General features: G+C 37.5%; 2 protein-coding genes and 1 pseudogene across 6 annotated transcripts; all 3 read left to right on the forward strand.

Moving 5' to 3' along the window:
- Nucleotides 1–5,537: 5,537 nt before the first annotated feature.
- Nucleotides 5,538–19,669, forward strand: LOC149839932 (universal stress protein PHOS32 pseudogene; annotated as a pseudogene).
- Nucleotides 19,670–19,923: 254 nt separating this feature from the next.
- On the forward strand, nucleotides 19,924–66,831 carry LOC149839933 (guanylyl cyclase 1-like). 5 transcript variants are annotated; one of them, XM_090002917.1, is made up of 10 exons: nucleotides 19,924–20,096; nucleotides 20,647–20,916; nucleotides 21,052–21,176; nucleotides 23,103–23,214; nucleotides 27,155–27,229; nucleotides 33,480–33,595; nucleotides 36,191–36,252; nucleotides 39,580–39,652; nucleotides 51,868–51,943; nucleotides 66,634–66,831. In XM_090002917.1, exons 2-10 carry the CDS (start codon nucleotides 20,719–20,721, stop codon nucleotides 66,646–66,648), a joined length of 852 nt encoding a protein of 283 aa, XP_089859043.1. In that variant the 5' UTR covers nucleotides 19,924–20,096; nucleotides 20,647–20,718; the 3' UTR covers nucleotides 66,649–66,831. The 5 variants fall into 5 exon arrangements, with proteins under 5 accessions (XP_089859043.1, XP_089859044.1, XP_089859040.1 ...); XM_090002918.1 differs by having other exon boundaries at nucleotides 33,507–33,595; XM_090002914.1 differs by lacking the exon at nucleotides 66,634–66,831 and adding an exon at nucleotides 66,358–66,620.
- Nucleotides 66,832–88,104: 21,273 nt separating this feature from the next.
- Nucleotides 88,105–90,294, forward strand: LOC149839934 (uncharacterized). Its single transcript, XM_090004281.1, has 5 exons — nucleotides 88,105–88,555; nucleotides 88,660–89,016; nucleotides 89,100–89,376; nucleotides 89,474–89,587; nucleotides 89,685–90,294. Exons 1-5 carry the CDS (start codon nucleotides 88,328–88,330, stop codon nucleotides 89,816–89,818), a joined length of 1,110 nt encoding a protein of 369 aa, XP_089860407.1. The 5' UTR covers nucleotides 88,105–88,327; the 3' UTR covers nucleotides 89,819–90,294.
- Nucleotides 90,295–144,179: the final 53,885 nt, after the last annotated feature.

A 144,179-nucleotide genomic window follows, 5' to 3' on the forward strand; every position in this document is an offset into this window, starting at 1 on the left:
ATCCATTTAATATAACATTAAATCAAAATGATCTACGAGGGCTATGATTATTCACAAGGATTCCTTAGTTGAGACATGAGTAAATATTTTATTATAATCAATGCCCTCCATCTAAGTGAATACCTTTGCAATGAGCCTAGCCATGTACCTCTTCACTCACCTTTTAGAGATTGTTTTGGTCTTAAAGACCCACTTACAATCAACAGATATGACTCCATCAGGTCAAGGTACAAGATCTTACACTTGGTTCCTTGTCATAGAGTCAAGTGTTTTTTTCATAGCATTGATCTAATGTATCGATTTATCAATTTTAATGACTTCTACAAAGGTTAAGATATCATCATCAATATCTATGAAATCATTGGGCTCTTGTAAATACATCACATAATTATGGTGGATAACAAATTTTTTGGTTCTTGATCATGCATATATTTTGCATTTTATTCATATTTATTTATGCATGATCTATGATAAAATCACATTAAAAACCCATCTTTATAGTTGTTTTTGAGTATTTGCTTTAAAATTGAATTTTTGAGAAAATTGCATTTTTCAAATCGGCCCTGCGATTTTTAGTATTTTTATTAGTTTTAGATTTTTTTTAATTATAATTTAGTTAAAGTAGGACTTACTTAATTATTTTGAACGAGTTTTAGAAAAATATCCCTTTGAAAAACACGTTTTTCAGAAAGAGACTCTGTTTTGAAAATTGAGAAAAATTATCGCTCTTTTTGAAATTTTGAATTTTGAATTTTAACCTCATTACCTCAAGCCCTCCTTTGCTCCCTCCCTCTCTTCTTTTTCTCTCTTGTTTTCGATCATTGCTGATTTCTCCCCCTCTCTTCCTTTTTTTTCTTCTTCTTTTTCTCCTCTTTGCATCCAATCTGTCGTCGGCAACCATTCTTTTCATCGGGGAGGCATGTGTTCAGTTGGGAATAATCATCTTCTCTTCTCATCCAATCCGTCGAAAGCGATCCGTGAGGTGATCTTCTTTCTTCCCCGTTTCACCGTAGATATAGTTTTGCATCGCATAAAGCATAGCATCGCATATAGTTTTGTTAAATCATTGCATCATCTGCATATTAATCTAGTTTATTTCATATATTGCATTTGAAAAATAAAAAAAACAAAATATATTTCATTTTGATAGTTTAGTCGTTTTCTTGATTTAAGCATTGAAAAACTTGATTTAGGTAGATCATAGTTTTAATATAGGTTTTATATTTTATTTTCCTGATTCTTGATTAGTTTTAGATTAGTTAAGGATTAGATTTAATTTAGGAAAGTCTGCAACAAGTTTTTTTTTACTCGCCATTGTTTTAGATCAAATAAATAGAACTTTGTTTTCTTAGCCGATTAGTTTTTTATTTTTAGCAATTTTCTAAAATCGTGTTTGACATCAAGTAGAGTATAGCTTCTACAATTAAGTTAAGGATGAGTTAGTTGATCAATACGTGCCATTACCTTTTATTGAAGATTTTCTTTTTGGTTAGTTCTTCTTATTAGAAAAGAAAAGAAAAAAAACTGGTACCCTTATAGTGTAGTTTTCTTTTATTGCTAGTAGCCCATTTAACGTAGAGTCAACTGTTGTCTTCCTTTATCAGTTAATGCTTTATTATTTCCAAAAGTAGATGAGTTAAGTTGGATTAAAAAATAAATTTTTTTATGTGCTGCCAGCCTTTGTTTCAACCTTGTTTAGTTAAAATCGAGTCCCATTTTTTTACTAATGTTTTCTTGATAGTAATATTAGATTAGATTATATACTATAGTTGATTTTATTTTAGATTTGATTTAATTATTTAGTTTAGGTTTCTGTCGAGCAACGTGTACATTATTTATTTTATTAATTAGTCACTCTAGTTGTGTTAGGAAAGTAACATAGACGATTCTTGTTCTTTTTTTAGTTGTAGGCCATTAATAAGTAGTAAGTTGGGTAGTTTTATATGGTTGCAGATTTTTTATTAGTTTTAGATTTGTTAATACGTTCAACATCTTCCATTATATCCCAGTCCTTAGTTAGTTAGCTAACAAATTTTTTATCTTGAATATAGTTTAATACCTAGTTTTATTTGATTCGGGTTAGCCAATTAGCATAGTTTACTATTAGCCTTTTTTTTGTGTTTAGTTCTTGTTAATTATTATTAACGTATAATATTAGATTAAATTAATTAAGTAGTTGTCATGTTCAGTTGATTGTGTTGTTAATCTTTTGGTGTAGTCAATTTATTGATTTTTTGATTTAGTTAATCATAGTTTGTTAGAAATTAGTCGTTAATTGTTAGTTAAGTTGTTTTGCTTTTTTGTCTTTTAGTGCTTTAGGTTGTTACAAGTGTGTTCATAGTTAGTTTGTGTTATGAGTTTAGTTCATGTTTTTGTGATTTTTCTTCATATTTACCTTTGATTTTCTCATAGATTTCTTTTTCTAATTTGTGTTTTGTTTTTGTGTTTTGCAGGGAAGCGGTTGGAACGTGCAGTGAGCCCCTTTTCGTACCCATGAAATGCCCTCTCAGGTTCCCTCAAGCCCTCAGAAGTACCCTCAAAGAGCTTTCAAGAAAACATGCATTACATGTTCTATTAGAAAAGGGACACAAAGGTACTACAAAAGACTCAAGCACTGAAGACTTTTGCTTTTGCTTTTCTTTTTCGATTAGGATTTCTTTTATTTATTAATTGGGTCTGTAATAAAACTATTTATTTTATTTTTTTAAGCCCTCTGCAGGGGCAACACTCTCTTGTTTATTTAGTTAGTTAATCTTTTATTTTTCAAGGCAGTAAAGAGTAGTTTAGATTATGTGTTTGAATACAAAATATTTCCCGTTCCCTGAGATTGACCCAAACTTCACCACTCGTGCGAGCCAGTTTTTATATTTTTTGTGTCTCGCTTTCACTTGATTTTGATTAAAAATATTATTTTAAAAAGTGTTTTCATAAAACTCACACAAATTTTTTGGTGTCGTTGTCAGGGAATGACAATTTATACGAGTATTCACTTTATTATCATTTTGTGTTCACGTTTACTTAGGTTGTTAGTTCACTTTTTGTTTATTGTTTAGGTTGCTTAGTTTCATTACTACTGCATATTTAGGATTGTTTAGTTTCTTTTTAGTATTTAGGTTTAGAACCATGTTGCTTACAAACCCTAGATATCAGCCTACTTTTCCTGCACAACCTACCTATTACGATACCTGTAGAGGTGACTGCGCACGATTGGTATCGTGCCCATAGTTTAATTTTTTTCAGAATATCTGTGGGTGCAAGTGTGTGGTGCTTGTTTATTTCATGCCTTCTAGTCGTGTTTTATTTTTCTTTTACCTACTTTATGGTTTGATGTGGTTTGGCCGCACTGCACGTTAGGTAGGTAGAAAACCAGTGTCTTAGGACGGTTGTTGCACCGGTCTACTCTGAGGTGCATGCAAGGCTGACTCTCGCTTGACCCTAAGCTTGCAGAGATAGTTGAGGACCCCGAGACCCTTATTAGGAAAGCTCGTCGATCCGGCCCCATGACTCAAGATCAACAATTGACTCGTTCTCTCAGGGAGTAGTTCACTCCCAATGCTTACACTTCGGCCTCCAGACATTGCAAGACCCGTTGTAGGAGCACCGCAGTTTGAGATTAAGGCCAGCATAATCCAGATGCTTTCGTCTTTCTATGGCCTGAAAAACGAAGACCCCTACCGTCATCTCGATGAGTTCATCGAGATCTGCTCTATGGTGCGGATCAACAATTTTGGGGATAACGTGTTGAGGATGACGTTGTTCTCATTCTCCTTCAAGGACAAAGCCAAGCACTGACTGAAGGCCCTCGATACTATTCAAATTATCACTTAGGAACACATGCAGTGTGAGTTTCTTAAGAAGTATTTCTCAATTCGTAAGACAAACCAGTTTCGTAAAGCCAATACCAGTTTCTCTAAGATTGAGGAAGAACAGTTCCATGAGATCTGTGAGAGGATAAATGATCTTTTCTGAAAGTGCCCCCACCACCAGGTGCCCCGTTGGCAACTGGTACAATATTTTTATGATGACCTGATCGAGAATGACAATCAAATGATTGATTCTTCGTGTGGGGGCATGTTCATGCTCAAGAGCGAGGATGAGGCATGAACATTATTTGATACGTTGAGCAAAAATGCTATGCATTATGCCATGTCCTCGCAGCTTGACAGGACCACACCTGTTCCTAGTGGTCCTAAGAAGGGAGGGATTTATGAAGTTGGGTCCGAGCATGATCTGCAAATCAAAGTGGACCAGTTGACCAGGAAAGTTGATCAATTACTGGCCAACCCAACTTCACTAAATCAAGTAAAAAAAGTGTGTGAGCTATGCGCTAGCCCTGCACACTCTGTTTCTGAGTGTCCGACAGCACCACTCTATCTTGAATTCCCTTAGGAGCAAGTGAATGTTGCATAAGGTTTCATCAGACTGATGCACGATCCTTATGCACCCACTTATAACCTGGGATGGCGATATCATCTCAACTTTATGTAGAAAAATCTACAAGAGCCACCCCACATGCCTCCTCAGACACAACACAGACAGGGTAACCTTTCACAAGGTTACCTGCGTCCCACATTTCTACAGGCTCATCCTCAACTTAGCTTGCCTTCTCTTCAAGAGCTCACATTGAGCCCATCTTTTCAAGAGAAGTTGCTTAAGGCTTTTTCTAACATTAAGGCAAATCTTAGTTCCCACACACAGTCAATAGCGAAGCTAGAGACTCAGATGACACAATTGGCTGAGGCCTTGAACCGGCAAAGCAAGGAAAGCCTCTCGAATTAGTCAGTCGTCAACCTGAAAGGTAAAGAACCCATGTACCACGGCCTGCACGTCACAGAGTCTCACCAAGAGCAGACCAACTCTGTTATCACCCTTCAGAGTGGAAAGGTATTTCACCCTACTCCAGAGTCAACTGGTGAGCTCATTGCCACACCTATTGACCAGTCGATCTTCTCCACCTGGCCCAAGGAGAACGGGTAGGGCCCATGACCTATGCTTTCTTCGTATATCCCCCAAACCCCTTTTCTTTAGGCCTTAGAAAAACTGATTGATTTCGACAAGCAGGCGACACACATGCACGAGATGCTTGATATGTTCAAGCAGGTTCACATAAACATTCTCCTGCTTGATGCCATCCAATAGGTGACTGCCTAAAAGGGAAACTTTCCATCGCTTGATGCCATCAATTTTCCACGTAGAAGGGAAAATTGAGGTTGTTGCCCAAGATGATCTTCTTGACTGAGCAGGTGAGCTCCGTGTTTCGGCACCAAGCACCACCTAAGCTCAAAGATCCTGGGGCACTTATTATCTTGTGTGTTATAGGAAACATGACGATCGAGCGTGCATTGCTCGATCTTGGGGCAAGTGTGAACATATTGTCGGGTTCTTTATATGACACTTTTGAGATTGGAAATTTAAAGCCCACGATGATTGTTTTGCAGTTGGTTGACAAGTCTACCAAGAGTTTACGATGAATCTTAAAAGATGTGTTAGTCAAGGTCGAGGACTTCTACTTCCCTATCGATTTTCTTGTTCTGGACATGGAGGACACCGATGTCGCTCACCAGATCTCCATCATTCTGGGCAGATCATTCTTGGCCACTGCCCATGCTCATATTGATTGTCATACTAGAAAGATGAAGGTTTCTTTTGGCAACAAGTGTTTGCACTTTCATATCTTTGATGTTGCCACGAGAGTGACACAAAATGATGAATGCTTCCATGTGACAAACGTCACAGGAAAATAAATTGATCCACAGTTGGATGTGTGTCCTACCAGTCGTTTGGTTTAGAACTCACCATCATTTGAGAATAGTCTCCACGTAGAGACTAAACTCCATCTTTCCAGTCCAGAGAGTCATCGTAGGGTCCAAAGAGGTAGAATTGGAGGACACATAGTGCGCAGTGTCACAAATGACACTCTTTTTCTCAGAGCCCTTAATTAAGCATGACTTCACATCCATTGATCATATGGATGATGAAGGGTCTTTAGAGATCCGTCTGGCTAAGGACGTAAAACCTAACGCTTTATGGGATGCAAACCCATATTTGTGTTGTACTATTAGTAGTCTTAGTAGTTTTCTATTTTAGTTAGTTTTCTTCTTTCGTGAGCATGAATGATAGGGCATGTATGCATTGCATCTTTGTATATTTTTATGAGTTGCAAACTATGAGACAAGTAGAACCGCTGCAGAATCATTCACATGCCATATCAGATAAGGTTCCACAGCGTGGATTAGGTGACTTCTACTCCTTTCCTCCCATTTTTCTATTCTCATATGCATTAATTCATTTTCATTCAAGCATAGGGGAGTGCCACTGATGACAGTGTCATTCAAGCATAAGGGAGAATGTCATTCAAGCATAGGGAAGGTGTAATTTGCACACCTAAATTTTTTTTGTCTTTATATTTACACTTTTAATGACAACTCATAAAAACTGGGCTTTTAAGGAATGAGTTTGACCTTATATGAATGATTTACATAATCTAATGTTTTCAGAGAATTTTTAAGCCTCACAAAAAAAAAAACTGATACTCATCTAAAAAAATATGGTTGTTTATGTGGATTTTAAAGAAATGATGATAGATGCATGTTAGAGTTTATTTTGAATCATAAGTATGAATATGCACAATTTTATTTTTGAAAAACTAAGCAAATGAACAACATTGCATTCATGAGCTCAAAAAGTAAAAAAAAACATATGTTTAGTTGTTTGATCTCTTTGTATTTCCTAGTAGTTGGGCTTAGACACAAGTTGAAGTGTTTGAGTTCCATGTCGAAAAGGATAACGAAGAAAATCACTTCTTTGTCTAAGTTGATATCTGTGGCCTATTTTGTTCGAGCAAGTAGAGCCTAAGAGGTGTTTACACCTGGTGCCTTAAAGCCATCTGGCTCGAGAGTCACCAGCTCGAAAGCCCGTTACATGAACTTTATAGAGAGCGGAATAGATGTTGACATTGCATATGACAGAGAAGCAGACTATACATAAAACTACAAAAATGAAAGGTTTAGTGACTCGAGCAATTAAGTTTGAAGGATACTTTGTATCTGGTGATCTATGGTCGTCTGACCTGAGGGTCACTGACCCAAAGCTCGTTACACGGGTTACGAAATTGGAAATTTGAAATAGTGCTCAACAGAAAGAATAAAAAAAGTGTGAAATTTGAAAATCAAGAAAAAAGAAAGAAAAGAGCATAAAAGGAAAAGTTCCCTGCTTCAAAGAAAATATTGAGAAAACCTGTGCAGAAAAGCATATGAGTGAGGATTAGTAAATAATGACATACACATATTTGATTTTTTGAGAATAAAGCTTAAATAATTATGATATTTAGAAAAATGAAAGAAAAGGTTTTATTCTGTGGTGGCATATAAAGGACTCCAATCATGTTTTGAAAATATAATGACATGAAATATTTGTGAAAACAAACTCCTCAATTGCCTAATGCTTTCTGAAGTTATATTTTTATGCATACATGACAGAGATGTTCGTGTGTAGCATCACTACAAACTCTCACGAGACTTTACTCATCCACTGAGGTAACCTAGGGGTTGAAAGGGTTTGTTGCATATGCTAAATGCAACCGTGATTCCTATGAAAGTGAGTTAGGTTTTTGTTTTAATTAGTTTAATATTTTTTATTTTTGCTTTAGTTTGCTTGAGGACTAGCAAACGATAAGCATGAGGGTATTTGATCATGCATATATTTTATATTTTATATTTTATATTTTATTCATCTTTATTTATGCATGATCCATGATAAAATTGCATTGAAAACCCATCTTTATCGTTGTATTCGAGTATTTGCTTCAAAACTAAATTTTCAGAAAAAAATCACATTTTTCAATTCGGTCGTGCGATTTTCAGTATTTTTAATAGTTTTAAATTTTTCTTAATTATACTTTAGTTAGAGTAGGACTTAATTATTTTGAATGAGTTTTAGAAAAATATCCCTTTGAAAAACACATTTTTCAGAAAGAGATCCTATTTTGAAAATTGAGAAAAATTATCAAACGCATTCTGAAATTTCAAATTTTAACCTATTTAGGGAATATAAATAGTGGTTTTGAGGGATGGAAAAATGTTGTTTTGTCCAGTAGCCTCAAGCTCTCATTTTCTCCCTTCGTCTCTTCTCTTTCTCCCATGTTTTCAATCCTTGCCGATTTCTCCCCCTCTCTTCTTCTTCTTTTTCTCTTCTCTTCGCATCCAATCTGTCGGCGACAACCATTTTTTTCATCGGAGAGGCATGTGTTCAGCTAGGAATAACCATCTTCTCTTCTCATCCAATCCGTCGGAAGTGATCCCGCATGGTGATCTTGTTTTTCTCCCCGTTTCACCGTAGATCTAGTTTTGCATCGCATAAAGCATAGCATCATATATAGTTTTGTTAGATCATTGCATCATCTGCATATTAATCTAGTTTATTTCATATATTGCATCTGAAAAATAAAAAAGAGCAAAAATATATTTTGTTTTGATAGTTTAGCCATTTTCTTGATTTAAGCATTGAAAAATCTTGATTTAGGTAGATCATAGTTTTAATATAGGTTTTATATTTTTTTTCTTGATTCATGATTAGTTTTAGATTAGTTTGGGATTAGATTTAATTTAGGAAAGTCTACAACAAGTTTTTTTTACTCGCCATTGTTTTAGATCAAATAAATAGAACTTTGTTTTCTTAGCCGATTAGTTTTTTCTTTTTAGCCTTTTTCTAAAATCGTGTTTGACGTCAAGTAGAGCATAGCTTCTGCAATTAAGTTAAGGCTGAGTTAGTTGATCAATACCTGCCATTACCTTTTATTGAAGATTTTCTTTTTGGTTAGTTAGACTTCTTATTAGAAAAGAAAAGAAAAAAAATTGATACCCGTATAGTGTAGTTTTCTTTTATTGCAAGTAGCCCATTTAACGTAGAGTCAATTGTTCTCTTCCTTTATCAGTTAATGCTTTATTATTTCCAGAAGTAGATGAGTTAAGTTAGATTAAAATTTATTTTTTTGTGTGTGCAGACAGTCTTTGTTTCAACCTTGTTTAGTTAAAACCGAGTACCATTTTTTTAAATAATGTTTTCTTGATAGTAAGATTAGATTAGATTATATACTATTGTTGGTTTTATTTTAGATTTGCTTTAATTATTTAGTTTAGGTTTCTGTCCAACAACGTGTACATTAGTTATTTTATTAATTAGTCACTCTAGTTGTGTTAGGAAAGTAACATAGACGATTCTTGTTCTTTTTTTAGTTGTAGGCTATTAATAAGTAGTAAGTTAGGTAGTTTTATATGGTTGCAGATCTTTGATTAGTTTTAGATTTGTTAATACGTTCAACATCTTCCATTATATCCCAGTCTTTAGTTAGTTAGCTAACATAATTTTTATCTTGAATATAGTTTAATACCTAGTTTTATTTGATTCGGGTTAGCCGATTAGCATAGTTTACTATTAGCCATTTTTTTTTGTGTTTAGTTCTTGTTAATTATTATTAACGTGTGATATTAGATTAAATTAATTAAGTAGTTGTCATATTTAGTTGATTGTGTTGTTAATCTTTTGTTGTAGTCAATTTATTGATTTTTTGATTTGTTAATCATAGTTTGTTAGAAATTAGTCGTTAATTGTTAGTTAAGTTGTTTTGCTTTTTTGTCTTTTAGTGCATTACTTGTTCCATTAGAAAAGGGACACAAAGGTACTACAAAAGACTCAAGCACTAAAGACTTGTTTTTCTTTTTAGATTAAGATTTCTTTAATTTATTAATTGGGTCTGTAATAAAACCATTTATTTTATTTGTTTAAGCCCTCTGCAGGGGCAACTGTTATCGTCGCGAAATTTTTCCCGTCTTCCCCTTCCTTGCGGAAGAGAAAAAGGAAAATGCTTTCGCGCTTCAAACTTGACCGGATTTTGGAAATTGTTTTGAAATACTCGCCTCCGTTTTGAAAATTGCGGAAAAATCCATGGGATAGGACTCGACCTGTCGGTACGAGGTTCGACCGTTCCTGCCGCCTTTAACAGGGGTAATCGAACCAAGGACCAAAATTGTGCTTGACTTAGTTAAATCATCAAAATCGTGTTCTATCCTAAATGCTCAGAGAATTCAGGCATGTGCTATGAGATTTTGGAAAATGCAAGTTGGAAAACATGATGTATGCTTAGAAAACATTTGGAGTTGGAAAGAATCTCTCAGGAAAAAGGTCAATTTCTCAGGAAACTCAGATAAAAAAGAGTTTTTGAAATCATGAGAAAGTTCATAAAGATGTGGGAAAATCATGAATAGTTGAAAATCCTGGGAAAATAAAAGTGATTCTTGAGAAAAGGTGAACGTTTGAAAAGGGAAACACTTCTTAGGAAAACTCGAACTTTGAGAATTTTCTCAAGAAAATGATGGAAAATTTATAGGAAAACTCATTGGAGAAGGAAATTCAAAACTTGAAATCCTGGGAATCTTACCCTTGAATACTTGGAAATCAATTTTTTTTATTCTTGAGAAAGATTGGAAAACTCTTTTTGAAGATCATAAGAAAATAACCTTTTCCAAGGAAAGTCGAGGGAAACTTTGATCTTGGAAATCCAACTTAGATGTTTTCTTGAGGGACTGTGAAAACTTGACTTGGGAAAAGCGATTTTGGAAAATCTTCAGAGTTTCTTGAGAAATCGATTTCTCTGAGAATGAAGTTTTCTTAAGAAAATCATGAGAAAACCAATGATTTCATGATGCAAATGACATGGATGCATGAATGCACTTTGAAAGATTTTCTAAGAAATTTGTGGGAAAAAGGTGTATTAAGTCAAAATAAATCCTTCACATATTCTGACTGTGGCCATGAATATGGTCAGAGTTTATTTGATTTAATGCACATGATTTTGAAAACTTTGGAAATATGATGTGCATTTTAAGATAGCCTAAGAGTGTAGGCTTAATGTGACTAGTAGAAAGATGATGGATCTGGGTCTCGTCCATATTCCGACTAGGGCCGTAAATATGGATTCCACCGAGTTCATCAACTCCCTAGGAGTTGGTGCACGTGTCATTCGTGTACATCCATGGTGCTTTTAAAATAAAATGCATGAATCATATAAGCAGGATATTGCATAAATTCAAACTATATGATATGCATCCTAGTCTAAGCAGGAAATTAACTCTCTTATTCCAAAATTTACATTATTACATCACTAAATAAATGAAATAAAAGAAATTTGCAGACTTCAGCTCCTTCTTTTGAATATCCCTGCCAAACTTGAAATAAGGTTAGCTCAAATATGTGGGTTTTTTCAAGATTTTCCAATAATATTATGAAATTATTGGATTTAATTGGATATAAACCCTATTCTCATGCTTCCTTGATATTTGAAATAATGTAAATGCAAGGAATTCAGTGGAAAACAGTTTGAAATTCGGAATTGGGGGTCAAAGTGACCAAAATACCCCTAAAATCAAAGTTATACCTTTCAAATCAGGGTTTTTGAAGAAAATTTTGATAAAATTGAGATTTTGAAATTCAAATTGAATCAAATGATGATAAAATGAAGTAAGAGACATGATGACATGCTGCTAAACACATTAAGACTGTAAAATCAGAATTTGACCTTTTGCAATTTATCCAAAATAACGAATTTCGCTTGTTTTTCGCTTGGATCTGGGTCCTACGGGACCCTGTTTTGGTATCATGGCTAATCCGAACCTCAAATGGATTCCAAATTGCACCAAATTCGGCATGAAGTATCTACTTACTCTGATAAACAGCCTAGAATGCTAAAAATCACAAAATGATATGATTTAAATGCTAAAATTTAAAGAAAGTCCTAAAATGGTGGATTTTGCCTATGGATCTGAACCAAATGCAATGCTTAATATGATAATGCAAGATTTACACCATGAAAACTTCTTATATTTTGCAGACTGTTAAAAGACCCGAAATGGAACATTTTTGGTTTTTACAGCCTCGGGATTTGAGCCATGATGAGTTCAATAACAGAGATTTAGTTCTGACAGAGGTAAAAATCACCCTAATCTGATGTAAAATGCTAAAAAAATATAAAACGACCATGGAAATTTATGAAATTAATCAGAGCTACTCACGACACCTATATGCACAACTTTCATGTTCATGACTTCGACATTTGATCAACAGAAACATGTAAAAAAATATAACATTGTGTTCCTAATTTGACAGAACAGACCAATATGACCAAACAGAGAACTGACAAGACAAATCTGAAGCAGGTATCAAAACTGTTCTAAAAATCACAATCTTTTAGATGCAAATAGAGGACACCTCGGACATAACTTTCACTTTTTACAGTTTTGGATTTGGAGCAACACACAAAGAGAACCCATCGACCTAAGTCGATCCAAAATCGCAGAGGCCCAAATCAGGCTCTGACACGTGTCCCAAACTCTCGGATTTTTGTCAGACATAAAAAAAAATCAGAACAATCTTATAAAATCAGGTTAAACACTAGACATTCTCTCGAGTTCAGAACATCTTTCGGATCGAAAATCGGATCTCCCATGAGGGATATATCGATTTTACAAGTTGGCAAATGATTTTCAAAACTCATCCTGGGTAATAAAACCCGACTTGCCATTTTGAACGTTTTTCGTAGTAAACAAATTCAAATGCCTCCGAATTTTTGGCACAATCCTAGGGACACCTAAGGGCGCATTCCGTGATTTTTTTGAGATTTTGAATAAAAAATAAATGCATGAAATGACATGTGGACTGACTAACAAAAACAGAGACCTACTGAAAATGAGCAGAATTGAAATAAATGCTAAATTAATCCTAGTTAATTCATGAAATGTGCTAAATGAATGAAATAAAATGCAGATTAAACCTAGATAAATACATGAATGCTAAAAATCATCAAGGAAGCATAATTAAATATTTTTATGTATGTCGTTTTATGAGAATAGCTCAATCCATCTCTCGGATGAGCTCTTTCTTCAAACGACTCCCGAATCGAATTATGGAATCAAATCAAGGGGAAAAGAGGTGCACCTTGCTTCGTTACGCAGCGTAGAAGCTCTTGAAAGGGGCGACTATCACGAGCTTCCTTCGTCCTTCGCGCCAGGCTTCGGATGGTTCACCAAAATCGACCCACTACACCTTCTTCACTGAGCCAAAGGGGCGTGAATTCCAAAGTGCAAAAAAATCGGATTTTCAGGAAGGCTAGGTCGAATTTTCAAGTTCACAAAAATGGTCTCCCTAGGCTGGGTGTGGAGCCTTGTTTTTATAGATTTTTCTGAAAAATTTGAATTTCAAACAGGCTCAATCTGAGCCCTCCATGTGGCGGCATCTCAGGGGGTGCTATATGGGGGTTTGAAATTCGAATTTGGATTTTGCAGGGAGCCCTCAGGTGGCGCCACCTCATGGGGCTATTTTTATTAAAAAATATATTAAATAAAAGAGAGGAAGCCAAGTGGGACTCTGGATTGGCGCCACCTCAAAAGGAGATTTGAGGTGTAAAGCTGGAAACAATAGGAGCATGCCATGTGGCGCCACCTCTGGAGGCTCTTGACATGTGTCAGAAGGCCAGGAGTGGAGGAAGCAGACTGTGCCACCTCAGAGGAATTCAAATTTTACTTTTCTGCAGGAAAGGAGAGGCCGACATGTGGCATTTCCTTAGAGTGGCTCCTATGATGCCATGTGGCAGGAGAACATGAATGGAGGAAGCAAAATGCGCCACCTCATAGGGGGGAGGTTCTACTTTTTCTGATGCAGGGAGGTCTGGACATGTGGCGGACAAGTGTCAGCTGTCTGGAGAGGCCTTCTCAAATGGCGCCACCTCAGAGGAGAATTTGAATTTCAAATGGAGGTTGGCCCTGGAGGAATGGAGGATGGACATGTGGCGCCACCTCAGGGTGGCTCCTACAATGCCATGTGGCAAGAGGGAGGGAAAGGGACACGTGGCACCATCTCACACAAAATAGAAAAGGTGAAGTTCAGGATTTGCGCCACCTCAGCCTGGAGTTTGAATATTTGAATTCTAGCTTTCTCTGAAGGAGGCAGAAAGTGACATGTGTCACTTGCTTTTTCTGAAGAAAGCAGAGAGAGACACATGTCCCTTGCTTTTTCTGAGAAGAGCAGAGGGTGACATGTGTCACTTGCTTTTTCTGAGAAAAGCAGGGAGTGACATGTGTCTTCTACTTTTTCTAAAGGAAGCTGGAGATGACATGTGTCATCTACTTTTCTGAGAAAAATAGGAGGGAGACATGTGTCCTCTGCTTTTTCTGAAAGGAGCAGAGATTGACACGTGTCGCTTGCTTTTCCTGAGAAAAGGAGAGAGTGACATGTGTCATTTGCAGGAGACATAATTCAAATGGTGCCACCTCAGAGGAGACAAGTTCTACTTTTTCTGAACAGGACAACACATGACATGTGGCATCTCATGGTGACCTTGGAATGACACATGGCACAGGGTGAAGATGGTAGACATTGACACGTGGCATAAAATGAAGAGGATGACTAATGACATGTGGCGGCATCTTAAGGTGGCCCCACACTGACATGTGTCAAAGGATGGCAGAAGAGAGAAGGTGACATGTGGCGCCAACTCTAGGTGAACCCTATGCTGACACATGGCCGGTAAATGGGAGGAGAGAGAAAGGACAAGTGGCGCCAATCCAGGGGACAAGGCTCCTATATTTTTGGGTTTTTCAAAATTCAATTTTTTCAAAAGAACAGCCTGTGTGACACCACCTCAATGTGGGTCCCACATTGCTTTTTTTATTGAAATAAGGACAAAACAACCTCTTTTTGGAATTTTCATAAAATCTGGACTAATTGGTAAAACAATAATTTTTGGAAAGAGTTTGTCCCTGTAGGGCGATTTTGTAAAAGGAAGATATTTGAAATTGTCAAAAGGGCAAAATCTGAGGTGAAGTGGCTGGAATCCATATTGAAAACTATCCAGATCATTTTCCTGAGAAAATATTTTGAAATTCAGAGTCCTGGGGGTAAAATGGGAAGAATTGATAATTTTGAAGACCCAGGGTTTTGAAATCAGTTTTGAAAAAAGTTGAAATTCTAATCTGGATTGAAAATTTTGAAATCAAGAGTTCTGGACCTCGAAATGACATGCTGTGCAGTGCAGTGATTTGAAATGCTCATGCAATGATATGCAATGTCATGTCTTATGCAATAGAATCTTGAACCAAGACTTTGGAGATGTCTGTCTCCTGTCAGGAGTAAAATTTTGAACATCTAAGATAAAAATAGAGGAAAATTGAGAGTTGTAGATGCAATATGAAATTTTGCAGTTTCCATGCTCAGAAAATGACCATTTTGCCCTCTCGCGATCCCAGAGGTTGAATGATGATGCTTGGTGGAAATGTCGGGGAGGTGAGTGAAAATTTGGGGTGTTTACAACAACACTTTCTTGTTTATTTAGTTAATTAATCTTTTATTTTTCAATGCAATAAAGTGTAGTTTAGATTGTGTGTTTGAATAAAAAGTATTTCCCATTCTCTGAGATCAACCCGGACTCTACCACTCGTGCGAGTCAATTTTTATATTTTTGGTGTTTGGCTTTCACGTGCGACCCGCAATAAAGCGCAATTTAGATTATATTTTTATATTTTGATTAAACTCACACAAGTTCTCTTGGATCTCCATACAATTGTTGTATTGAACCTGGTGGTTTAATTTGAAAATCTGCATCATGTTGTTGTATGTCCTCATCAACAAGTTGTTCTACATGGGATTGATTGTCATTAACTGAATTTTTCCTAACATCAACCAAATTAACAATGATAAAAAAATTTTTGTATTTTTTCTTTGCAGGTAAAAAATAGAATCTTGCAATTCCTAAAATATAAGACTTTGTGTTCAAGAAATCTCATTTTATTTGTTTCTACTATTTATGGTGTATGAGATGGACAATAAAACTTAAACACTTTGATATTTTTGAATAACCAATGAAAAATTCACTCGTCGACCTAGGATCAAAGGCTTTTATATGTGGGTTATATAGTTTGGCTTTAACTAAACATCCACATGTGTGCATATATGACAATGGAGGTTTTTTACCTGTTTATAACTCATAAGAAGTCTTTTGAAAGACGTTCGTAGAAAGTTTGTTTAATATGTACACAATTTTACTAAGAGTTTCACCCCACAAGATTAAGAGAATGGTTGGGTGATTTAATATCGCTTGAACTATCTCCTTAAGCATACAGTTTCTCCTTTCAGCTATACCATTCTGGTAGGCACTACCAGCCATGGTGTATTGAGGCATAATGCCTTCCTCATTTAAAAACCATGCTAATGACCATTCTTTTTATCTAATCTTAGTGAAATGACCATAGTATTCTTCACATATGTTAAACCTAACCACTTTTATAACTTCACTGATATGTTTATTTACTTCTTTCTTGAAGTACTTAGAAACTCGAAAGACTTCAGATTTCTCAAATAACAAATAGAAATACATACATCGAGAGTAGTCTTCTATAAAAGTGACAATATTTTTCACCATATAACATGGGGTAAACAACCGACAAACATCTGTATCCACAATTTCTAATTTACCATTATTGCATTCAATATCCTTCTTATACGTGCCTTTATGCAGTCAACACATAATTTTGTATTTGTGAAGTCAAGGGATCCAAAGAATCCCTTATTTCACAAGTCTTTGGACTCTCACTTTTGAGATATGTCTTAATCTTCGATGTCAAAGCAAATATGATTGATCATCATTCAAACTATGTTTATTATCAATCAACGCATTCTCAACGAAGTAAGATTCCTGGATTTAGAGTTTGGTTCTCAAACGATACAAACCATCACATATATATATTGAACTAATAGAAATTAAAATTTTAATAATAATATGTTTACAGTTTTTACAATTAAAAGCAAAACCAAACTTATCAACTCTTGAAATCAAAACAGGGTTTCGATTGTAAGATGTAACGTAAAATGTATCGACCAAATCCAAAGTGAATCCAGGGTCCAAAATAACTATGCAAGTCCCAACGTTCTTCACATGAGAACACATCTTGTTTTCTGAGAAGATATTTCTTTCATGCTTCGTTGGTTTTCTTTTGTTAAAAAATGTTTGCAAAGAGTTAACAATGTGTACAATGACATAAGAATCAATCCACCAGTTATTTAATGAAACATGAATTAAATTACACTAATGAGAAATAAATGACTTGCTGCCTTTATTCTCGAGTCATTTCTTATGTTTCATGCAAGTCACCTTCTTATGTCTCTTTTTCTTATAGAAGAAACACTTTATAGAAGAACCTCTAGTCTGAGATTTAACATTAACTTGAGAGTTAGAACTTTCTTTAAAGGTTTTCTTCTTGAAAGAATTTTTCTTTGCCCCAAACCTATACTTTACATGATAAAAAGTCATATGTGCACTTTGCACTTTCTTACCCTTCAATTTTTCTTTTTTTTTAACATACTTAGTTAAAAGGTCATTAAAGGATCCTTCATCATTATGTGTATTGTAAGAGATTTTGAATGATCTGTATTTTATAAACAATAAAGCCAGAATCAAATGCACTAAAAAAGAGTAAAAAATGATGAGCTTTATGTCATTCAGTTGAGATGTAATATTTTTTATTTTTAAAATATGTTGTCAGATGTCACTGTCTCCATAATATTTCACAGATACCAACTTGAACATGAGAGTATTGGCCCCAACGTTATCAAAACTGACGAATTGAGCCTCAATGACTCTTAGAAATTTTTTCACTGTCCTACAGTGAGGGATGATGCTTCATATATTATTAGCCACTCGTGATTGCAAAAGCAACATGCTAAGCCTATTTAAGCACTCACACTTCTAATAGAAAACTTTCTAACCGATTGTATTTTACTCAGTTGGAGTGTGAGGTTCGTCAGTTCTTAAAACTAAATCTAGGTCCATGTATCTCAAAATAAACAACACAATTTCTTTGCAATAAAAAAAATTTGATCCATCTAAAATAGGGATATTGATAGAACTGTCAACAATCAAAGAACCTAGTATTGCAATAATGAAAGAAAAAACCATGTAAATACTCATACAAGATTTATATCGAAAAGGTAAATATGAGACTTTATTATTCATCTTTTCTAAGGCAAGCATAATAGTGTCATTATGGTTTCACTTTGGTGAAACAATAATACTCAGAGATGCTTCGCCTTTTCAATTATCAAAGAATTATCACTAAATTAGTGAAATTAGTAGATTGTATAACGAGAGGCAATTCAACATTGTACCTTTGGGTACTAACATACTTCATGGGTTGATGTACATACATACTATTACACCGTATGAATTTGGAATACAATGATCTGTCTTTAGGTATAATCATTGTTTCATAAAATTACACACAATCGCAATATCAAATTTCAATATCAACACAGTCTAAAGATTCCTCAATCAACACAACTCATATCACTTTGATGATTCTAAGAGTAAGTTGATCGAGATCATTTACTATAAGTCTATTCATGTTGTAAAACATCCTACAACACAATATATTATGAATTCAGTCATAATCTCATGCTTAAATATCATGAACAACTCAAAACAATCATAAAATGCACATATCATGCTAAAGCAAGCCTTTGGCTGGTTTATCTTTTTAAGTTATCAGTAACATATGTAAACAATAGTATTTGTCGATAATCCAAAATCCCTTTAATTATAAAAAAGTATATATCAAAATAGTTTTTGTATTATTTTAATTATAAAAAACAGCTATTAAAATACTTGTTATATCATTTTAAATATAAAAAAATTTATGAAAAATATTTTTTACATTTTAAACAACTTTAAATATCAAATATTAAAAGGTGCAAATATCATGAAACCTTGCTTATCAAGTATTCATTTCCCGAGGCCCACAAGGGCTCAGCCCATTAGGGAGGGACAACTTGTGAATTGTCACCAAGTTGACGGGATGTAGCCCGTGGATGATATCCCTTGTCGCACGGTTGAAGCTGCGTGCACCCTCTGGTGGGGATTTTACAAACAGGAGGCCAACCAATGTCCGATGGGTGAAGGAGGGATTTTCCTTGGATCATCCCAAAACAAAAATCATTCATTGAGTAGTACACGTCCATGTGGTGTCTTCAAGAAAAATTCTTTTTGATTGCGGTTATCTAGGGATGGCAGTGGACCGGGGCGGGGCGGGGCGGGGCGGGGGACAAGGTCTCCACCCCCGCCCCATCTCAAAATACTAATCCCCGTCCCCGTCTCGCCCCCACCTCATCCCCGATCCCCGTCCCCGTCCCCATCCCCATCCCCATCCCCGTCCCCGTCCAGGCTCCATCGACCTCTACGTTCGGCCGACGAGCGTCCTCTACGACGCCGATTGGGGCTCCATCGACCTCTCCATCGACACCGATGAGGAGTCGCAGCAGAAGCTTGAGGACGACTTCGACGCCTTCATGACGACAAAGGCGATCGACCTTGCACAGCCGCTCGTCGATGCTCATATCCCCTTTCGGATCCACATCGTGAAGGACCACGACATGAAAGAGTGGCTCTGCCTCGAGGTCGAGCAGCTCGGCCTCTCCGCAGTCATCATGGGCAGCCGCGGCTTCGACGCCCCCAAGCGGACTAGCAAGAGCCATCTCGTCAGTGACTACTGCATCCACCACTGCAATCTGCCCGGTCATCGTTTTGCGCTACCCGGAGCATCAGGAAAGTGACGACGATGATGGCTCCGACTGATAAAATAGGGTTAGGGTTAGTAAGAGAAGATAAAATATGAAGGGGTGGGGGCGGGGCGGGGAAAGTGTCAGTCCATCCCCGATCCAAACGGGGCGAGGCGGGGCCCCGCTTTCCCCCGGTCCACTGCCATCCCTATGGTTATCTCAAAGGATGGTGGTTCACGTTCAAAAGTTCCAACCAATGGTAGGTCCTACAGGATGAGACAGAGAACGACGTAAACGTGCTCTATATAGCTTAATTTCCCAAGAGGCGACAAACTGTTTGGGCGATGAATAAGAAACTACGCTCGAAGAGCTTTATCCTCTAAATACGTATCTCATCGTCCCCAATCGGTGAATTTTATCCTGTTCGCACCTACGTTCGAAGAACTATAGATGGTCGATTCCGGATTCCGAAACTACGCTTTTTTGGGGTCCTTCTCTTCTAAGTGAGTCGAATGTTTAAGGTGTCCTTTTTTCCATGATTTTTTTAATTTTGTGGTTGTGGTGAAATTGAATTCTGTTCAGGATTTCTTGCTTTTTTGGGGGTTTTTCTTTTTTGAGTATATGAAAATTTGCTTGTTAAGCCTTCAGCCCGCCTAGTTTTTTCAATTTTTTGATGTTTTTTTGCTTTTTTTTGGGCGATGAATAAGAAATTAGGCACATTCGTTGGGTTTTGCCTGATTCTTTGTTGGTTTCGGGACGGAAGAGACGAGAATTTTGATTGCCCAAGAAGATTTAACAAGTGGGTTCTTTTGTTTCAAGCATATTGGTGATTTTTTGTCGGTTTGAGACGAGAATTTGATTACCCAGGAAGATTTAACAAGTGGGTTCTTTTGTTTCAAGCGTATTGGTGATTTTTTGTTGGTTTGCCCAATAAGATTCAAAAAGTGGGTTCTTTTGTTTCAGGCCCATTGCTTTTTTTTTTTTGGTTTCGGGAGGGATTAGACGAGAATTTGATTGCCAATAAGATTTACGAAGTGGGTTCTTTTGTTTCAGGCCTATTCTTCGTCTCTTATTGTTAATAGTTGCGTTTCATGATTCGTAAAGGACGGTGGTCTTTCTACGGACATGGATGAATCTGGCCTCCTGCAAGCGTTCTCCGCCGATTCTGTTATGGCGCGCGAGGGAAGGAGTCGGAAATTCCATCTTTCGGATAACGGCGGGATGGAAGGTTCTTGTTACTCCGAAGAATTTGCCTCGATGAAGTTGTCTCATTTACCTCAATTGGGTTATGAAACCGTTTTACGTAGTTCGCATTTCGTTGAGGTGATTCACTTGCCCCTGTTCATCTCCTGTTTTGTGTTTCTGCTTGGAGTTGATTGTTTCCCATCGATTGTTGCCTAAGTGAGTTCCTACTTTTTGATCTTGCTTGGATATTGCATTTTGTTTGGATTCTCTAAGGTGCCTCACGTTCGCCAGCTATGTGCTTGGGATTGCGGTCTGGCCTGTGTTTTGATGGTTTTGAGAACTCTTGGGATTGAACACTGTGACATTCATTCTTTGGCCGAGTTGTGCTGCACGACGAGGTATCCTTTTGAGTATTGCATTCTGAGAAGTTGGATATTTGATTGCTTGATGAAAGAATTAGAAGACTGCCATGGTTTTTGTTCAAGAAGAAAATTGGCATCTTGTACTTTGCCATACGCAACCTATTTTGGTGTCTGTTTTAGTGTTTTGTGGTCTGTTGACTGTTTCCTGATGTATTTTCAAAGCTTTGGTAATCGATATTTGATTTAGTGTTGCTTTGATGTTTTTGTTTAAATATTGTCTATTCACATTATGCATTTAGGTTGGCATCTATGAAAAATGCTGCAGTATTTCCAGGCAAGCAATTTGGTATTTTGTATTGTTTGGTTGCTTGGTGTAGGGATGCACATGAGCTGAGCCTGGGCTGTTCGAACTCGGCTCGGTTCAAAATGCATGTGTTCAAGCTCGGCTCAAGCTCGGAGCTGAGCTTGAACAGCATTGTCCTGGCTCGGCTCAGTTCTGAGCCGATCTTGACCGTTATTCAAAAAAAAATTGCCAGAACAGGTGGGTTTGGAACCCCAATTATGCCAGTCTCTGTTTCGAGATTAATATGACCCAGAAAATTTACATATGGTAAAAAGCTGCTAGATTATTGAAGAGAGAAAAAATTCCAGACCTGAAATTCGAAGCCAGCACCTCTTGGGATAGAGACCAACGCCCTAACCACTACGGACACAACGACTTTCATGTATTTTGCAAATATATATATATATATATACTCTTATGCGAGCCTTATCGGGCTTAATCGAGCTCAACGACTTGATCAAGCTCGGCTCGTTTATCTTTTGAACGAGTTCGAGCCGAGCTTGAACGGGTCGAGCCCGAGCTAGCTCGTCTCGTTGTGCATCCCTAGCTTGGTGTATTCTACTTTCTTTGAGCTAGTGATTTTGTCTTTGGTTTGTTGCTTATGCCTTTCTTTGAAAATCTGTGCTATTGCATCAATGGAGGTTCCTATTTTTTTCTAATTGTTGAAGCATGTCTTGTTACAGGTCATGATATCTTTAGGTTTGGTGCTACTAGAAACATAATTGGTTTAGGTTAAGAAAATCAAGAAATCGCAATGTTGCTGTCCCTGGCCACATCAGTCTCTTTTCATGTCTTTTTATTTGTCTGCATTATCTGTGTGAATCATTTCTAGACAAAAACTACCATTCTCCTGAATTTCATTTTAGAATAAGTTTGTAAGGTTACCTTCTCACATATTTTGTCAGCCCTTTGCAAAAGTTCATGCTTGTTTCATGGAATTATGTGAAGCACGAAGTTTTTGTAGTTATAGTTATGCCTCACAGAAAAAATTCTACACAACATAAAAAAAATTATTCTTTTCTAACTTGAACTCTTTATACTTGTGGGGGTGGCCTGCCACATTTTGTCCGGAACAAGAAGGTGAGTATTTATGAGCACCTTATAAGTTTGTTCTATTCCAATCAATGACTGGCTGTTAATCCTGATCTAAGTTTTTGTTTAACTTGAAATAGAGAAGTTGTAGATGACATAAACAATATTAACTGCTACCACTCTTACTTTCCTCTTAGCATGGATTGGAATTAATCTGAATATTCCCTCACCAGTTGGGTGGAGTCCTCATGGGCAGCTAGAATACTGTGTTAATTGAAGGTTATCGAGAATAGGTTCATTTACAAATCAAACAACTAAAACACCATCTGTGTCATTATAGTTCCTGTACATGACGTTGACATGTGTAATTAAAACATAAAAATTCTGAAATTCTGAAGATAGGTAAGTATGGAACTAGTCAGGGATTTTGTTGTACAACTGGGATTTTAACCTGTTGTTGAACTTGAGAATTAACTTTTTGTCCCTTCTTCAGTCTAGCATCTTCTACCTTGACATCAAAGTGAAGACATCGTTTGTTTTCTTATACTTATGGTCATGCTTCTAACTAATGCTATTCTGGTTGGCAGCATTTGGACGGTTGATCTGGCACATTTACTGCATAGATTTTCTGTGAGATTTTCTTTCCTCACTGTGACTCTTGGTGCAAATCCAGAATTTGCTGTGGAGACTTTTTACAAAGTGAGTTTTAAAGTTCACATGCTCGCAGCACTTTTATTCTTTTAAAACTAGGCTTAGTGGATTTCTCAGAAAAGCGGTCACTGGGACTCATGATTGGCACAGAATGAGACTCAATCTTAATTTGGGAAGGCTTGCCATTGATGTGGAACACTGGATGGGAGCCTTCCAGATCAATCCTGAGCTGGAGCTGAAATTGTACACTGGACAGATGTATGCAGAGGTTCAAGATGGACTTGGGAGACAGACCAAACTTCTACTTGGCTGTTAAGACATGCATAGAGAGTCTCGGAAGCCTTGTGCTTAATTCTTATGACTTCCATGGCCAACTTCTCAAATATTGTTCTTAGTTACGTTACTTGCGTATGAATGGGCATATGCTATTTTTGGTGAACTCTATTAACATATAGTTTCTTGTTAACTCCTTTTTGCACCAAAATCATGTTTTTTTTCGGTTGTACCATCATATCATGCTGCTTGTGTAGAGTCATTGCAGTAGCTTGATCATTGGTTAAGTATTTTTGTTATAGCATTTGCTTCCCTGTGGATTTCTGATGTTTTAGCCAATAAAATTTGTATATGTTTAGAGAACCTACGCTTGTGCTTGTTACATTTAGCTGTAAAATATTATGCTATTGGTGCATCTAGATTGGCTTCTTTTTGTTATCCAAATTTTGCAAAAAAATATGCTGAATATTCAGTTGCCGGCATGTGCGTACATAGATGTTATAGTCTTGATTAATTTTGTTTGAGATCAAACATTTTTGACACTCAAGCATTCATGCACCTTGCTTGCTGTCATGATTCTGGTATTGGACCCCATTATTAAGTCATTATTTTCTTTCCTTTTCCTTTTTTCTTACTGTTGGCACTTTTCATCTGGCAAGAAGATCTTCCATCTTTTGTCAAGTTTTTGAGCATATTAATAAGCTATGTCACATGGATACTCCATTTTGACTCCCGTTCTGTATTCCTTTATATACAATCCATATTGAAAACTTCATAAAAATGGCCGTATCCCCGTATCCTCAGCTCTATGTCACATGGGTGCGGGGGTGCGGCAAAAAAATAAAAAATAAAAAATAAAAAATAAAAAATAAAAAATAAAAAATAAAAAATAAAAAATAAAAAATAAAAAATAAAAAATAAAAAATAAAAAATAAAAAATAAATAAATAAAAATAAATATATATATATATATAGGAGGGTCCGGGTGTTCCCCCGGCACAGGTCCCAACTTCGTTGTGTATTTTTTACTAAAATAAAATACAAGCAGACACGACACGGGAGGTTATTTTTTTTCGGACCCGACTTTGGTTTGGACAAACAGTAGCGTACGGACCATCCGGCGGGTAGGAGCCGAGTGGGAAGGAAGGACAGCAGGCGGTCACGTGACTCAACGGTCACATCAACAGCCACAGTCCCTTTAATTTCCGAATGCGCCAAAATCCCCCCCCTCGCAACCCCGCCTCTTTGTTTCTCAATACTCAATAGTTACTATTCTTGTTTAAAGTTAGGAACGTCATTTCACTGACTTCCTCTAACATCCATTACTATTTAAAAGTTAAGTCATGACTGCTCTGAAGCAAAAATTGAATGGCTAGATTTATTTCGAAAAGGACTTTTATACCAAATTCAATAAAGGTGGCAGTTTACGGATTAAAGTCTTGACTTTTATGTTCAATCGTTGTTTACCGCATCACTCACTCGACGCCATAAAAAAAAACCTCGGTCACGGCGCCTACCTGACCCCATATAATCAAGAAAGCGCAGCCTCCTAAATTTCCCTCCAAGCCCTAATATTCTCTCTCTCTGTCTTGGGGGTTTGGGGGATGGCAGATTTTGCTCCTAATGTGGAGGACAGAGAGCTCTGGCTGCCGTCCGAAGTGTTCCCGGACGAAATCTACTGTCCGAACCGTCACCCTCCCTCCAAATTCGAGCCGGAGTTCTGCGAGCTCACGTCCTCCATGGAGAAGCTCGCCCACCAACTTGCGTTTGCCATTCTGGACGATTCCCACCACCATTCTCCCCACCCTCTTCCCCATCTCAACCCCTTATCTCAAGTAAAATCCCAACGTCCCCTCTCTCTCTCTCTCACACACATTACCGTTTTTGTTGTTTGAAGGTACTGATCTCTCTCTCCCTCGGGTTTAGGTGAAGCCCCAAAGGAGCAATGAAGGGTACGCGTTTCGGCTACTCCGGTTTTTAGGTAACCGATTTCACCAACAAACCGGTTCAGCAGAGCGTCTCGAGGCCGATTCTCGGTTCTACTCAGCTTCTGATCAAACCGGGCCATAACCATGTAAAAGAAAATGGACCAAAATGACCCTGGGTGCGTTGACCGCACCCAGGTTCGGGTTGACTGCACTGGGTGCCGCACCCGCATCCGCGTCGCGTCGCGTCGACGCGGGTGCGGCACCTGTCTGGCCTAATCCCTGTGGCATAGCCCCAGCTGTATCCATACGACATAGTCGCAAAGTTAATGTGCATATGCTATTTTCTTGACCTAAATAAAACTTTTATATTTCTGCATAATTCCTTGCCAATGTTGCCATGTAATTTGTTGATGTGTGTCGTAGCTGGAATAATATCTGCAAGTTTTCCCTTGGAAAAAATTTAGTGCAGTTTTTCTTGGGATTCAAGGATTTGCTGAGGACAGATTTGTAATTTTGAAAACTATAATTAATGAAAATATGTTTTTGAGGAAATATCATGATAATATTTATTTTTTAATTTATCGAGATATTTTAGCTTCTTTCACTTAAAAACAATCCTTTTAAAATATGATAAACTGCATGGCATTTGGTGACTACATGCAAAAGGTATTTGCGTTGCCTGAATGGATGGTAAGATGCACAGCAGTTTCTTGCTTTACAAACATTTAAAAAAAATGCCAGACATGCAGCAGGAGTCCGGTGGTCCAAATTTAAGCTCCCCCTAGAGCAACTAAGGGAGTTTCTCTTGGCACCATGTCTAACTATGACTGTCTAAGGAATTGATAATGCTAAAATGCATTTTATAGCCTTCCAGCACCTTTATGAACACAGGATGGAGGAATTCAAGCATTGGTCAATATTTTCCTGCGTGACAAGCCGTATGATTGCTGGTGTCTTCACCAACATTAAGAAATGTTGAAGATGGCAAGCAAATAACATCTGAAGTCTGAACCCTAAGATCTTCTATTGCATGGGCATGCAACAGGTTCCTCTCAACACTATTCCTGCCCTCAATTATGTAGGCAATCAGTCAGGGTCAGGGTCATTATGCTTTATACTGTGTGGCTGTATATAAGCATGTGTCACTGACAAAGTATCTAAATGTGCACTTGAGAGGGAGCTTGAGGTATGGGTACTAGTAGCAGGAAAATACAGTAGTTAGCGGAGCAGATGCCAACACTTCATCTCAAATTTGTGAACTGGATTTGTTTTCTCTCACATCATTCAGATAATGAGTATCTTCCTCCTTTGAAGTAAAGAAGAAATCTATAAAAGAAACAGGCAAGTACAAAGCCTAAAGGCCCATCAAACTCCTCTGCCACACAATAGTATCATAGTGAAGTAGTTCCGCATTGCAACAATGCATCATGTGACAATTGATTAAAGAGCTTCATTTGGTCAAGTAATCAATTTACACGATTTAACATCATGTAGAGTGGTGTATGATTAGAAGAAAGTCAGAGTCACATTCCTTTCCAAATCACGTGCGCCACTTACAAAATGGCATTTGGGAAACACATGTGTAGTTAATTACCAGTTCCATTGCTTTGAAAAAAATAAAGGAATTTCTTCCATTAATGATTGGTTCCTTCTTGCCTCCCATCTTGATTATTGATGGCGTGGAATTGAGTTATTCTGGTGTATCTATGGTTGTATACCATTTATTATTAAATGGTAACTAGCTTTTTTAAACATAAACCTATTTTGGATAGACTTTTGAATATGCAGGAGCAGTTGACAGATGATACAAGTCGTGTGGATAGACTTTTTAAAAATGCAATGCAAGCCGGAATCAGCATACAGGTATCTATAGTCTATCTGTTGATACTCGTGTGAATTAGGAAGAAAATATTGCATTTATGATAATTATTCTAATGGTAAATGTTGAAAACAATATGCCAACATTAATTTGGATCAAAAGCATATGTTGTTTCTTGTAAAAGAACTGCTGTGATCAAGTCGGGATGAATCCTGCTACAGTAGCTATTATGTTCACAATTTTTTGACCCCTGGACCTGTAATGAAATAAAAAGTGCACAAATATATGCCTCTTATGTGATTACAAACATACAAGAATGTGCACAAGCAAAGGACCACTTATGGGTCAATACAAAACACAAACACAAAGCCACTTATGGGCAAGAACAACTCATAAAAAACATGAATATATTGATAGAGATGTAAGGAAATAGAACTTCAAAAGCAACTCCGAAGACAAGCTCACAAAGGATCTCTTAATGAACACAAGAGTTCATTCAATACACTCACAAGAACCACAAAAAATACTCAAAAAGTATATACACCAAGAAGGAAAAGAGGATAAATATATCACTCAAGTGGGGAAAACCCACTCCAAAACGAATACATAATGCATGGGGTATGGCCCCATATTTATACATGAAAGGAAGGGGCTAGAAAGAGTCGTTGGACTCTCCAACGGTTCTAATAGAGCCGTTGGAGGGTCCAACAGCTCTTACATGCTTTTGCTTTTTTACTTAGTCAAAAAGCAAAAGTCTAAAGGATGTCCAAAGTTATTTGCTTTTTGCTTTTTGACTTGGTCAAAAAGCATAAGCTTACACTAGTCCAAAAACCCAAAAAATAAAACTAACTAGTTGTCCTAATGTAACTAAACTAAAAAAACAAATAAAAGATTACATATGATGGGGTATTTACATATGAGATTGTCTATGAGATTACAACTTTTAACACTCCCCCTCAAACTTACGGTTGAACAACCAAAAGTTTGTCCAAAAGAAAGTGGAACCGTGGAGCAGCAAGAGGTTTGGTAAAGAAGTCTGCCATTTGATATTCAGAGGAAACATATGGAAGCTCAATGGTGCCTTGTAGAAATTCCTCACGCACGTAGTGGCAATCCATTTTGATATGCTTTGTCCGTTCGTGAAATGTCTAATTGCTGGCAATGTAAATTGAACTTTTATTGTCACAACATAACCATGATGCTTTTGTGCTCTCAAGTCTCAACACCCATATCTTGAAGCAGTCGCCTCAACCAGACTACTTTCATGGTAGTTGTAGCCATGACTCTCTTCTCTGCTTCTGTTGATTAAAGAGAGACTTGCTGCTTCTTGCATCTCCATGAAATCAATGATTCTCCTAAAAACACACAAAGCCCAGTAGTTGAATGTCGATCATTTGGATCACCTTTTCAACCTGCATCAGTATAAACAGTTAGTTCTAATGAGGAAGAAACATACAAAAAAATCTTTTACAAATAGAGGTTTTAAGATATCTAATAATTCGCAATACTGCTCCCATATGGACAGTAGTGGGTGCATGCTGAAATTGACTTGTTGTGTGAACAACATGTGCAATATCCGGTCGAGTGATGGAAAGGTAAGACAATGCCCCAACAAGTTGTCTGGAAGGTGTTGGGTTCTCAAGTGGTTCTTCATCATTCATCTTTATTTTGCTATTTACGATCTCAGGAGTGTCTACATATTTTTCATCTGTGATTCCAGACATGTTGATAATATCATGAGCAAATTTTTATTGAGTTAGTAAATAACCTTTAGGAGAATAGGTTACTTCAATTCCAAGAAAAAATCTTAAGAAACCCAAGTCACTCATTTCAAAATTGATCTTGAATTTTTTTTGATGTTGTCAACTCCTTGTTTATCACTTCCTGTGATGATCATGTCGTTCACATAAAGTAGAATAATAATAATACCTGCATTAGATTTTTTAATAAACAAAGTAGTGTCGGTAAAACAAAATCGAAAACCAAAAGTAAGTATAACTTGACTAAATTTGTCATATTAGGCCTTTAGGGCTTGTTTAAGTCCATATAAGGCCTTATGTAAATGAAGGGCTTTTGCTTGAGGAATCTTGATGCTAGGGGATGGTTCCATGTAGACTTCTTCAGCTAAACTACCATTAAGAAACACATTCTTGACATCCATCTGAAAGATATGCCATTTCTTTACGGAGGCAATAGCAATTAAAGTTCTTATAGTGATCATTCTTGCTACTGGTGCGAATGTCTCATCATAATCTATTCAATATTCTTGGGAATAACCTTTAGCCACTAGACGAGCCTTAAATCGTTTTAGGGTGCCATCACTCGTGGTTTTGACTTTGTATACCCAGCGACATCCTATAGGTTTCTTTCCTGGTGGAATATCTTGAATAGTTCACGTGTTTGCCTTTTTTAAGGCGCTTAACTCTGTTGACATGGCTTTAACCCATTCGGGATGTTCTTTTGCAATATCATAGTTAGAAGGTTCTATATAGGAATGTAATAGGGCGATATATGCTTGGTACTTTGGTGAAAAGGACTCGTAGGATACAAAATTTTTAGGTACTTTTGACATTCTCGATGATCTTCTAGTTTCCATATAATCTTGTGCTTTAGTATATTTTTCTAGAGCACAAGGTTGCTCCAGATTACCCCGTCTGAAATATTGAATGCATTCTGGGTGAGACGATTCAGTACTTACCACATTTTGATCTTCTTGATCAGCTTCTTCCTCATTTATCTTTAGAACTAGGTCCAGTAGAAAAGAGTATTCATCACCTTCTGTAGAGTTTTTAATTTCAAAAAAACTTTTATTTTCTAAGAAGGATATATTTCATGACACATATAGTTTTCGAGTTTTAAGATCAAGGCATCTATAGCCTTTCTGATCGCTTGCATAACCAAGAAACACACATGGAATAGCATGAGGTGAGAGTTTGTCATTTTTGTTGGAAAAAACAAAACATTTACAACCAAATACCCTTATCCTTGAGTAATCTGGGATTTGTTTGAAGAGTTTTTCAACAGGTGAAATGTTGTTTAATAAAGATGATGTCATTCTATTAATGAGATATATTGCAATTAGAGCGGCTTCGGCCCAAAATTTTTTGGGTACTAGATGAATAATGAGTAGTGTTCTTGTTGTTTCTATGATATGCCTATGTTTCATTTCTGCTAGACCATTTTGTTGAGGGGTATATGAACATGATTTTTGATGTGAGATTCTATGTAATTTTAGGTAATCGTTAAATTCTTTTGATAAAAACTCTCCCCCCCCCCGAATCAATGCGAAAGATAGAGATATCATTCTTGAATTGATTCTTGACTAGTTTATGAAATATTTGGAAATGAAAAAATACTTCAGATTTATTTTTGAGAAAGTAAATCCAAGTATGCCTTGTAAAATCATCTACAAAAACGACATAATACGAAAAACCTCCTTCAGACATAATCGGTGTAGTACCCCATACATCAGAATGCACTAACTCAAAAGGTCGAGATGAACCAAAATTTCTTTCTTGAAAAGATAATCTCTTCATTTTTCCCAAGATACATTCTTCACACTTGAATGTTTCAGAATTACAAGAGTTTTTTATATTTGAAAACAGATGAAGCTTGGATATGATAGGATGACCAAGTCTCTTGTGCCATATATTTAAGTTCATTTTTTGAACATTAAAACAAAAAGTATTTTTGAGAATTTTCAAAAAATCCATGTAGTATAGGCCTCTTTCTCTATGGCCTTCCCCAATCAGCTTCTCTGACTTGCGATCCTGCACTCGACAATCACGAGAAGAGAAGAAAACGTTATATCCACGGTCGCACAGTTGAGAAACAAACAGGAGATTAAGATTTAATTTGGGAATATATCTAATTTATGGAACATGAAATCCTTTTGAATTTTGAGAAACCTTTTCAAAATTCCCTATTGCTTCAATTTCTAGTGATGTTCCATCGACAGTAAAAACATTTGATCCTTTTGGGTTATGACATTCAGATAATATATCAATATTTGGAGTCATGTGGAAAGAAGCACCTAAATCAAGAAGCCATAGAGTTTTACTTGGATCAGAGGTGCTCACGGAGGAGGCTGCAACTCCCATAGATGAAGATGCTCCTTTGAGTAGATGTCAAAGTGCTTCCACCAATTGAGCGAGAGACATACTTCCAATAGAAGTTTTATTCGATTCTTGTGGTGGTCCGACAGATGTTGCTTTCTTCTCATAGGGCCTCTTTAATTGTGGACAGTGAGTTTTCACATGTCCAGGTTCACGGCAATAGTAACAAATGATTTTTTTTTTCTCAAAATCATTATTTCCTCTTCTGTAGTTAGGAGGTCTATAAGTCCTTACGAAGTTTTCAGGTTTCGAAACGGCTAGAGCTGAGTCGTCATCGCTTTTAGCAATTCTACCTTTTAGTCTATTATCTTTCATACTCAATTCCTCAATTGTATCTTCAATTGATGGTACTTTTCCACGATGAAGAAGAATAGACTTAGTGGATTCAAATTCCGGTCTCAATCTACTAATAAATTGAAAGAAATGTTTCACATTTATTTGGTTTTGGCGGAGTTTAATATCATGTGAACAATGTTAATTTGGTTCAAGAAGAGCTAATTCTTCTCATAATTCCGACAAGCCATTATAATACTCCCTAATACTCTTGTCCCCTTGAATCATATTTCTTACTTTATTTTGAAGGTTACATACATGTGCAATATCTTTAAGAGAATACATTCTCTTAAGATAGTCTCATGCTTCATTTGTATGTTCAAATTTTGCTAAACTTGAGCATTTCTTTATATCAACACTCGAAATAAGCCATTCTTGGCATGTCCCATACGCCATTCTTTCCACTTTTTCTCGTAAGTAGCTATGGCCTTAACTTTTTCTACCTCCGTAAGAGGTATTTTCCTTTTCCCTTTAACCTTTGTAAGGATTAGAGTAGGTTCCTCATCGGTTCCATCTACTAATCCCCGTAAATCCTTCTCTCATATAAGATGCTTCATGATTGAAGCCCATGTGGCATAGTTGAAATCATTTAGTTTGGTGGGCTTAATGATGACATTATCCTTGTCATCCATTTTATAATTTTTGGTGAAGTAGGTAAGAGTAGAAAGAGAAAAATAAGTGAAACGATACTCTACCACAAAAGTGAGTAAAAAATATTTCTCCAAGCCTTTTACACTTCGACACGATCACCCCTTCAAGGAAGATCACTTTCTTGCAAGAAACTTGTGTGGCATGCTTCCCAATGCACCGAAAGAACTTGCTTCAACCAAGCTTTGATACCATGTAAGGAAATAGAACTTCAAAAGCAACTCCGAAGACAAGCTCACAAAGGATCTCTTAATGAACACAAGAGTTCATTCAATACACTCCCAAGAACCACAAAAAATACTCAAAAGAGTATATACACCAAGAAGGAAAAGAGGATAAATATATCACTCGAGTGGGGAAAACCCACTCCAAAAAGAATACATAATGCATGGGGTATGGCCCCATATTTATACATGAAAGGAAGGGGCTAGAAAGAGTCGTTGGAGGGTCCAACAGCTCTTACATGCTTTTTCTTTTTGACTTAATCAAAAAGCAAAAGTCTAAAGGATGTCCAAAGTTATTTGCTTTTTGACTTGGTCAAAAAGCATAAGCTTACACTAGTCCAAAAACCAAAAAAATAAAACTAACTAGTTGTCCTAATGTAACTAAACTAGAAAACAAATAAAAGATTACATATGATGGGGTATTTACATATGAGATTGTCTATGAGATTACAACTTTTAACAAGAGAAATGCTTGAGACAAGCATACTCAAAGTATGGGAAGAACCCATATATATATATATATATATATATATAGGCTGTTACATGGCTTAGAGGGCTAGTCCCAATGGCTAGAATATGCAAAAATAAAAAGTACAAATGTGCCCCTAATGGGCACAACCTATTACATTTAAGGAAATGACCAAAATACCTCTAATGGGTATGAACCTATTACATGTACAAAGCAGTAACATCATATATATATATATATATAAGTACAACTTTAACAAGACCTACTTAGATGTTTGAACTTTGATTACATTATGTGGTCATCTTTTCATAGGGATCTAGTCGTAATGGTTGTCTAATTATCATCAATATAGCCTAATTATCAACTGAACTTCTTATAGTTCCATAAATTTGTTGGTAGATTTCATTTATAGATTTCACAGTTCTTCCAGTTGTGTGTTACTTAAGCAGTGATTGTTGTTCTTTGTCAATGAGCTGGCCTACTTGTATGTTAAAACTGGATATAGTTCTTCTACAAATATTTTGTGTTACAGTGCAAGTCCATCAGTGGTGAAGAAATCTCCATGATGCTACTTTCAGGAAGATATATTGCAATTGCGTTGGTTGACAAACTCAAGCTAAGGTACCCAGTTCTCATCACAGTGTATGAATTGGGAGTTACAACAACATCCAATAAGCATATACTTGATAATATTGATGCATAAATGATGACATACCTGCATTGGTACATAGTGCATACATGCAGACACAAGCATGTGTGTGTGTGTGTGTGTGAGAGAGAGAGAGAGAGAGAGAGAGAGAGAGAGAGAGAGAGAGACTTCTAGTGGATATTTTTCAGAGAGATTTTTGGTGTGCTTGTTAATGCTCATAAAAGGTTGTCTCTTATCTATGAGTTTGTTGTGCTTAGTGTTGTGTCAAACTTGTCACTTGCACTATCCTTATTATTCAGATTTGGTGGTATAGTTCAGAGATGTCTTTGAGTAGCTGTTTTTGTCCCTTTGTGTACATAAACGAACTTTTTCTTTTATGGAACTTTGTATGAATATATGTATGAAGATTGTCAAAATCAGATATATTTTGGACCTAAAAAGGCGATCATTTTGCACCATATGGCTCTTAAGGATCCTTTTTCCTATGTTATATTTCAAGTCCATTGTGCATAAACTTTTTTAGTTCTATCCCTGGGTTTGTGCATCTTTCTGCACCATTTGATCGTTTTCAGTTTGCAAAGAGGATTAAGAAAAACTTGCTCAAATTGTTTTCTTGAACTTTGAGTGGCATGCTCATGAAAACAAAGGTCTGTTCACACCATGGTTGCCAGTTGAGGAAGCTGGAGCGGGAAGCGATACGGGAAGCGGGAGCGGGAAGCGAGGCACTTTCAAAATTTTAGGAAGCGGGGAAGCGTGGGACCACTTAGGAGCGATTCAGGAAGTGTCTCGGAAGCGACCTAGGAAGCGTCTCAGAAGCGAGGGGGAAGCGGAAAAAATAAAAATTAAAAATTGAAAATACAAAAACTTGAAAAAAACAGGGGAAGCGAGGGGGAAGCGTGGGGGCAGCGAGGGGGAAGCGTGATGGGAAGCGCCCTTCCCATTAAAGGGAAGCGCGTCCCCCATTAAAGGGAAACGTGTTCCCCATTAAAGGGAAGCGCGCTTCCCAAAAAAGGGGGACGCTTCGGAAGCGCGACGTTTCGCGCTTCCGAAGCGCGCTTCCCCTTTTAGCTAGGCGCTTCCGGTAACCCTGGTTTACACTCTTAAGAATATATCTTGACTTATTATCCAAAAAAAAAGGAATATATCTTGACTTTGTGAATGAACTTAAAGAAAAATAATTCTTGGAGACAGGCTTAGGTAATTTTCCTTTGTGTTCGTTTTCTCAATATTGGGAGTTGAATTTCTTTGGCTAATAGAAGGACCTATTCTTTTTTTTTGCTGATGTTGCATTTATTGGTTAATTCTATAGGTGAATATGCATTTCATAATGCTTTTCTTGAGAGTGCTGTGCTTTCACCTTCAGTTTGATGGTTGACAGTTTTTTCAGTGGATTCAGTTGTCAGATGTTCTTTTCTTCTATAATGTGTTCTCTACTGTGAGTTCCTTTCTGTAATTTTCTTTTGATATTGAAGGGCTGCAGAGGTCTGTGGGAGAATGGATGAAGCATCATCTTTAGAATAGTCTCTCATTTGGAGATGCTTTCTGATCTCCGCCTGGTGGTACATCTGTTCCAGAGAATTCTAAAATTTAACATTATCACTACCTTATATGTGATATGTGCATATAGAGCAACCATTAGTCTGCAATACAAAATGGCAAAGATGGTGAATCTTTCCTGGGTTAGATTCTCTAGGGATGGATGGATTGGTTGAATCACTGGCCCAGGCTTCTCAGGTTCCATTAAGTTTCTCTCAGGCTGTATGTGAAGCGGTTATGATGTTTCTTTGGTTGGATCATTTAGGATGACATGGATTGCCTTTTTCTCACACTCACCATTATATACATCACTTGATATGCCATTTGTTTTTAGTTTTTTCCTATGGTACCTGGACACTCCATTTTTCCCTCGATACCCGTGTCGACACGCGTATCCCTGTGTTGACACGCATCGACACCCAGACATTCCATTTTACCCTTCGTACATACAAGTTTGTATTTAATTTATAATTTATAATTTATCATTATATTTTCACTTTTTCAGTATATAATATATATTTTAGATATAGCACATATATTTAGATAATATTCAGTTTATTTTGAATTTAATTTGTATTTATGTGATATATATATATATATATATATATATATATATATATATATATAGCCGTGTCCCCGTACCCACATTTTTTGGAATTGTCGTGTCGTACCCTCCGTACCCAGGTGCATAGGTTTTTTCCATCTATGTAGTACATGTATGAATTTTTTGTTTTCTTAAAAGTAATAGCATTTCTCTCTCTCTCTCTCTCTCCAACAAGGAGGTTACTCATCCTAGACTATATTGTTTTTCCAGTTAAATTGAGTTCTCTTTGAGTGATCAATAAGATTTTTATTATCAATCTGTCTTCTCTTTATTGGCCATGTCTGAATTCAATAGTTGTTGCCTAAAATAGTAACATGTGTTCAACCACCTGTTCACTACATGAATACATCTATACACACTTCTTTGAATATCAATCAGTGTATTATTATGATGCATGATTGGTGATTTTAGAGAAAATTCTATGCAGTCGGTCTTGGTTGGAGGGCTTTTGTGGCTCAGGATGTTTTGGTGGAACATCTGGTTACATAGGTATTTATTTTACTTGGCAGATAAATTAGCGATCTTATGAATGTTAAACATTTTGGCAAGAAAATTCAATCTGTTCTCTTAACTCAAAATGATCATTGCTACTAGTACTTTCCGGATTTCTGTTGTAGAGAATGTACTTTCTGCTTGCACTTTATTCCATGCGTACAACAGCTTCATTCGATGATGATTCACCATGTACATGTTGGATAAAATATAATGATTAAAAATGTAAATGATCTGGACTAGATTTTGGCATACCACATTCCTTATATGGTAGTACTAATTTGCTGTTCTTCAGAGAACTGAAATGAACTTACTTGGATTACAGAATAACTGTCTGTGTGTGTTTGAGAGAGAGAGAGATTATCTGTGATACATGGTGAAACAATTCCAAAAGAAGGGTGTGAGGTTATGACATTTCTTTAGGCTGCTATCAGAGATTCTCCATGCTTCATAGGACTTAATCTGTCATGGCATCGATGGACGACACCTATTTGTGCCCTTGCCTTGCGTTTGGTCAGATTTGATCATCAAATATTAGCTCTGGCTGTTGAGACATCCTCAACGTTGTATATTTACTAAGGTCTAAAAGAAGTAAAAGGTAACAGACCATGTTAGAGTGGAGTAATCCTGCCTATAAACTATAAAGTACCTCTTAAACATCTACTTGGTTCAAACTATAGTACCTAAACAGCAATTAGACTATGTTAAACACATCCAATATGCTAGATCTAGCATTTGATGACTGGATTTATGTATCTCAAGGAAAGTGCAAAATAATTGTGGATTGTTATCATTAAATTCACTCTAAAACCATAAAACTCTCTCTCTCTCTCTCTCTCTCACACACACACACACACACACTAGCCTTGGCCTTCATGAAGTTTGCAATGTTTGGACCAAATCAGATGATTAAATAGGTCGAGAACTCATGACCAACAGTGGGCTTCTATACAGGGTTCAAAGTGGCTTCATAATCATCAAATTCAGGGAAATTTTGATATTCTTCTGACAATGTTTTCTCCCACAAAGTGTCTTGGATATAATTTTGAAGCAACAAATGAAAAGGTGTCCTCATACATGTTATGCGATAAGAGGTATGGGAAGGCATAAGATTGGAGTTAGGAAGGAAAGAATTCACTAAAATATGGAGAGAAAGCATTTGAAGGAACAGAAAATGGTAAAGGAATCATTTTTTACATTACCATGTAGAGGATAGATTGAGAGAAATTTCATATGGCATTGCTGTACACCATAAAATTTTGTCAGATAATAAGCTGAAAACAATACAAACCTGTGGGACAATTGGAAAAGAAGCATTCTAGTTGATTGATTTAAGAAAAAATAAGAAAAGTCTTCTGGTTGGTTGATTTAAGAAAAAATAAGAATTGAGAAACTGGTAGATGATAATGAAATTCGGCCAGTTAATCAATGATATTCTTAATTAAAACAACACTGAAGGAGAAGTCGGGATTTTTTTCCTTTTATATTTTTTGAATAAGAAATAATTGTGACATATAACTCAAACCTGTTGATGTTAGCAAGGGGAATACTTTATAAGGAGCTGGACTCGAGTCTAGACAAATGTGAGCAATCAGATGCAGATGCGTTCCAGACTAAACAAGAGAACAGTTCTTTTCTTGTTGGCATGTAATGGAGATGTGATTGAAATTATTATTAGTTTAAACAGATATAAATGGTTGAATAAAAATACATAGAAGAGGCAGTGAAAAATTAATACTACAATTTGTACACTGATGTTGGCGGACCTTGATAACATTGAAATCTTCATAGGATAAAATAGCACTTTGGTATTCTTTTTCTTGTTATCATTCATGGGGTTAACCTGATTTATTGGACTGACAAACTTCTTCCTCCTCCCTCTCTTTCATGCAGCTTGCATTAAGTCTCCTTCCCCCTTCCTTTTTTTTGGCCACCACACTGGGGAATGCACTTGAAAAAAGGAACAGGGGAGATACATTTCATGAGAGAGAGAGAGAGATATATTCCATCATTCACTTCACAAACAACATTTTGCTGTCAACTGAGTTACTGTTGATTGGATTCCAACAACTATCTCATTATTGGATAATTCAAACAACTCGTGTCTTCCCTCAAAAAAGAAAAAAAATAATAAAAAAACAAGTGTCATCCGAACAGAACCTAAATGGTTTATATTTTCTCATCATACCTATTTCGTGGTTGATATTTTTTAACGTACCTATTTGTTTTCATAGGTCCTTTATCACTTGAAACTATCAAATATGTATTTGGTAAGTATCCATTTGAATGCATAGCCCAACACAATGCCACTTCTATATAGGCATTAAATATGTTGGGCTCTTGTCCTCAACTTTGAGTTAATGAGAATCATCTTCATTGAGCTTCGTATTGGATTGCAGTTGTCATTGATGTAACAACTGAAGATTATTCTGGAGTAGCTTTGCACTAAATCTTGATGGAGCTTATAATCAAATTTTAACTTCTCACCATATTGAACTAAATGAAGTTTAGAGAAAAGGGAAAAAATGAAGTTTAGCATTTATGAGTCTAAACAAAATTTGATTATTTGTTAAGTATCCATTTGAATGCATAGCCCAACACAATATCACTTCTATATAGCCATTGAATATGTTGGGCTCTTGTCCTCAACTTTGAGTTAATGGGAATCATCTTCATTGAGCTTCTTATTGGATTGCAGTTGTCATTGATGTAACAACTGAAGATTATTCTGGAGTAGTTTTGCACTAAATCTTGATGGAGCTTATAATCAAATTTTAACTTCTCACCATATTGAACTAAATGATGTTTAGAGAAAAGGGAAAAAAATGAAGTTTAGCATTTATGAGTCTAAACAAAATTAATATATTTGAACTATTGAATAGTGTACCAAAGAAATACAAGGGGCTGGTATTAAAGAAATGCATAAATTGGAGCTTTAAATTTCTGAGCACCCATTACTATATACAATAAGGCTGCGTCTTCCTTTTTCCAAAAACTTTTATTAGCTTAAGGCCGTGATTTGTTTGTTTTCTTTTTACAATCACATTATGTAGATTTTGCTTATTATTACTAGTTTTTTTTTCTTGCACCATTTTCTTTCATTTAACTAGAATTCAGTTCCTACTTGGGTTCTTGCTCTTGATATGAATAGTTTCATAGATTTTATTCCATTATACAATCCAACCTTTTCATGTTTCCTTTTGTAATATTTATTGATGATCATTGATCATCTGTTAAGTGAATTTTTTTTTAGAATATTTCTCGTCTTCTGATGAAACCAGTCACTGTTTGATGTATGCAACCCTTATTTCTTTCTCCTTATAGGTCATTACATTGTGATTTGTGGTTATGACATGGAGACAGATGAGTTTGAGATCCGAGATCCAGCTAGCTCAAGGTATTTATTTTTGTGTACATGTTTCCTGCTTATAGGAAAGATATCTAATCATTTTGCACAATCTTACAATGTAAGTTACATTTCCCTGCACACATTTAACTGTACTAGCTGCATCCACTTCTATGTCTAATTGAGCATGAAAATATGAATTTTAATAATCTATTTCATTTAGCGGTTGGACTGAAGAAATCAAAGTCCTTTGTCCGATTTCTGTAAGTTGTATGATGTACACATTTGACATGTACTCTTGTTTCAATAAAGAAAATCCCTGATATATTTACTTGAAATTTTCTACCTATTAGGTGAGGAATATTCTTTTTTCCCTACTGCTTTATTGTTTGTAAAAGAATGCATGTGTCTCATGTCGTTGGAAAACTTGCTACTCTGCAGTTCACAGATAGGGACCACTTGGTGTCTTCCTTTTCCCTTCATATGGGTGGTTGATATGTGTTCCAAAGAGGTGGGGGTTTTGCCTTCTTTTATCCAGATTAAGAATAAATCTGCCAAAATTAGAGCCAGATTTCGAACATGTGGTCTAGTGTTATCTCTTTTTTCTGTATTTCTTCTTCATGTCTGCCTAAAGTGGCATTTTACTTGTTTCCTTATCATCTTTTAGGGGCAACTTCTATCCCATGTCACAAGGATACTTCAAGTTAAGGCTGTTTCTTTAATGAAGTGTTAAATGAGAGAAGCGATATCTCCAAGAGCAAAACACACACATACACGAGTAGCCACTAATAGGCAAAAATACAACACACCACAAAGGTGGTAAAAACACACAAAATGAAGTGAGAAAATATATTCCACTCAAGAGGGCTTCAAAGAAGCATGCTTACAATGGGGAAGAACCCCTTTATTTATAGGCACAAAAGAGAACCCTTGGAGAGGCTCCTAAGGGACGTTGGAGCCCTTCCAATGGTCACAAATGTGACCGTTGGAGGCTCCAACGTCCCTTAAGGGGGCTTTTCCAAGGTAAAAAGAAAAAGGAAAAGGGAAAAAGAAATAGAAAAAAATGTATATGGCGTGAATGGAGGTAAAAAGACTATTTTACCCCTAGTGGGTATTACAAAGGAAATATATAAATATATATATATATATATACATGTAGATAGACACATAGACATATATATATATGTAATTATATATATATATATCTATATATCTATATATATATATATATATGTGTGTGTGTGTGTGTGTGTGTGTGTGTGTATGTGTATGTGTCTTGATCTAAATATATAAATATATGTACAATCATATTTTAACACCCCCCCTCAAACACACGGGGAGATCACCGAGAGTTTGCTGAGAAGAAAGTAAAAACGAGGCAATGGCAAAGCTTTGGTGAAGAAGTCTGCCAACTGGTATTCGGTAGGAACATATGGCAAGTGAATAGTGTCGCGTAGGAACTCATCACGAACATAATGGCAGTCCATCTCAATGTGCTTGGTTCGTTCATGGAAGGTGTGATTGCAGGCAATGTAGATAGAACTCATGTTGTCGCAACACAACTTCGAAGGAGTTGAGAATGAAACGCCCATATCTTTAAGCAAACTTCTTAACCATACAATCTCAGTTGTGGTAGTAGCCATCGCACGATATTCTGCCTCTGTAGAAGAGAGATACTTTCTGCTGCTTCTTACATCTCCATGAAATAAGTGACTATCCAAAAAATACACAATAACTTGTGGTGGAAATACGATCATCGGGGTTACCACCCCAATCAGAGTCAGTATAAACAAGTAAAGTAAGAGGTGAAGAAGAGGGTAAGAATAATCATTTAGTTATGGTGTTCTTTAAATATCTGATAATTCTCATGACTGCAGCCATGTGAATGGTAGAATGAGCAGTCTGAAATTGGCTTGCACTATGAACCGCATGGGAGATGTCTGGCTTGGTGATAGATAAATATGTTAGTGACCCAATCAACTGACGATAAGACGTGGGATCTTCTAAATGAGTGTCATCACTGGCTATCATCTTGGCGTTGATCATTTCTAGAGTCTCCACTTTTTTGTCATCTGTAAGCCCAAATCGGGCAATGATATCGGAGGCAAGCTTCATTTGGGAGCTAGGGGAATATGCAACTTCAATACCTAAAAAATACCTTAGAAAACCAAGGTCAGACATATCAAAATTTTCTTTCAAAATATTCTTAATAAGTTCAATACCTTTTTTGTCATTACCTGTGATAATCGTGTCATCAACATAAAGCAACAAAATTGTTATCTTTTCATTAAAAGTTTTAACAAACAAAGCAGTATCGGTATAACAAAAAGAAAAGCCATTATCAAAAACTACTTTGCTAAAAAGATCATACCAAGCCTTTGGTGCTTGTTTGAGACCATAGAGAGCTTTGTTTAACTTTAGAATATTTTCTTTACCAATTTCAAGACCTGGCGGTGGATCCATAAAGACTTCTTCACATAAAGTTCCATTTAAAAAATCATTTTTAACATCAAGTTGATAAATTGGCCATTGTTTAATAGAGGCTAAGACAATTAATGTTCGTACACTAGTCATTCTAGCAACTGGAGCAAAGGTCTCTTCATAATCTATCCCATATTCTTGGGCGTAGCCTTTTGCAACCAAACGAGCTTTGTATCTTTCAAGGGATCCGTCACATTTGGTTTTGACTTTATATATCCATCTACACACCTAATAGCCTTTTTTCCTAATGGTTGACGAATAATGCTCCAAGTTTGGGATTTGTTAAGAGCCTCTAATTCAATTCTCATTGCTTCAATCCAATGAGGATGATCCTTAGCTTCTTTATAAGAGGTAGGCTCATGATACGAATGTATCATCATGAGGCAAGTTCTATAATTGGGTGAAAAAGATTCATAAGATACAAATTTTTGTGGTGGCCTACTATTACGAGAAGACCTTCTAGGTTGGTTGTCATCAATAAATCCTTCTAAGTTTTGAGAATATCTTTCAAGAGCCGATTGATGTTCATTTCCAAACCGCCGGGTATATACATTTAAATCATTAGGGTTTTCATTTTGAAAAACCTCGTTATGTTGAGGTATGTCATTATGATGTAAGATCCCATCACAAGTATTATCACAAATATTTGTATCTAGGGACTCAATTTGAGGAGCTAAATCAAATATGAAGGAATAATCAATGTCTTCTTTAGATGTGTGAATATCAAAACCATTTTGATCCTCAAGAAAGTTTAGATTCCTTGATACACAGAGTTTATTGTTTTGAAGATCATAGCATCTATAACCTTTTTTATTTTCACCATAGCCAATGAATACACATTCAAGGGCCTTTGGTGATAATTTGTCTTGTCCTTGAATAAGCACAAAACATTTACATTCAAAGATCCTTAGTCTATTAAAATCGAGTAATTTTGAACAAATTTTCAAAAGGTGATACATTCTTTAATGAAGAGGATGGCATACGATTAATAAGATATGTTGCGGTAAGAAGAGCTTCGACCCAAAAATTTTTAGGAACATTTTTATAGACAAGAAGGGTTCTTGTGATTTCAATTAAGTGTCTTGTTAAATATGTATATGTAAATGAATATATTTTTGTACTGTATTGTACAGCATACTGTATTGTACTACTGTACTGTATTGTACTGTATTGTACAGCATACTGTACTGTATTGTACTATTGTACTGTATTGTACTGTATTGTACTATTGTACTGTATTGTACCACTCGTACAACATATAAATATCAATGGAAAGGGGAGAAGACATTACGCCCAACATTTTTTTTTCTCTCTTCCCTCTTACCTCTCTCTCTATCTCTTGCTACGATAGTAAGGTGACTCCCACATCTGATTTCTCACATGGTATCAGAGCCAAGGGCGTGGTAATCACGATCATCTGGAAGGCCCCTAAGGACCTTGACGTGCGTTTTTGGGCGTTCTCAAGGAAAGTGTTTTTTTTTTCATCTTTTCTCTGTTGTTTCTCCGTTGAATCACTATATTTCGACGTCATTTCTTCATTTCCTCATATCGTGCATCTTTTCCTTCTTACATATTCTGTTATCCCCAATTTTATCAACCCTAATTTCTGTTTTCCCCAAATTTGGGAACCCTCATTTCTCAAAAGTGCCTCTTTTCTCAAACTTCTTGTGATTTCTTATCTATTTCTTGCAATATAGTTGATAAATCGTACATTCTACACGATTAACTAAAAAAATCGTGATTTCCAAAACTCAAAATTTTTTGTCCGTACGGTTCTGTCCGTACAACCTACGAATTTCTGTCGTGCTGTTTGATTCATCTTTGATCTTCTTCCTTATGGATTCTAAAATCAGCCCCGGATTTCTTTCTCAACTTGTTTCTCACAAATTAACTCATGATAACTACTTACTTTGGAAACGCCAAATTCTGCCGTTTATCCGAAGTCATGGTCTTTCCGGGCATCTGGATGGGGGATCACCCGCCCCACCTATGACTATTACGCAAGAGGTAACTGGTAATGATGGGAATGTGAGTTGCATTGCTATTCCAAATCCTGCGTATGATGTTTGGTTTCAGAAGGACCAATCTGTGGTTGCCTATTTGACTGCCACGTTATCTGATCGTATATTACAAACTATCTCTGACCATTTTACTGCTGCAGAACTATAGAGACATCTTGCTCACTCTTATTCACAGGTTTCTGAATCACGTGCACTTCAACTGAAATGGCAGTTCCAATCTATGCGAAAGGGAACTAAGACCATTACTGAATTTCTAGGGGATATCAAAATTATCATTGATCAGTTGGCCGCTATTGGATATCCTGTTTCTGACAGAGATGTTGTTCAGCAGGTATTGGGAAGCCTTGGGCCCCAATATCGTATGTTTTGCACTGCATTACAGGTTGCCTCTACACTTCCATGCTTTGAGGATTTACAGGCCAAACTCCTACAGTATGAAGTTAGTTTGACTCAAGATCATCTTATTGATGATCCTCATCCTGTCATGTTTACATCTGGGTCTACCTCATTTCGTCCACCTGCTGCTCATATGGGCCGTGGAGGACTCCTTCCTACTCCTACTGCTCCACTTGCCACTAGAGGTACCCGTGTCCCTACTTGCTTCCATTGCAACAAGCGTGGCCATGTGAAAGCAGATTGTTGGCACAACCCACAGAATCGCAACAAGGCAGGGAGGCCAGGACCAAGAGCTGGACAGATGAATGTTAGACAGTTTCAGGGGCAGCCGCAGGGAAATTTTCGAGCACATCAGGGTACTGATCAGGGACAGAGTGCAGGGTTGCCACATGATGTGCAACAAATTCTGATGACTGCATTTAACAACATGAATTTGCGTCAGAATGATGATGGAGTTTGGTATATTGATTCTGGAGCAGCCGCACATGTTACTTCTGATGCAGGTAAACTTTCCAACATGGTTCCTTATATTGGCACTGGCACTATTGTCACGGGAGATGGTTCCCACCACCCTATTTCTCATACTGGAAATGCATCTCTCTCTTTGTCACAATCTACACTACCATTGAAAAATGTCTTACTCACTCCTGCCATTGAGAAAAACATTTTATCTGTTTCTAAATTGGTTGATGAAACAAATTCATCCATGGAATTTACTCCGTCTTCTGTTTGTCTTAAGGACCTTCGAACCAAGAAGATGCTCGCTAAGGGTGAACGACGCGGAAACATGTACGTCTTCGAAGCAGCCCCCGGGACTTTGAAGACGTCATCTACCGTGTCTCCATCTTTTCCTGCTTATTTGAGTCAGTCTTCTTCTGTTATGCAATGTAATAAGCCAGTTTCTTGGCATCGTCGGTTAGGTCATTGTAGTCAAGGGTTCCTTGACAAATTGTCTTCTCAGGGTTTTATTCCCAAAGTCAAATTAGATCATAAGTGTCCTAGTTGTGATGTCTGCAAGAGTCATATACTTCCCTTTCAAAGTATCAATAAAAGAGCTTCCAAGCCATTTGAAATTATTCACTCTGATGTTTGGGGCCCAGCTCCTGTTTCATCTCTATCTGGCTCTCGTTATTATGTGTTATTTCTTGACTCTTTCACTCGTTACACTTGGATTTACTTTATGAAATCTAAATCTGAAGTGTTCAAACTTTTCAAACAATTCCATGCTCTTGTTCAGAACCTTTTCAATTCAAATATCACTTATTTCCAGTGTGATGGTGGTGGAGAATACATATCTCATGATTTTAGTGAATATTTAAAGGACCATGGCATCACACGTAACTCCTCTTGTCCTTACACTCCACAACAGAATGGAGTAGCAGAACGTAAGCATCGGCATATTGTTGAAACCGCGTTAAGTATGATGCACAATATTGATATTTCTTTCTCTCTTTGGACTGAGGCCTTTCACACTGCAGTGCATATCATTAACAGGTTGCCTATGGAATTATTAGGAGATCAGTCTCCTTATTATTTGCTTCATGGTTCTCACCCTTCTTATGATGATTTGCATGCTTTCGGATGCATTTGTTATGTCCATGTGGATCATTCTTTACGTAACAAGTTTCAGGACAGAGCAGTTCAGTGCAGATTTCTGGGATATGCCGATGGGTATAAAGGATATAGATGTTATGATCCTATTTTGGGTAAGATTAAGGTGTCTAGAAATGTTGTTTTTAATGATGACCATTTCGGCACTTGTGATACTTCTCAGGTATATGAGCAAACTACTTATGATCCATGGCTTTGTGATACTTTGCTATATGACTCTATCAGAGATCCTGTTGTTGATGAACCAATTCAGTTTGAAGCAGACAACTCCATCATCCAGGATGCACCTTCACGGTTTTCAGGTTTGGTTTATGCCCGTCGAGGAGCCCCTTCAACTCCATCTCACGAGGCTCCCCCTCTTCGACGATCCACACGTGAAAGGCATCCTATCCATCGTTGGGTTAGTTACAACAATTTTTCTCTTGACTTTCAGTTGTTTCTAACCAATGTGGCCAAAGAGAAAGAGCCGTCTACTTTCCATCAGGCAGCCCATTCTCGAGCTTGGGTTGAAGCTATGAACGAAGAAATGGCAGCACTTCATGAATGTCATACATGGGATATTGTTCCTCGACCTGTTGATAGAAATGTTGTTGGTTCCAAATGGGTTTACAAGATCAAGCGTAAACCAGATGGTAGCATTGAAAGATATAAAGCTCGCCTTGTTGCACGCGGATTCACACAACAATATGGGCAAGATTATGAGGAAACTTTTAGCCCTGTTGTCAAAATTGGCACCATTCGTGTGATCCTCACTTTGGCACTTCAGCATGGTTGGTCTCTTAGCCAGTTGGATGTAAAGAATGCGTTCCTACATGGGGACTTGAAGGAAGAGGTGTATATGGAGCAACCTCCTGGATATAGTGAACATGATGCGGCTACATGGGTTTGTAAATTGAGAAGGTCTCTTTATGGTTTAAAACAGGCATCTCGGTCTTGGTTTGAGAGTTTCTCCATGGAAATTCAGCAGCATGGCTTTTCTAAGAGTATACTTGATCATTCTTTATTTATGTATAAGAATGATCATGTTACTACTTGGGTTCTTATATATGTTGATGACATCATTATCACTGGGAGTGATGATGCACATATTGCCTTGGTCAAGTCTTTACTCATGGCCAAATTCAAGATGAAGGACTTAGGCCCATTGCGATACTTCTTGGGAGTTGAAGTCGATAGACAAGATGATCGACTCACTCTAAGTCAACACAAGTATACTCTTGACATTCTTCACACCACTGATATGATTAATTGTAAACCTCTCAGCACCCCATCTGTCTTAAATCATAAGTTTAGTGCAAAAGAAGGCCAATTATATCATGATTCCACTTTATATCGCCGCATTGTTGGTATGTTGCAATATCTTACATTTACAAGACCTGACATTGCTTATGCTGTAAATCAAGCATCTCAGTTTATGCATGCTCCCACTGATTGTCATATGGAATGTATTAAGCGTATTCTCAGATATCTGAAAGGGACTATTGGAGATGGATTGCTCTATCACAAAGATGAAAGCTTCACTACAGGACACCGTTTACTTACATATTGTGATGCAGATTGGGGTGGGGACCCTGATGAGCGTAGGTCGGTTTCAGGATATTGTGTTTTTATTGGCCCAAATATTGTCACTTGGAGTAGTAAGAAACAAAAGGCCATTGCTAAATCCAGCACTGAGGCAGAGTACATGGCAATGGCAGCAGGGACAGCTGATGTCACTTGGGTACGGCATCTTCTTCAAGAGTTGAATGAACCTATCTCTTCCTCTATGCTTTTATGTGATAATCAAAGTGCCATTAATATTTCTTTTAACCCTATTCATCATTGTCGCACGAAGCACATTGAGATTGATCAGCATTTTGTTAGACAAAAGATTGAAACAAAAGAAATTGAGGCTTCGTATGTCAGATCAGAAGACCAAGTAGCAGACATCTTCACCAAAGGATTGGTTAGTCATCAATTTTGGTTACTTAAGGGCAAGTTGAGCATGATTGAAGATCATCCTCAACTTGAGGGAGGCTGTTAAATATGTATATGTAAATGAATATATTTTTGTACTGTATTGTACAGCATACTGTACTGTATTGTACTACTGTACTGTATTGTATTGTATTGTACAACATACTGTACTGTATTGTACTATTGTACTGTATTGTACAGCATACTGTACTGTATTGTACTATTGTACTGTATTGTACCACTCGTACAACATATAAATATCAATGGAAAGGGGAGAAGACATTACGCCCAACATTTTTTTTCTCTCTTCCCTCTTACCTCTCTCTCTATCTCTTGCTACGATAGTAAGGTGACTCCCACATCTGATTTCTCACATGTCTATGTTTCCTTTCCGCAAGACCATTTTGTTGCGGAGTTTTAGGACAAGAACATTGATGTAAAATTTCATTTGATTTAAAATAATTTTGAAAATCTCTAGACATGTACTCCCCTCCATTATCAAATCTAAATATAGCTATATTGTTTTGAAATTGATTTTGAATAAGAACGTGAAATTCTTTAAAAATATTGAAGACATCGGATTTGTTTTTAATAATGTATACCCATGTATATCTGGAAAAGTCATCAATGAAGGTAACATAGTAGGAATATCTCCCTTTGGACATAACGGGTGTCGGCCCCATACATCGAAATGCACAAATTCAAAAGATCTTTTTGACACAAAATTACTATGCGAATACGGAAGCGAATGAATCTTTCCAAGAATACAATCATTGCATGTAAATGTATTTGTATTGCAAAGTTTTTCCAAAAAAGGGAGAAGATACAACTTGAAAATACTAGGATGTCCAAGCCTCTTATTCCAAGTCTCAATATCTTTATATTAAATATGATTACAAAATGATTTAGATGGCAAAGACAAAAAATTCATATAGTAAAGATCCCTTCTTCTATGGCCTTGCCCAATCCGCTTCCCGGACCGGAGATCCTGCACATAGCAATGGGTTGGTGAAAAAGAGACATTACATTCAAAATCGGTAATTTGAGAAATAGAAAAAAGATTTAAATTAAGTTTTGGAATAATTCAGATTTTAGGAACAAAAAATTCTTTGTTTTGGTCAAAAGTTTTCTCAAGGTTTCCAATGCCTTCAACATCCAAGGATGTTCCATCGGTGGTTGAAACAAATGATTTAAATTTGTTTATACTTGGTTTTAATAAAAGCGATGCATTTGGAGTCATATGAAAGGAGGCACCCGAGTCAAGGATCCAAGAAGTCATACCCGGAAAAGAGGAAATGGCGGCACCGGAAGTAGAAGGCAAAGAAGATGATGTAGAGGAGTTCATCTTTATGAATTGTTGAAGAGTTTCGGTAAGATGCACAATGGACTCCTTTATGTCTCCATCCTTCTTTGGATCTTCATTTGTATTTGGAGGAATTTCACCAACGGAAGCAACCTTCCTTTTGAATTTAGGACAATCCGGGTGAATATGACCCGGTTCATTACAATTATGACATATAATCTTTCTTCCTCCACCACCATTATTCTCCAAAAAATGGGGTGGTTTATATGACCTAACATTATTGCCGGGTCTAGATACGGCATGAACTTCATCAACATCTCTTTTCAAGGCCAAACGTGTTTCTTCTTGACATAAGTCGGCCAAAATATCACTTAGAGGAGTAGAAGCCCTATGAAGTAGGGATCCTCTAAGTTGCTCAAATTCGGGACGAAGCCCATGAATGAATTGAAAGAATCTTTCTTTCTCCATTTGCTCTTGCCTCATGACAATATCACTACCTTCCCATGGAGGTTCAAGGAGAACAAGTTCATCCCACAAAGAAGATAGGGCACTATAATAGTCCCTAATACTCATATCACCTTGCTTGGTTTCTCTCACATTTGTAAAAAGAAATGCCTAGCAAAATCTCTTTGCGTGTACATTCCTTTCATAAAGAACCAAGCTTCATTGGCCTTCTTAAATTTTGCAAGATTTGCACAAATCTTTAAATCCACATTATTCATGAACCATGCTAGAATTTTAGCATGTTCACTTTTCCAATCCTCCATTTTTGAAGAGAAGTCAAGAATAACCTTCTCTTTTTCTTCTTCATTCAAAGCTTTTTCCTCATCGCCTTCAAACTTAGTTAATTTCAATTGAGGTTCCGGAATGGTCACACACACATACCCCCAAAGTTTTTTACCTTTGAGGTTATTCTCCGTAGCGGATGATGCCCACATTCGGTAATTGGTCCCATTCAATTTGAATGCGAGATCGATTTTTGCATCCTTGTTGGCCATATTAAAAAAAAGGGTTTAAAGGCAAGAGAGAGGATAGAAATTACTTGTCAAGTGAGATCCCGATGAAGCTTCCTTAACCTTGCTTTGATACCATGTAATGAAGTGCTAAATGAGAGAAGCGATATCTCCAAGAGCAAAACACACACATACACGAGTAGCCACTAATGGGCAAAAATACAACACACCACAAAGGTGGTAAAAACACACAAAATGAAGTGAAAAAATATATTCCACTCAAGAGGGCTTCAAAGAAGCATGCTTACAATGGGGAAGAACCCCTTTATTTATAGGCACAAAAGAGAACCCTTGGAGAGGCTCCTAAGGGACGTTGGAGCCCTTCCAACGTCCCTTAAGGGGGCTTTTCCAAGGTAAAAAGAAAAAGAAAAAGGAAAAAGAAATAGGGAAAAATGTACATGGCGTGAATGGAGGTAAAAAGACTATTTTACCCCTAGTGGGTATTACAAAGGAAATATATAAATATATATATATATATATATATTTATACATGTAGATAGACACATAGACATATATATATATATATATATATATATATATGTGTGTGTGTGTGTGTGTGTGTGTTGTGATCTAAATATATGTACAATCATATTTTAACAGTTTCATGTCCTTTCACATACTATTCTTAATGGCGAACTGCACAAAATGGTGTTTCCCATGTCCTCTTGGGCATGTCCTTGTGACATATAGCCTCTCATCATTTTCCATTTGGTATTGGAGCAGCAGGTTTTTATGTCTTCATGTTCATGCAGCAGTTTGGAGATTATGCCATAGTTGATGAAATCGTGCCTCACTTGTGGCATTGCCCACTTTGTTTGGTCCACCTGATTCGGTCGTCTAGAGTTCAGTCGATTTGGAATTTCTTTTTCTGTGTCGTCCTTTCAAGCAGCACCTTACAAGCTGTAGTAGTATTGATCATTGCCAGACCAATTTTTTTAATTCCTCTTCCTCCATGCACCTATACTTGTTGGATTTGAGTTGGGATATGATATAGCTTTCTTAGACTTAGTGCAGGTTTTCTGTAATCAACATATGCCTCATACAGTCCAAGCTGATCCTTCGGTTCACATTCACTGGTCAGATACATCATCAAAATGAGCCAAAAGGCAGACATGAACAGGCTCTAGCATAATGGGTTTTCTTCATAAGCTTTAAAATGTGTTTGATATTTCTTTGTTGTAGTAATATACCAGTACAACTCGTGACGTTGTGCTTCCATGTGCTTTTCATCATGTGATTTTTTTTTGCATTTATGATAGATACATTTATGGATATTGATGCTACCAATGGCATGAATTTAGATGAAGTTCAAAATGCCTGTTGTATAAATCTTTGTATTTCTTGATTTATGAAGTTGCAGAGTATGCTTTTATCTGTTTCTTTTAAGGTTGAGTCATTTTTGTTGCTATTAGTACAGGATCAATCTTTTTAGACTAAGATATACCTTATCTTTAATGATTTAAACTTGAAACCATCTTTCGATAGGAAATATGAAAGAGTCTCCATAGAATGCCTAGAACAAGCTCGTAAGTCCTTTGGCACAGATGAAGACATTCTTTTGGTAAGTTTTATTGTGCTTTGTATTTAGTTTGTCTAGTACCCACTAAGAAATATTGCTTGTGTTAGCAATTTATTGCAAGCATGTTTTAAACTTTTAATCAATTTGTTTCTCTTCAATGTGGCAAGATTTCACCTATTTCATGCCCCAAATCATTTACTGAATGCTAAATATATCTGTTTTGTGCATAAGCTCATGAATAGAAAAACACTTGAGGTGTTCTGCATAAATACAAACATTTTCTATATCTAATTATCTACTGATGCTTTATTTTTGAACTTGTGCATTAAGCAATTTCTATTCTTGTTCAGAGAGTTACTTGTAGTTGCTTCTTTGAGAATAAATCCATTCTGTATCCTGTGCATCTCTTATGCTACTGCAATAATCCTTTCTCGATCTTCCAACAACCAAGACATCCACCTCCACACAGAGAGAAATTAGTTCTTGGATAACATGAAAAGCCACCATTAGAAGGTTTTAGAGAAAACCGGAGGTTTTCTGAAGAATCTCCTATTTAAAGTCTATGTAATATAGTATAGGACAGAGTACTGTAAAATAACCTTATTTGACTATTATGTACATACTGTTAAAATATGTTGATCCTTAAATGTACATATATATATTTATATATATATATATATAAAGATACTTATACATATATATATATATATGTATACATATCTCTATTTATATATATATAAATATATATATTTTATCTTCCTAAAATACCCTCAAGGGTATTCTTGTAAATTAGCATTTTACGCATATTCCAATTGGAATATGCATTGTAATTTTTGTTTTATTTTTATTTTTTGTTTTTATATTTTTGGATTTCGTACCACATTGGGGGCCTCCCAAAAGTGACGTTGGGAGCCCCCAACGGTCACAAATGTGACCGTTGGGGGCTCTCCAACGTCCCCTTTGGGAGCCCCCAAGGTGGTCCCTTTTCATGCTTATAAATAGGGGATTTCCCCTTTGTATTTTGTATTCTTGAGGGAGCTTATGCTCCATTGTAATGGGGTTTTTACCCCTTCTCCATTATTCTTCAATGATATGCAACTTATGACTTTATGTCATATTTTTCCCTTTTTATGGGTTTTATGTGTTAGCACATTATGTGCTTATGTTGTTTCCCTTTAATGAGTATATTTGCACTCCACGTGCATAAGTATGGGTTCATTATTGAACCCAATGTATTCCAAGTCACTTTCTAACACATACCCTATCAAGAATGGGGTATACTAGCCTTTTCAGCTTTTTCTTTTTGATGTACTCAAGGGGGTCGACCCTTTTTAGTGTGTAATGTTCCTCTTTCTCGATATTGAACAATTTAACTTGCTCTCTCTCTCTCTCTCTTTTGTTGAGTCTCCTCTAACCCTAACCCCTCTTTCTCTTATTTCCTTTGATTTCTAACATGGTATCAGAGCTAGAATGCGTAGGGGAGGAGAGGCTTTGAATCGAGGAGGAGGAGAGGTCAGTACAGTCTGACGTCAACTAACGTCATCCTTGGAGGAACGACTGGTCTGTTTAGACCAGTTTTGGTTAGTTTGGTTTCGCCACTTGCTAGGGTTTGATTTTAGGAGTTCTACAAATCAAACCCTATTGGATTTGGATTTGTTTTGGATTTTTTGTGATTTTTCCAAGATTTTCTATATTTCTTGGAAGTTTCGGTCCAGATTTGAGGAAAGCATTGAACCTGGCTCAGTTTTGAAGCTCAAATCAACTCTAATTAGGTCGCTTTTCACATAGAAGCTTAGAAAAAGAGGTTGGGTCAATTGTTTTGAAGTTTTGGAGAGGTTTTGAACAAAGGTTGGGGCATACACAGCTTGTGGTAAGCCTTTTTCAACATTTTTGAAGTGTTGACTGCTCTTGGTTGATGTGTTTGGGTTGTGCCTTGTGTGGATTCGATATTTCATAAGTATAAAAAGCATTTTGCATTTCTCATTTGTGCCTTACACTTGACTCTTGAAATGCTTCTTGTTGGATTTTGGTAAGCTTAATCTCTTTTTATTTTTTTGGTGATACCCATTGTGGGTAGTATCATGGAGAAGGGATTCAAATTATCTCAGTCAAGTTAAATGGGACAAACTATGCATATTGAGCTGATTTTTTGGAAACGGTGGTTGTTGGAAAAGGATTGAGAGGCTATTTGGATGGTTCAAAAACAAAACCTAAAGTTTCTGATAAGGGTTTTGATGAGGGTTTTGACAAGTCTATAGAGGAATGGGTCATGAACAATGCAAGAGTCAAGGCTTAGATTCTTGGGTCCATGGAACCGAGAATTGCCATGAACATTTTGAAATTTCATGAGGCCAAAAAAACTTATTTATCTCAAACAAGTGTATAGGCAAGAGAACTGGGCATGACATTCTCAACTCACTCAAGAGTTGAGAAGTATGTGCCAAGGAAGCAAGTCAATTTTAGAATTTTATTTTGATATGCAGAGGATGGAGATGATAGGAAAGGATATGAATGCTTTGAACCTCACCGAGGACATGGCATTGGATAGAAATGATTGGAGGAGAAGGATTTATGTGGAAGACCCAGAATGATTTTCTTTTTTGGTTCATATCGCCGACCCCAATTGTTTTGGGATGAAGGCGTAGTTGTTGTATTTTGATATGCAGAGGATCTAGGATGCTCTTGCACTGATGGAAGGACAGAAGAAATGTGAGAAGTGTACAAAATGCGTGTCTTGCACTTCATGTAAAACTGATCATCCCAGGGAGACAGACTGGGTCATTGAGTTTCTCATGACTCTTAGACCAAAATTTGATGGGACAAGGAGTGTCATCTTGCATCGTTCTCACTTACTATCTGTGACCCAAGTCATTGCTCAATTGATTGCGAAAGAGACTAAGATAAGGTCTCTTGGATCTTTTTTTGCTGGGGATAATGTCATGGTTGTATCCAAGCAGATGGGTGGCAGAATGGGTGGAAGAGGAGGTGAAAGAACTGGAGGAAGAGGGGTGATGAAATTTGGACGAAGAGGTGAGATTAGCTTTGTTCAGTGTCACTATTGTAAGGGTTTTGGTCATATGAAAAATTATTGTTCCATTCTCAAGAAAAAGAAAGCTAGTGCATATGCAACGTCTACTGAGAGTGAGGGTGTAATGACCAAGGACGAGCAATCAGGTGGTTATGTTTCGATTGATTATGAAATGATGGGTAGTGGGTAACTTTAGAGACTATAGCAGGTTCAACAGGAGATTCATCATCAGATTCGACAATTGCAGCTTCTTGCTCAGTTAGTCGTTGGTCCTTCTTTCTCCACTACTCTTGTCTCTTCCTCTGGTACTGCTTTCTCAGGTATCTTTGGTCCTTCATCTGGTTGGTTAATAGACTTTGGGGCCTCATGCCATATGACACCTCATGAGTCAATCTTAGCTAACTGTCGTCCCTTATGTGACATTTTTCGCACTGCAGATGGTTCTTCTATGTCTGTCTCCAAAGTATGTTCAATTACTTTGTGACTCTTTTCCTGGTAGTAAATTTAATCTTTCTCAAGTTTATCTGGTTTCATCTCTTGCCATGAATCTTATCTTTGTATGTCAAATTACCAAACTTAACTATGATGTTATTTTCTCCTTTGTTGGTTGTGTTGTGAAGGATCAGTTGTCAGGGAAGAATATTGGGATTGGCCATAGGAAAGGAGATCTGCACTACCTGGACTGGATTGATATGAGAGAGCATAAGGAAGTTAGATCTGGATATGGAGCTTCAGTTTTGGATGATTCTATTTTGTGACACCAAAGACTGGGGCATATTTCCAGCTCTAGGTTGCAAAGTTTAGTATCCTCGTGATATTTTAGAAAATTCAAGCTAGTTGTCTCAAATCATGTTAAAGATGTGTGATTTGTAGATTGGCCAAGAGTCATGCTCTGTCATTCAAATCTAATGATAGGGAATTAGAGAGTCCTTTTGATTTGATACATTTTGATATATGGGGTCCTTCTCCTGTTGTGTCAAAAGGAGGATCATCCTATTTTGTGACTTTCATAGATGACCGTACAATGTTTACTTGGATATATTTTATGAAAAATAAAAGTGATCTTTTTGAAATTTTTAAAAACTTTTGTACCATAGTTGAAAATCAATTTGCAGCTAAGATTAAAACTTTGTTTACTGACTCTGGTGGTGAATACATTAGCTATGTGTTTGTAAGATTTCTACAAAAGAAAAGTGTGGTTCACCAAAAATCCTATCCTTACACTCCTGAGCAAAATTGTATAGCAGAGGGAAAAAACAAGCATATCTTGGAAACAACAAAAGCTCTTATGTTTGGTGGAGAAGTACCTAAAGGATTTTGGGCTGATGCAGTTCAACGGAGCATTTATCAGATAAATCGTATGCCTTCTGGAATACTTAAAGGCATATCTCCCTTTCAAAAACTGTATTAAAAGATTTCAAACTATGATATGTTGAAGGTGTTTGATTGTGTATGTTTTGTTATGCTAGTTGACAAATACAGTCCTAAAGCTGTCAAATATTGTTTTCTTGGTTTTTCTGAGGGTGAAAAATGATACAAGTGCTATGATCCGATTGGAAAGAAAGTGTGGGTATCCAGACATGTTTTTTTTTCCAAGAGAATGTGTTATACTTTAGTCAGTATGGAGAAAAGACAGAAAATGAGGTTGACTTGTCCTTTTTGGTTCCTTTCGAATAAAGGGAAGATGAGAGAGAGAGAGAATGGAGAGTCAAGGGGAGCAAGTTCTAGCTAGAGGAGATAGGTTTGGTTAGACCTACTCAAGAAGACTTGATTGAAATTTCATTTTTAGATCAAGAGGCCAATCTTGATCTCATTCCTGCTATAGCTGATCGAAGAAAACAACAACAAAACTTAGAGTTACCTTCTACGTCTTCTTCTGGCTAGGTACGTAAAAGTTCTAAACCCTTTGTACTTCCATCTCGTTCAGTGTCCTATGAGTCCTTTGCACCTCATCTATCATGTTTTCTTAGCTTTAATTTATTTCTATGTTGAGTCTGAATCCTATGCATAAGCAGCACTAAAGGAAGAGTGACAAAGAGCCATGGTTGATGAAATGAATGCACTTGAAAAAATGCAGGCATGGGAATTAGTAAAACCTCCTCCAAAGAAAAATATTATTAGCAGCAAATGGGTGTACAAGGTAAAGACAAAGGCAGATAAGTCAGTGAAAAGGTATAAAGTCAAATTGGTAGCTAAGGAGTACAGTCAGCGTTTTGGTATTGACTTTGCAAAAACTTTTGCTCTTGTGTCTCATATATCCATAATTCGTACGTTCCTAGCAGTAGCAGCCATACAACAATGGAATCTTTGACAATTAGATGTCAAGAATACATTTTTGAATGGGGATTTACAAGAAGTATATATGGCATTACCACAAGGATACTCGGATCCAGAAGGCAGAGTATGTAGGCTTCACAGAGCTCTATATGGTCTCAAACAAGCACCTCAAGCTTGGTTTGAGAAGTTTAGTTCAACAATGAGCTCACTTGGTTTTGAGCAAAGTCATCATGATCCTGCTTTATTTGTGTCTTCCTTAGCTTTTGGAAAATGTATATTACTTCTTTATGTAGATGATATGATTCTCACTGAAAATGACATAAAGAAGATTGAAGAGACCAATAAGAAGCTAGCCAATATGTTAGAGATGAAAGATTTGAGACGGCTGAAGTACTTTTTTGGACTTGAGATAACCTACTCTTTAAGGGGATTGTACTTGTCCCAACATAAGTATGCTAAAGATTTGGTGGTAAAAGCAAAATTGGAAGATGATGCAAAACAAGTAAATTTTCCCATAGAGGCAAACTTGAAGATGGGGGCAGCTAATGGTGTCAAGTTAGAGGATCATGTAGTATACAAACAGTTAGTTAGGAACCTTATATATTTGACTATATCTTGACCAGATTTAACTTATGCAATTCATGTAGTGAGTCAATTTATGAGTACTCCCAGATCAGTTCACTTGGCAGCTGTACTCAAGATCATCATGTATGTTAGAGACTCTATTTGAGAGTTTTTTGTGATGCTGATTTTGGAGGCTCTACTAGAGATCGACTTTTCGCCACAAGGTTTTGTGTTTTTCTTGGAAGCTCCCTAATCTCATGGAAGACCAAGAAGCAACAAAGGGTTGCCCTGTCCACTGCAGAAGTTGAATACAGAGCAGTGGCACAAGTTGTGGCTGAGATTATTTAGATTCGATGGCTACTAAAGGAATTGAGAATTCCATGTGAAAAGAAAACTCAGCTATATTGTGACAATACAAGTGCTATTCATATTGCAAAGAATCCAGAGTTTCATGAGCTCACTAAGCACATTGAAATAGATTGTCGTTATACAAGAAGGGCTTACGAAGATGGGATTATAGCTTTGGAACATGTCAGCTCAAAGAATCAAATTGCAGATGTGTTTACAAAAAGTCTTTCTCCTTTGCATTTTAGTTTGTTTTTTTCAAACTTTGGAATGATTCCTTTGCATCCTTCCAAATTTGAAGGGGAGTATTGAAAGACTATGTAATATAGTATAGGATAGAGTAGTGTAAAATAACCTTATTTGACTATTATGTACATACCCTATTAAGAAGGGGGTATACTAGTCTTTTCAGCCTTTTCCTTTTGATGTACTCAAGGGGATCAACCCCTTTTAGTGTGTAATGTTCCTCTTTCTCGATATTGAACAATTTAACTTGTTCTCCCTCTTTTGTTGAGTTTCCTCTAACCCTAACCCCTCTTGCTCTTATTTCCTTTGATTTCCAACATCTCCAACCCTTGATATCAGGATGTACATAATACTCGACTCTCAGACATACATAGGCAATGACTAACATCTTGGTCATCCTATATCAGAAAAAGACTATAAAATTTTCCAATCTGTCATTGCATTCAAGTGTTCCCATCAAATTCCTAAAGCAACTGAGTGTAACCTTGCATGAATAAGCAACAAACTTCTGGGAATTTTTACCAAGGAAGGAAATCCTGAATGTTTGCTTGATGTGTTTAGCGTATCTAATACTCGAAACTTCAATAAATTGTTTTTGCTACATTTGGTTGAACAAAGAAACTGTGTTCTTTTATCCCATTTTGTATGTTTCACAATCTTAGACATTTTTGTGAACCTAATTCAGAATGTTTCCTTCAATTTCTTTTCCGCTTTGTAAACTTCATCTTAGATTCTCAATTCATATTGTGTGGCTAGCATCAATCCCTCCTGTCCTTTTGTGCTCACGGAGATTACCGTAGATTCTGACCCATTTCCTGGAAAGATGGAAGACTCGGCAATTGGTTGGTTCCATTCACAACTTCTGTACTATTTTCTTGAATCCTACTCTCTTGGTAGGCAAGTCTAGGCATAAATCTGAATACACCTCCCATTTTGCAAGGGTTGAAGGGAGCTATGTATGTGATCCCATAAGACCTTCTTGTTGATATTACAATTGATCTTCAGGAATAGCTCATTCAATTTAGGGTGCATGTGGTAACTTCTTGAATGGGGAAGCAGAAGGTAAATAAGTGTTTAAAAAATAAGAAAATTAGGAGAAAGGATGAAACTTTTAGGATTCGCACATCATCACTTTCATAGGAATTCTCATTACCACCTGTCTAGCGGTAATGGGTAGTCTCAGTAAGAAGCCTATAATCATCCTCTTTTTAGGGGTGGCAGTGGACCGGGGCGGGACGGTGGCGGGGGACAAGGTCTCCACCCCCGCCCTGTTTTAAAATTCCACCCTCCATCCCTGGTCCAAATGGGGCAAGGCGGGGCGGGGCCCCATTTCCCTTCGGTCCCCTGTCATCTTTAAAGAGTATTTTAACATTTTACTAACGGGGATCGGGGATGGGGCGGGTCAAGACGGGGCGTGGAAAGTGTAAGTCCATCTTGTTAAAATGTAAAACTGTACATATATATATATAATAATAATATTATATTATTATATATATATAAATACAATTTTCATTTCTTTCTTTTCTGTAATTTTTTTCCTTTATTTTTATTTTTTGTCTTTATGTCATCTAGTTCAGTTTGAACTAGAACGACGGTTGCTAGTCAAGTCCTGTCCAGACTTGACTAGCAATAGAGTTGTTGGACTGACACATTCCAACAGCTCTAAATAGAGCTGTTGGACTGTGTCCAACAACTCTATTGAGTCCTCTTTCAGCTGTGTATATAAAGGGGTGCAGCCCCTCTTGTATTTTATTTCAATGCTTCTTAAGCAATTGGTTTTTCATATCAATAAAGAATACATTTTTATTTTTATTTTGTTTCCAGTTATACCCTTTTTAAGGGTTATGCTTTAGTGTCATTCTTGACACTTGCCTTTGTGAATCTAAGCTCGTGTTTCAAAGATCCCCATTTCATTTCATGGTATCAGAGCCACAGAAGTACTAAATCTTGAGGAAAAGCTGCCTTGGTTTCCGAGCCTGTTTGCAAAAGTGTTCGCCACTTGAAGAGAAGTGTTTTATCACTTCATTGGGGAAGATTTCACATCTTGTTGTATTGTTTTTTTCTTCTTTCTTTTTCATTTTCCTTCTTGTTTCTCTTCTATCCCTATTCTTTCTCTCCTTGTAATCGATGGATGACAATGATAAAGTCACCATCATGCCTATGAAACTAAGCGATACGAACTATGTAACATGGGCTTTAATCATGAAGCACCATATATGGGGAAAAGGCCTATGGGGGATTGTGGATGGTTCCAATTCAGAACCTAAGCTATCTCTTACTAAAAAGGAGGGAGATAAGGAGGTCCCTCTATCGGAAGAAGAGAAAATCAAGCCTATTGCCTCATACGAGAAGAAATGGAAAGAATAGAGAATATCTCATGCGAAGATAATGTCATGGCTTATCAATAGCGTTGACATTAAAAAATGCTCAAGTCTTGCCAAATTTGGTCATGCCGATAAGGCATGGGAATACCTTAAAAATATGTATTCCCTTAAAGATATTGCACACGTGTGCAACCTCCAAGAAAAAGTTCGAATGATGACACAAGGATACAAAACTATTCGTGAATATTACAATGGGTTGTCCGAACTTTGGGAAGAACTTTCCCTTTTAGAACCAAAGTGGCATTGTGCCGAAGACATCGAGTTACGTCAGAAACAACTCGATGCTGAACATTTTTACCAGTTTATCACTGGATTAAGGCCGGAATTTGAAACCACTAAATCGGCCCTACTTCACCGGGGAAAAATTCCTTCTATTGTTGAAACTATTGAAGAGTTAACAATGGAAGAAAATCGTCTCCGGAAAGGTTCTTTAAAAATTGAAGATGATTCCGTTTTAGCCGTGTCTAGACCAGGGAATCATGTTCGATCATATATGCCTCCTCACTTTAACCGACAAAATGGTGACTATGATAAGAAGAAAATTATTTGTCATCACTGTCATGAACCGGGACACTACAGGCCACAATGTCCCAAACTTAAGGAGCTGAGAGAAAAAAGAGCTGCAATTGCTAGATCAGAGCCTAAAGATCAGGATGCACCAATTTCCCTTGTCCAACTAATGAAGATTCTTCAGCCTCTCATCAAAGGTGCCTCTTTCTCATCTGAAGCATCAACCGGCGCAGCAGCCTCATCTTTTTCTGATCTAGGTAAAATTTCTTGGCTCCTTGACTCTGGTGCATCTTTTCATATGACCCCAAATAATCAAAGTCTATCCAAATGTGTTAAAAATAAAACAAGTGTGTCAAAGGTCTTTACTGCTGATGGGACTTCTCTTGAAATAGAAGGAATAGGAAATTTTGAAAAAATTTATAAAACAAAGAAATTTTCTATTCCAGAAATTAGACATGTTCCCAAATTAAATTTAAATCTTTTATTTGTATCTCAAATTTCTGATTATGGGTGTAATATTTCTTTTTCTTCTCATGGTTGTTGGGTACAGGATCGCCAGTCAGGCAAGCTGATTGGGGAAGGCCATAGAGAAGGAGGACTCTATTACATGGATTTTTTGGAAATGCCGAAGAAAGCTTTTTGTTATAATATTCAAAAAATAGAGTTGGAATTGTGGCATAAGAGACTTGGTCTCCCAGATATAGCCAAAATCCAACATTTTCCAAATCTAGGAAAATTTTGTAACTCTAAATCATTTGATTGTAAAGATTGTATTCTCGACAAAATAAAAAGATTACCATTTCAGAACAGAACCTTTTTCTCTTCAAGACCACTTGAATTAATACACTCGGATGTTTGGGGTCCTGCACCAGTAATTTCTAAAAGAGGATTTGTTTACTATGTTATTTTTGTCGATGATTTCTCCCGATATACGTGGATGTACTTTCTCAAACATAAATCTGAAGTATTTTCATACTTTCAAACTTTTCATAATATGGTTAAAAACAAGTTTCAAAATGATATTACTATTTTTCGCACAGATTCAGGGGGAGAGTTTTTATCCACAGATTTTCAAAATTATCTTAAATTGCATGGCATCACACATCAAAGATCTTGTCCTTATACACCTCAACAAAATGGACTGGCAGAACGAAAACATCGTCATATTATAGAAACCACTAGGACTTTATTAATAGCAAATCAAGTCCCGAAAGACTTTTGGGCAGAAGCTGCCTTAACTGCCACCTATCTCATTAATAGGATGCCATCTTCTTCGTTACAAAATATCACTCCCATTGAAAAACTTATGAACATTTCTCCGGACTACTCTAGACTAAGAATATTTGGGTGCAAATGTTTCATATTTACTGACAAAAATGATAAACTTTCCCCTCGTGCGATTCCCTGTGCTTTTTTAGGATATGCTAAAAACCAAAAAGGTTATAAATGTTTTGATTTCAAAAATAATAAACTATATGTGTCTAGAAATGTTTCATTTCTTGAAAAGGAGAGCTTCTTTGATTTTAGAAAATTAAAAGACGTCACTGAGTACTCTTTTTTGCTAGATCTAACATCAACATCTGATGAATATGACCTTGACTGTAACTTTGATGATGATCAAAGAATTATTGATCTTAATGTTGAAAATGAAGAAGTTCATAGAGATACTAGTATTCAATATTCCAGGCGACAAGAGTCTAATCCTCCATGTGCACTTGAAAAATATTCTAACATTCCAACTAGACAATCATCCCGAGTCTCGAGGCCTCCAGGAAAGTTTGTATCATACGAGTCTTTCTCACCCACATATAGGGCAATTATTGCATTAATTCACTCATATGAAGAACCATCCACATATTTTCAAGCAAAAAATGATATCAAATGGATAGAAGCCATGAAAGCTTAATTAGATGCACTTGAAAAGGCTTCTACATGGAATATTCAAGATCTTCCTCTAGGGAAGAAAACTATAGGATGTCGATGAGTTTATAAAATTAAAACCAAGAGTGATGGTACTCTTGAAAGATATAAAGCCCGTTTAGTAGTCAAAGGTTATGCCCAAGAATATGGGATTGATTATGAACAAACCTTTGCTCCGGTGGCTCGTATGACAACTGTCTGAACCTTAATTGCCTTAGCTTCTATAAAAAAATGGTCTATTTTTCAAATGGATGTCAAAAATGCTTTTTTAAATGAAAAGCTAGTTGAAGAAGTATACATGGAACCCCCTCCTGGTCTAAGTATTCATAAGGGTAAAGTCCTTCGCTTAGAAAAAGCTCTTTATGGGCTTAAACAAGCACCAAAAGCTTGGTATGATAGGTTTAGTCGTGTTATGATTGATATTGGTTTTCAATTCTGCTTAACCGACACTGCTTTGTTTATTAAGAAAGCTGATGCAGGGATCATTGTGCTTCTTCTCTATGTGGATGATATGATCATCACCGAAAGCGATAAACAGGAAGTTGAAACAATCAAAACACTTCTTAAATCTCATTTTGAAATGACTGATTTGGGCTTGTTGAGATATTTTTTAGGCATTGAAGTTGCTTATTCTCCTAGAGGATATTTATTATCTCAGACTAAATTTGCTTTTGATATTGTTTTCAGGTCTGGTATTACTGATGATAAGAAAGTTGACACTCCAGAAGTTGTTAATGTTAAAATGAAGATTGATGATGAAGAACTTCTTGCAGACCCTATTCCTTACAGAGCTTGTCGGGGCACTTTCCTATCTATCCATTACCAGACCAGATATAGCACATGCTGTTCACACAGCAAGTCAATTTCAACATGCTCCTACTTATGTTCATATGAGAGCAGTCATGCGTATTATCAGATACATCAAGTCCTGTCTTTCACGAGGACTTTTCTTATCTTCCTCCTCCTCTTGATTTAATTGCATATACTGATGCTGATTGGAGAGGTGATCCCAATAATAGACACTCAACCACTGGCTTTTGTGTCTTTTTAGTGGAATCATTGATCTCTTGGAGGTGTAAAAAGCAGCAGAAGGTATCTCTCTCATCCACCGAAGCTGAATACAGAGCCATGACAACCACGACCATGGAAGTAGTTTGGCTCCGACGACTGCTTGCTGATATGGGAGCTGAAGCAACAAAGGCTTCACAAATGTGTTGTGACAACAAAAGTGCGATCTACATTGTCAGTAACAGAACATTCCACGAATGCACCAAACACATCGAAATGGATTGTCACTACGTCAGAGAGGAATATCAACACGGGATAATTGATCTGTCATATGTCACTTCAGAATATCAGTTAGCAGACTTTTTTACAAAGCCTCTCGTTGCTCCCCGATTTCACTTTCTCTTAGACAAACTTTCGCTCATTGTACCGTAAGTTTGAGGGGGAGTGTTAAAATGTAAAATTGTATATATATATATAATAATATTATATTATTATTATATATATAAATACAATTTTTATTTCTTTCTTTTCTGTAATTTTTTTCCTTTATTTTTATTTTTTGTCTTTATGTCATCTAGTTCAGTTTGAACTAGAATGACGGTTGCTAGTCAAGTCCTGTCCAGACTTGACTAGCAATAGAGCTGTTGGACTGACACATTCCAACAGCTCTAAATAGAGCCGTTGGACTGTGTCCAACAGCTCTATCGAGTCCTCTTTCAGCTGTGTATATAAAGGGGTGCATCCCTTCTTGTATTTTATTCCAATGCTTCTTAAGCAATTGGTTTTTCATATCAATAAAGAATACATTTTTATTTTTATTTCGTTTCCAGTTATACCCTTTTTAAGGGTTATGCTTTAGTGTCATTCTTGACACTTGCCCTTGTGAATCTAAGCTCGTGTTTCGAAGATCCCCATTTCATTTCACATCCCCTCACGGGTTTTGATTTTAACCTCCATTCTTGTTTCATGTCCTCCATCCCCGGTCCAAACGGGGTGAGGCAGGGTGGGGCCTCGTTTTCCCCCAGTCCACTGCCATTCTTACCTCTTTTTGAAGAAAATAACGGGATTGGATGGAACGACAGTTCCATTTCCCACTTCAAATAAGTGCATGAATTGTGCTCCCAATCACACCCTTCTGACAAGCTTTGTAGGACTAACTTGTCATAAGAGTCATCCTAGTAACAGCCTTCATTGGTAGCATAGTTAGATCTTGGTATTGGCATGAACATGATATTGGAGATGGAAATATTGATATCTTCAATCCAGGGACATGGTGTGTAGATCATCATGCACCATCTATGAAACATAACATATATCTGGCTGAATAAAAATTCCATGTATCAGCACAAATTCGTGCCTAAGCAGTGATTCCTCTGATGCTGTTGATCAGACACTGCTCCTCACCATCAAGTTTGTCCTAGAAATGCAAAGGATGTTATTTTTCTCTTTTTTATAATGTTAGCTAGGCGAAGTGCTGTCAGATATGTTGAAGTCCTCTTAATTTCCTAGCTAAAGCTTCACGTATATAAGATTCCTAAATAGAACATGAACATACTTGCAAGAACTGGAGTCATCCCTTAAGTACTAATATGACTTATTAATCAACTGTATCTTCTACATTTCACTGTGACATACAGCTTGTCCTGGAGAAGATTTTGCCTTTATTCAGTATTCAATGAATTTGTGAGCAACTCGTCTCTCGGTTACCTTAGAATTCACTTACTATTTTGTTATAAATATCAAGGACAAAAATCTTCATTGATGGTTGGACTGTGAAAGACTGGATTCGCAAGACCACGGCCATGCTCTCATCATTGCATCAAGTCACTAACTTCTTTCAGTAAAGTGAAGAAACAATTTCCAAGTGTTTAAAAAATAAAATCAATCCATCTTTGCACATCTGCGATGATCTACCTCTTTTTGCTTTTATTGTCTCATGGTAATAAATTTCTGTCTAAGAAAATGAAGTAGCCACTAGCCAGTAATAGGTCTCCTGTCATCCAGATCCTTGGTGTGACGAACATCTTAAAACCCTGTAGAAGCTGAAGTTTTTGTTTCTTTGAGGCCGTTGGCACCTGATAATTCGTTCACTTTTGTCATTGATTTTATGCAAACATTTATTGGATGTTATTCTGCTTTTGACTGATGGCATAAATATCGTGTTGGCTACATAGTTTCCTCTTCTGGATTCTCTAGTCCTCAAGTGCATGTTTTCCTCAACTATTAAGCTGAGAACCTCTGGTTTCTCGATGTGTGTTATCCATGGGCTTGCTACTAAGGTTGCTAGATCAGAAATAAAGAAACCAATGTCTTGGTAATGTAAACAAATAAGCTTTCTTAAAATAAAAATCAAGGATTTTCTTTACAGTTCTCTTTCTATATTTCTATGCAAACTAAACCTGTTAATCCGCAAGTGGTTAATTTTTCTAGTGTTAAATTTCTGAGTGCAGGTCTACTTAGGGTGAATGGACAAACTCTCCAGTTGATGAGGTATTTAATCAGATACCCTGTGTTTTATTGGAATCACCTGTAACCATTCATCCGTTTGTGTGCATGATCCTGCACTATGTATAGTTTGTCATGTACATAAAATACAATATTGATCAGAAATAAAAGTAATAAAGGGTAGACTTCGATTTTTTTTTCTTCAACTGAACTTGTCCTAGGTCAGGGTGTATATGCATCTATGCTTGTCCAGTGTGCACATGGATGAGGTAGAGAGAGGTAATACCCCTTGCATTTAGTTTTGACTTAAAAGGTAGTGGAATTTCTTTCATATCATTGCGCAGGTGTGATCTGTCTGTGTGCAGAAGTATTGATAAACCATCAGCTTCATAACCATTCAAACTTGGTAGTGTGGACGGTGTATGCCCAACCATGGAAGATGGAGAGGGGGGAGGGGGTTGTTATTAATTATGAATAGACAAATTGCTTAAAAAGATGTGCATACTAAAGTATTGATTTTCTCTTACATCACACTGTTTTTTATTCCATGATTAAAATAAGAGCAAAAGCAACCACCTTTCACTCATCTTATTATATTGAGACTTTTCTTGCACATAAAGGAGAATGGTGTTATGGGCACAGGTTAAACAAGGTTTGGATGAGCTAATGGCTCCCAAGGCATTGGACTGTTATATGAAACTGTATCTTTTTACGGTATAATTTAATCCTATGGTTTGTAAGCCAACTTTGTCAAAGTGGGTCATCCAGATCATGGGCCAATTTAAGCTTATATAAGTATTGTGGTTACCAAACAAAACCTCTTGAATAAATGTGAGAAAAGAAATGGGTAGTGTTTTTTCTTTTCTTTGATTTAAGAAATGGTTAGGTGTTGCTTGATGTGTACCAACGTGGGTGGGACCCACAATGGTTGAATTGCAGGCGTGAGACACACAATGTCTGACGTCCTTGACCATTTTTTGTCTTTTAGGGAGAATTTTATTTAGGGTCCAACCTTTTTCCCTTTAATCTCAAACAACAGTCTCATCTTCCTGAATCTCTTGATATATAGATTATAGACCTCTGTTTTTCTGAAAACTGCCAAACGAAGGCCTCACGTAGTCAGGTTAACCTCCATTATCTTGAGAAATGTTATTCTTTTGAGCTTTCTATATTCTTTTAGAGTTAAAATTTACTTATTTACAATCAGAGAAAAGGGAGAGAGTTATTTGAGTCATCTGAGGGCATTATTATTGTTTGACTCAATTTAACTGAGGTTTAACATGAGTTAATGGTAAGAGTAGGTTTCTGTTTGGCAGTTTCTAGAAAAACAGAGCCTCGTATCAAGAAATTCAGGAGCATGAGGCCTTTTCTTGGGATTAGAGGTAAAGGTTGGCGTCCAAATAAAATTCTTTGAATTCTTTACGAAAAAAGATCAGGTGCAACAAGATCAGGTGCAACGTGATTGTACACTTTTGGGTATGTTTGATGCGCCGTTCCCAGCATGATTCGGACGAAAATCTCTCTGGGAATGGTGATTTTCAACAAACATTGGATGTGGCGGACGGCGTTCTGCGTGTCCGTCGCGTCCTTATAGATATGATCTTTTTGTTCCACCCTCCTCCCTGTTACAAAAGTAACAAGGATGAGGGGAACAAAATTTTCTCGACCGGCACGCCTCTTTCACCCGACGCTCTCTCCCTGTGACTCGTTGGTGAGGCTTCTTCGACTACGCTTGCCTGTCGAGCTAATGGTGTTCTTTGTTCTTGCCTCATTGGGAGGCTTCTTCGACTATGCTTGCGGAATCTTCAACCGAATCACATACCACAATCTCTTCATTTACAAGACCATGATCAGAGGAGCTCTAAGGTGTGGTCGTCCCCATGAAGCCATTCGGATGTACAAAGCCATGAGAGATGAAGGCGTTTTGCCGAACAACTTTACCTTTCCCTTCATTCTCGGTGCCTGCGAGCGGCTGTCGGTGATCCTTGCCTGAAAATAGATTTGGTCGAAACGAAACTAGGGTTTTGACTATTGCTTTTGGGGCGAGATTTCTTCTTCTCATATGAATTGAGTATTTCCTGTATTGAGGTAGTTCTTGTTCTAAATATTTCATTTTGGTCTGCTTTGATCTAGGGTTTGTTTTTCGTCTTGAGCTCTCAATTTCGTTGCCCAACTCTCCCCCAAGACGTCTATGAAAAGTTTTGTCTCACCTCCAACCTTAATTCGATGGTCTCCAATCGAGTTATCAATGGAGGTGAAAGAAATTTGATCTTCAACGATAAACTTCAACTTAATGTCCAGAATATCGATGTGTCACTTAAATGCGAAATTTGGATGTTAAGTAAAGAGAAAAAATTCTTGGAATATCAGTTGCTTGGGTTTGTATTGGTTTCAATTTCTACGATGGTTGTTGCAAATGGTAGACTAAGTCAGGAGTTCTTACTCTCTTCAATAGACCTTGTCCATTCTCTAGCAGGTTTTATCCAGTTTTCGCTTGCTTACAGTGGGCATTCACCTGATGTCATGATGACTACCACATCTAGCACGACTCTAGTTTCCGTTAGAACAGATGAGTGGATGCTTGATTCAGAAACCAACAATTCGGTTTCAAGTGATTACAGTAAGATGATATTTTCAGATCTGCAAGTTTCTAACGAAAATGACCGCATGGTTTTTGAGTATTTTGTTATGGCACACAATAATTTGGATTCAGAGAGCTCAGAGCTTTGCCAATTTGAACCATGGGAATCATGTTGACTATGATATTGGCAGCCATGAGATGCAGAAAAAAAGCAGTGAAGTTAGCGACATGAGGAACAATTCTGCAATTGGGTTGCCCAAGAACACCTTGGTTCAATATGTGATCAATGTAAATCTTGAGCCAGAACAATCAATTGTGCAGCAGAAGATAGTCGATATGTACATGAAGAGTATGCAAGAATTCTGTTTGAGATTCATGGTGCTTTTCTGCTACTTGTGAAAACTTAAGCAATTAAGAATAAATTAAATAAGCCCAAATTTGATGACAAACATGGTGCTTGAATCACAATCACTATTATGCTGTATCCTGCTATTCATGAAGTGCTTTGACCATTTTTAAGGCCAAACTGGCTTGATGAAATATTGGTGTTGGGAAGAAGTAATCTTGGAACGACTGCTATTACAGGATCATAATTCATCTACTAATGTGAGGGAAATTTGATTTGGCCATAGGTATATCACAATAATATTAACAAAAAGATTTCCTGAGAATTTGTAAATTTTGATTTTCTTGGGGAAATGATGATTCTTTTTAAACAGTAGAAAGATCAAATTTGAAAAGGTTGTAAGCTTTTTTTTTGTCTATTGGCTTGATTAGCCCTATTTAATCCTCAATCGGCCTGATTCAAGCTGAATCGACCTTTATTTTTTCTACACTTTTTTGTCTATTGATTCTGTTCAGAAATCAATTTAAACATCATTGGTTTATAGCAAAATAGATCTGATCCTTCTATGCTACTATGGTATATGTCCAAGTAGTTTATGGAGTTTGCGGCTTTGAGATAGATGATGAGACTCTGAGTTTGGATCACCAACCATCAATGGGCATTAACATGAACTGCTACTGTTTGGGCAAACCTTCTGTTCTCATCTTTTTTGCATATTCTGATAGGGTTGGCTGCCCCAACAATAAAATAAAGCAAGTGACTATGCCATTATCTTTGAGTCTGATGTCATTTTCTTGGAGTTTCTGAGAACAAAAAAAATGTTGCCCCCTTGAATATTGACTTAAATAATCGTGCATTGCCCATAATAGATATGCAAATGGGTCACATCTCTTTTAATATTGATTGAGCCTTAACTTTTGCTTTGTGCTTAATACCTGACTGTCAATACCAAGTCTAGCATGTTTAGCTCAAGGCATGAAGTGGCTCGATTTTGCCCAACCCATGGATCGCCTATTTTGCTTATCAAATCCCAATTTGATTGTTAAGCGGATCATGTTTGCTTTAGTGAATCTCGAGTAATAAGATTTGGATTCAATCAGATATCTAACCCAAACCCAATCCATTGACATCCCCTGGGTTGAAAACCCAATCCATTGCATACCAAATCCCACCCATAAGCTTTTGTATGTGTTGGTATTTAAATCCAATTCAAGATCTATATTCGGGTCAAAAATCCATATTCAAGGTAAAAATTCATGATTTTAGACATAGTTTCGTAATTAGATTCATATCCGGGCTAAAATCCACAATAAACTTGTTAAAATATGTAAAAAGGCAGATAGATCGGGTTATATGATTCAAAATGAAGTAATCTGAGATTTTAGACATATATTTTCATATGTTTTGGTATTTGAATCCAATTCAAGATCCATATTTGAATCAAAAATCCATATTCAAGGCAAAAAATCATGATTTTAGACATAGTTTCATAATTGGATCTATATGCGGGCTAAAAATCCATAATAAACTTGTTAAAACATGTAAAAACAGTAAAATGGTGTACGAATCGGGTCATACGGTCCAAAATAAAATAATCCGACCTATTATCCATTACTGTCCAAGTTGTCTGCACATCCTCATCAAACAACAAACATTTGGATCATAGTATTTGAGTACGGTCCAAACAAATGTTGGACTTACTACAATTGTTATAGAATGAACATAACCAATGTTCTGTTGCGTCTTTTTTGTTCATTTCATCTAACCCTAGACAAGCCATCAAACATACCCTTTAGGGTATATTTCATGGTTTGTCCAAGATTGGACGTAACTAACGAACAAAACAGACAGAACACAGGTTCTGTCGGTACACAGAAGTTGTGTTTTAAAGTCCAACTTTTGTTTTAAAATGTGCTGACAACATGAACACACATGTATAATATCAAACAAGGATTTATATTTTTATATATAAATGCTTCAAATTGGATTCAAGTATGAAAAAATCTATTTAAATTTTGAGTAATTTGAGCAAAAATAAGAATTCAAAAATTTTTATATATAAATGCAAAATTCATAAATAAATTATAATACCCTAAAATGCAAGAAAATGAATCAATCATAAATAAACCCAAAAACCTTAAATTATAAGAAAAATAAACTATAAATAAGCCATAAAATCAAAGAAACCATAACAAAAAAACCCTAATAAAAGAAAATCAATGAAAAATATCCCTAATCAAATACAAGAAAAACTTTAATCAAATTAACTATAAAAAGCCTTATTTAAAGAAATTCGATCCAAAGATCTAATAAAAGAAAATCAAAGAAAAAACCCTAATCAAATTAACTATTACAAATCTTAATTTAAGAAATTTGATTCATAGCCTTAATCAAAGAAAACACACTAATCAAATTATATATCAAAAGCCCTAATTAAATATATTTGATTCAAAGACATAAAAAAATCAAAGAAAAACCCTAATCAAACTAAACATAAAAATTCCTAATTAAAAAATTTGATTCAAAGTCTTAATCAAAGAATTTTTTTATTTAGATCCCTAATCAAGGAGAAGAAAAAGCAGAAGAAATGATATATATATATATATATATATATATATATATATATATATATATATATATATAGAGAGAGAGAGAGAGAGCCGAATCAAAGATATCAACATTACGACAGGTTCAATAGCCATTGAAACCGACAAACAAGACAAAGAATACATAAGCCAAAAAATAGACACAAAATACAGATAAAATCTGAGGCGATCAATCCGGATCCGGGGGAGGCCTTAGCGGCAAGTGGCGTTGAAGATCCAGAAGGCATATGTGTAACGATGCGTATACATCCGCCAAAATATAATTTACTAACTTGTTGAAATTAACTGAGGTCTACCTGAAAATAGCATTGTTGCGCGACATCCAAACGGCCCACCAGGAAGAGAGCAACCAAGTTCTCCAAATGATCCGCCAACTTTTACATCTACGAACTGGCTGGGAGAGAGAGACCTGGGTGTTGTCGCTGGTGGCCTCACCGCCCGGCCATTGCACCGGGGTGAGTAAGAGCAAAGGGGAAGAAAGAAAAGAGAGAGAACAGGGTGCCATGGCAGGCTGCCAATGTCCTCTGTGGCTGCCGGTGTCCTCTTCGCTAGTGGCCTCGCCCGGCAGTTGCACGCGGGTGAGAGAGAGAGGGGAGGAGAATGAGAGGGTCGGGGTTAGACTCCCCTCTCGGGTTATTTTTTTAAAGTCGTTTCCCCTGTCATGTTCTTAGCGTAACAAGGGGTAGAACGGTTGGATCAACGAAATAAGGACACTGCAAACGGCATTCCGTGCATCCACCACGTCCATCGTTTGTTAGATCTCCCATTTCCAACGGCCACACCGTCCCAAATCGTTCCCAAAATGGGGGATCAAACAAGCTCTTAGTGTGCCACTACACCTGATCGCCCTCTATCTTCAAGATATGGCCTGTCAGTTGTGAGGCAGACCCTATCTCAAAGATGAATGGTGATCAGGTGCATGCAGCGGCACACTAAAAGTGTACCATCACATTTCCCTTGATCCTCCCTCATTCTTTACAGTGAGAAAGGCACGCAGTTTGTTGCCCAATGTGTTGCATTGGGGTGAGAGATGAGCGCCGCATCTCCAGCTTGGTAACTTGGCCCATCATGAAAGAGACACCAACAAATACAAACAACAAGATTTATGGCACCGATCTTGGTCAAAATACTAGTCTTATATAGAACAATCATAGTGTTGGGGTTTCCAGACTGTAAATGGAGGATCCACACTGCATTGGCTAAAGATCCTAGTGAGTTGTGGATTCAGTATGGATACTTGACCGATCATACAACATCTTTTCAGGCTAGCCACTTGTGTTTGGACCAAGATAGTGGTTATTTTGACTATGGGCCTTAATAAGAAGGGAAGCCCAAAATTTCGGATTCAGTTCCATTGATCTAGATCTCATCACTGTTCGGGAGCAATTATGGTGTGTTGTGTATAACTGATCATTTATGTTCAATCCCCACCGGATATCTCGCTTGAGAAAACATGAGATACGTGTGGGGCCAAGCACACACCTTAGTGTGCCGCTGCACCTGACTGCCCTGTCAGTTGTGGGCCCAACAGAAGATGAAGAGCAGATCAGGTAAAGTGGCACACTAAAGCCTGCAATGTGGTTGCACCTGATCCACTGCTCCTCCATAAATGAGATGTCGCTGTAGTGATGGAGTATACATCATATAAAATATGATCGTAACTTTTCTCTCTCTCTCTCTATATATCTATATATATATATATATATATATATATATATATATATATATATATATATATATATATATATATATATATATATATATATATATATATATAGAGGGAGAGAGAATAATGGGTAGGTGCCTGACACTTTTTGTGCCTACCGTGTGCTTACCGAGCTTTGAAAAGATTGTTTCTATTTTTACCTAAATTCTGACCATGTAATCTACATTCTTGATTTTATGGGAATCGACTTTTGGATCATCCGATTCCAACACCAAGTTAAGTTTTTACAAGATTCAAAAATCAATGGTTTACAATTTTAAAAAATGTTCAATGCTTAAAAAATCATCTTTTTCTCAAATAAAAAAATGATCTAAGTGTGATTTCCTAGCAAATCTATCATGGAGAACACATATGTAGGGTCAGATTTTTTAAAAACAATGTGAAAACCTCTATCCACTATCCACTATCCACTATCCACTATCCACTATCCACTATCCACTATCCACTGGTAGTAGGCATCAGGTAAGCACAAAAATAGTCAGGCACCTACCCATTTCTCTCTCTCTCTCTCTCTCTCTCTCTCTCTATAGGGTCAGAGTATGTTTGATGAGTTTCATCGTAACTCCAGACTGCCTTATCATTTGCATGTTGCTATTATTTCACTCATTCTGAAAGATGATGAGGCCAATGATATTTCTCGATTCCGACCAATCTCAGTTATGAGTGCTCTCTATCGGATGTTTGCCAAAGTTTTGGCGAATAGGCTGAAATCGGTGACTAACCAGATTTTTTCAGACTCTCAGTTCGCCTTTATCCGTAATAAGAGGGTTCAACACTCGTTCATCATGGCGTCTGAGGTGGTACATTCCTTGCAGCATAGCGGTCAACCTTACTTGTCCTTAAATTAGACTTTCATAAAGCTTTTGACTATGTGCATTGGCCATTCTTATTTCAAATGTTAGCAAATTTCGGTATTGGTCATCGTTTTTCTGGTTGGGTGAGAGAGCTGGTCTCAAATGCCCAGGCCATGTTAAATATCAATGGCATTAGAGGAGACTGGTTCAAGCTAGGGCGGGGTTTGCGGCAAGGGTGCCCCCTATCACCTTTGTTGTTCAATGCAGTTGTTGAGGGTCTTGTGGTCTTGCTTAAGCGGGCTGTTGTATTGGGTTTCATTGATCCTTTGCAGGTTTCCGACTTTTCGGGTCATATTCTTACTTATGCTGATGATATGATCATTTTTTGTCGTGCAAATGTTCAACAGATGCTTAGGTTCAAGCTTATCATTCAGTTCTTTCTCTCCATGTCCGGGCTTTCTCTAAATGAGATCAAATGCTTTATTACCATGTTCAATGTTAATGCCAATTCGGTTCAAAACCTCGAAGGGACCAACGAATCTGGGGTTGAGCTTCCCCTTCTTTCCAAAACAGAACACACTCTTGGTTGAGGAGACCTTGACAAAAACCTTATCTCCAACCGAGAAAGTGAGTTCCCTATGCCATTGATTTGCGTAGCTCTTCTGTCGACTCTGAGCAGTCAATAGCTTCTTTCTGATCATATAGACTTGCTCAGTATAGTGTTGCAATACAATGGGTGAGTCCAAAGTTTGCTCACCCACTTCCCCCCAATGGATTAGTGATCGGCAAGGTCATCCATACAAGGTTTCATATGATGTCATCTTAATGCTAGCATGATAGCTATTATTGTAAGCAAATTTAGCCAATGCTAAGTGGGAGTCCTAATCACCTTTCCATTCCAACATACAGGTTCTTAGCATATCCTCAAGAGTCTGTATGGTCCGCTCAGATTGCCCATCAGTTTGAGGTGGAAAGCTGTACTGAACTTAAGTTTTCTCCCCAAGGTTCTCTACAGCTGCTCCCAGAAGTGAGAGGTGAACTTCGGGTCATGATCAGATATGATCGTTATTCATCACTCCATAGAGTCCGACGATTTCCCAAATGTAAATCTCTGTTAATCTTTAGGTTGAATATCGAGTGTTGATTGGCAAAAAGTGAGTAGACTTGGTGAGTTTGTCCACAATCACCCATATTGAGTCGTGTTGTCTCTTGGATCGAGGTAATCCTATGATGAAATCCATTGTAATACCCTCTCATTTCCATTCCAGAATTTTGATCCATTGCATTTTACTGCCAGATCGTTGATGTTCGATCTTAACTTGCTGGTAGGTCAGACACTTTGAGACAAATATAGCCATGTCTCTTTTCATATCCCTCCACCAGTACTTCCTTTGTAAGTCTCAGAACATTTTAGTGCCTCCAGGATAGATAGTGTACCTACTATTATGCGCTTCCTTGAGTATCTCCTCTTTAAGCTCAAGGCTATTTGGAACCCATATCCTTTCTTCCATCCATATTCCTCTATTTTGCTTTAGATGGAAGAAAGTATTATCTTTTCAGCTCGAGCTTTTAGTTCTAAGTACTGGGGGTCCTTGAATTGTTCAGCTACAATTCGATCAAGGATCTCGATTTGGATTGTCAAACATGACAATCAAATTCTGCCTGAATCAGCCAAAAATGGCTTCCACTTGACAAAATTCTCCATCAACTTCCATTGCCCCGTGAGGCTGACGAGAGTGCCAACAATCTTGTGATGCTACCTATCCTTTGTCGCAATCTGGGCAAGCGGCTCCGGCGTGAGCCCATTTTATCTGTCTAATGTTCTTTTCTCTTGTGCTTTCTTTATTTGTTTTGGCTTTTGTTCTTGTTCAGTTCATGGGTTCAACATTTTGTTGATCTTCATGAGTGGTAATGTTGAATTACTTTCGGCTCTCTCTCTCTCTCTCTCTATATATATATATATATATATTTATTTATTTATATTTGTGTGTGTTTTCTAGTTGGATCCATTTGACTTCCCTTTGAAACTAATGGATAATCATGCTTCCTGAATTCTTAAAGGTAAAAAAACTAGTCTTAAAGGTAAAAAAACCCAAGGCATACAGTCTGATTGTAATTATGAGCCAATGGTAACTCGAGATGTAAGCATAGAAACTTCTAAACCAGCTGCGTACTGCTGTCGAATTACTAGGTAACAGTTCTTATGAAAATTTACTGCTGCTCTTTTGCTACAAAAATACTGTCTAATATGACAATGCATGGGGAGCAAATATCCTGATCTTAACACAGTTTTTGTCCTTCACCCATGATCAGGACAACTGCATATTATTTATAGTGCTTAGTGGGTGACATGATGGGGTTACACATGGAGATGGGAGGGGGGGAGTTGCAACAACAACCCAACCATGTGCATGTGTTTCAAGACATGCTGGCTATAAGACAACAGGTTAGCATGACAGTCTCAATGTGACCCAAGAGCTACCTGCCAACTATTTTGAGAGATAGGAATATCTTTCTTTTCATATTATAGCGAGATGTTGAAAAACACTAGTTTCTTTGTTTAGACTTGGGGAGGGGCCAAATAGGTTGATTTGAAGTGGCCCTACCAACATAAAACTTAAAGGGATATGTGTCCCTCGCGTGATCATCACGTTGGGGGTGGTAAAGGGTAGTCTTAGATGGTGGAGGGTATGATATCTAACCTCCCCACCAGTGGGAACATTATAAATACAACCTATCTAGTGTTTGGAACTTTAAGGCTTTTTAAAATTATCAATCTTGGATTTAAAATCTAGTGTTGATCACCTTTGCTTTCGGTGTATGATAAGATGCTTTCTTTTCTAGTAAGGGTTATCCTTTTTTTTTTCGTCCTCCTTTTAGATTCTTTCATGGTTTGAACAAGTTACTTCCTCCCAAACCTTTTTTTTCTATACTTTGTGGTGCATTCTACTTTAGTTTGTGGTACCAACCTTCCAAAGCACTAGTTACATCATCAGAAGGATGCGCTTTTGGGTACTCGGTCGGAGATGGCTCGGGGTTGGGCTCATCTTTGCAGCCTGGCCCCAAATAAAGTTGGGCTCAGCCTGGCCTAAACCCGATTATAAGCAAGCCAGGATCATATCAGGCTTGAGTTTGTTGCGCCCTTATCTGGTCCTATATTGAGTCTGGACTTTATCACACATACTCCATTTTAACTCCCATTCTATATCCCCTTGTGTACAAGTCATGTTGAAAACTTCACAAAAACAGTGTTTCCCTACATCGGCAGCCATATACATGTGACCCAGGCTGATGTCCATCCCTAGTTGCATGTGGTATTAGTGGCAACAACACAAGGAAATTGTGGTAATGCCCATAGCAATAAATGAGCAGTTGGTGCATGTCACCTTGTGTTGGGACGTTGCAAGTTCGAATCCCAATGGTATAGTTGTATAACTGCTAGGGGTCTGCCTAACCCCAGCTTTTTTTGTCAAAAAAAATGAATAAATAAGCAATTAAACAGCAGTTAATTTCCCATGAAAGGTTAAGATTTTTCATATTTCTCATGTTTTATGACAAACACTTTAAAAATATAGAAAAACATGTCTAAAAACGGAATAAAGATAAGACATAAAAACTATAAATGTATGTCTTGCCCCCAAGATATTGCAGATGAAATGCAAATACCGGGTTAAAATCACTAATTCTTTGAAAAAAATAATGCGATATTTGTTACACTGATATTACCTCTTATCTAAGGCTTGACAGCAACCTCTTCTCTTCTAAGCTCTACTACCATGAATGGAGAAATTGATAGATGAACATGAATAACTTAGTATGGTCATACATGAAGTCCTATAGATGGTACAATTTCAAAAGCCACACCTTAAATGACAATATCAGCCAGTTAATTATTTCGGGTACAATGTCTTCGCAATAGCCACATTCATCTAAAGCATCGACTCGAGATCAGCATTGTTTTGTTTTTTTAAGGCAAGCTGGGGTTAGGCAGACCCCACAATTTATTACTCAATCCTACTATTGGGGTTTTGAAGCTGTAACGACCCACCACAAGGAGACCTGCATTGACAGCTCCTACCAATTACTCCAGCTCATGTTGAGCGCCCCCCCCCCCCCCCCCCCTGTTGGTGAAACAAGATTGGTATCCCATGTGGTAAGCGGGGTCCTGTGTCAAGCTGAAGCCCCAAGATCGAATCCCTCTGCCACAAGATCAGAATAGTTAGATTCACTCACTTCCCTCCTCATTCATCTGGACAATGCCCCATTTATGATGAGCAGGAGACAAACAAAGAAGAGGGGAAGCAGAGAAACTGTCAAAGAATTAGGTCCCCAATCACAGGGGAACAAAGTGAAAAAACTCACTGCACTCCATTAGCATCAGCAATTATGTTAAGGTTCTGTTTGGAAACTAGGATTTGGGATAGGAGTTAACGCATTTGGCAAAAACTTGGTCAAACTAGCTTGTGGTAGTCGTTTGGAAACTGGTAACTGGGATGTGTGTTTTTATGCATTTGAGATGGGAAGCTAGGTGGTCTCACCTTTTTATTTACACTAAAGAATAGAATCCACAGCTACCACCTACCTCCAACTCCAAGAGGTGGGAACTTGCCACAGCCAAATCCAGGATTTGGCAGTTCCCACTTCCTCAAATGCCCATCCCAGCTACTTAGTTTCCAAACAGGGTCTAAATCAAACCAAATGATCAAAGGTGGTAGGAGAGAAGCGCAAATGAGATCCAAAAAAAGAAAAAAAAAATTTGCTTCCCCTCAATATGACAACTCTTGCCATTATTTCACTTGCTTTCACAAGTGCTTGTGGGTACAAGGACATCACACTTACTATACATATAATAAAAAAAGAAAACAATGTTTTTGCATGACCCTATTATAGCATTACTTACTAACAAAAATAAATGAAAATAAATGGGAAAAAGAAAAGGACCACTGATTTTCTCAAGGGGAAGATGAGCTCCTTTAGCTAAAGCCTAAAAATTATAAAAGGGCCAAACTATAAAAGGTTGGTGGGATAAATGAAGCTTGAAGATCACTCCAAGAACACCTCCCCCTAAAATAATCAGTTCAACACACTCTCGCAAGTTACACCCACATTCCTTTCTCACTAACCATCGTTCTATACACAAAATTTACACTATATAAGTAAAAATAAAAATAAAATAAAATAAAATTCTAATGGTGGTTTACTGTTCTTGGACTTCCCCCAAACCCCACACACAAAACGCCAGTTCAAATTTCAAACCACCCTCAAGGAAAAATGACCGTTGGAGCGGTAAAACCACATCCTCTCCACTTTTTCGTTTTTAACTTTAGAAAAAGGGACAAGGGACAGTCGTGCAGGCTGGCCGGCAGACAGTACACTTCCTCCTTTTCCTCCACGTAATTCTTAAATTCCCAAAATGCCCTCACTCATTTTTCATAATTAAATGAAGACAGAAAACGGGTCGGATATGGATCCATTCGAACTTAGATCGTATGAATCTAACATGAAATGGACAGGGTCCCAGTCCCCCACTCTAACTTTGGTGTACATAGGTAGGGGTGTCAACGGGTCGGATCTGGTGCAGATTTAGTGAATCCAGACCTGGATCTGTATTTGAAGTGCTGACACCGGTTCCGAACTTGGGTCCTATCGGATCTGCCATAAGAAAAACCATACCCAACTCCTATAAGAATTAGAGGAACGAAACCCAGTTCATACATGGTAAAATAATGATTTTTTAATATTTTTAATACCGAAAATTTATGGGCCTTGATCAGAACTCAGGTTGGACCCACGTCTGGTATGAAATTTCTTAAACTATACTCAACTTCATATACTAATCGGACCTTTTGAGTCCAACCCAGTTTCAAATTTGACCTCCTCTTTTATCACCAAACCCTGACCCTATAGGGTTTGGTACATGTCGGGTTCGGGTCAAACCAAACCCATTGACACCTAAACTTAGGTCCATTTTTCTTTTTTATTTGGATTAGTCCATAACCTTACTCATTTATACTTTAAACAATAGTTAGCAAAAAGAGTGATTCAATACCAACAGCAACAGGGGTTCCACTTGTCTGGCAGGTTGGGACGTTGCAAGATCGAATCCAATGGTAGGGGTCTTGCCTGCTTTATTAATTTAGTGAAATTTGACATGTCATGAAGATGCTCTCTTAAATATTGTGCCCTTTTAAGAAAGCTTATTGGTTTCTGCAGATCATGAGATCAAGGATGCCCCTCATCCTATTAACCATGATTTTGGTAAGATTTTGTTGATGAAATTGCACAAACCAATAAGCCTAAACCGAGAGAGTCTATTGGCACCTTTTTGTCTTCAAGATACAGTGGCCCAAATTCCCATATAGTTGCTATTTGCTCATTAGCAAGAAATATGTGTATTTGAGGCCTTGCTCAGATCTCAAATCCAAAGATTACAGGTCTAATCTCTAATTTTGAAGATATGAGATTTAAACTCCATGAATTCTTTGGAGGCTCACACACTCATAGGTGTGAGTTGTTTAGAATGAATCTACCATATATGTAATTTACATGTTTTTATTCAATAAAGATTGCCTTTTTATATTTTTTTTAAAGAAATTAAAACCACCCCGAGGAACAGAGACCTAGCCACACTTGCGTTGCCTGCTGTACTTACAAACAGTGTCTTGGCAGCGTACAACTCCATGTGCTTACCTCTTGCCCCTAGGAAGTCACACTCTTCAGCTGATGCAGGGGGGTGACGCCCATGAGATTTGAACCTACACCAACAGTGTAGCGGCCTAAACCCCATCTCACTACGCCAAACCCCTTTGGGGCTATAAAGATCGCCCTTTGAATCATGTTTTTGATAATAATAATAATAAAAAAAAACTTTTTTTAGTTATAAAAATTAGCACTATTGAATTTTTGGTTTGCTGAGAAAACCTATTCATACGTCAGAACCTTGTAATTAAAGCATGTAAATCACATTTACATTGTCACACTTGAGTTTTGACTCATTGATGCCATATGGAAGTGCACACTAAAAACTTCTCCACACTAAAGTTAAACAGTTTAGGTAATTGGCATTTTAAAAGCTATATTTCAATAAGAAATATTTGTAAAAAAAAAAAAAAAAACTCCAGCTGGGTACTATATATGACATATCCACATCTCAATCCTTATTTTATTATAACAGCATCCGAGGATCCATATTATATGAGGAGGTCCGATATCTCAACATATCATACCCGGTTTTAGCTAGGGCTGTCAACGGGACGGGTACTGGACCCGTTACGTTATATCTGAACCCTCCCAAATATCAAATCATTGGTTTGAGTTTTGTCGAGTCATGAAAATGGAATAACAGACCCAGACAGACCCGCATAATTTGAATTTTTTTTATTAAAAATATATGTAAAATACTCGAATTGAATCCGGTACCCCGCAAAAAAAATGGGTCAGGTGGGATACCCGACAAAAATCATGACCCAAACCTGGCCAGCATATTGATCTGATCAGGTTTGGGTCGACCTGAGTTTTATTCGAGTCAGCATTTTTCATGCCCATACCCGAAAGTTTATGTTCAGGTTCCGGATACAAACCTGATCCATTGACAGCCCTAGTTTCAGCTATACCAATTATTTCTTGATTAGTTGGTCTTTTTGAAAAATAGGATGGATGAATTTGGTATTTCGGAAACTGGGATAAATTGGGATATTGGGATATTTTGTAATTCGAAGTTTGGATCTAAATCGGGTTTTGGGCAATCTGTGGAGTCCGCGGAGTCGTTGCTTTTTCCCGTCCTTTCTTGTCCTTGTCGGTGTCGCTTTCGGCAGGAAAGCGCATTCCATGCGCGCAGTCTGAAGCGGATTTAATAAACAATTTGGCGTCCGCGAGAACATCACCGTCAACGTCGTTTGTCGCGGGCAGTTGGTGGCATCGAGAAAAACTTCAGAAAAGACAACGCCGTCATCCTTAACGAAGATAGAGACTGCCGTTAAATCAGACGGTAGAAAACGTTCGAATCTTCGCGGTATCGACGGTTACTCTGCACCGCCATTTTTTTGTCAGAGATTCAGATTCTCTGAATAAAAACAATAAAAGAGAATGATTGTTTACGTTTTTTGAAAAATAATTTTTGCAGAAAAAAAAATCTGGAAGGCAAAGACCGATGAGTTGTCATTGGACTGGATATCTGATCCGAACCGAAATTTATGTCCTATGTGTTGAAGCACTGGCAGGATGGTCCAAGTTCTTTGAATAAGGAGGGCTGTCAAGGGATCGTATTTTTTCCAATATCCGATACAATCCGGCTTCAATAATTAGTCAGACTGAAACTGCTGTGGATATGGTTTTGGTTTTAAATTATCGGATCCGAGGGATATGCAGATTTGATGGATATCCTAATCCGATTACATGTAAAAAGAGCTGATTTTGGTATGAGCTTTTCACCATTTGAATCGGAATCCGAATCTGAATCCGAATCATAATGGTTTACAACTGTACATCCCTAAGGTTGCATCTGCAGATGTAACATGAAATTCAATTTCCAATTGGGTGGATGTGAATAATAGATTTTTAGATTGGATCCCGAAGGGTGTCGGATCCGTGTCGACTCGTGCCAACATGGTTATTGGTTCTGGTAATTTATTGATATAAGCTTGACTAGTTTGGATTTGTCCTTAATCATACAAATTCACTTAACCCTTACGAGGAATTATTAGAATCACCAATGGGGGATATATCCGAGTCGAAACCCGAAGTACGTGGCATAAAGATTCATCTATAGTTCTAGGCTTGTATTTTCTCATCATCTTTGAGCATATATGTTAGACTATGACCCTTGGTACGTGGCAGGAGACATCAGCCCAAATAAATTGTCCAATTGTGATTTATAAAATATGAGCACATGCAAACAAACAGGGACTCTAAAACCTAAAGAGATGAATATTTTGAAAATTTTGAAAAAGCAAACCTTGCTTACACACCTGATTGGTTGGAGCAGTAGGTGCACGTCTTCCTTTGGTGAAACGTTGCAAGTTCAAAACCCCAGTGGATGTTATGTTGATTAATAACTGGTCGAGTTTGCCTTAACCCCAAACGCCTTTCAAAAACAAAAAAAATCAATTGCATCTATTTATTTTTAAGGTGTTAAACGTTGTTTAATACATACATGCAGACAGCACCTATGTGACATGATTGCAAAACCAAACCAATTAGTGTGTCTGAAGTGGGTCCGGATCAAGAACACGTAATTTGGTCCAATAAGTTAGATTCCAACTTTCAACAGTGAAATAGATGTGTCAACCGCCACCAAACTGACTAGAAATCCCACATCCAATGAATCCTGGAACTTTATATGGGACAGGTTTCCCCATTAATGGGGCGGGCTGCGTCACGATCCATGACCCTGTGGCTAGAAATTGGCATGGAACTTGTCAACTGTGTCGGAAATCGGATTCAGATCCAACCCCACTCTGCACTTTCCCTTTATGGTTTGAAGTTGGAAACATTAAACATATCCTCGTCAGATACAACGACCAGGAATCTATCATGTTATTCGGATCAAACCTGATCAGAGCACCTATCCAGATCCATTCTGCGTAAGCGGGTATATAGGTCCAGAGACACCTCAGACCCGGCCCAACTCCCAACAGTTCACACCTACGAGGGGATCTTCAAATTTTGAAGTTTGAACGGGAAACACTGTGTGGTCTACGTCATAGGATCGAATCTGTGGGGGGGCAGTGAACGAGGAAGGTATTTGTTGCATTTTAGAATTTCACTTTGGACTGGCTTGCAATTATTTTATTTAAAAAATAAAAAAAGTACTTTTAAGAAAGTGTAAAAAGGAAAAACAAAATCCAAAAATTCCGTACGGGTTGGGCCTGGTAGGCCTATCCATTTGTACAAATTGCAAGCTAGATATGAATGCACAAAAGAAGGCCGGCTGGCCCCATTTTCTGACAAAGCACATGCCTACCTCCCTCTTTTTCAAGATTTGGATTCCATCCTTTTTTTTCTCAGTTTTCCATTACCTAGTTCCTTAGCCAGCTAGTTTTAGGACATTATGGGAAGTTGGTATTGTACATTATTTAGTGACTTGTATTTTGCAGGCAAGTTGGTGAGGTTTTTTATCATATTGTGGTTCAATAAATATTATAAAGATGACAATCCATTATGCTGAGAGATTTGAGTATCTTACATGATTAGTAAATAGGGATGGCAGTGGAGCGGAGCGGGGTGGGGACAAGGTCTTCACCTTCGCCCAGTCTCAAATTTCTGCCCTCCATTCTCACATGGATTTTAAACTTCATCCTGCCCTCCATCTCCGTTTCATGTCTTTCATTCCCGGTTCAAGTGGCGGGCGAGGCGGGGTGGAGCCCTGTTTTCCCTCATCCATTGTCATCACTGTTAGTAAAAGTGTGAAATCCATTTAAACTATGTAAGTATGAAGGAGCTTGAGAGGAATCGATAGGGATAAGTCCGTCACTTTAATTTGATTTTTGTTTTTCTTAGGCTAGGTCCGTCACTAAATATAAGGGGTTCCTTGGACCCCTTCCCATGTTAGGTACATAGTCAGTCAATTAATCCTTGTAGAAAAACACATATGACCCATGATCTAAGGAGGTATTTGATTTTGGAGACGTTCAGAAGTAGGGACCGGGGCAGGAGGCCGGGGACAAGATCTCCACCCCCGCCCCTGTTTCAAAATCCGAACCTTCATCTTCGCCTCCATCCCCGCACCTGATGGATTTCAACCTTCACCCCCGCCTCCATCCCCATTTCATGTCCACCATCCCCGGTCCAAACGGAGGTGAGGCGGGGCGGGCCCCCGTTTCTCCTTAATCTATAGTCATCCCTTAAAGGATTGAGGACAAGGCGGTGTGGGGATTGGGACGAGGATGGAGCAGGGCAGAGAAAAGCTTAAGTCCATCACCACCTCCATCCCCACGGAGATAGATTTTAACCTTCATCCCCGCCTCCATCCCCGTTTCATGCTCCTTCATCCCCGGTCCAAACAAGGCGAGGGCTGTCCCCTGATCGGCTGCCATCCCTATTAAGAAGGGATCATTGGGACCTGTGGTGTATGTCAAAGGCTCAAAAAGGCATACATATATACCATCTAAAGCATATACAATGTGCAAGTTTACTTTAGCAGCATTCATTGCATATCATGTGTAATCTATAAATTTTATGGAATGTGATCTAGATGCTTGGTTTTATAGAAAGAGAATATTAGATTATCTCATTACTAACCGTTGAAAATTTTCATAAATATTAAAGCATACAAAATCACATTTCTCAATCCAATTATGATGATCCAATAGTAGATTCCGAGCAAAATAGACCACGCATGGTTAGATTTGCAAAAGCCATATAAAATCTTACTTTATACTAGTTTATATATATATATATATATATATATATATATATATATATATATATATATATATATATATATATATATATATATATATATATATATATATGAGATTAAGGCATCATTCTTTTCTTGAGGATGGCAGTGAACCGGGGGAAAACAAAGCCCCACCTCACCTCGCTTCATTTGGATTGAGGATGAAGCGCATGAAACGGAGATGGAGATGGGGATGAAGGTTAAAATCCATCCCCGTGCAGGAATGGACTTATGCTTTCCCCCGCTTCGCTCATCCCCAATCCTTCCAAGGGATGGCAGTGAACCGGGGGAAAACAGAGCCCCGCCCCCACCTCGCTTCATTTGGACTGGGAATGAAGGGTATGAAACGAAGATGAAGATGGGGATGAAGGTTAAAATCCATCCCCATGCAGGGATGGACTTATGCTTTCCCCCTCTTTGCTCATCCCCAATCCTTCCAAGGGATGACAATAGACCGAGGGGAAACAGGACCCCGCCTCGCCCCCGTTTGGACCTACGATGGAGGATATGAAACTGAGATAGAAGTTAAAATTCATTCCCATGCGAGGATGAAGGTTTGGGTTTTGAAACGGGGCGGGGGTGGAGACCTTGTCCCCCACCCCCGCCCATTGCCATCCCTATATACCAAGGTTGGATCTCGCAATGTTTCATTACATAGTGACCTTCACAAACTGCTCCTGCCAAACAAACGGATCCCCTATTGGTTGGTAGGGACAACTTGCAAATACATCAGTTGTGGGTTGTGAGAGCATACAAATTATCAAATACGCAAACCGGATACTTCTAACATTTTTCTTTTCCGTAAATCCGACCTGGCAGGTGTGTTTGAGGTTTGCTAAGAATTGATAGTTGAATTGTATTATTTTTATGAAAAGTATGATTTTCATGGTAAAAAAAATTTACAGAACTCTTGACTGGTTGATTTTCAAACCCTATAAAAATTTACACATTTCTTTTAATTAAACAATTAAAATACCCATCCAAATAAAATCAAGTATCCAGAACATATCCATACCATTGCATCTTAAAAAGGAATAAAAAGCCTTGAAACCCTAGTTCTTATGAGAGCTCATGGGATTCAATAGAGAGGATTGCGTTATTCCAACCATAGTTACCAAGAAACGGTGCATGAAGCAGAAGCAGAAGCAGGAAGTGAGTATTAAAATGTAGTATTAAGCGTGAAGCGAGATTTGTTTTGGAATCAATTGTGTAGAAGCAAAAAAGAAAAACATGAAAGAAATGCGAGGAGAAAGTGAAAAATGAATAAACAATAACACGAAAAATACAAAAAACAACGGAGAAGTGTGGGAAACCAAGAAAGAAAACTAGCGAGAAAAGAAAAGGATACGAGAGAGAAGCGAGTGGGAAGCGCATTGTTCCATCCGACAAGTGTTTTATGAGAAGCAAGTTAGCAAAGTGCGGTGAGTCCTGCATAGGATTCCACTTGAGGGAAACACCATCACCCCTCACATTGGCTCGCGCCTTCAGTTAGTAAAACTTTTGAGGTCTCTCCTACCACTGAAAAATATACCTAACTTTGACCTCTCGACAAGAAACAAAGACACAAGAAACACCCACCAGTGAGTTTCGAACTTGTGATGTCCCATCAAATTGATGATTTTTCAGTGACGTTCAGAACTTAACACTTGCTTAACACAAATTAAGGAGGTGATTGCTCTTCTCAGGTTTCAACTTTAACATCAGTAACAGATTTACAACAAAAAAGGAGAGGGTTGTGTGGGATAGTTAAAGGGGCACCCGCTAGCGGTTGGGCCCTTCCCCTCCACATGGCAGGTCGAGTCTCAACAACTGTCTGCCTCAGCCGGTTAACCGAACCCAGCTGCATTGCCAGTTGTTGCTTTCAGTCTATGCGTTTTGTTCAACCAAAACGCCCCTCCCCACAATACCAAAAGAAATAAGAAAAATTAGGGAAAAATAAAAAAAAAGGCTACAAATCCTAAAGCCCTTCAGTATTTATTGCTTCCTGCATTCATCAGTCCAACTCTTCACTCTTCAGTCGCTCTCTCCCTTCTTCCCGGCCCCTAATCTTCCCTATTTCCTTTCCCTTTCTCTCTATAGTTTCCAGCCTTTTGTTGGGTCCCTTTGCCATCTCATTGTTATGATTATCATTGTTACTTCTGTTTACAGCAAAGAGCAAACCCCACTCCTTCCTTACTCCTCCACAAATCCCTGACTAACCATCTTCCTCTGCTCCACTTTCTTCCCCCACTCCTCTTTTTAACCGAAGATGGCGGAGGATCTCGATGACGGAGAGCTCTGGTTGCCGTCTCGGTTCTTATCTGACGAGATGGGGTTCTTGGAGAACAAGCTCCCCTGCGAGTTCCCTTACGCCGACTCGTCGCCGGTGGAGTCGGTGGTGAGCTCGACCGAGACGGAGAGCGACGAGGAGGCTTACATGGCCGGTCTGACTCGGCGCGTAGCTCACTCGACTTTGGAGAACGATGCTGTGCAGAAGGTAGTTGTTTTATGTTAACATTTATGCGGTTTTTGTTTGTTGGGTGTTTGGTTTCTGGAGGTTTTGTGGTTGATTTTCTGGGGGTTTTGTTGGGTCTGGTGAAGGTGGGTGCGATGGCGGGGTCGCCGCAGTCGACGCTATGCGCAGTGGGGAGCTGGTCCGGCCGGAGCCTGGACTCGAACGGGCTGTCTCAGGTATCGTCTCCCCCGTCGACGCCGCTCAACCAGAGAGACGACGCGTGGGAGCTGCTATATGACGCCGCTGGTCAGGTGGTGAGGATCAGGATGAACGACGAGGGCGGCAAGTGTCAGGCGAGAGGACTCCTCGTTCCTCCGAAGAAGCCGGTTCCGGCTGTGGTGGGCAGGCCGGGAGCTCAGGTGAAAACCTGTAACGGTTCCAGGTACCCCCTGCGTTGCTGCTTGAGCGACAACAATCGGGACACGGCTGCTCTTGCCATGCATGTAAGAGTCCACCTGATTGAACCCATCTTGTTTTGCCCCAATTTTTTTTGGGTGTTCACTATTCTTGCTTATTTTTGTTACAGCCTGAGTTGATTAAGCGGCATCCGAGTTTGACGAGACAAGCCAAGATTGCCCCGGCGCAGCCGATGCCGATCCGAGCCTCGGCCGGAGCTAACGCGAAGTTTGGCCGCCCACTGGGCTTGCCTTCATCTCCATGGCCCCCTCTCCAGAACAACACTACCCACAATGGCATGAGAGCCGTTTTTCTTGGTAATTCTGGTTCTCGAAGGGAATCTTCCGGTACCGGCGTCTTCTTGCCGAGAAGAACCTGTAACCCAGTCGATTTCAGGAAGAAAGCTGGTAATTCTTTGAATCACGTTTATCATGTATATTGCTTCATAAACTTTTTTTCCGATTTGGGTTTCTGATTGGTGGTTCTGATTCCCCGATTTGTTAGGTTGCCCGACGGTTTTGTTACCGGCGAGGGTTGTTCAGGCGTTGAATCTCAATATTGATGACATGGGTGTTGCTCAACCCACTTACTACCTTGCGAGTCTTGGTCATGACCATGGTATGTTTCTCTTTTTATCATTTCTAATATCTTGTGGTGGTTGATTTTTTGTAATTGGTGGTTACAATTTGTGTTTTTTCTTTTGTGATGATATCAGATAATTCGATTAACATGGACCCTCGGCCTATTGTTGCAAGTAAAGGGTTCCTTCCTCCCCAGAGAAGACCTACCCGCCCTCAACAACCAGCCATCTGCAGCGAGTTCCATCTGCCTCAAGAATGGACGTATTGACATTGTTCCATCTCTCTACTATTAATGTTGTAGCCATCTTAATATTTTGGTGGGGTTTCCCCTCTAGGAGGATTAGAAGTTCAGATATATGTTTTGACGAGTGGTTTAGGTGGTGATGACGATGATCACAATAAGTTAAACCGTATCTTTTGTTATATCTTTTGTTATTATAGGGTTAGGGCTAGGTGAAATAGTTTTTGTGGAGGGCGGGGGCTTTTGTAATAAGAAGTGTTTCAGTCCATGTTGCGCCCTCATCAAGGCCATTGGGAAGAGAAAAAAAGTCTGCGGGGAGAGTTTCGGCTGGTCTGCAAGTTTTTCGGATGCCAGAGTGTGAAACCCCCAAAACTACCACCTCCGGAAAGTAATAAAAGTGGTCGTTGTAATGTACTCTCACATCAGAAAAGATGGAAGGGAAAAGGAGACAGGTGTATTGTCTCTTGATAAGTATATTGTATGCATAATGGAATTTGCTTTTACCACCGGGCTCTTTAATATTATTCTTATGTTGTCCTCGTTTGCTGTATTTTACTCTTGCAGAGAGAGAGAGAGAGAGAGAGAGAGAGAGTTGAACTGTTGACTGTAAGTCTCTGAAAGACATCTCTTTGATCAACATTTCTCTAAAAGATTGCATCTCTTTTATCAAGAGGGGAGCCCGTGGGGCCTACTCTGGTTCCTCCGATCCGTATTGCGGTCTTGCAGAGAGAGAGAGAGAGAGAGGCTGTTTGTGTTAGGTTGAACTGTTTGACTGTAAGTCTCTACAAGACATCTCTTTGATCAACATTTCTCTAAAAGGCTGCATCTCTTTGATCAAGAGGGGAGCCCGTGGTGCCTACTCTTGTTCCTCCGATCCGTATTGGTGGTAGTATCTTTCTCTAGATAGAGAGTTTGAAATTTGAATGGTTGTGTTTCTCTTGAGGGGGAGATTTTGAATGTGCTACATGGTTTTGTCCATCCTATCCTTTTGTTTTTTGCCTGAGATTTTGAATGGTGTTTGTGTTCAGTGATTTTGGATGGTGTTTTTAGAGAGAGCGAGACGTATGTTCTTCAGTGATTTTGGATGGTGTGTGTGTGGCATTGAAGCCTTTTGACGGCTCTGGTGTCCACAAGAGAAAGTGCGAGAGTGCATCATTCATCAAGGGTTTGCCGGCCTCCACATGTGACTTTGGTGGGTCCTACTCTGCCTCAGAGCGTTTGATACTCTTGGGCATGCTTCGCTTGTTTGTTTTGCTTTTGAGAGAGAGAGAGAGAGAGATTCTTTTCTGTTTACTCAGAGGGGTTTGGCTTGGCTTGCTTCTGCGTTAAAGGCGTTTGGCGGTCGTCCTGTCGTACCTCGGCGGTTGGGGGGGCAGGCGTGACCAGCTGGTTCGTTTCGCGTGGGATGTGACCGTGTGGGGTCGCGTCCTGTTTTTTTAACGCAATGGTCCTTCGCTCCTCCCCTTTTCCCTCTTTTTTTCTCGGCTTTGGGAGACGGGGAAAAGCAAAAGGTACGGTCGGTATGCAATTTTTAATTCTCAATTGGCTGTGTGCTTTTTCCTCTGTTGCTTTATTTAAGAGTTATAAGATCTTGCACTGTGTTTTTACCGCCCCCCCCTTTTTCTGTCCGTCTTTGTTGATTTCCAAAGCAAGTGTTGGACTATTGCGTATTTTTTATATAATAGGGTGCATTTCACACTCTCGCTAATTGGAAAATCATGTGTTTAAGCTGCATCTCTGCGTATAATCTCATCTTACAGTGATTCGTTCGGGGTTCATGCTTTTGGTGATGTTTTTTTAGGTTAAAACATGATTTTTCTGAGTCATTATTACATTGTGGGACTTTTTTTCTTTTTCTTTTTAGGTCTTAAAAAATCTGCATGCCCGTCACAGTTACGTGATGAAAACTTGGTCTAGGGTTGTTGTGTGGTTAGATCAACAGAAAGAAGCTACACAATTTTGGAAAATATGTTGGTCCCACGTCACAGTTACGTGACGAAAACTTGGTCTATGGTGAACGTTAGGGTTAGATCAACAGAAAGAAGCTTACACAATTTTGGAAAATATGTTGGTGCTTTTTTATACACTTAAGTTTGATTAGTTGATCTACTAAGGGGAGTAGTGGTGGACCTAGTGTCATATTCCTGCACGTTGTCATGAAATTTTAGTGGGGAGTGGTTCAGTGGCATCACCTGAAATTTTGGAGAGCCCTTCATGTAGATCATGTGGGTACCCTGTCTGTCTGTCTACCATTAATCCCAAATAATTCTCTTAATGGTCAGAATCTCTACTGAATGAGGTTTTCCATTAAACTAAATTGTGTTTGGGACTCTCGACGTCCTTTAATTTGAAGGCCTTGAGGTGATCCATGGAGGGGGGGGGGGGCTTGTCCACTAGACAGGCTGTCCGAAGTTTGGCGACTCCACGAGGACAAGAGGTGTGTCACTGGTTTATACTGTCGGGACAACGACTGTAAGTATGACAGACTTAGTCCGCGAGACTAGGTCTCTGATTTCGATGGTAGTTTCCCTATCCTTCATAGAAAAAAAAGGTCGGATTCGGATTCGATTCTCATGTATTTAGCTGTTCCGGATCCAAACCGTTTGCGTCCCTAATTCTAAATTTAGATGTTATGAATGGATGGATTTTTCTTTTTCTTTTTTCTTTTTCTGTAGATATTGTGCGGCTGAGCCACCTACTTACGTCTAGCCTTTAGTTGGTGAAGAACTGGTTTCTCAACTTGGAGTGCTTAATTGGTGGCTGACTCAACGCTGAAATATGTGAAAAACCATTCACTCTGGCACTTGACTTACCCTACTTGGTGTGGGTCCGTGTGTGAGCTTCGAAATTGAATTTCAACCCAAATATTGCCTTACAACATGTAGAATCCGTAATTTGCATTATTGAAAGACCTGCGTGTTTCTTTTTTTTTTTTTTAAAGGCAAGCTGGGATAAGCTGACCCCACCAGTTATTATTCAGCGTACTGGGGTTTGAACCTGCAACGTCCCACCACAAGGAGACATGGACTGATAGCTCATACCAACCACACGGTCCCCCGTGAGTAAAAGGGCTGCATTTTTTTTTTTTTAGGCAAACTGGGGTTAGGCAGACCCTTACCAGTTATACAACTATACCATTGGGTTTTGAACCTGCACCATCCCAACACAAGGTGACGTGCACTTAGCTGCTCCTACCAGTCAAGCGGAGCCTCCGTTGGTAAGGCCTGCTTGTTTCTGCCAGTGTTATCTAGGTTAAGTTGGCTTGAGCTTGAAGTGTGGCCCCTTTCATAAACTCCGAGGGTCGCCTTTGAAAAACCCGTGGATTGATATACGAGTGCAGATACAAACTAAATTATCTAGAAATGGTTAGAAATATCTAAGATTATTTGAAAAGCAGAGAATAATAAAGTTATAAATTAATTGACAATTCAATTATCAAAACTGACTCTCAACTCATAGAGCTTTTGTACATTTTTGTTAACATCATATTCTAATAGACAATTACTTGGATTCTTCTCAAATGTGATAGACTTTTAAATTAATAGATGGATCTAATATCCATTACAGATCTGAAAACTCAAATAAAAACTCCAAAATGCAAAACGGAACTAATAAGATCTATTGAACTTGAATAACATCCTGCTCTTGCTCTACATCAGGGGATATGTTTTTGTTCTTAGATCATCAAATCTTAAATCCACCTTCACCATATATCTGTTTATGTACTTGGAATTGGTTATAGTTAGTGAAATCGATTATGTGACTCTAATTTATCGATTTTTATATATATTATAATGGTGGCTAACTTGCCCTCACAGATTGTTATATATATATATATATATATATATATATATATATATATATATATATATATATATGCTAGAGTCACTAGAATAGTGTTAAAAATAATGGTTCATCTAAGACTCTCAACCTCCACTCATCTAGAAGAGGAATCCTCATGAAAGACGACCAAATGAGACGCAGTTTCAAGGAACTGCTGGTGATCATTATCCTGAGAAGTTACAGCTACACATAACTCTTAAATTGATGAAACTGTCCAAACTCCTAAACAATTTCAATATTATTAATGTAATCTAAACAAACATTGTAGAGTCTGGGATATCCCTCTATGTTTTGTGAGGATAATTTACATTATAAAAGGACTCTAAACCATGTATTCTTTTATAAGAAACAAAACCTCGCTTTTCTAATCATTTAGAGAGAGAGAAACTCATGGATGTAGGCCGTGTTGACCAAACCACGTAAAAACCATTGTATTTTTTGTGCATGCATACCTCATTTATTGTGAGTCTTATCGTTTTTAACGAGAACTGAAAATATGAGAACTAATGTATGAACGGTGATTTTGATAGATTTTTTGTTCTTTTCTCTTGAATCTAGCCATACAGATGTAATCTACATACTTAGTTTTATAAGAACCCGCTCTTGAATCATGTGATTTTGATGCATAAATGAGATTTTTTTAAGACTTTAACTGGCGAGTATGCTTGCAAACAATCAAGCACTTCACCTACTCCCAGGGGCATAGCTAGGATTCATGTGGGGGGGGGGGGGCAAACAGGGTTGCAGCAAAAAAAAAAAAAAACTGGTGTGATAGTCGGGGTTCGGGGGCAGCGAACCCGAAATTTAAAAAAAAAAACTTTTTAATTTTTTTTTTAACTGGGCCAGGAACTGGGCTACAGCCCAGTCCTGCCCCCCCCCCCCCCCCCCCCCCCCACACACACACACACACACACCAAGCTCCGCCTTTTGCCTACTCCCCATGTATTGGATGCAAGCGCAGAACCTTTGAAGTTTTGCTTCATCCGCCATGAGTTGGGCTTCACCTACTCTATTTGTCTATTCATTCCCACGTATGTCTTTCTCTTATGCGTGCGCTCATCGGTCACTATGCTCAAAATGTCTTAAGTTCTTCATTATTTTTAGTATATGACTTTTAAAGCTTCTTTTATATATTTTATACAGTCCCCACTTACAAGTTACTGTCGTGCACACAAATGCTGCAATTTTTTTGGGAAATTTTCGTGCCAGCGATATTCTTTTTTTTTGTAGAATTATGAACCACCAACTATGAATCCTCGCTGGTGTTGGTGCATATCTAAAGATCCAAGTATGACCAACCTTGTAATTTTGCTCCTTCATCAGTCTAAAGCATGTGCTAAATTTGTAATTGGTAGCTAGCATGATGCGTTGTAGGTATGCATGTGTTGGCACATATAAAATTAAGGGTGTCAAGGGATCGGGTTTGACCCGGCCCCGACCCGTAGTGGATCCTATAGGGTCAAGGTTTGGTTACAAAGAAAGGGGCCCACTTAACTATCCGGGTCTGACTCATGGCATCCGATTATGTGTTGGGTATGGTTTAAATAAAATTTTATACCAAACCCAAACCCGGGTTTGACACGAGTTTCGATTAAGATATGCAAATTTTTAATGTAAAAACTTTAAAAATATTCTTTTTTGGGTATGTACTAGGTCTTGTTTATGTAATTCTGATCGGATCCGAGTGCGGTTTTTCTTATGAAAAATCCAGTCGAACCCCAACCCGGATTCGATACCCATATCACTTAGTTTGAACCCACCCATTTTAGCAGGAGTCCAGCCCATTGACACCCTTAATAGAATGCGTATCTGTTTGCTTGAAGGCTAGATGAGCTATGTGGGTGTGCCTGGTAAGCCTGCGACCATAGTCAGTGTGGGACTGCCTTTTTTTTTTAAAGGCAAGCTGGGGTTAGTCCGAACCCCACCAGTTACACAACAGGTTTTGAACTTGCAAAGTCCCAACACCTGGTGACTGCACTAACAGCTCCTACCAAACAAGCAGATCCCCCGTTGGTTACCCTAGGCCTTTCAGGCCTTGATAAAGCTCTATTGCATCAAGAGTATGCTATCCGAAGGCCTTGTTAAGTCAAGTGGAAGTTCCGAAGGCCCTCAAGTCGACCTTAATCGGAACTCGGGTTAGGTTCGGGTCTGGTATAAAATTTCACAAACTATACCCGAGTCCATGTATTAATAGGACCTTCAGGTTTGGACCCGGGTCTTCTTATTTATCACCACTCCTGGACCCTATAAGGTTTGGTTCAGGTCGAATATGGGTAAACCGGACCGGTTGACACCCCTGTCAATAAGACAGATCCTCTTGTATCATGCTAACACATAAATAAATGTACGGGTATGTCCATAGCTTAAAAAGGTTGGGCCATGTAATGCAAGGTGGTCGTGGGTGCCACCAAGGGTTTGCCTTGCTGGGGAATGGACATGTCAAGCAGTCCGGTTCTTGCCTTTTCTGGGTTGTGGTCCATGTTCCCATCTGGTGCCTGGTGGATTCCAAATAGACCTGCTGTGCTGCCGCGGGTGCAATCACATGGCACAAAATTTGTGCATTAAGCACCTGATTGCTCTCCATCAGGCCTTGGGCCCCACAACTGACAGGCCCTATCTCCATGGGTGATCAGGTACCTAATGCACAAATATTTGTGCAATCATATAGCACCTGATCTTTTCAGTGTACTGCCAATGCTATGTCTTGCCAGTGGACTCGAGAACTGGTGGATAGGGATGTAAACCTATTGGACTTGGTTCGGATGTAGCTTATACCAAATCCGACGGATAGGGTTTCTTTTAATCAGATTCGGATTCAGATCAAGCTAAATCCAAATCTAAGTGGTACAATAAAAACCAAATCCGACCCAAGTTCCAATTTCCTTATGAAAGTTTAACCTACTGTTAGACATGGGGTCCCTGACATGGGATTGGATGGATTTGCAAACGAGATGTTGGAAACCCAGATCCAGTCCTTCCCAAACAGTAAACTGAGCTCAGTACTATGTGAAACGAGCTTCGAATTGGGCCTGGCCTGGCCTAACTTAAAACCAATCAGGCTGTCTATGCATAATGACTCAGATTTTGGGCCCTTGCCCAATAAGGGTCATGACTGGCATGATCAGGTGCAATGTGAATGCACACTTTTAGTGTGCTGCTGAACCTAATCACACTATCATTTCTTGGGCCCCACAGTTGACAGGCTACTTCCCAAAGATGGAAGGTGATCAGGTGCAGCAGCACACTAAAAGTATGCAATCACATTGCACCTGATGTTCCCTCTCCTTTTTCTTGTCAAAAACTGATTTTTTTTTCGTGTTTCCAGGCAAAATATTGGCAAAAATAATTTAAGAATAAAACATTTATTTTTACAAAAATAATTTCTTGCAATATTGATAGATGCTGACATTTTTATTAGCTAGGCAATTTTTTTTTGAAAAAACATAATATTTCTCTTTGATGACAGGATGTCAGCATCAAGGTGTTTTCCTGGTCCCACCAGCTCCAAAGGGCGTTAGGATGGGCCAGACCAATGTCCACTCCTACATATCAGGCATACTGCCAAGATCAGATGGGCATGAGTCCAAATTTTAGGCTCGACTTGGGTCCAGCATGGCCGGGCTGGCCTAGTCCGGTTAGTGGACGAGATTGACTAGGCTGTTGATGGGCTGGACCAGGTCAAGCCCAACTTGTTGACCAACCGGGTCATGCCCAATCTAATACATAGCCCACGGTCTGCCCATTGAGCACATGGGCATAATTCGGACCAAGCCGAGCCGGGTTGCAAGCAATCTTATATTTACAACATTTCTTATTCATTTCTTTGAGTGCATATAGGTTGTTTTAATGAAAAAATTTAAAAAAACAAGACAAATGAGATCCAACATAGATCTATTTTTTAAAACACTTACTTGACCCCATTTCTTTATAATATATATAGATAGATATATAATTTACTTATTTTTCTATTGAAGACCCACAGGCCGAACCTACCCGATCTGAGATTTTGTTGGGTCAGGTTTAAGCCGGGTTAGGGCCAGGCCTTCTTGGTTTTTGGAAATGGTTAATCCAATAAATGTTTTCCCTATCTGACCTCATATTCAACATGATCCATTTGCTAGGAATCAACTTTTCAAACGTATTTTTTTATGAAAAATATGATTTTTTAAACATTGAATATTTACAAAAAAATTGGGTTGTTGATTTTCAAACCCTATAAAAACCTGCTCAAGTGTTGAAATCTTGATTCCTATAAAATCAAGCATGCACATCACATATTTGTGGTACTATTTAAAAAGAAAAAAAAAGGAGGAGATAGGCAGCGGCACACTAAAAGTGTACCATCACATTGCACCCGATCCTCCCTCAATAAAAATTAATAGAAATGGAACTAAGAAGGGATCTTTTTATCCTTACCAACTTGATCTCATTGTGGCAACCAGCAACAAACATGCATAAATCATTTTATGGAGTAGGCATAAGAATGGATCAGCGCTTTCTTCATGGTTTTGGCATTGCCACCGTTCATTGTGCAAACAACAGGTCCCATTATAACGCAATCATGACATCATCAATACCATTTGCCGTTAATCGCTGTAATGGACGGTGATTATGCGAGAGCACGGAAGAATTGTGATTTGGCTATCACTTAGATCAGTTAGTTGTAGCTAGATGCAAAAGTGCAGATGTGTCAGAGAAAGCGAAGCAGGTTATATGTTCTCACCTGAACACGGCCGTTAGCCACAATGCGTGTTTGAGGGTCTCAATGAGTGCCACGTATATAAGCGATCAAGGCTCGTATCCCCGTGTGTGTCGGCATCACAATCCGGTGTGATTGCAAAGACATAAGTACCCTTTCCCACCATTCTTGCCATGAAACGACGGTTCGGGAAGATGACAAAAATGTCCTTCATTAAAAAAAAAGGGAAACGACGGTTCTAGATCCTCCATCTAGGAAAGTGAAACGCCAGTTCGAAAATGATGTTAACTCTTTAAAGTCCAAACGTTTCATTTTTGCCTTAATAAATAAACTTTTGCACCATCTGTTGTAACAGGAGCTCCCTTCGAAGACGCAAGCTTTGCCTTCGTCTCCTGCCATCGGACCCTCCTTTGCCATCGTCTGCTCCCGCCGAAGCATCCTTTTTCGCCGTCTGTTGTCGTGGGAGCATCCTTTGTTGTCGTCTGCTCCTGCCAGAATATCCTTTGCTGTCGTCTGCTACCGTCGAAGCATCCTTTGTCGTTGTTTGTGTAGTGGCAGCATCGTTGCCACCATCTGTTGTGTTTACCTTTTGGGTGTTTCTTCCCTACTGTCGAATTACCAAGGTTTCGTTATGCAAAAAAATCAATTTCTTAATCTGAATGCTAAATCTTACAACTGGGTGGCTGTCTCCATGCTAAATAACACCTGTTTTCATACTTAAACAAATCGATTTGTACTTATACACCTTCTTGGCATCGAAAAATAGTTAGCACGATTTGTTCTTATTAAAGGCCAAACATTTCAACAATATGTATTTTTGAAGGCTAAATGTCTACAATGATTTGTACGTTTAAAGCATGAACAATTTATACATTTAAATCGGTAGCGATTTGTACTTTCGATGCATACCACGATTTGTACTTGAGTTTGATAAATCGTACAACAATGTTTACGTATGAAGCCAAACATTACAACGATATGTACTTATGAAAGTTGTGATTTATACAATGATTTATAATTTTGAAGCAACAACAATTTATACCTTTAAAGCAGTAGTGATGTGTATTTATGAAGTTACCTCGATTTGTACTTAAGTTTGCTAAATCTTACAATGATGTTTATTTATGAAGCCAAATATTGTGATGATTTGTAATGTTGGTGATTGTTTAACGAATGGGATAATTTGTATTATTATATACTTGGGAGGCGGTTGTAACATATAATGATGCGGTTAAATTTATGTGTTTTGTAGGTTAGCAATGTCTAAAGCTTGTCAAACAAAAAATCCTCATCTGTTCTATGGGATGAATATTAGAGAAGTTATCCGTCAGTCCCATCTAAATGAGCGTTATGAAAGGTACCAAATATAATGAAGATTGAGAATGATAAAGATATAGACAAAGCGTTGAAATTATATTATGCGGAGGATTATTCATCAGATATTGAGGATGAAGACCAAAGAAAGAATGAGGAAGAACTAAAGATGAAGAAGGATGATAAAGAGAAGGAAAACAAAAGGAAGAAGGAGGAGAATGAAAAGCAAAGGCAAAAGCAAAGGAAGAAGGCGGAGGAGAGGGAAAGGCAAAGGCAAAGGAAGAAGGAGGAGGAGAATGAAAAGCAAATGAAGAAAAGGCAAATGAAGGAGGAGGAGGAGAGAGAAAGGCAAAAAAAGAATAAGGAGGATGAGAGAGAAATGCAATTGAAGGAGGAGGAGTTAGAGAAGGAAAGGCAAAAGATGATCCAGGATTATGTAGCACAACGAAAGAGGATAAGGCAAATGAAGGAGGCGGATGAGAGGGAAATGTAAAAAAAGAATAAGGAGGAGGAGGAGAGGGAAAGGCAATTGAAGAAGAAGGAGAAGGAGAAAGAGAATGAAAGACAAATGATGAAGATGGGATTGGAAAGGCAAAGGAAGAGGCATCCGGATGAGAAAGAGAAGGAAAGACAAAAGAAAGAGAAGGAGGACGAGGGAGACAAGTTAAGGCAAATGAAGAAGAAGGAGGATGAGGAAGACAAGGAAAGAGAAAGGAAGAAGCAGGAAGAAAAGAAGAAAAGAAAAACGAAAAAGCAGGAGGAGGAATAGAAGGAAAAGAAAAGGAAAAAGCAGGAGGAAGAGAAGTTAAGGGAAAGGAAAAAGCAGGAGGAGAAAGGGAAGGAAATAGAAAAGAATGAAGAAATTGAAAAGCAGAGTAGGGAGGCGAAGGAAGGAAGCAGTCCAAAAGCAAACAGAGGCGGCAGAGCAACAAGAAAGGCCGAGGATGGAGGGAGGGAATGAAGTAGAGAAAATTGTGACCAAGGTATGTAAATCGATCCAGTCTGTCATGATTTACTATGTATAGTGATTAATGTGATAGGCATTATTATGTATAATAATTACTGTGATAGGTATTATTATGTATAGTGATTACTGTGATAGCGATCACTATGTATAACGATTACTATGTACAACGACATGTAGAAGTACAAATGAGACTAATTTATAATTGACATGAATAATATGCTATTTTGTGTTACAGAGAGGGCAGAAGAGAAGCAGAGCATGAGGTAAAAAACTTGGAGGTCGGTGTCAGTGGCCTATAGTTCTGTTGTGGTATGGACAACTTAGTGAATATCAGAAGGATCGATTACGAAATATGCACTTCGGCAGGTTTCTGGACCAACATTATTTTGAAATGTGCTGGAACACCATGATCCACTTGGTAAATAAGTGGAATCATCAGACGAACACATTCCAGTTTGATTCTTTTGAGATCATCATGACCCTAGAAGATGTGGCACGAATTACTGGACTTAAGTGCTATGGAAGTGCTATCCTATTAGGGGATTCGAACTATAATGCAAGGGAAAAGTGCACAACCCTTCTAGGAATGTCGATGGATGACTAAAGTCAATGTATTTCTGGTGGAAGCAATTCTACATCGATGAAAGTTTCTTCTTTTTATAATAAATGGAAAGGCCAGTCCACTATATATGCATCTAAAAGAGCTGACCAAGAGTTGCGTTGCTTCCTTCTTTATTTTTTTGGTCTTACTTTATTTTCTGATTGTTCTGATTCGAGAATAAGTTACTTGTGGCTGCAGTTCCTGAAAGACTTGGATGAAGTCAACAACTATGCATGGGGTGCTACTATGCTCGCACACTTATACAGTCAACTTTATCATGCGAGTAAGGGTACGAAAACCGTTAGGGGGTTTTGGCCATTTGTTCAAGTATTTGTTTATTGCTTATTTAGTACTTGTAGACTAAGCTCATTATAGGTTGTAGTGTTACTAATATATTATTTTTGTAGGCGTGGGAGCATATTGTCACGTTGCATCCTCAGTGTGGCCCTGTGATTTGTGGTTTTCCAAAGATCGGTCGGTGGACTGGAATAAATGTCAAGGAGGATCATGCTAAGTTCATTTTAGATGGTCTGCAACTAAATGAGGTAAATGGTTTAAAATATTTTACAATCGTTTCAACATTTATCATTCAGTAGTATAAATCGTTGAAATGTTTAGCATTCTTAAGTAATCATCGCTGCACGATTTTGTCTTCGTTACTACAAATCGTTATCGCTTTAGTATTTATCTTTCAGTACTGTAAATCGTTGTAATCGTTTGCATTTTTAGTAACAGTCATTGTAATATATTTAACACTCATTATTATAAATAATTTTAATATTTAGCATTCATTAGCATGAATAATTGTCTATACCTAAACCATAATCTCTAATTTATAGGTTTTGTGAAGACTGTATGAAGATGGGGAGGACGCGGATCAAGAGATTGTTGCTGAGGGTGCGAGACTGTCTGACCGCGATATTTGGCTGTTTAGCAATTATGAAGCCGAGTTGTAGCATGACAGTTGAGTTCTTCTACAATTTGGCTTGGGACAATCTATCCCAAAAAAGCTTGTGGAAGTCAGAAGAATGATGAATAGTGGTGGGGCCAGGAACGTGAATTGGCACGAACGCTATAGGGAACAATTGTATAACTGGAACAAAGGAGGTGTCCGTGCCATAGCGTATGATTATAAAGAACGACAATATGAACCCAACTATTTCCAAAAATATTAGGAACTCATGCGTCAAAATCTGGAGATTGAGAATATTGAGAACCCATGCCTCCCTTTTGTCCCCCATCATGTCGCATCCTAGCATAGAAAACACGTTTTTCATCTCCCTCCGGCTATAACAATGATTACCTCAGTAACAATACACAATGAGGGGTGAACACAGCTAAGAAAAGAGAGCGTAGTCTCCGACACAAGGTTGGAGTTCTTAGAGAGGGAGAATAAGGACTTACGAAAGGAGGTTAGCAATTTGGAGAGCCAAATGCGGTCACTGGTAGAGATGATGACCAGTGTTTATAATAAGTTTAAGGAAACCAAGTGGCCACTGAGGAAATGGTATCTACCAATTAAACGAAAGAGACGATTTGTGTGTCTTGATTCTCAATCAGACTCGTCAAGTGCCACTGAATAAACGATAGTGATTATTTTAACCCGATAATTATTTGTTGTGATTGTATAATTTTTTGTTCTAATTCTATAATTAATTTTTGTAACATGACATTCTTTAATTGTTTTTTTTTAATAAGTGTAAGACACAAGTGCCACTGAACAGATCGTTGTAAGGTTCAACCTTCATAAATAAAAGCGATCGCTTTTGTTTTTTATAAGAGATCACGATTTGCTTGCAACCAGTTGCATATAAGAGATCGCGATTTGTTTTTTGTATAAGGTGTTCTATCATGATCTCTACCATCATCCCACCTAAACCCATCAACTAATCAAACTAAATCTATTTGAATATCCTATTGCGATTTTCCTTCACGAGCTTTGTCCTAGGGAACGATACGTTCCATTGCGATTTAAATAATGACATTCGAAATTGGCAGAAAAGAAAAATAAACAAATCGACACGATGCTTAGACTTAGTTAAGAACAAGTAAAGTTAACTTCACCATTGCAGACATCATTGTGTATATCGCTCTGGGACAATATCTGGTATAACGATTCAGATACAATAGATGTATAATGATTTGTCTTATCGTGAATTACACAATGACTTATAAAACAAAAAGTAAAAAAAAAAATTGTTGAAGGTTATAGTGTTACTAAAATATTATTTTTGTAGGCCTGAGCATAGGAGCATATTCTCGCGTTGCAACATTAGTGTGACCCTGCGATTTGTGGTTTTCCAAAGCTCAGCCGGTGGGCTACAATTTATGTAAAGCAAGATAATGCTAAGTTCATTTTAGATGGTCTGCAATTCAATGAGGTAAATTGTTTAAAATTGTTTACAAACAATCCAACATTTATCATTCAGTAATATAAATCGTTGAACAGTGTAGCATTCTTAAGTAATCATCGCTACAGAATGTTGTCTTCGTTACAACAAATCGTTATTGCTTTAACATTTAGCGTTTAGTATTGTAAATCGTTGTAATCGTTTGCATTCTTAAGTAATGATCGTTGCAGAAATTTGTCTTCGTTAGTACAAATTGTTATCGCTTTAGCATTTATCTTTCAATACTGTAAATCGTTGTAATCATTAGCATTCTTAAGTAATGATCGTTGTAGGATTTTATATCCATTAGTACAAATCATTATCGATTAAGCATTTAACTTTTAGTACTGTAAATTGTTGTACGCATTTGCATTCTTTAGTAATGATCATTGCAGGATATAGTATACCTTAGTACAAATCATTATCGCTTTAGCATTTAACTTCCAGTTCTGTAAATTGTTGTAATCCTTTGCATTCATAAGTTATGATCTTTGCATGAATTAAGAAAACAGACATCATCAACATCATCACCAGCATCAACCCACGTCCAAATATTTATGTGCTTCGAAAGAGACAACATCATCAGCATCAGCACCTTCAGTTTACGCAGTCGCCTTCGCTAGTCATTGTGAACGATTGAAGGCAAATTTATCTACCAATGGAGTTTCTTATCTGTTTGCAATATTTTCGTTCATGAAGTATATTGACAGTAGATAACGATATGGATCCCAATAGGCAGAGAAGATGCAATTCAGCACGATAATAATGTTTGTCTTGAAGTATATCGAAGATTAGTTAGATATTTTTCCAACTAAAATGTATGGTTTGCGAATGATTGAGAGTCTGATAGTAGAAATAGATCAAATAGATGGTCATCAGCACCCACCTATCTATCCTGCATAATATATGTGCTTGCTCTGATATGGCGGCCAAGATTGAGGATGATTATGGTCGTTATATTCTGTATAAGCTTAGATATACTTCACAAAAAATATGCCACAGTCGTATGTGTCATGAATATATCAATCTATCAACATAAGATAACCATTATAATCATCATCAAAGATAGTATAGATCTTTCAGCACAACATGAAACAACTATAGTATCAACATCAAACACCATCCATTAAGCACATGTAGAAGAACACATAAAAACAAAAAAGAAAGAACAATACAAGGAAGAAAAAGGAAAAGAAGAAAAAGACACAGTTGAAGAAATAAGAAAAAGAAGGCGGAGTAGAAGAAAGAAGAAGAAAAAGAAGCTACGTTGCCGTAGACTAGAAAGAGGAAGAGAGGCTAAATACATTAGGGTTTTAGACCTGGACAACGGGTCGGATCGGGTCACTCCAGCAACTAAACCTATCAAACAGGTCGATACATTTTTAAGACTAGATACAGTAAAACAATGTTATCGCGATTTGCTTGATACGTCCTATCAACTTTGACTGGTTTTGTAAAAGGCAGATGAAAGGACATTTTTTTATTTAATTAATGCGCAATGCAATTAATTTGTGCGTGGTATTTGAAAATGGGCGATAGGTGAAAGGATGTTTTCTTTATATATAATTGACACATCGCACAAGTTTAGGAGGGTGTCACTTCGCTTTGCTTCGTGATTACGTAACAGACAAACCAACAATTCCTTAAGAAATGACATGTTCTTGAAGTGAACATATAACTTGCTTCATCGCAAAGGGGGTGTCGATGTCGAGGAAGGAGATGATGACAAGTACATGGCCAGCAATGTCAACAAAGAAGACGATGATAGCTACATGGCGAGCAAGGGAGAGGAACACAGCTACACGACCAACAATGGCGATTCACGTATATATTGTCTAAACCTCGTGACTAGTTTCTTCAACATTTGCCTCTTTTATGGTGTATATTCGATTTGTGTTGTGTATTATAGAAAGCAATTTCAATATCATTTACTGAATATTCTGTTGATGTCAGTGGAACATCCACAAATAAAGGTGGGCTTAAATGCTGCAAAGAGCTCTAAGAGAACATTAATCGACTACAAGATGAATTCGCATAAGGAAACACTATTAGTAATTTTGTTCATATGAAACCACTACCAGTTATATATTTACGAGTGCCATGGGTATGTATGTTAGCAAGTTCATATTTGTTAAAAACAGACTATATCCGATTTCATCAAGTATATTAAAAGAAACGCAACAAGCAAAAATACACGCATCATCAACCCTTATTTCATGGTATATCAGTTCTCTTTTATGTTTATTTTCTTTTTTGCTTTACTCTTGTTGCTTTGTGTTTAAACATTACTATTATCAATGTTTTGTTCAACCGAGTATCGTCCGTCGATTGCCACACTCCATTGGATTTCCAGATGGACTACCATACTGGGGTAACGATGATCATTGCGGAGACTTTTGGTCAAGTGAAAAAGTAAGTGAACATACCTCTCGTTCAAGGTTAGGGCATAATAGTCCTAACACGATTTTCCTTCACGATCGATTTCTATGATATTGTATCGATTCACAGATATTGATTCCTACACTCTGGCGAACTGCTAAGCATTGGGTCTTATACATGATGAATTTACAGAAAAAACAACTATGGTGCTACAACTCAATGGTCTTTCACACCGGTGTAGAACGTGACATTACACATTTGGTAAGTTTCTGTCTGTAAGTGTATTGTATCTTTTACGGTGGCCCATAGTTTACTTTACTCTGGATTAACCACAGGAGGGATTCCTAAAAGACGTTTTGGGTGTTGAAATTGGCAAGTGGACCTTGCTCTGTGCAGACCATGCTCCTTTACAAAATAATGGTGTTGATTATGACATATTTATAATGAAGTATATTGAAGCAATATGCAATGGACAAGAACCTGATTTCGATGTTGTATGTTCTTTATTATCCGCTGTTATTGGGGACTCAATTTATATGTTGGTGTCACAGTACATTTTTGTTGCAAGATGATATACCTGGATTCTGCACAGAACTATGCCAAAAATTGACTGAGTTTCTAATTGTGGAAGAGAATAAAAATCATTCGCAAAGAGTACTTAGAAGGCAACAAACGACGTGCCACCCACCCCCAAGCGGAGCACAGGGTTAATATGATATACAGTGATTTCTACAGCTTTCGTAGACTGTGTATACCAATTGTTTTATACAAATTTTGTAAGACTGTTTTAACAATTTTTATAGACTGTATATACAAATTTTGTAAGACTGTGTTTACAAAATATGTAAATCTCTGGGATGAAATAAAATTTCAATTTTACTAAGCACGCGAATAAGTTGGACTCTTATTTGTTACATATATAGATGGCTACTCTCTGTACATGTATCTCTACTTACAATTTGAGAAATTTGAAGTCTTTCAGGCCATTAGTTTACAGTAAATAAATCGGTGCAATGTTCACCATTCGTTAATGAAAATCATATAAGTGATTGGTGTTGTGTACTATTAAGAAATCGTTGTAATGCTCACCCTCCATAAATGAAAATCGTAAAGTGATTACGTTGTATATATTGAATAGAGTCTTGTAATGTTTGCCCTTCGTAATTGAAGATCCTATATTCAATTAGGGTTGTGTACAGTGGGAACAAGTTGTTTTCTGTGAAGTGGAATTCTATAAGTGTAGCATACAAATGTCACTAAACAAATCGTTGTAATGATCGGCCTTCGTAATTTTAAATCGAACAAGCATTTATATATGTCTGAAAAGATTTGCATACACATTCATAAACTGCTGAAACAATTTACATAAACAATGACCAAATAGATTATCAATGTGTAAGGTGAATAAATCGGTGCAATGTTCGTCATTCGTTAATGAGAATCATATAAGTGATTGGCGTTGTGTACTGTTAAAAAATCGTTGTAATGCTCACCCTCCATAAATAAAAATCGTAAAGTGATTACTATTGTGTACAGTGAACAAAGCCTTGTAATGTTCGCCCAACGTAGATGAAGACCCCGTAATCGATTTGCATTGTGTAAAGTGAGAAAGAGTTGTTTTCTGTGAAGTGAAATTCTATAAGTGTAGCACACAAATGTCGCTGAACAAATCATTGTAATGATCGGTCTTTGTAAATTTAAATTGAACAAACGTTTATATTTGTCTAAAAAAATTTGCACATGCATTCATAAACTGCTGAAACGATTTGCACAAACAATGACCAAATAGATTAGCAATGTGTACAGTGAACAAATTGGTGCAATGTTCGCCATTCGTTAATGAAAATCGTATAAGTGATTAGAGTTGTGTACTGTTAAGAAATCGTTGTAATGCTCACCCTCTGTAAATGAAAATCGTAAAGCGATTACCGTTGTGTACAGTGAACATAGCCTTGTAATGTTCGCCCTACATGATTGAAAATCCTATAATCGATTAGGGTTTAGGTTTTACGGTTAGAGTTATGGTTATGGTTTAGGTTTTAGGTATTAGGGTTTAGTGTGTAAGGTTTAGGGTTTAGGGTGTAGGGTTTAGGGTTTAGGGTTTATGGTGTAGGGTTTAGGGTTTAGGGTATAGTGTTTAGGGTGTAGGGTTTAGGGTTTTGGGTTTAGGGTTTAGAGTTTAGGGTTTAGGGTTTAGGGTTTAGGGTTTAGTTTTATGGTTTAGAGTTTAGGGTTTAGGGTTTAAGGTTTAGGGTTTTGTGTATAGGGTTTAGGTTTAGGGTTTAGGGTTTGGGGTTTAGGCTTTTGTGTTTTAGGTTTATGGATTCTTAGTGTAGGGAATTGGATTTAGGGTTTAGGGTTACGAGCTTTGTCTATGTGAACGATATATCCTATCACAGTTTAAAATTTTATGCTGATTTAAGTCATAGTTGCAAATCGATTTCGCTGCTACGATTTTCTTGATCGCGATTTATGTTGATGAGCTTTGTCTCGTTAACAATTTTGCTATCGCGATTTACACAATCACATATAATAGATACAAAAGATATTGAAAAACAAATTCACACGAGACTTCGTGATTTGACTGATTTGTCCTATCGCTTTGATTAGTTTCCTATAAGGAAGATTGTGATCATTGCAAAAATTTGCCTCTCTTGTTTTCCTCTTTTCCTTCTCTTTGCCTTTATAGCCTCTATTCTTTTTTTGAAGGGGAATAAAAGATAGAAAAGAAAAGAGAAAAGAAAAGGAAGAAGAGAGAGGAACTCTTTTGCAAAGGTCTCACTTGACCTTAATTTTGAAAATATTTTGAAAAATTACTCGCCTTTATTTTTTAAAATTTGTGAAAAAATAGAGAGACGGGATTTGCTCGTCGGTACAAGGTTCGATCGTTCCTGGCACCTTTACCAGGGGTAATCAAACCAATGATCAAACTTATGCCTTTTGCTTTGCCTAAATATTACCTAAGAATTTATTCTTAGTCTAGATGTACAAAGAATTATGCATGTGCAATGCAAATGCAAAGATGTATGCTTTTAAAAAGAAGATTTTAGAACTTTGATTTTCCCAAGTAATTTTGAAATACATTTGAAGATACTTGAAGAAATGATTCAAAGGGTTGAAATTGGTTTGAAAAAGTTAGATTTTGAATCTAACTCAGAACTTGAACAATGGATCTGGAAGAAGATACTTTAAAATTCTAAGTCTTGGAATAATCAGAGTTTGGGAAATAAATCTTGGATGAAGAGAAAAGAAGAATTGGAATTTAGAATTTTTGATGTAATAATGAAATTTCAAAGTCAAGATGAACTTTGAATTTGGATCGATTTTCAAAAATCGATTTTGAAAAAGGATCTTTGGTTTTGAGTTTTGAATTCAGAACTCGAAATAGGAATTTTTGATTTTGGAAATTGAATTTAGACTTGGAAAAAGTGAATTTTAAAATAGAGTTGGAATTGGAATCCGGATTTGAAAATCAATGTGAGATTTGGAAGTGTAATTCAGTTTGAAATTGGAAATCAAATTGAGAAATGGGATTGGATTTGAAAATCTGAATCCAAGATGGAATCAGATTTGAAATCTAGAATCCTACATGGAATTGGATTTGAAATATGGAATCCAAGATGGAATGGGATTTGAAATCTGGAATCCAAGATGAAATTGGATCCGAAATTTAGAATCCAAGATAGAATTGGGTCTTAAATCCGGAATCCAAGATGGAATTGGATTTAAAATATGGAATCCAATATAGAATTAGAAGATGGATCTGGATTCTGGTAACCCAGATAGAATTTGGATTTTGTTTCAAGAAATCCAGATAGAACTTGAAATTGGATTTGAGAAATCTTGATTGAATTCGAAAGTGGACTTGAATTTAGGGAAAATCAAATTTTGAGATTCAAAATCAATCTCAAAAACTTGATTTTGGACAAATGAATTGAATTGAGAATCAAGACTCAATCTTTAGATAAAACTTTAGAGATTTTGAATAAAAACTTAATTTTAAACTTGAATTTTAAAATCAAGAGATGAATCTGAAAATTCCAAAGTTTAAATTGAACTTTGAAATTCAATCTGGAATATTGAATTGAATTTGGAATTGAATCCTGAAAATGGATTTGGAATTTCAAAGTTGAATTGAACTTTTGAAATTTGATTTGAATTGGAAATTGAATTTTGAATTTAGAGATGAATTTGAAATTTCAAAGTTAAATTGAACTTTGAAATTAGAATATTGATTTTTAAAAAATAAGATAGAATTATGAATGGAAAGATGAATTTAAATAAGAGTTGAAGATTGGTTTGAGAAATGAAGAAGATATTTGAAGAATCATCTCAAAATCACTTGGATTTTTGAAGAAAATTTGAAATAATAAAAAAATATGATGTAATTCTATCCTAAATGATGAATGAATTAAAGTATTTTGAAGATTGGATATTGAAAAACATATTTCATTCTTTAAATGAATTGAAATAAGATTGAAGATATAATACATTCCCGACTATGGTCATAGAATGTATTATAAGATAATCTATATTTAAATTCAGATGAAGAATAAAACACATTTTGGTGCCTTTATAGAGTTTGAAATAAAATTAACTCTCAATATATCTTGGCTATGGCCATTGATATATATTTTAAGTAAATTTCAAGTTAAACTCTAATAAAAGAAAAAGAATTTCAGAAAATATGATGATTTTTGAAGGAGATCCAGTGTGGATCCAATGTTATTCCATAAAAGATAAAAATCCTAAGCATTGTCTACATTTTGACTATGGCCATCAATGTGAATCATTTGCTTATGATTAATTACCTCTTATTAGAATGGTACACGTGCCATTCGTGTTCCCATTCGTGAATTTTTGAAATAAAAGAGAAAAATGATATGAAACAAGTAATTTATGAGGAACTTATGCTCATACATTCTATTCTAAACTGGAAAATAAGAATTCTCATTAATATCTAACTATTACAATCTTGAAATTTGAAATTGAAATGATAACATCCTAGTCTAAGAAGAAAGAACAACATTTTCCATGTATCCCTGCAAAATAAGGTTAGCATAGAGTAAAAATATAAAATATAAAAGAAATTAAGAGGTTACAAAAGTGCCTAAGAAGATGCCTATATGCTGATGAGGGGAAACTATGTGAAAATGCTTGTGCATTTAGTGAATGTTGTGATGAGTGGTGCAAATGAGTGGGTGGGTTGAAAGTGAAAACACCAATTAAGATGTAATAATGAGGTATTGTAAATGTGGGGAACTGGGTTTGGCATTAAAGAAGGCACAACAGGATTTGATGTGGAAATGGTAGCAAACATGCAGGTATTATGCAGTGTGAAGGGAAGGCATTGTGAATAATGCAGAAGTATGGTGCAATATACAGTAGGTAAATGTAGGAGTTGATGCATACAGTGCAGCTAATACTAATGAAAGCATGGGACTGGTGTAGGCAAACATGTTGTGTAGGGTGTAATCAGTGTGGAGATGGCTGCTGCTGTAGCAGGGGGAAATGGAGTGGCAAGGGAAGATATAATGAAGATGGATTGTGGATGTTGGAGCTGGGAATGAATGCTGGAAGGTATATGGTAGGTATTGCAAGGTGATGTGCTGAGATGGTGGATGCTACAGAGAGAGGAATTGGAGGATGTTGTGGAAGAGATTCCAGCAAATGCAGGTAGCATGCAAGTGAGCATGAATGTGCAGGGGTTAACAGGTGCATCATGTGACTGGTGAAGAGATGAGGTTGGGTGCATGCAAAGGGTAAATGAAATGGTGTGTTGGGATTGACAGGATGTGCAACAGGGCATTGTGAACCGGGTGTTGAGCTACAGCAGTGGAGATTGCAGGGGTGCTGGAATGGGTATGGGGTTGTAGCCGTTGAAGTTGAAGGGATATGCTATGGAGGTGGATGTACCGATATAAGGGTTGTGGGGTTACAACAGGTGGAGTTGTTGTTAATGGATATGTGTAGGGAGTGGTTCAGTGCATAGTGAAAGCTGGAGAAGAATGAAGGTTAATGTGCTGGAATGTGGTAGTGTGATGGAGGATGAATAGTGTCATTTGCAGATGTTGCAGGAGGTATAAAGAGAAATAAGAGTGCAGGGCAGTGGATGAAGATGGTGGATGAAGATTATGGCTAATGGAAGTGATGTTGTGGAGGGGTTGTTAGCAGGGAGTCACAGCATGCGAAGGGATAATGTAGGTGGGTCAGGTGAAGGCTGAAGACAGGTCGATGTTGTATTGATGCAGTGCATCAACAAATGCATAGGTGATAAAATGGGGGTTGAAAAATATAGATTACTGTGATGAAATGGGAGTTGAATCAACAAATGCAGATATACTAAAATATGAACAAAACATGAATTGCTATAGTAAAGGAATTAATGCACATCGTAGAAGTGAATGAAAGTATGCTAAAGTATTAAAGTGAGAAATATAATAAAATGTTAAAGTGAGCAATGTAATAGTGGTTGTGTTGTGAAATGGGAAGATGGGTGCGCAGCAAATGTACTCTGTGGTGAACATGATGTGCAACAACGACATAATGTGAAAATGAGTGGAATATGACAGTGGAGTGGGTGCAGATTACAGTGGTGTTGTAAGTAAATGAAACCGTAACAGGGGATGTGTGTGCGATGTACAGGAGGTGAGAAAGGTGGACAAGCGGCAGGTGAATGGAGTGTTGCTCGTGTTTATATTGCAGAACCAAACGATTTAGTCGTATTATCTTAGCTGCTTGTTTTGAGCAAAACTCTTCCAGTGACATATCTCACCAGCTAAAACCTTTTCACAACTTTAGGACTTTGCATCTTGGACATGTAGATCAGCTCGGGTACACCAACAGACATCCCTGGCAGTTCCAGGCTATCATATGGTTTCTTCACCATTGAGAGCAGGAGACTTTCTCTTACAAGGGCTACGAACAAAGTCAGTTGAGTCTTCTAATGTTTCTGGTATTTCTGGAAGTGTTTACACAACTGCATCAATCTTTTTAGCACGCTGAAGTGATTTGAAATCCAAAGCCTGGTGCGATAGCCTAAAAGAGGAAACTCCTTAGTGCAACATTTCGTTGATGATCGTCCATCACTTGCAAGCCACATTGGAGACTGGCGGTTATAGTGTCAATTGGCATATTAGAACTCTCGCTTATTTGGTTAGCGAGAATATTAGCCACAGAAAATGCAAAGGAATTCCTCACTTCTGGGTTAACATTAGAGTTTTCCCCAGGTCCCTGTTAGAGTGGAGAAAAAATAGAAGATATCCTTAAACCTTTTCCAGCTACAACAATCAGGTTTAGGTGATACACTCAAGGTTGGAGGGTGAATAACCATGGATAATTGGTAAGGCACAATACTGGAGTTATCTGTAGATCCGGTACTTGGAGAATGATCATAAATCTTGAAGTATATATGTTGTTATAATGCTTTCATGATTTTCACCAATAGTTCTACTGTCTGCAATGGTCAAAGGAAGATTACTGGATTATCTTCCATCAGTCATGCTCAGAATCGTGATCACCTACTGAACCTTTTCTTGGAAATTCAGAGTTAAAGTGGAAAAAGGTTTACTAACTATAACTAAATGTTGTTTATAGATAAGGAGTTTGATCACACGAATTCCAGAACATGCAGGGGATATCAAATGAAGTAGGGGACAATGAGGATATGGGATTTTATGATATATGAATAGACAATGTACATGAAAGCATTCCTCGTAGCCGCCATTAACTTGGCTTCGTGATTGAGTAAAACACTTCCATGACAACTATATCCCAGAATTTTACAATGAAATCAAGTATAGATTGAAATTCCATGGTAAAATCTAGTGCAAAGGGATGGCATCAAATGCTGAAAAGAAGAGTTTATGACAAAATTAAACACTGAAAGAGGGGTTCTGAATCATCAACAGGTGTTGATTCAAAATTCCCTCAATCACTCAGAAATACAGAGGAGCGTTTCATAATGAATTGGGACTTAGATGTCATTATGACAAACTGAAATAATGCATAACAAGCAATAAAAAAAATGATGGAGATAATTCAAAATGGGATGCCGAGGTAAAAGATAGACCGTGAGACGAAGATGAAAACCCAACAATATAGTAGATAATTAAGTATAATGAAGTTCAACATAATTGAAATGAACGAAATACAGCAAAAGAAAAAATGAACATAATGGCATCTGATGCTATTAAAACGGGAAATCAGATGTAAAAAGGGCAATTAAAAGAAAGCGAAAACAAAAATTCAGATGTAAGTACGAAAATCAAAGATGAATAATAACTAAAAAAAAGTAAATCAGAATGAAAACAAGGAAACAAAATACAAACAAGACGTTAAAATGCATATAGACGATGTTGAAGCATAAGATGGGTATTCAAAATAGAAATCTAAAGATTCAGGAACAGATTACAAAAACTAAAAAAAAAGGTGTAGGAATGCAAGCACTCCAATCAATATTGCAATATGTAGGTTGATATTGCTAGATGCAGATCAACACTACGAATGGTGCTTATGGTAAATAAAAAAAAGGAAATAACTGATGTTAAATAGGCGTTGTAGATGTAAATTCGACAGAAGAAAAGAAAAATAAAAAAAAATAAAAAAAATCACTTACTGTAGATGAAGTTGATTCCGATTTGAGAGGGGAGAATGCTTCTCCTTAATGGTGGACCGAAACTTGCTGCAGGAAAGGCTAGCTCCCTCAATCGATTGAGGAAGAAGATCAGAGTGATCAAGAGGAGAACGAATGATAGAAAGGTGGAGAGGTGAAGGCGATTGTGAAGGAGAAGAATCAAGAACATGCAGGGGTGAAGGCGATGAGGAGGAAGAGGCGATCGGCCTCTGTTTTATAACAGAAGGTCGTTATGCCTTCTTCAAGATCGACCCTTGTAATTTCTTTAAAATTTCAAAATAGGGGCCCATTTACAAGGGGTTTTTTTTAGAAAAGGGTAAAAGGGCTATTTTCTTTTGGAATTTTTTATGTTTTTGATGAAAAATCTAAGATACGAGAAATTTAAGAGGAATTTTAAGGGAAGCAGGATCCGAATGGGGCTTTTTGAAGTAATTTTACAAAAACTTTTATTTTGAGATATAAGGATTTTTAAAATGAGGTTTTTGAGAAAAGAATTTCAGAAATAGGGTTTCAAAAATGGTTCTAGGTCCAATATTTTGAGGAAATGTTGAATTTAGATCTAGAATTTGAGATCAACTCCAGATAAAACCTCTAAGAAAATACGAAGAAATTGATTTTTTGATTTTTTTTAAGAATAAGAGATCCAAGATCAGAATTGGGTCCAGATATCTGATTTGGGTCCAAGATTGGGTCAGATAGGGAAATTGAATATGGATTCCAGTGAATCTGAGAAATAAATGGAGTTTTATCAGAGATTAGGCCAATTTATTCAAAAGTTGGAGGTCAGGGGCAAAAAGGGTTAATTGGATCTCATTTTTTGGTAACTGACGTTATTTGTTTAAAAACCGGTGGTCTGTGAAATGACGTTTTCTTCATATATAAATGACATGTTGCATAAGTACTGGATGGTGTAATTATCCTCTTCTTCGTGAATAAGGAACAGACAAACCGACAGTTCTTTTATAAATGGCCTGTTCGTGAATCGAACATATAACTTGCTTCATCGCAAATGGGGTATCGATATCGATGAAGAAGACGACAACTACACGACCAACGATGGTGAATCAAGCATATATTGTCTAAACATCATGTCGATTTTATTCAAAATTCATCTCTTTTATGCCGTTTTGTGATTTGTGTTGTGTAATGCATAATGGAATTTCAATATCGGTTATTGAATATTCTGCTAATGTCAGTGGAACATTCACCAAAAAAGTGGGGTGAAAACTCAACAAATCACTCCAAGAGAACATCAATCGGCTGCAAAACGAATTTGCTAAATGGAACACTATAAGTAATTTTGTTCGTATAAAACCACTATCAGTTATATATTTACGTATGGCATGGGTATGTACGTTAACATGTTCATATTTCTTGCAAACCGACTATATCCAATTTCGTTAAATATATTAAAAGCAATGCAACAAACAAAACTAGATGCATCGTCAACCCTTATTTCATGGTATACCGGTTATCTTTTATGTTTATTTTGTTCTTTGATTTACTCTTGTTGCTTCATGTTTTAACATTGTTATTATCACTGTTTCGTTCAATAGAGTATCGTCCGTCGATTGCCATACTCCATTAGATTTCAAGATGGACTACCATACTGGGTTAACGGTCATCATTGCAGAGACTTTTGGTCAAGTGAAAAAGTAAGTGAACAAACCTCATGTGTAGGCATAACAGTCCTAACACCATTTGTACGATTGATTTTCAGATATTGATTCCTACACTCTGGCAATCTGAACAACATTGGGTCTTATACGTGATGGATTTACATGAAAAACAAATATGGTGTTACAATTCATTGGACTTACACAGTGGTTTAAAGCTTGACATTTCGCATTTCGTAAGATTTCATTTATAAGGTTATCGTATCGTATATGGTGGTCAAGAATTTACTTTCTTCTACATTAATCACAGGTTGGATTCGTCAAAGATGTTTTGGGAGTCTACGTTAGAGAGTGTATCTTTTGCTTTGCACACGATGCACCTTTACAAAATAATGGCATCGATTGTGGCGTATTTGTAATGAAGTATATTGAAGCAATATATAATGGTCGAGAACCTTATTTCGATTATGTATGCTCTTTATTACCCTATGTTATTGGGGACTCAATGTATATATTGGTGCCTGATGTCTTCTTTTAAATTGTTGTAATTTTGAAAAGATTTTTATATGTAAAACATGTGAAAACCAGACATCAAATAATAAAAACCGGTTCTCACTAGTGGATGAGACCGGGTCGAACTCAGGGAACGGGAATATTTCGTATTCAAGCACACAAATCTAAACTATTCTTTATTGCTGAATTATTAAATGTAAAATGTTCGATGAAAGTAAAAACAACTAACTATTACAACAAATGAATACCCTTCGCAGAGGGCTTAAAAAGCGATATTTACAAACCCAGAATTAAATTCATAATTCTAAAAATAAAGCAAAAATCTTCTATTCTTGTGCTTCTGTGCTATCCTGCATAAATCAAATGAACACGAGCAGTACCAAAGATAGAAGTAAAACTATACTAAAAAATACTACTTAAGTGCTAGAAATATGAAAGAAATCAGAAAAGACATCTAAATGACTAATTACAGTTGAAAACTAATTCTAATTAAATCTACTAATAACTAACTAATTAGAAAACAATTAACTAACAGTTATTTAACTAATAACTAATGCTTACTTAACAAAAGCAAAAAAATGAACTGAAAATTAATTGAATGACAGGAAATCAATGAAGAAAACAAGAATTGAAAATAAAAACAATATCAAAAATGAGATGGAATCTATTAAAAAAAACTGAAAGCATAACATCAAGCAATACAAACAAGTGACTTAAAAACTCAACAGGAAATCAAAAGAGACTTAAATAAAACATGAATTTACACCGAATTGAAAGCAAACTGAAATATGAAAGACAGGAAAATTAAAATTTCAGAAACAGTAGTTAAAAGAATTAAAAGAAAACAGAAAAAATGTAAAAACAAAACTAAAAAAACAACGATTGAATCTAATGTAAAACAAAGAAATCAACATAAAAGAAAAATTCGGACAATGAAAAATTAAACAACAAAAAAAACAAAACAGGATTTTAAAAACAGCAATAACAATGAATAAAAGCAGGAAGTTGACAATTGCAAAAACTAGAAAACATAACAAGTAGAAAATGACTTTAAGAAATTGCTTGTAAAATCTAAAAAAACTGGAAATCAGAATGTAAGAGTAAACAGAAGATTAAAATTGCAAGAAAAACTGAAAATTACATCGTTAACAACAGAAACAAAGCAAGGAATTATCAAAACAGGAAATGCATAATATGAAAAACAGGAAAATAATTTGTAAAACAGCAAGTTAATGATAAAAGAAAACAGAAAATGAAAAATTAGAAACAAAACATTCAGAAATAGAACAACTAAACAAATAACTGCAAAACAGCAATTGAAAAAAAAAAACAGGAAAATGATTGAATTTTCAAAACATGAAATTGAAAAATAACGTGAATCAAATGAACATGAAAACTAAAGGAACAACAGGAATTCAGTAAAATGAGGAAAGAAAATAAAAGAAACTTAGTAAAATAAAAAAATTGCAATTCTGGAAAATAACAAAGCATATGAAACTTATGAACTTACAGCAACGAAAAGAACAAATGCAATGAGATCAAACAGAAAATTAACACAGGGATTTCAATGAATAAAAAAAAAACTCAAAACGAAATTGCAGAAAAAAAATGAAAAACAGGAAGCTGAAGAACCAGAAAATCGGGAATGATTAAATCAAAACCTAATGCAACATTTTTTCTTTTTTTTCGTTTTTCAGAAATAACAAAGCACAACTACATCGATTTTTTTTCCTTTTCGTTTTTTGTTTTTTTTTTCAGAACTAACACAACACAATTTAAGAAGATGAAGAAGATGCAGAATAGGAATAAGAAGAAGAATAAGAAGAAGTAGAAGTAGAAGAAGAAGTAGAAGTAGAAGAAGAAGAAGAAGAAGAAGAAGAATCTACAGACTTACCAGAGGGATTAGGAAAGAATGGCCTCCACCTCGTGCACGCCGTCGCCAGATTGAGATTGTCCTCCACCGAAAAAGATAAGAGAATTAGAGAGAAGAGGAAGAAAGAGGTAAGAAACACGGTGGAGTGGAAGGATTAGGAAAGAGAGAAGAAAGGGAAAGAGGGGAAAGGGCAGCTTAAGCGTACAGGGTGAAAGACAGATGAAAAATTTTCATTCGTGGGTTTTAAAAAGCCTAAACCGGCTTGAACCGGTTTGTTGAATTTTTTTTCAGTTTTTTCAAAAGAAAGCAAACCGTGTAAACCGGTTTGTTATTGATTTTAAAAAAATAAAAAAAAAACTGTTTTTAAAAACTTATTTGCTAAAAGCCTCATTTGACTATTTTAATCTAAAGACTACTTCTTAAAAATATTTAAACTAAACCTCATTTCAACTTATTATTACTTTTTTTTAAACTAACTAACTAACTCTATTTTTAACTCTAATTTTTATTTTATTTTTAGGAACTCACAATGACAAACATTAAAATATTCATTAAACTGCAAAATAATACTAATTTTCAAGCATTTTCTATTTTTAATTCATTTTAGCTCATTCACTCAAAACCAGCATAAAATTGGGTTTTAAATCATTTTTTTATAAAATCATGCATATTTTAATGTTAAATCACCTTGAAATATATGCATGATCAGTGCCACATTACGTTTTTGTTGCAGATTGATATGCCTGGATTCCGCATAGAACTATGCAGAAAATTGACAGAGTTTTTAATTGCGGAAGAGGAAAAAACTCAGTCAGCAAGAATACCTATAAGGCAACGAACGGCGGGACCCCCATAGGACTAATTTGATGTGCATCGACTTCTAGCAGATTTTTTAGACTGTACAACCAAATTTTTTATAAATAATTTTTGTAGACTATGTATACAAATTATGTAAATATCTCTAGGTTCAAATAAATAAAATTTGAATTTCACTATACATGCCAATAAATTGAACTGTTATATAGTAAAAGCAAATCGTTGTTATGTTCACCCTTCATAATTGAAAATCGTTCAAGCGATTAGCGTTGTGTAAAATGGAAAAGACCTGTTTTCTTGAACGTGACTTTATATAAGTGTACAAACATTATTTGCACAAATATTAATAAATGGTGAAATTGATTTACACAAGCAATGATAGTGCACCTTTACCACAATTTGTACTCATGAACAGAGCGATTGACATCCAGTTGTGACCCACATAGACGTCAATACGTAAATCGTTATACCATCGCAATTTACAAAATGACGTCTGTCTTTTAGACAATGAGCTTTGTCTAAGTGAACGATATGTACCATCATGATTTACACAATGACCTATGAAGGCTACATGGTGTCGTGATTTTCTATTACAGACAAAGTCTATGTCATCGATTTTTTCTAATCGCTTTTAAGGGCAATTGGGAAAGATGATTTAAGGATTTTGGGTTTTACTTCAACGATAAAAAATGAGTTAGATTCTTAAATACAAACAATTTCGTTTGCAAATACAAACAAAGACATATCATTGTCGTCGTAACTTTGTAACTACAAATCTACATGATTTACAACCATATTTGTATAGAAAAAATATTAGTAGTTGGTTACAATATCTATGTGCAAGTGATGATACATCCTCTCCAAGTAAACAGACTTAGTAGTAATGGCAGCATACTGTACCATCTTTCTCAGACCGAGGTCAATTATCAGAAACTCTAGCATTGGTGCGCTCTTTACAATATACATCAACTTCAACTCAGGCATCGTCCCCTTGAAGGAGCCTAGGGTCTACATGATAAATCACCTTAAAGTATTTGTCATGAAGAATATCGAAGATTAGGCAGGTATTTTTTCAACTGTGAAGTATGGTTTCCGAACAATGGAGGTTCCGGCAGTAGGAATAGATAAAATGGATGGACATCTGCATCACACGCCCTGTCTATCATGCAGATAACCACCATAATCATCATCGAAGATCATACAAATCTTTCCTCACGGCATAAAATAACTACGTTATCAGCATCAAAACTCATCTATCAAGCACAGGTAAAAGGAACACAGAAGAATAAAGAAGAAAGAAAATACAAGAAAGAAGAAGAAAGAGAACAAGAAGAAGAAGGCGTAGTAAAAAAAAGAAGAAGAAGAAGAAGATGCGCTGCCGCAGAAAAGAAAGAGGAAGAGAGGTTAAATAGATTAGGGTTTTAGACCTGGACAACGGGTAGGGTCGGGTCGGGTTTTATATATAGATCTATATTAGGGTTTTACATTTTACAGGATTTTACGCACGTGTATAGGCATCGACACGATATATAGTCTTGGTTAAGTACAAATCCAATTAATAGTTGCAAAACGTTATGAGTAAATCGCTATATTACATATCGATATCGTTCACATAGACAAACAAATACATATCTATTTTTTATATATAATTAGACGCCTCGCTAATTACCTACTGGTGATGATATCTGTTTTGTTGATGATGATGGTCATGTATTTTATCTAAGCCAAACCATTGTGGTCAGGTAAAAAAGACTAGGTTTTTTGGTAAATGATTGTGGTTGTAAATGACATTGATTTGTAGTTTTAAAGTTATCGATTGTAAATGACATTGTTTGTAAACCATTCCTGTTAATTAACTAGGGCTGGGAAATCGATTTATATTTATAAAGTTACCACGACAACGATATATCTTTGTTAGTCTTTATGAATGAAATCGATTTGTATTTATAAAGTTACATCGATTTGTATCGTTGAATTATTCGTGATTTGTTCTTTACTAAGTCTGTACATCGTGTGGCTTTGTTTGTGAACGAATTATTCTCTGACAATACCGAATGTTGTAGAGGCCCTCCCATACAATATGGACGATACAATTTATATATAATGATTTTCACTAATTTTATAAACACTGAGTTCACATACAATTCTCGATTTTCATACCCAATTTTCATTATTTTTACTAACTACGATTTAGACATGTGAATGATACACACTACAAGGATTTATACATGTGAAAGATACATTATTAAACAAAGTTCTATTTTTAATACATGTGAAAGATACAATTCTATTTTTGTGGCTCACGATTCATGAAAATGGCTTCATCCAAAAACTCTTTCTTAATAAGACTATCCAGTGTATAAGCATATTCACCTCCTGTTTTGTTAAACTCTTAACAAATCCGACAATGTGAAAATTCGGTCATGTAAAAAGGCATGACAACTAACTTTATGGTAAGACTTAAACAGAATTCACAAGCGATTACTGTGTTTCATAGCTCGCTTTTAAATTGATATGAGTCTGTCATAAAATAGTACAATATAAGACACTACATTAAGTTTCACAAGAAATGCAAACATCCTCCTAACATTGATTACATATCAAAAGACTTGTAAAACTGAAGCTATCATTTTTTATGAGCTGCAACGGTCTGGTCTTCATGAGATGCAATGGACTGATGGTGAATTAACTGCATATTTTTAAGTAACTCCCTTGACACTTTTCTCATGCATACATAGGCTTCTTCACTTTTTGATGCCAAATCTGTAATATGCATATATGATTTACACAGTTGTTGGTAACGGTAGGCTATGTGGCACCACTAAACAACGCATACTGATAAGGTTAAGCAAGTCAAAAAAATGACTAAATGAATCACAGTATAAAAACAACAACGATTTGTTATTTGCTTATACTATGCATCGAGTTATTACTTACCATTCCAATAAAAGAAACGATTTGTCGTATATATGTGTTGACGATAGCGATTTAATTATATCTACGATGCTGTGAAGCAATTTAAATAAAAATCGCTAAATGAGCAGCAATTTGAATAAGAAAATTGTCACCACAAGCGCGTAACAATGTATTTTTGCATGCACACATTTTTAAAGTCTTTCTACAAAATAACTTAAAAATCGATACTAGAAAACACATAATATCTTACAAATCGATATACATATCACATAATATATTATAAATCGATACGACAATTCAACATAATAGCTTACAAATCGGCACTATAAAACACATAATATCTTATAAATTGATATACATATCACAAAATATATTACAAATCGATACAGAAATTCAGCATAATAGCTTACAAATCGATATTAACAAACAAAACAATATCTCACAAATCGGTAGTATGTTACTATAACTGCGATTTACGATACATTGCATATACTAAGTGAATAGAGGATACCAGATGGAGTAGAAGCCCTTCCTCGCATTTGTAAACAAGCATTCTTGTCAACAGGTCCCAGCGTCTTACAAATATGGTTAAGTTTCCAACCAATCGTGCATCTTACAAATAGAGGATACGATATGTCTTTGTTAGTCTTTGTGAACGAAATCGATTTGTATTGACAAAGTTACATCGATTTTTATGGTTGAATTATTCTTGATTTGTTCTTTGCTAAGTCTGTAAATCGTGTGGCTTTATTTGTAAACGAATTATTGTCGGACAATACTGGATGTTGTAGAGGCCTTCCCATAAAATATGGACCATACAATTTATATATACCGATTTCTATATGTGAAGGCACTGCGTTGTATATGTCAATTATTCTCGATATGTGAAGGCACTAAGCTCACAAGACAGTGATTTTCACTAATTATGTAAGCACTAAGTTCACATATAATACCCGATTTTTATGATTTACACTAACTACGATTTATACAAGTGAAAGATACATTATTAAACAGAGTTCACACGCGATTCCTTTGTTCCATAGCTTTTTGGATGAAGCTATTTTCATGAACGATGATCCATAACAATATTAAAAATTCTGTTTTTGTGGTCCACGATTCATGAAAATGGCTTCCTCCGAAAACACTTTCTTAATAATACCATCCAAAGAGGTATGACAACTAACTTGATGGTAATACTTAAAAAGAGCCCGCACACGATTCCTGAGTTCCGTAGCTCGCTTTAGAATTGATCTGAGTCTGTCATGAAACAGAACAATATAAGACACTACATTAAGTTTCACAAGAAATGCAAACATCCTTCCAACATTGATTACATACCAAAAGACTAGTAAAACTAAAGCCATCGTTCCGAAAAATCTGGTTGGGAGGATCGAAGGTTACAACATTGGAAATTACGTCTGTAGGGTATTGCTTCATGTTGAAAATTACACAAGTTAGATATTGATAAGCTTCAAATAATGCAATTTACATGGGAAGCAATATAATGTCTTACATACATGTTCATATAAAGGGCTTGGTTGCTTTTTATTAGAGGTTGGTTGTTTCTTAGACCTTTTCTTGTTAACCAATTCTAGTGCACCCTTTGCTCTCCGACGACTGCGATCAGAGGCAGGTTTTTTTTTATACCCTTCGCTTGGTGAATATTTCCATTATAATCAACAATATTCACTCCTGACTTGTTGAAGATGATGTTTAAGCTTCGACGCAACTTCTCAGGGTGTCAAGGGAAGCACTAAGTTCACCTATGTTGTTCACTCTCATTTTCTTGGACTGATATTCATGAACTGCAATGGACTGATGGTGAATTAACTGCATGTTTTCAAGTAACTCCCTTGATGCTTTTTTCATGCATACATAGGCTTCTTCACTTTTTGATGTCAAATCTGCAACATGCATAAATGGTCTACACAGTTGTTGGTAACAGGAGGCTATGTGACACTTCTCATCAACACCAGATTGACTAACATTATCCATATTCAGCAGTTCAATCTTTGCTTGTCTCCTCCATCTTCGCATTAAATATGACTCAGGTATTTCTTATATCTTCTCTTGATTAAGTGTCTTTAATGCATGATGACATAAAATACCTTTGAATTCATATATTTTGCACGTACATTCAACTTTTTTGTTGTCAACATTGTATGTGACATGTGCTTCTTGCCTTTTCTGGTGCTTTTCGCCCTTCCATAAAATATGGTACTTGTGTATATTCTCAGTTTGCACGCGTCCTTCTATGTTGCAATTCATGACCAATATAACCTCCTTAATTCATTCAAATACAGTTAGTGTATACAGATCTGCAGGTCGCATCAATATTTTCATGCTCAAAGTTACAGGACATGTATTGAAGCATTTCGCATCTTGTTCAAGCTTATTCTGTCTAAGACCGTCTACAAATAATTCACAGTGTTCCATGAAGTGAAACATTGTTAAACATGAATACAGGATTTTCTTCAATGTAGCTTGCATAGATTCATCTCTTTGTGTGCTTATCATACCTGCACAAAAGTATTATCTTTCATATACCAATGCCCACTTCTTCTTTTTTGCATATAAATTTTGTAACCACAGACAGTCTTTAAGGTCGTATATCAGAATCATTTTCTCTCAATCTGACATAAAGGTGACCTCATCTACGCTATCAATTACACACTTTGTAAACTTTTTGTCAAACCCTGTCTTCTGATTAAATATGTGTCCTATGTTCTTTGCTGAATTTTGAAAGATATGCCACAAACATAGGCGATGATGTGCATCTGGCCACATATGAGACACTGCAACCGCAATTGCGTGATCACCATCTATAAGTACAGCTTCAGGTTGTTTCTCATTCATTGCCTGTGTAAATACTCTGAACTACCACTCAAAGCTTTCCTTGGTTTGGTCGTACAAAAAAGCACTGCCTAATATACAACTCTGTGAGTGATGGTTCACTCCTACAAACTGCGCAAATGGTCACTGTTCAGTATTAATCTTCACTGTCGTATAAAAACAAGCTCATCATTGAAGCATTCATAATCTACTCTTGACTTTGGATCTGTTCAAAACATAATCACAGCATATCCATCTACATCTAGTTGCATTGCACTAAAGAAACCAGGGTCAATGCTTGATTTCTTCTGTAAGTAATCCATCAAAGAACATATTTCTCTATTCTTCATGTTATTTGTCATCTTCCTTCTCAAGTGGTTTCTTAGATCCATAGGTGTGAATGACACATTCATGCGACCACCATCTATGTGCGAGAACAAATTGTATGTCTTTCTTGGTACAATGCCGACGCTATTAGCTATTTCAGTCATTGCAGCATACGCTTCAGTTACTTTACGATGTGACCTTAATATAAGAGTCATAAATGAAGCAAATAATTCATAATTATGATCACTGATTAAAGTACAAACTACATATTTCTCATTCAAAAGTCTTCTTAACACCATTCTCGTTGAACATCCACATCTGGATTCTGGCATGCTCCTTGTTGGATTTCCAATTGATTTCTTTCAACCTTCCTTAGAACAAACATATGTCTTTTTCACCACGACACCCTGTGCATTTTTTGACCAAGAATACCTTCTAACACTGAAGCCAAATTTTAAGGCATAATCATTGTAACATTTATATGCAGCATCCTCAATATTAAACTACATTCCTTCTACGGGAACAGAGTCAGGTGTACTATCATGTACATTCCCAGTGTCTGCACCTTTATCAAGTGTACTGTCAGGATCGTCTACCTCATTATCGAATTGCATTTCTTCTACTGGAACATTCAAGTCAAGAGTGAATTCAATGCATGCACCCTTGTTATCATGTGCATCATTAGTGCACGTATTCACTTCTTCTGGTGCATCATTAGTATATATGTTCACTTTTTCATATCTTTCAAATGATTGAGATAGATCATCTTCATTACAACCAGATGATAAGCTCACCACTGTTATAAGCAAGATATCAATTTACGTTAGCAAGCACATACGTTTACTATGATTTATTCAAGATGCATATAACAATGAATACCGATAATGTTAAGCAAGTCAAAGAAACGATTTAATGAATCACAGTATAAAAGCAATTGTGATTTGTTATTTGCTTATGCTATGCATCGAGTTGTTACTTACCATGCCAATAAAAGAAACGACATGTCGTACATGTGTGTTGACGATAGCGCTTTAATTATATCTACGATGTTGTGAAGCGAGATTAATAGAAATAGCTAAAATGAGCAGGAATTTTAATACGAAAACCGCCACCGCAAGCGAGTAACATCGTATTTCTGCACGCACATATTTTAAAAGTCTTTCTACAAATATCTTACAAATCGATATACATATCGCATAATATATTACAAATCAATACGACAATTCAGCATAATACCTTACAAATCGACACTATAAAACACATAATATCTTACAAAATGATAAATATATCGCAAAATATATTACAAATCGATACGAAAATTCAGCCTAATAACTTATAAATCGATATTAACAAACAAAATAATATCTCACAAATCGGTAGTATATTACTAAAACCGTGATTTGAGATACAATCCATATACTGAGTGAATGGAGGATACCAGATGGGGTAGAGGCCCTTCCTCACATCTGTAAACAAGCATTCTTGTCAATAGGTCCCAGCGTCTTACAAATATTGATAAGTTTCCAACCATTGAAAGGACAAGATCCACCTGCAATAACAAAACAACGCTTTAATGGCACTCACGACGATATACGTTCTTCAACGATAGCATGATGACATGGAAAGGTACTCACAACGCCTTAATGGCACAGGTTGGAATGTTTGTGCATCATTGTTTTTTTCCATAATGCCTAATGACAACGAAAAAGAAGAGAAGACTGTAAAAAAAGATGGCCGACAAATTATCCTATGACGGCCACCAATGATCGAATCAGTCGATCGCGAACAAGAGAATGTTTTGTAATACACAGCAGGAACGAGAAGGCGACAATGTGTTATAAAACAGGCTAAAAACCAAGGTAGGAACCTCGACTCGAGACGATGGCAAAGGCTGCTACTCCGGTGGCAACAGACGACGACAAAGTTTGTGTTGTCAAAGGGAGCTCCTGTTACAGCAGATGGCGCAAAAGTTTACTGCTTAGGGCGAAAACGGAACCTTTGGAATTTGAAGAGTTAACATCATACTTTCTGGATGGAGGACATTTTTTGTCCTTTTCTCCAACCGTCGTTTCCTTTCTTTTGAATGGAGGATATTTTTGTCATTTTCTCGAACCGTCATTTCATGACGAGAATAGCAAAAAAGGGTACTTAAGTCTTTGAAACCGCACTGGATTCCGATGCTAAGTGATGCCGACACACACGGGGATACGAGCTCTATGAGCTTTTATACGTGACGGTCATTAGGACCCCCAAACACACATTGTGGCTAACGGCTTTCTTCGGGGGAGAACACACACCACCGTCACTTTTCACCAATGTAGTGAAAAAATACTAGTCCCATTTTCAACATGGGAAATAAGTGGAATTCAATTCACAATATAAATAGCCAGAAGTCCAACTTTCTGGGGACCTTATTTGCTAATAGAATTCTACACAACGTGTCCCACATTCTAGCATGTATCCTCTCCTCCAGACTTGAATGGAAGACTAGTCATTAGGGAAAAAGATCAGGTCATGCTGAACATGAGCGTTTTTGCTCATGCCGACATTGTGGCCGTTCGTTTGCATTTTGGATGAATGCCATGTGGTTTTGTTGACTTTTGAGCTTTTTTAAATGCAAATCGGATGGCCACGATGTCGACGTGAGCAAAAACGCTAATGTTCAGCATGACCTGATCTGCTTCCAGGGTTAAAGCATGCTGAGCAGAAAGTGATTTCTTATCTTATAGAATAATCAAGGAGAGATATTGTTGTAGTTTGAAGGGCTTGAGGGTATGGGAATCCAAGAATGGTTGAATCTCAAGTAGCTTTCCTTGTTCTAAAATTTGATTGATTCAGATGTCAGTTGGTGACCAAGGAATGTAATTTCACCATGAGGAGCCTTGCTAAACTAGAATCAATTCATGTTGATGGTATTTTGAAGGATAAACCAAGGTTGTTAAACGCGATGAGGCGAAGCGAGGCGTTGAGCCTGTTATGAAGCGAGGCGTAAGCCTCGAGGCGTTGAAGCGTAAGCTTCATGATCAAAATAATAAAATATATAATATTAATAAAATAATAAAAATCCCAAAGCTCCATAAGATTGGTGAAGTTTTCATGTCTATCTAATCCATTCAAATAAGATTAGTAGCACACTTCTTTGTTCCACTCATGGTAAAGCATAACCACCAAGCATTAAAAAATATTTAAAATGGCATAATTTAAATAGCTCAAGAACATAGAAGTAAATAACAATAATATGATCTCCTCTAATAGGTCAGACAAGAATTAGAGAACACCACCATAATCATGATAAACTAGTTAGACACATGTTGATAGGGTTAAATGCGACTCTAAAAGTCATCTGGAAAGTGGAAGGAGGAAACATCATCACCATAAAAACTTGATGAAAGCTTAAACATTCAACTAAAGTTTAGCAGGAACTCATGAAAAATATCTTCAAGAGGATCATCTTGAGTGTGATAAGAAACCATATTTGTTATTATTCTTTTGATAAGAATTATATTAGACATATATCTAATATAAATCAGTACAGAAAAGCACAGAAAAGATAAAGAAGAATATAAAATCAATATGGCATACCATTTCAATGGCAATCCTTTATAGTCAAACCAAATGCTATCATCACCAGGAGGGAGAGCATTGCTGAAATGTGGCTTTACAAGAGGCAGTAACAAAAGAAGGTATCCATTTCGAGGACCTAACACCTGTTAAGCATATTGATGGAAATAATTGAAGCAGAAAGATGCATAAGACAGAAATTGATCAAGAAGAAAAAGAACATGTTCACAGAAGAAAAAGGTCTATAACAGCCTCACTTTTGAAATTTTCTGGTCAGAAAAACCTTCATTCAAAATACAGACAATAATAAATTAGATGGAATATGAAAATAAGCATAGAAGATTCCATCATACCTGCTTAGGACTTGGGTCCTTGTTAGACAGAGAAACGAAAATGACACAACAAAGCCCAACAAGATTCGCACTGATAATTGCATTTGATTCCAGTGTTAGACCTTTAAGTATTGTAGAAAACAAGTCTTTAGCAACAAATGCCTTCAGTTCATAATTATTTGTTAAAACAGCCAGAAGAATCACAGCCTCACAAAATGATAAGAGTTTAGCCACTGCCTCACCATCAGGCCAACCAAAAGCTTCTAAACTAAGTTGAAGTATAGGAAAAGTAGGACCATTATGATTGAATAGAAAGCTGCAAATCTATCCAAATACTCTATCATCAATCTGAATTGCACACAGCTAATTTGAGCATCTAATAAATCAAAACAATGTGCTCAGTGAAACATATATAAAAAGACCACAGAGATAATCACAAATTCTAAAATCTTTTGACATACCACATCAGAGAATTTGAGGCAAAAGCATCCAAGTTTTTTCCAGCAAAATCCATGCGGTTGGCATGTCCAACTTGTTCCAAGGCAGGCAGGCCAACATTTAAACCGGGAGATGCCAAAACCGACATTAAGGAGCATATCTCACGAGTCAATGATCGAAGCAACTTCATTATGCTTTTTTATCTCACTTCTTGATAACTCCAGCTGATAGGCCTGAATAAGCCGTCCAGAGTATGTTTGGATGCAACAAAATTCCCAAAATTTCCTGTATTATCGAGTTTTCTACTACAAATGGGAACATTGAGTCGCTGGAGATCATTTTTATGGCATCAGCGGACACCATTGGGTGGCCTGTTTGTACTAGGAAAATCAAGAAATCAGGAAATTTGAGGGTTCTACTGGAATCAAGAAAAGGTTTAACTAATAAAAAAATTCATCATCTTATATGAACAAAGAGATTGTATTACTCTAACAGAAGCGGAAAAAGAAATACAGATTACAGAGAAAGAGGCGGCGTGTGTTGATCCAAACACGAGGAAGGAGGCAGCGTCGGCTCCCCTGAGAGGCGTGGATGCAAGGTAGTCGGCACTGGGAGCGAGAGACGAGGAGAGGAGAGGAGGAGGCAGGTGCAGGCTGACAAAGCCCTTCCTCCCCTCTGCGATTTTTAAAGAGGGTTGGGGGAGGCACGAAAAGGGAAATGAGGGGATGCGGCGGGGGGGGGAGGGGATGAAGGTTTAAAACATTAAAAGAAAGTAAGAAACCCTTTCATGTTTCAATTTTTGGGGGTTGTACATGAAGCGTGTGCCTTATAATCGAAGCGGGACTCGAAGCGAGGCGCACGCTTCACTCATGTGAAGCGTGCGCTTCGAACCCACAAACGCTTCACATAGCGCTTCGGTATTTTTATTTTGCGCTTCGCCTCTAAGGCGTACGCCTCAGGTACTGAGGCGTACTGAGGCGTACGCCTCTCACAACACTGGGATAAACCTCCAAATTGGTTTCCTTGTTTATCTCATTTGTAATTAAATGGTTATGAGTTTTCTACCAACGGTTCGTTTGTTTGTTTTTTGACAGAGGAAGCCCAAGTTAGGCAGACCCCTACTAGTTATACAAGTACCCCATTGGGATTCAAACTTACGACGTCCCAACACAAGGTGACGTGCACTAACTGCTCCTGCCAGACAAGCGGCGCCTGGTCGGTGGGGTTTCATATGTTTGGTAGGAGCAGTGTTCCAGTCATGTGACGGGACATCGCAAGTTCGAACCCCTGGTATGGGTTGTTGAATAACTACTTGGTTGTATAGCCACTTGTCTAGTTGGAAGGAGGCCAGTTTGATCATAAAAAAAAAAGTGGTTCTAGTTTTTTAGTTTTGTATTAGATAGGGATCTTGTTAATAAAAAAAAAATGAAAGAAAACATGCATTTTCAAAGAGAGAATTGGAGAAGGGCGAAGGAGTGAACACCATACAGAATCTTGTTACTCTTGAATATTGTTAATGGAGTATAGTTTGGGATACATATTAAAGGAACCAAGCTGCTCGCAACGTGGGTCGGTTGGGCTTGGTTATTAACAAATTTAGACTCGTAAAAGAGCTTGTTTAATGAGCTGAGTTTGAACAAGGGTTGTTCATCTTAGCTCTCCTAACAAACTCGGATACGTTTGTAAAGTTTATGTATATTTTATAGGATATATATTATATGTTAATATGTAAACAAATTATCTGCCAGCTTGACTTGGGTGCAAGAAGTTTGGAGCTTTGCCTTTACCACTCTGGAGAAAAAAAGCCAACAAGTTTGGGGATTTCAATTATTATTATTATTATTATTATTATTATTATTATTATTATTATTATTATTATTATTATTATTATTATTATTATTATTATTATGCTTTTTTGAGCCAGTCCGAGCTTGACACGTGGTGGTAATGAGTTTGCTTATTTTTCAGCCAAAGCTCATGATAGGATAAGCACAGGCTTGGGCTTGAGTTTCAAGTGCTGATTAGGTCATATTTTACAAACCGATTATTTGGCTATATTCATTCTCCACCGCACGTCTCACATGCGGATGTGTGTGGGCCCTACTCTCACAGTTTTCAAGTGAGATGTGAGGTTGAGATTGAGTATAACCATTGATCAATCTCTGTGACTTAGCTAAGTCGGTTCTTATGGCCTTCGTAAGCCCCAAATCTGGTGGGGCAGAGTAGGTCACCACCTGAATCTAAATTAGACCCAAACCAATCAAAATACTGTAGTAAGCCGCCCTATTTGGATGTAAACAGGTTGGACATAATGGCATGTGACCTAATCAGATTTGCCTTCGAATCCAGATTTGACATATGCCCTAATCGGATCTACATCTAAATATAATTGGGTCGGATCTTGTCAGAGCTTGAGTTGATCTCGGATGTAAAATTGCTAAAATTGAATCCAAGTCGGATTTGGATTTGCTTGCCAAATCTGACTAAATTGGACTTGGATCCAGTCAGATTGCTGACCAAGACCTGAATTGTTTACATCCCTAGTGGTGTGGATTTGGAGGAGGTCATGGTAGTGGGCTGGGTGGTGCGGGTTTTGGAGGGGGTCATGGTGGTGGGTTTGGAGGCGGTCATGGTGGCAAGTTAGGTGGTGGGTCAGATTGAAGCTTAGGTGGTGGATTTGGAGGTGACCATGGTGGTGGGCTTTGTGGAGGAGTAGGAGATGGTGTTGAACTGGGTGGAGGTTGATGCGACCCACAGTGAAGTCACACTCAGTCGGTTGCCTCAGTGGCGCTGCCACGCCAGCGCAAGCCACGGCAAAAGGCCGCAACTGCCAGTGTGGATTTCGGTAATGTGCATAGTATCAGCTGAGCAGCCAGTCTTGAAGTGCTCCAGCCACTTCAGCTTGACCAGGTACAGGGAACTTGTGCAGGTGCAAATGGGCGGTTGAGAAGGCTTCAGGTCAGCGAAACCAGATTCAGTGCATGGGCGCCTAGGGTGCCATGGCAAGAATGTCCAGGTTCAGCGCATGGGAGCTGAATTCCGTTGGGGACCACTTGAGTAAGTGGTATCCGGTTTCTGGTATCTGGTATTCCTTAGCCTATAAATAAGGCTCTTGTGTACTCATTTGTATCTTTTGAATAATTAGATTGAAAATTGACTTTGGTCTTGGAGAGAGTCTATTCTCTTGGTGCCTTGTGCATTCGGTTCTCGCTTAGGAAAATTCGGGACTTGACGTGCGCGTCAATCCTTGGGCCAATTCTCACAAGTCTGAAGCTAGTAGAGTTGTAATTGAATCCAGTCTAGTGCTTCGAGCCTAGACGTGGTTCAGCGTACATCCGACGTTTCTGCAGATCCTTTGAAAGTTGCATGTTGATGAGAAGACGTCAAGACCATTCATCCTCACTCGAAGAATCGGTGAGTGCCTAACCTTTTTCTCATCTCTTTTCAGTTTCATTCGGCAAAGAGATTCACTACGTTTGCATATGTCTTCACTTACCGGATCGACGTGGACTTCAATCGGCCATTTGACGAGCATTCTGCTGTTGTGCGAGACCTTTCACTATGTCTTCAGACATAGGGAGGTTTTTCGGCAAATAAGCATTGATCGCCTTGTGAAGAGGAGGTTTAACACCATCGGTTCAGTGATACTTCGGAAGCCAGTCACAGGCCCAGGATCGGCCCTGGACGCGCACTCAGACTGAGTGTCAAGGCCTTGTGCCACAACAGTCCTTTCAACGATTGTGCAACACTCTGCACATGTCGTCAGTCGCATGCACTTCCCACATGATGCAGCACGTTACGCACATCACGCGCACGTGCTCTGCACGCCACTATGCACATGCTTGCCGCGTATTTGCACTCTGTCGTGCAAACCTCCCCGAGCACACAACTTCTACCATAAGTTGTCTGCCTTATCGCGCGCCCGATCGTCTATCGCACGCACATCCATCGCACGCTACTCTTGCCGCGCAACCTCCCTGAGCGCTTGTTGCACCGTGCCACGCCTGTTTGCCTAGCCGCACACTTTTGCGCTCATGCATCTCACTTGCGCCATGCACTTCACCTCTGCAGCAGCCTTGCAGCATGCATCTCTGCACTTGCTTAGTGCAGCGCCTTGTAATCTGTCTATGTAAGCATGTTCTGCATGACAGCTCGAGTGAAGAACCTCCCTGCCAGTGTGAGCATTGTGGTGGAACTATCTTGAGTGATAGCTTTGGCTGCATAGGCCGATCGGCCAGAACAAGAGTGTAGTCTAGCTTGCTTTTTAAGAGCCTTGTAATCTAGCAAGTTAGCTAGACGAAACCCCTTGCTAGCCTTGTAATAGTGTAGATGCTATAGTGGGAGCACGCTCACTAGCACACACCATCACAAGTGTCACAAGTGGTGCCTCACACTCGATCTCCAAAGAAGAAAGAGCAAAGACATCTTGCTCTCCAACACGAACCTTCTGCGCAAATCAATTGGTTAAAGGAAAAGCAAGGGCCTTCGAAAAAAGGATCCTAAAAATATGGTCCCACCAAGTGGTATCAAAGCCAATGAAGGTCGTAGACCGAAAGAATGCTCTAGCTCTCAAATTGAGGGTGAAGGATTGACAAAATCCTTTTTCATCGAAACACAAACCGAATTCTTTATAAAGCTATCTCAAAAAGATGAAGAGTCTAATTCAAGAATGGAGAAACTAGAGATGCTTATGCTCCAACTTACACAAAATGTAAATGCCATGGTTAAAGGGAAGGAGCAAGTGACTCTAAGGCAAAGTCAAGAGAATTGGTTTAGAAATGAAGAAAATGAAATTCCTCCTTTGAATTTTCTACAAAAGTTAAAAATAAAGGTTGAGCTACCAAGCTTCAAAGGTGAAAATCCAAAGGAATGGTTATACAAGGCCATTCATTATTTTACATGTTATCAAACTCCAAACAATTGAAAGATTGATGAGATTATATCTCGGTTGGAAGGGAGTGCTTTGAGATGGTACTCTTGGTATGAAGTTATGCATGAAAGACTGGATTGGCAAACTTTCCAACAAGAACTCATTGAAAGATTTGGTCCAACAAAGATGGTGAACTATAGTGTATTCCTTAAGCAATTAAAACAAAAGGAAACTATAGATGATTACCAAAGTGAATTCGAAGAGATTTGCTTTATGCTACCACTTATGGATCAAGGGACCTTTGTTTGGATCCTATGTAGGAGGTCTCAAGGATGAGTTAAGGATAGAAGTGATTGTGGCTAATGTCCACACTATACAAGAAGCTTATAAAGTCGCCAAGTTATTCAAAGAAAAAATCAAATTAAGTGCTTCAATTCAAAAGTGGAAAGGTAAAGACAATCCCAAGTTTGTAAAGGCAAATCCAAGAGAAGAAGGTAAAAAAGGAGGCTTTGCTAAACCTAAAACCGAGTATGTGACTCAATCACAACTCGATGAGAAAAAAAAACGTGAGTATTTTCGTTGCGAAGAGTTGTGGAATCCAAGCCACAAATGTAAAAGCTTAAAAATTCTCCAAATCCAAGAGTAGGAGGAGGAGAGTGAATATTTCGAAGAAGAAGAATTAAAAGAAGACATGGTATATCATGCACTCACAAGAATGGCTAGTCCAAATTCGATGAAGCTTGAGGGCAAGCTTAATAACTGCAAAGTTCAAGTTTTAATAGACAATGGGGCAACACATTGCTTTATTGAAGAACAAATAGCCTTAAAATCGGGTTGTAAAATCAAGGAACATCCTATGTTCTAAGTTTTCATAGGAGATGGTGGAAGTCTACAATGTACTCATGTTTGTCAAGATGCTCCACTTATGTTCAAACAATCCAAGTTTGTGGTAGATCTCTATCTACTTCCTATACAAAAAATGAATGTGGTATTAGGGATCACATGGCTCAAACAATTGGGAAAAGTTACATGGGATTTTGAGAAGATGGAAATGAGTTATAAAATGAAAAATGAATGTGGAATACTTAAGGCTAGTAAAACAAAAGAAGTTGAAAACAAGGAAGTTCTTAAGTTGATGAAGTCAAGCCAAAGTGCCATTTTATGTCTAATCAAAAAATTAGAAACACATGAAAATCAAATAGAAATTCCAAAAGATTTGGCTTTCGTGTTGGAAAAATTCAATAAGGCATTTCAAGAACCCAAGGAACTACCCCCACAAAGGAGTCAAGATCATCACATTATAGTAGAGAAGAATTCAATGCTCGTGAGTGTTCGACCTTATTGTTATGCAGTCACTCAAAAAAAGGCTATAGAGGAAATGGTCAAAGAGATGCTTGAAAGTGGAATCATTAGACCAAGCGCTAGTCCATTCTCATCCCCGATTTTGTTAGTAAAAAAGAAAGACAATACTTTGAGGTTTTGCATTGATTATAAAGCACTCAACAATATCATAGTTAAAGACAAACATCTGATACTGGTTATTGAAGAATTATTGGACGAATTACATGGGGCTAAGTATTTCTCCAAACTAGATCTAAGAGCAGGATATCATCAAATATGAATGGCCGAAGGTGATATATATAAAACAACTTTCTGAACTTATGATGGACGATACGAGTTTCTTGTTATGCCATTTGGTCATATGAATGCTCCGACAACTATTCAAAGAACAATGAATGACATTTTCAGACCCTTATTGCGGAAATATATCTTGTTATTCTTTGATGATATACTCATTTACAACAAAAAGTTGGGAAGACCATCTATTGCATGTCAAAGAGGCATTAAAATTTCTTGAGAAGAACACCCTTTATGCCAAGGTGTCAAAGTGTGAGTTTGGAGTAACTCAAGTCATGTATTTAGGCCACATTGTTTCAAAAGATGGGGTAATGCCGGATCCTGACAAAATAAAGAATATGCTTGCATGGCCTAAACCGAAAAATATGAAAATGTTGAGAGGTTTCCTTGGCTTAACCGGGTATTACAGAAGGTTCATTAAGGGCTATGGAACCATTGTCGCCCCCCTCACACAGTTGTTAAGAAAGAATGCTTTTGAATGGAATAAAAAAGCCAACTATGCATTTCTATTACTAAAAAAAACCATGAGCAGTGCTTCAGTCTTATCATTACCAGATTTCTCAAGAGAGTTTGTAATTGAAACATATGCAAGTGACTATGAGATTGGGGCAGTTCTTCTTCAACATGAACATTCTATAGCATTTATGAGTAAGGCTATTCCAAAAAGAGTGAATACAATGAGTGCTAATGACAAAGAGATGCTCGCTATACTATTGTTTATTGAGAAGTGGAGACCGTATATACTTGGACAAAAGTTTAAAGTGTGAACTGATCATCACAACCTCAAATATCTTATGAAACAACGCATCACTACAGTAAGTCAACAGAGATGGATTGTGAAATTACAAAGTTATAATTTTGAGATTGAATATAAAAAAGGTTCATGAAATAGAGTAGCAGATGCATTGTCATGAATGGAAGAAAGCAACCATGAGGAGAAAAAATATGCCTTTGAGGACAAAGGATAGGCGGAGCATGGTGGACTGATGCAACCCGCAATGAAGTCACACTCAGCTGGTTGTCTCAGTGGCGCTGCCACGCTAGTGCAAGCCACGACAGAAGGCTGCAACTGCCAGCGTAGATTTCGGTAATGTGCATAGTATCAGCTGAGCTGCCAATCTTAAAGTGCATCAGCCACCTCAGATTGACCGGGTACAGGGAACTTGCGAAGGTGCAAATGGGCGGTTGAGAGGGCGCCAGGTCTGCGGGACCAGATTCAGTGCATGGGCGCCTGGGGTGCCATGGCAAGAATGTCCAGTTTTAGCGCATGGGAGCTGAATTCGATTGGGGACCACTTGAGTAAGTGGTATCCGATTTCTGGTATCTGGTATTCCTGCCTATAAATAAGGGTCTTGTGTACTCATTTGTATCTTTTGAATAATTAAAATGAAAATTGACTTTGGTCTTGGAGAGAGTCACAGGTTCAAATCCCTTGGGTGTCAAGAATTTTTGCAAAAACCGCTAGCTTTTTGAAAGCACAACACAAAAAAGAGAAAGGATAAGTAAATTTCGTTGCAAGGACTTGCAACGAAATCATTTTTGGCATACTGGTGGGGCTCGTTACCTTTTAGGGAGGAGGTTTTCGGTTCAAATCTCTTTGTTTAAACAATGAAGTCTTTTTGCAATTTTGGAAACTCGAAAAAAAAAAAAACATTGATGGAAGAATTAAGAGGGGTGCGATTTTTTTTGGAAGGAGGCTGAACGGTTGGGTCTTATTTTAAGCCCAACCGTCCTCTTTGGAAAGTGCACCCCCTTCCATATTTTCATAATAGAAGGGGGTGGTGTTTTAAGAAATTTTAAGAGGCTCATTTGTGGGAGGTGAAGGGGCAGCATTCAAGGAGGGAGTTACAAGAAGAAGAAAAAAAAATGAAAAACTGGGGAGGGTTACAAAACTGAGTTTTTGGAGACTCTCCCTTCCTTCTCTCTCTCAAGCTTTCCTTTTCTCCCTCAAGTTTCCTCTCTCAGCCGTGTTACCTTCCTCCTCCTTCATCCTTCACGTTTTCCCCTTTTACCCAACCGAGGCTATCCAGTTTGCTCTAACCTCACCTCCATTACCTCCGGCGAAGAGCTCGCACGAGGCCATTTGACGCACGCAAGCTCACCTTCGGATTCGTATCTTCAAGGAGGTAAGGGGCGTGGTGTCTCTATGCATGTGTTTAGTGCCCTGTGGGACATGTATGTTGCATATCCTTTGAACATAAGTATGCAAATGTTCCCATTATTAGTTAATGTTGCTTGCTTGTATTTTTTTTGTTTCTATCATTGTGGCATAATGAGGTAAACTGTGTTTTGCTGCAAATTTAATTGGAAAGCCTTTTATCTTCTCATCATCTTAGTAAAACTTTAATTCAAGTAATATAATGATGATAGTAATTTTTATTCACCTTATGCATGGAAAAAAAAAGTTGGTTCAAATGTGTTCTACATCATGTGCTATAGAGTTCACAAATAACACAAATTTCTTATTTGATGACTCTTCATTGTGCTGGTGTCTATCGGATGTCAGTTCTGCAAATTTGCATCATACTGTTGTGATAACTTTACTCAACAGATTAATGTGCTTTCGCTATCTCTTTCAAAGCATGACTAAGGAATTCTCTTCACGATGTGAATGAGGACCACACATTACATATCTGGACTAGTCTATTAAAGTTGTATGGCGGTTCTTAAAATTGTATCAGTGCTTGCTTGAAGTTCTGAAGTTGTAAACCTGAAATAGTTAAACCCTAAAAATTTTGAGTTATTACTTTAACAGTAAAATAGTTGAAGGTAAATTGTAACCTTAAATTGTCTTGGCTTCTTACTTTTCATCTTCAGCATAGTTTTCTTTCTTTATTCATTATATGGCGGTAGAAAGATTAAAAGCCCATGTTTTTTTTTTCAACCTTTATACATTTGTTCTTCCTGCCACAACTTGACAGCTTCTTCTTATTCAATTTCAAGTAATATTTTTACTTTGTTTGTCTTCTTTAACCTATAGGTTATGAGTTCTAGTTTGATTTTATAAACTCCATGAAAAAGGCTTATGACTATTTGATGTTGGTATCATTTTTAGATAATCAATTATTTACTTTTTTTGGTGTGTAAGCCCTTTCAACAGTCCAAGAAAGTCTAGAGGCTTTGCTTAGAGAATCTTGGGCTTCTTGCTCCTCTCGTACCTCTTAGCATGGTTCAGTTAGTTGGATATTCATGGTATTTAGTATATTCTTTATATATACCCATAAATTCCTTTGAAACGATTTTTTTTAAAAATAAGTTACTTTGGTACTTACCTTATTAATGGATGATAGCAAGACATTTGAGCCATAGGAAGTCTTAATAGAATCTGAGGAACGGTTATGCAGTGTTTCACTGTCATCAAATTGGCTTGGCCCTAATGTACCACCCTGCTATTGTGTTGTAATTTGTATTGAACAAAGAAACTTATAAAAATAAAATACAGAACATAAAAAGGTACATATATTCAAAATGAAGTGTACAGGTCTCAAACGGCGAATTCCAAATTAACACAAACAATGATTGTTAATTTGTCGCATGCGATTTAATAGGCATAAATTCAACTAAATACATATGAAGAATGTGTGATCTTGACCATGACACAGAGAAAGGTGAAAATCATGATATTACTGAGTATCATTTCATGCGAAATAATAAATACGAGAATATGTTCGCAGAGTTAGTTCCATTTACTAGTTTCAAGAGAATGCATTATTTCGTTGAATGTTTGTTTTTCAAAACACATAATATAAGAATTATGACGATTAGTTCAAACACATTTACTTTGGAAATTTATTAAGCAAGATCTAGTCTCACTGACTATTGTTCATCGCACACATGAGATTATGTATCCTTTCCATGTAAGTGTCTTGACCATGGTTCTAATTATAAAATGCTCATCTCATATATGAATTGGTTATAGAATTAAATTCTCGTAAAGGGTTGTCATGTACTCAATCGGGTAGTGGTTATGTGTGAAAACCTGTTAAAATGGATAGAGGGATGCATACTTTATAATTCGGGCCATTAGATTATTGGAATGAGTTTACTTGCATGTTCTCGCAAAAATGCAATTTTTATCTCATACATATGTGAATAATGTTATACTACCACTGTGTTTTGCCAGAAAAAAAAATATCCATGTTGGAAATGGTTTCAATAGTAAACTAATTGTGTGGTTCACATATGAACTTTAGGACTATGTCCAGTCCATGGACCACGCAAGATATGGATAATTGCATAATTAAGATCATTGCATATTTATGATTATATAAAGGTTCAAAACGGAACATGTGGTTTCGCCAAATACTGATAATGCCATACGAGCACTTATGAATCGTTAAAGTTGGGTTATGCCATGTTGTGGCACAACCAGTGGGGTACGATAGGTCTACCCTAGCACTAAAAACAAAAGCTAAATTAATACATGATGAGATAAATGAAAAATCTATATCCTGGGTATACCGGAAAGATGATATATGTTACCGGTTTCTATTTGGGATTCTGGGTATACCTGAAAGATGGTATATGATACTGGATTTTCTCCAAAGTTCTGGGTACACCTTAAAGACGGTGTACGCTACTGGATCCAAACAAAACAAGAATGAAAAATATGCATATATAAAATAAATAAGGGATTCTGGGTATACCTGAAAGACGGTATATGTTACTGGTTTCTCGGGATACTGGGTATACCTGACAACGGTATATGTTACTGGTTTCCCAGGGCTCTGGATACACCTGAAAGACGGTGTATGTTACCGGACCCATGGTCTACCTTGAAGAGGGTAGATGGTACAAGCTCTGTGGGACAATTATTGTTTTTGTCAAAGCTAGGCGTCTCACTTGGTCCTCAGTCTTCGGAGTTATAGGGTCAGGACTACCAGTGTGTCCTAGGTGGTAGATCCAAGTCTTCTGCAGAAGTACATGTTGCATCCTAATTCTAGTTCTAACCTTTGGGGACTACTCTCTCGATCATGAACCGTCTTTTTTGGATATCCGTATAGCTAGTCACACGGGTTATAAAATAATAGACCCCTGTGTGGTCTCGGTCTGCTACGATGTCGAATGCATGTGCGTACCCACAGGGTAATTAACAAGATGAAACATAAAGTTAGTGGATTAAGAAAAATCTTCAAGTAGTTGCATAATGCTTGATGCTGCAATTGTTAGAATAAGTCATGATTCCTATGTTGCATGTCTCAAATTGGTTTTCCTTCACAAGAAAAATGTGATAACTTATCAACGATGTGTTGAATATTGGTTTGTGCTTTATGCAAACTTTACATGAAATGCTTTACTTAAGTCAGGTGTACATCCACATAAGTTCCAAAGTTGTTATTACCTATATAAATATGGTTCATGCATGTGATGTATCATGCTTTGATGTTGATGAAAATCAATCATGAAATACTTGACTTTAGTGACTTGTACATTTATCATTTATTAAATAGTTATTAGTTCTATCTAAACTTGTTGCATATATACTTGTACACATGACATTTTGCACATTCATATGGATATTATGCTTCTTACTCAGACATGATAGTCTGACTCCTTCTGAATTAATATTTTTAGGAAAACAGTATGGCAAGCAATTGCGGTCGTCGCTGCGGACAGTGCCATGTGACCATATCTTCTTCGGATGTCCTGAGGATTTCTGACTTGTAATAAATCTTCAAGTTGTAATTACTAACTTGTAGTATTTCAATGCAAGAATTTATTTTACTTAAATGCCTTGAGTCTGTGCTATTACTTGTAACCAGCCCAAATAATTTGACTAAGGATTTAATAAAGCTTTTTCGCTTTGGTTTAGAAAAAAAAATTATTCCAAAATTTTAAAGCAAAATATTTGGGACGTTACAAGTCCAGTGCTTCGAGCCTAGACGTGGTTCAGCGTACATCTGGCGTTTCTGCGAATCCTTTAGAAGCTGCATGTTGATGAGAAGATGTCAAGATCGTTCATCCTCACTTGAAGAATCGGTGAGTGCCTGACCTTTTTCTCATCTCTTTTCAATTTGATTCGGCAAGGAAATTCACTACGTTTGCATGTGCCTTTACTTACCGAATCGACGTGGACTTCAATCAGCCATTTGGCGAGCATTCCGCTGTTGTGTGAGACCTTTCATTATGTCTTCAGACATAGGGAGGTTTTTCAGCAAGTAAGCATTGATCGCCTTGTGCAGAGGAGGTTTAACTCCTTTTGTTCGGTGATACTTCGAAAGCAAGTCACAGACCTAGGATCGGCCTCGGACGTGCACTCAGCTTGAGTGCCAAGGCCTTTTGACGCGACAGTCCTCTCAGTGACTATGCAGCACTTTACGCATGTCGTCAGTCGCACACACTTCCCGTATGATACAACACATTACACGCATTATGTGGACGTGCTTCGTGCGCCACTGCGTATGCGCTTGTCGCGCATCTGCTCACTTTGTCGTGTAAACCTCCCCGAGCGCACAGCTTCTATCGCACATTGTCTGCCTTGCCGCTCGCCTGATCGTCTACCGCATGCACGTCCGTCACACGTTACTCTTGCCGCACAACCTCTCTAAGCGCTTGCTGCACCGCACCATGCCTGTATGCCTAGCTGTGCACTTCCACGCCCGTGCATCTCACCTGCACCATGCGCTTCACCTCTGCAACAACCTTGGAGTGTGCATCTCTGCACTTGCTTAGTGCAGCGCCTTATAATCTGTCTATGTAAGCATGTCCTGCGTGACAGCTCGAGCTAAGAACCTCCCTGCCGGTGTGAGCAGTGTGGAGGCACTATCTTGAGTGATAGCATTGGCTGCATAGGTCGATCGACCAGAACAAGTGTGTAGTCTATCTTGCTTTTTAAGAGCATTGTAATCTAGCAAGTTAGCTAGACGAAACCCCTTACTAGCCTTGTAATAGTGTAGATTCTATAGTGGAAGCACACTCACTGGCACACACCATCACAAGTGGCACCTCACACTCGATCTCAAAAGAAGAAAGAGCAAAGACATCTTGCTCTCCAACACGAACCTTTCGCGCAAATCAATTGGTTAAAGGAAAAGCAAGGGCTTAGCCTTCGAAAAAAGGATCCTAAAAATATGATCCCACCAATGTGCTGGTTGTGGGTTTGGAGGTGGCAAGGATGGTGGTTTCTATGAGGAGCAAGTGATGGTGTCGGATGCAGGTATTGGAAGTGGGTTTGGAGGAGGAGCAAGAGGTGGTGTTGACTGAATAAAGTAATTTTTTTTTAGAGAATGATCAAGTTTTGTTGATTTCTTTGGATGATGATAATTAGTTGCTTGCATACTGATTATTGTTGGGGTTATGGCTCAGAACTACTTGCCAAAGTTATGGGTTTTGAGTTTCTTACAAAGTTTAGTATTATATTGAAGGACTTTTGTCCTTATATAGAGGGAAGGTGCCCTCTCACTCAAGGGGCTTGGATTATTGGGCTTTGAGTTTTGGTTTCAATTTTGGTCCAGTTTAGTTTGACATTCTTTTTAGTACTTGGGATGATTTTAATCCTCATGTCTAAAATCAACTTTTGACCAGACATTATTCCATTTTGGATCCCCTTCGATCTTATTTGGATTTGTTTGAACCTTGCCCAACTCCTTTTGCAAGGGCATTAAAGGTCTAAATGGTCCACAGTCGACCATTAACCTTTGACTAGGTCTTGGAACCTCCTAACCCTTGTTCGTTTGGCTAGCCATGCCCCATTCTTCTCATCTCACTATCAAGCTCTCTCCTCTCCTCTCCTCTCTCACGAGGTCCCTCTCTGATGATTTTCTTTCTCTCTAATCTCTAGCTCTCTAGATAACCCATATCCTGCTAGAGAGATCTGGTTAACCTAGAT

Source organism: Nuphar pumila, chromosome 4, assembly GCF_984573655.1.
Source record: "Nuphar pumila chromosome 4, dmNupPumi1.hap1.1, whole genome shotgun sequence".
Taxonomy (NCBI): domain Eukaryota; kingdom Viridiplantae; phylum Streptophyta; class Magnoliopsida; order Nymphaeales; family Nymphaeaceae; genus Nuphar; species Nuphar pumila.

What these genes read in the sequence shown, in the direction of transcription:
- LOC149839933 (XM_090002914.1), top strand. Translation starts at nt 20,719, where the DNA reads ATGGATGAATCTGGCCTCCTGCAAGCGTTCTCCGCCGATTCTGTTATG. An exon ending in CTGTGGAGACTTTTTACAAA is followed by an intron (nt 23,215 to 27,154) that starts GTGAGTTTTAAA and finishes TTGAATATGCAG; the next exon opens with GAGCAGTTGACAGATGATAC. An exon ending in GTTGACAAACTCAAGCTAAG is followed by an intron (nt 33,596 to 36,190) that starts GTACCCAGTTCT and finishes AATTCTATGCAG; the next exon opens with TCGGTCTTGGTTGGAGGGCT.
- LOC149839934 (XM_090004281.1), top strand. Translation starts at nt 88,328, where the DNA reads ATGGCGGAGGATCTCGATGACGGAGAGCTCTGGTTGCCGTCTCGGTTC. An exon ending in CGGCTGCTCTTGCCATGCAT is followed by an intron (nt 89,017 to 89,099) that starts GTAAGAGTCCAC and finishes TTTTTGTTACAG; the next exon opens with CCTGAGTTGATTAAGCGGCA. An exon ending in CGATTTCAGGAAGAAAGCTG is followed by an intron (nt 89,377 to 89,473) that starts GTAATTCTTTGA and finishes CCGATTTGTTAG; the next exon opens with GTTGCCCGACGGTTTTGTTA.